This window comes from Rhinoraja longicauda, chromosome 11 (assembly GCF_053455715.1).
Source record: "Rhinoraja longicauda isolate Sanriku21f chromosome 11, sRhiLon1.1, whole genome shotgun sequence".
Classification (NCBI taxonomy): domain Eukaryota; kingdom Metazoa; phylum Chordata; class Chondrichthyes; order Rajiformes; family Arhynchobatidae; genus Rhinoraja; species Rhinoraja longicauda.
Genome location: NC_135963.1, coordinates 1,626,872 through 1,752,925, shown reverse-complemented (window position 1 = coordinate 1,752,925; position 126,054 = coordinate 1,626,872). Strand labels below are relative to the sequence as shown.

General features: G+C 50.7%; 3 protein-coding genes across 3 annotated transcripts; 1 reads left to right on the top strand and 2 right to left on the bottom strand.

Moving 5' to 3' along the window:
* Window positions 1–6,832: 6,832 nt before the first annotated feature.
* LOC144598231 (di-N-acetylchitobiase-like) lies at window positions 6,833–24,807 on the bottom strand. The gene is made up of 7 exons (XM_078408120.1): window positions 24,591–24,807; window positions 19,993–20,131; window positions 13,268–13,476; window positions 10,054–10,225; window positions 9,865–9,962; window positions 8,226–8,387; window positions 6,833–7,602 (listed from the first exon to the last, which is right to left on the bottom strand). The coding sequence occupies exons 1-7, from the start codon at window positions 24,735–24,737 to the stop codon at window positions 7,417–7,419; spliced, it is 1,113 nt and encodes a 370-aa protein (XP_078264246.1). The 5' UTR covers window positions 24,738–24,807; the 3' UTR covers window positions 6,833–7,416.
* A 7,914-nt stretch (window positions 24,808–32,721) lies between these two features.
* Window positions 32,722–70,820, bottom strand: LOC144598229 (vitellogenin-like). Its single transcript, XM_078408118.1, has 35 exons — window positions 70,699–70,820; window positions 70,569–70,592; window positions 70,322–70,473; window positions 68,091–68,342; window positions 66,734–66,895; window positions 65,811–65,959; window positions 64,380–64,527; window positions 61,975–62,132; window positions 61,369–61,534; window positions 60,348–60,473; window positions 59,490–59,708; window positions 58,161–58,378; window positions 57,287–57,384; window positions 54,991–55,115; window positions 54,797–54,898; window positions 53,604–53,723; window positions 52,669–52,852; window positions 50,671–50,755; window positions 50,370–50,555; window positions 49,273–49,423; window positions 46,156–46,378; window positions 45,046–45,209; window positions 43,988–44,350; window positions 42,839–42,892; window positions 41,176–41,322; window positions 40,299–40,511; window positions 39,228–39,370; window positions 37,662–37,800; window positions 37,332–37,461; window positions 36,591–36,783; window positions 35,647–35,732; window positions 34,569–34,663; window positions 34,334–34,484; window positions 34,092–34,253; window positions 32,722–32,951 (listed from the first exon to the last, which is right to left on the bottom strand). The coding sequence occupies exons 1-35, from the start codon at window positions 70,736–70,738 to the stop codon at window positions 32,851–32,853; spliced, it is 5,229 nt and encodes a 1,742-aa protein (XP_078264244.1). The 5' UTR covers window positions 70,739–70,820; the 3' UTR covers window positions 32,722–32,850.
* Window positions 70,821–83,371: 12,551 nt separating this feature from the next.
* Window positions 83,372–119,809, top strand: LOC144598230 (vitellogenin-like). Its single transcript, XM_078408119.1, has 35 exons — window positions 83,372–83,493; window positions 83,600–83,623; window positions 83,719–83,870; window positions 85,850–86,101; window positions 87,297–87,458; window positions 88,233–88,381; window positions 89,665–89,812; window positions 92,026–92,183; window positions 92,624–92,789; window positions 93,685–93,810; window positions 94,290–94,508; window positions 95,620–95,837; window positions 96,448–96,545; window positions 98,769–98,893; window positions 98,986–99,087; window positions 99,949–100,068; window positions 100,512–100,695; window positions 101,872–101,956; window positions 102,072–102,257; window positions 103,241–103,391; window positions 104,655–104,877; window positions 105,824–105,987; window positions 106,681–107,034; window positions 108,133–108,186; window positions 110,432–110,578; window positions 111,217–111,429; window positions 112,358–112,500; window positions 113,911–114,049; window positions 114,250–114,379; window positions 115,734–115,926; window positions 116,785–116,870; window positions 117,854–117,948; window positions 118,033–118,183; window positions 118,264–118,425; window positions 119,580–119,809. The coding sequence occupies exons 1-35, from the start codon at window positions 83,454–83,456 to the stop codon at window positions 119,678–119,680; spliced, it is 5,220 nt and encodes a 1,739-aa protein (XP_078264245.1). The 5' UTR covers window positions 83,372–83,453; the 3' UTR covers window positions 119,681–119,809.
* The last annotated feature ends 6,245 nt before the right edge of the window (window positions 119,810–126,054 follow it).

The window sequence follows — 126,054 nt, the reverse complement described above, 5'->3', positions numbered from 1 at the left end:
GGAACGCCTTCAGTTCTCTGACGTTCTTCAGTTCAGCCAGCTCATGGATGGCTTTGACTCGTTCATCCACTGGCTGCAGCCCTTCAGCGCTCACCTTATGGCCCAGGTATTGGACTTCATTGACGAGAAAGGCGCATTTTTCTCGTTTCAGTCGTAGGCCTGCATCTTGGAGCCTGCGGAGAACTTGTTCGAGGTTGTCGACGTGTTCTTCCTCGGATCTTGGACAGGTTGTGTGAGTGGGCGGATGCATGGCAGATGCAGTTTAATGTGGATAAGTGTGAGGTTATCCACTTTGGTGGTAAGAATAGGAAGGCAGATTATTATTTGAATGGTGTCAAGTTAGGAAAAGGGGACGTACAACGTGATCTGGGTGTCTTAGTGCATCAGTCACTGAAAGGAAGCATGCAGGCACAGCAGGCAGTGAAGAAAGCCAATGGAATGTTGGCATTCATAACAAGAGGAGTTGAGTATAGGAGCAAAGAGGTCCTTCTGCAGTTGTACAGGGCCTTAGTGAGTCCGCACCTGGAGTACTGTGTGCAGTTTTGGTCTCCAAATTTGAGGAAGGATATTCTTGCTATTGAGGGCGTGCAGCGTAGGTTTACTAGGTTAATTCCCGGAATGGCGGGACTGTCCTATGTTGAAAGACTGGAGCGACTAGGTTTGTACACTATGGAATTTAGAAGGATGAGAGGGGATCTTATCGAAACGTATAAGATTATTAAGGGGTTGGACATGTTAGAGGCAGGAAACATGTTCCCAATGTTGGGGGAGTCCAGAACCAGGGGCCACAGTTTAAGAATAAGGGGTAGGCCATTTAGAACAGAGATGGGGAAAAACTTTTTTAGTCAGAGAGTTGTGAATCTGTGGAATTTTCTGCCTCAGAGGGCAGTGGAGGCCAATTTTCTGAATACATTCAAGAGAGAGCTGGATAGAGCTCTTAAGGATAGCGGAGTCAGGGGGTATGGGGAGAAAGCAGGAACGGGGTACTGATTGAGAATGATCAGCCATGATCACATTGAATGGCGGTGCTGGCTCGAAGGGCCGAATGGCCTACTCCTGCACCTATTGTCTATTGTCTATTGGAACTACCTGTGACGAGCAGATCGTCCAGATACACAGCAACTCCAGAGATCCCCGCCAGAAGATTGTCCATCGTACGCTGAAATACAGCCGGTGCTGTTGAAATGCCAAACGGCATTCTGGTGTATTGGAACAAACCGCCATGGGTATTTATCGTCACCAGTTCACGGGATCTGGACGACAAAACCAACTGCTGGTAAGCGTGCGACAGGTAAGTGTGCGACAGGTAAGCGTGCGACAGGTCAAGTTTGGTGAACTTCTTCCCCTTCACCAGCTTCGTAAACAACTCATCAATCCGAGGTATCGGATACGTATCAGATGGAGCTGCTGTATTCACCGTTAACCTGTAGTCTCCACAGATTCTCATGTTACCGTCTGCCTTGTCAATGGAGACAATCGGTGCCGCCCATTTCGAGTATTGAACGGGTTCTATGATTTTCTCCTCCTGTAGGCGATTTAATTCACGATCAACGCGATCGCGATGGGCCAGCGGCACTGGTCGAGCCTTGATAAATTTCGGTGGTACGGCCGGGTCGATGTAGATGTCGACTTCGACGCCCTTGAGCGTCCCGAGTTCCGCTTTGAAGAGGTCACTGTATTTGGAGAAGAGGCTCTGCAGGCAGTCGTTCACGTTGACCTGGTTCACCTCCTACCAGTTGAGTGGCAGAACTTCCATCCACTCACGGCCAAGTAGGCTTGGCCCCGCCCCCTTCGCTACCAGCAGCTTGAGCGTCGCTGTTTGCTGGTTGTGAGAGACGGGCACCAAAGATTCTCCCAACAATTCCACTTTCTCTCCAGTGTAAGTATGGAGAACTACGGTGCTATCACAAAGGCGTAAACTTTCACCTTTTCCCCACTGGTCCTTCCACATCTCTTCACTGATAAGCGTAACTCCAGCTCCGGTGTCGATTTGCATGGGGATAGTCTTTCCCCCCACACACATGTCCACAGTGAAAGGAGTAACTTTCTTCTTCTCACTTTTAGTCTGATAAAGACCATGCACATCACCTTCCTTGGTCAGTTGGTGGCTTTTATCCGTTTTTCCAGCTGACTGCTTTTTCTGCTGTTTTTTCCTTCCACGCTGAGCATTTTTCCCACTCGACCTGCACACCCGTGAGAAATGCCCTTTTTCCCCTCAGTTGAAACACTCCACCTATTTCGCTGGACAGTCATTCAGGTCAGCGTGGGGAGAGCCACCACTGCGATAACACAAAGATCCTCTTATGGTTCCCCGCTTGGGCTGGCCACTGTGAGGCCCCCTTGATTTCACAATTTGTTTATCGCTTCGCTTGGCTTTTGTTTCCCGTCACGGAGATCAGAATCTCAGAATATTCGACTTGCCCAGGTTTCTGTGGAGCAAGTAAACGCGAGATGAGTCTGTACGTTGGTCCTCCACACACGGAAAGCAAGATGGCCCTCTTCTTTCTTGCATCTGTAATGTCGTTGGCTAGGAAGTAATGTTCAATGCGCTCGGCGTACTGCACCCAGTCGCCCTGTGCAACATCAAATTCCCCTATTGAGCTAAAAATAGCCATGGTAGTCACAACAGCAAGTCACCAGGCGAAACTTCAAAACAAGTTTATCCTCGTCGCCAATTAATGATACGTTCTACTCAGTATCATTCTCTAAAGCACGCATTGAGTGGGTGACCAAAACAACAAAGGTCTGGACACAAGATCGCCATTTAAACTCTGTGTATTTTAGCAAATGCGCAGGCACAGCTTTACCATATTGTTGCATGTATACATCACACAGCAACTTTACCATATTGTTGCATGTATACATCACAGAAAGGAGCTCAGGATAAGCACGTCCTTGTTAGAGTGAGGGGCAAAGCAGACAAATATAAGGAAGCTTGGCTGATGAGGGACATTTAGGCATTGGTCAAGAATAAGAAGGACGCATTGGACAGGTATAGGCAGCTGGAATCGTGTACCCCTGGAGGAGTTTTGGGAACAAAGGAGCAAACTAAAAAAGGAAATCAGGGCAAAAAGGGGCCAGGAGATAGCTCTGGCAGATAGCAATAAGGGATTATATAAATACATAAGGGGGAAAGGGTAACTAGGGAGAGAGTGGGACCCCTAAGGAAACAAAGCAATCAACTCTGTGTGAAACCACAGGAGGTGGGCAAGGTCCTCAATGAGTATTTCTCTGTATTTACCGAGGAGAAAGACAGGAGGACGGAGGAACTTGGGGCAGTCAATGGAAATGTCTTGAGAGCACTCAGTGTTATGGTCGAAGAGGTACTGAAGGTACTATCGTGTATGAAGGTAGACAAATCTCCTGGGTCTGATCAGGGGAGAGCTGTAGATATTGAATGTATGGACTTCAGCAAAGCATTCAACAAGGTTCCACATGGTAGGCTGCTCTGGGAAGTTAAATCGCATGAGATCGAAGGAGAGATAGCTGAATGGATAGAAAATTGACTTTGTGGAAGGAAGCAGAGGGTGATGGTGGAAGGTTGCTTCTTGGACTGGAGGCCTGTGACTAGTGGTGTGCCTCAGGGTTCGGTGCTGGGCCCGTTACCGTTTGTCATCTCCATCAATGATTTGGATGAAAACGTACATGGCAAGATTATCAAGTTTGCAGATGATACAAAAGTGGATGGTATTGCAGATAGTGAAGATGGATATCAAAAATTGCAGCAGGATCTTGATCGATTGGCCAGGTGGGCTGAGGAATGGTTGATGGAATTTAATTTAAATCAGAGAAATGTGAGGTGTTGCATTTCGAGACGTCTAACATTGGCAGGACCTACACAGTGAATGGTAGGGCTCTGGGGAGTGTTGTAGAGCAGAGGGATCTAGGAGTGCAGGTGCATGGTTCCTTGAAGGTGGTCACAGGTAGATAGGGTGGTCAAAAAGGCCTTTAGCACATTGGCCTTCATCAGAGTATTGAGTATAGAAATTGGGAGGTCATGTTGCAGCGGTATAAGACCAGATTTCGAGTATTGTGTCCAGTTCTGGGCACCATGTTATAGGAAAGGTGTTGTCAAGCTGGCAAGGGTGCAAATAAGATTTATGAGGATGTTGCCAGGACTAGAGGGTGTGAGCTATAGGGAGAGGTTGAGTTGGCTGGGTCTCTATTCTAAGGAGCGCAGGAGGATGAGGGGTGATCTTTTAGAAGTGTATTAGATCATGCGAGGAATAGATCGAGAAGATGCAGAGATATTAGCCCAGAGTAGGGGAATAGAGGGCATAAGTTTAAGGTGAAGGGGAAACTATTTAATAGGAATCTGAAGGGTAACTTTTTCACACAAAGGGTGGTGGGTGTATGGAACAAGCTGCCAGAGGAGAGGGGGTAGTTGAGGCTGGGACTATCCCAATGTTTAGTGAACAGTTAGACAGGTACATGGATAGGACAGGTTTGGAGGGATATGGACCAAGCGCAGGCAGGTGGGACTAGTGTAGCTGGGACATGTTGGCCGGTGTGGGCAAGTTGGGCCAAAGGGCCTGTTTCCACACTGTATCACTCTCTGACTATGAATAAAGCTAATGCTCACTGTGTTGACTCTCCCACCTCTTTGTCTAGCCAATATTAAACCATAAACTTTAGTTTTGTTTAGTTCATGAGTTCATATGTTATAGCAGCAGCATTAGGCCATTGGCCCATCAAATCTACTCTGTCATTCAGTCATGGCTGATCCACCTTTCCCTCTCAACCCTTCTCCTGTCTTCTGCCCATAACGCCTGATACCTATGTGTAGGAAAGAACTGCAGATGCTTAAATCAAAGGTAGACACAAAATGCTGGAGTAATTCAGCAAGTCAGGCAGCATCTGCTTGACCCACTGCCTGACCTGTTGAGTTACTCCAGCATTTTGTGTCTACACGATACCTATACTGATCAAGAACCTATCAAACTCCACCTTAAAAATATCCATTGAATTGGCCTCCACCGCCGTCTGTGGCAATGAATTCCACAGATTCACCACCCTCTGACTAAAGAAATTCTTCCTCATCTTTCCAAAGGTACATCCTTTTACACTGAGGCTATGGTCTCTGGTCCTAGACTCTCCCACTAGTGGAAACATCCTCTCCACATTCACTCTATCCAGGCCTTTCACTATTCGGTAACTTTCTATGAGGTCCACTCTCATCCTTCTAAACCCCAGCAATACAGGCCCAGTGCCGTCAAATGCTCATCATACATTAACTAACTCATTCCTGGGATTATTTTCGTAAACCTCCTCTGGACCCTCTCCAACGCCAGCACGTCCTTCCTCAGATATGGGGCCCAAAACTGCTCACAATACTTCAAATGCAGTCTGACCAGTGCCTTACAAAGCCTCAGCTTTAGTTTTGTTTATTGTCATTTTGAGAGACAAGGAAGGGATCGTAAAACATCTTCTGCACTCTATCCAAAGCCTTTCCATCCTTTCAGTAAGGGGGAAAGCAGAAATGGACACTCCAAATGCAGCCTAATCAAAGTCCTATAAAGCTGCAACATGATTTCCTGACTCTTATACTCAATACCCCGAGTGATGAAGGCAAGCAAATCATACTTCTTTTTTACTACATTCAGGGAGCTATGGACTTAGACTCCAAGACCACGCTGTACACCAATGATGTTAAGGGTCATGACATTAACTGGATATGTCCCCAGTACATTCAACCTCCCAAAGTGCAACACATCACACAATATTGAATTAAAGCCCATTCACCATTTCTCCATCTATTTCTTTAGCTGATCTATGTCCTGCAGCTTACTTTGACAGTGTTCATCACTATCTGCAACTCCACCAATTTTGGTGTAATCTAGAAACCTACTGACCAACCCACCTACATTTACATCCAAATCATTCATAAACATCACAGAGGTCCCAGCATAGATCCATGTGAAACTCCATGTTTGGTAACGGGCGGCGCGGACGTGATGGGCCGAAGGGCCTCTTTCTGTGCTGTAGGACTCTATGACTCTATGACTCCACAGCAGAAAACTAAATGCAGAGCATTGTGGAGACAGCAACATAGACCTGCAGACCAAACACCGGTAAAAATAGCCCATTTACCAAATGCAGGGTAAGATTTACATGTTTACAAGGAGGAATCTTGGAGGAGTCTCTTGAAGACATTTTTTGAACATTTTAAACGTACACAATTCCAACTTTCACTCGGGGCGGTACAGTGGCACGTGGTAGAGTTGCTGCCTCACAGAACCAGACATCCAGGTTCCATCCTGACTACCAGTGATGTCTGTGTGGAGTTTGCACGTTCTCTCTCTTGACTGCGTGTGTTTTCACCAGGTGCACCAGTTTCCTCCCACACCCAAATATATGCAGGTTTGTAGGTTAATTGGCTTCTGTAAATTGTCCCTAGTGTGTAGGATAGAACTACTGTGAATGGGTGATTGCTGGCTGGTGAAGTCTTTTAGATTTAGATATACAGCGCGGAAACAGGCCCTTCGGCCCACCGAGTCCGCGCCGCCCAGTGATCCCCGCACATTAACACTATCCTACACACACTAGGGACAATTTTTACATTTTACCCAGTCAATTAACCTACATACCTGTACGTCTTTGGAGTGTGAGATGAAACCGAAGATCTCGGAGAAAACCCACGCAGGTCACGGGGAGAACGTACAAACTCCGTACAGACAGCGCCCGTAGTCAGGATTGAACCCGAGTCTCAGGCGCTGCATTCGCTGTAAGGCGGCAACTCTACCACTGCGCCACCGTGCCGCCCGTGGTCTTGGTGGGCTGAAGGCCCTGTTTTCACACTGTATCTCTAAATCTCAACTAAAAGCAACACCAAAACATTTAAGAAACTGTTTTATTTGGTAAAAGAAACAAAGCTTGTATTAAGTTGCCTTTCAGGATTAGACAACCACAAGACCATCAAGAGGTAGAATAATTATAGTGCTTTGGTAAATTTAAGCGAGCAGTTCAGGAGCGGTGGCACATTGGTAATGGAAGGAACAAGATGAAAAATATTATCCAGATAATCATCTCAGCTACAAAATTAGAATTTAGTGCAAAATCATAAAACAATGACAGTCAAAATTAATATATTTCTGAAGCAGATAGAATGCATGTGTATGTCAGAACTGGTTAACAGCCCACCTGAAAGCAGAACTGTTTCATGAATTGCAAGAAAATATTGGCAGGTGCTTTTGAGTTTGTACTGTTAAGCATTAATAATGATTTGGCATATCTGTAAATGATTTTACACATCTTGAATTAGTAAATATTTCTTTGCAAACAAGTGACAATTGAAAGAAAAATTGTTAGCAAGGACTGGGTGATTTCTGACATTGGAAACAAGTTCCTGTGTAAAGATTGGTTGCTAAACAAAGTGATTGCATTCTGCGGTGAGATGGTTGCTTCTCGGCACCTGCTTCACAGAGCATGCAGAGCGTCCCACATGTCTCTAGTCTGTTTCTGGGCTGTGGCGTTGTTTCCGTAGTCCAGCAGATTGGCGTTCCACATGCCCACACCACGCAGGTTAAACTTCTTCACGATTTCCGTCTTCATTGAAATGCTTTGTGGATCATCGTACCAGACCTCGTGGTACGTGTTGTTGGCCTGTCAGAGAAAACACAACAAGCGTTACACCGATGGCCAAAAGGACACAAGTACCAGATTTACTCAGTGGGTCAGGCAGCATCTCTGGAGAACATGGATAGGTGATGTTTCAGGTCTTCAGTCCATGTTCTCCACAGATGCTGTCTGACCTACTGAGTTAATCCAGAGCTTTGCGTCCTTTTGTGTAAACCAGCATCTGCAGTACTTTGTTTCTACACTTAGCCTGTAAATGCAATACAATTTCAATCAAATAATAACCACAACACTGGTGCAAAAAAAAAACCATCTAAGCTGGTCGCATATGCCCAAGTTTGGCCCAGATCCCTCTAAACATTTCTATCCATGTATCTGTCCAAACGTCTTTTAACTGTTATTGTATTTGTCTCAACTACCTCATTCCTATTAAATCTTTCTCCTCTCACCTTGAATGTATGTCCTCTTGGGCCGGGAGGAAACCCACGTGGTCACAGGTGCAAACTCCACACAGAGAGCACCTATGATTGGAGCCTCTGGTGCTGTGAGACAGCGGCTCTACACGCTGCTCCACTGTGCCACTCTAGTGAATGTGATATTCTACAATGGTTACAGTGTAGAGTTCCGCAGTGAGTTATCATTGCTCCTACCATGTAGATGTAGTACGGCGATTTCTGATCATCATCCCAAAATCGTCCGGTGATGGATTTGTTTACTTGCTGCATGATCTTTTTGTATGGGATCTGTTTCCCGGCTGCATCACTGCAGGGAGCTCCCCTGAAAGGGACATTTTTCAACGCACACCTGCCAGCCTGAGAAGAATAAAAGGAAAAATACGCATTTGTTTTTATTCACAAGGTACACCCGGTGAATTGTGTAATGTATTGGGATACGTCCACAACTCTCTGCAACACAACTGCACCTAAACCACCCACTCCCCTGACATCAGTCTGAAGAAGGGTCTCGACCCAAAACATCACCCATTCCCTCTCTCCAGAGATGCTGCCCGTCCCGCTGAGTTACTCCAGCATTTTGTGTCTGCATCTAAAATTAATTCAACTCATGTATATTAAATGCCGATCAAAAGGTTGGTAGGGTAGAGAAAATAAATCCTCAGGTGACCATGGAATAGAGATCACAAATCAAAACCAGGCTGGTCAACAGGACATCAGGAAGTAAATGGAACTCTATTGCAGGGCATTGTTGCACCAAACAATCTCCTTTTCCATAGGTTCTCGGAGCAGAATTACGCCATTCAGCCCATCAAGTCTACTCCGCCATTCAATCATGGCTGATCTATCTCTCCCTCTTAACCCCATTCTCCTGCCTTCTCCCCATAACCCCTGACACCCGTACTAATCATGAATCTGTCCATTTCTGCTTTTTAAAAATCCACTGACTTGGCCTCCATAGACTTCTGTGGCAATGAATTCCACAGATTCACCACCCTCTGAAGAAATTCCTCCTCATCTCATTTCTAAAGGAATGTCCTTTTATTCTGAGACTGTGACCTCTGGTCCGAGACTCTCCCAGTAGTGAAAACATCCTCTCCACATCCACTCTATCCAGGCCTTTCACTACTCTTCACAATGGTAGTTGTTCCTGTGTCTTCCACTTTATTAGCACATCAAACAGAACAGGAACAGGCCCTTCGGCCCACAAGATCCTTGCCGAACATGATTCCAAATTTAACTAATCCTCTCTACCTGTATGTAATCCATATACCTCCATTCCCCGCATACCCATGTACCTATTTTTCCCTCAGATTCACCACAAAAGAAATTCCTCCTCATATATCATTCCTAGATATGAAATGGAATCACGAGGAACTGCAGATGCAGGAATCTTGAATAGTTTTTAAATGTTGAACTATTGTTAAACAAGAGTATAAAAGGTCCTAGCAGCTGCGAGGAGGTAAGAAATGCATCAGCCATGATCCAATCTGAGGACTTACAGCTTGGTCAAATGTAGTTACGGGAAAGATGGAAGATTAAGCAACATTAAAAGGTTATGCCCCGAGAATGTCCATTGGATTCAGATGGACAAAAAGGCACAAAGTGCTGGAGTATCTCAGCACGTCAGACAGCATCTCTGGAGAATTTGGATGGGCAATGTTGCGATAGGCGACGTTTCTGAAAGGTCCCGACCCGAAACATCACTTATCCATGTTCTCCAGAGATCTGCCTGACCCGCTGAGTTACTCCAGTACCTTGTAGGTTTTTTATGTAAAGCAGCATCTGCAGTTCCTCTAAAAATGTATGATTAATAGGATAAGCAACAACACCTTACCTCAAACAGCTGGGTACAAGGATAATCATATCCATACCATGGAACTCCCAACACTAGCTTTCTAGGGTCAATAGGCAGCTCAAGATAAGCATGGATACCTAAAACAAGAGAGGGGAAACAACAAAGGTCTTGGATTAAACACCAACACACAAATAATAGACCTTACACAAAGTGTTCAATTCTTCCTACCTGATAAAGTCTGGTAGTAAGGTGCATTGGCTTTGGCAAAGCAATCATCCCAGATTTGACTCTGCATATCGTAGGACATGACAAACAAGAAGTCGCTGCAATTTGCAATTTCCACGTAATTGTAGCATCGGCCATCTATGCAATCAGGAGACCAAGGTACGTCGAATGTAACCTAGGGATCGATGAGTTGCCACAAGTTACTTTCCTTTCATGCATTTGCGTTTCCATGCAACATTTGGGCCCATTGAGTGGACACCAATTGGCATAACAATCCCATTCCCCACTTGATCACCCTGTTAAATATTCTCTCAATGCACGGTGGCACAGCGGAAGAGCTGCTGCATCACAGCGCCAGAGAGCCGGGTTGAATCCCGACTACCTGTGCTATCTGCACAGTGTATACATTCTCCCTGTGACCTGTGTGGGTTTCCTCCTGATGATCTTGGTTTCCTCCCACACTCCAGGTTTGCAGGTTAATTGGCTTGGTAAAAACTGTAAATTGTCCTGAGCATGTAGGATAGTGGTAGTGTGGGGGGATCGCTGGTTGGCATGGACTCATTGGGCTAAAGGGCCTGTTTCACCACTGTGTCTCTAAACTAAACAACCTAGCCACATTCCTCAGATCTCACTACTTAGCTACACCCAAGTGGAAATTTACAGCAGCTGATTAATCCACCGACCCGCAAATGTTTTCACACGTGCAAGGAAACCGGAGCTCCCGGGGGAAACCCACACAGGGAGATCGTGCAAACTCCACAAAAAAAGTCGCAGTCAGGATTGAACCCCGGTCACCGAAGCTCTAATGGGTCCTTCCACCCAGTATGGAGAAGGGTCTCGACCCAAAATGTCATCCATTCCTTCTCTCCAAAGATGGTGCCTGACCCGCTGAGCTACTCCAGCATTTTGTGTCAACCTTCGACCCACAACGTTGTGCCAAGCACTAGGCCAAGTTAAACTGATCTCAAATGCCTGTACACGATCCATATACCTCCACTTCATGCAGTTTCATGTGTTTATTCAAAGAGTTTCCCGCCGGGCCGCGGCTGTGGACAGGGATCGCGGCGCCACGGTCGGGGCCTGGCGGGTCTGATCCCGGTCGGGGCCTGGCGGGTCGGAGCCCGGTCGGGTCGGAGCCCGGTCGGGGCCTGGCGGGTCGGAGCCCGGTCGGGGCCTGGCGGGTCGGAGCCCGGTCGGGGCCTGGCGGGTCGGAGCCCGGTCGGGGCCTGGCGGGTCGGAGCCCGGTCGGGGCCTGGCTGGTCGGAGCCCGGTCGGGGCCTGGCGGGTCGAAGCCCGGTCGGAGCCCGGTCGGGGCCTGGCGGGTCGGAGCCCGGTCGGGGCCTGGCGGGTCGGAGCCCGGTCGGAGCCCGGTCGGGGCCTGGCGGGTCGGAGCCCGGTCGGGGCCTGGCGGGTCGGAGCCCGGTCGGGGCCTGGCGGGTCGGAGCCCGGTCGGGGCCTGGCGGGTCGGAGCCCGGTCGGGGCCTGGCTGGTCGGAGCCCGGTCGGGGCCTGGCGGGTCGGAGCCCAGTCGGGGCCTGGCGGGTCGAAGCCCGGTCGGAGCCCGGTCGGGGCCTGGCGGGTCGGAGCCCGGTCGGGGCCTGGCGGGTCGGAGCCCGGTCAGAGCCCGGTCGGGGCCTGGCGGGTCGGAGCCCGGTCGGGGCCTGGCGGGTCGGAGCCCGGTCAGAGCCCGGTCGGGGCCTGGCGGGTCGGAGCCCGGTCGGAGCCCGGTCGGGTCGGAGCCCAGTCAGGGCCTGGCGGGTCGGAGCCCGGTCGGGACCTGGCGGGTCGGGGCCTGGCGGGTCGGAGCCCAGTGCCTGCGCGGGTCGGAGCCCGGGTCGTCAGAGAGGCTGATGGAACTCGTGGCTGGGGCCCGGGTTGGCGCCACGGAGATTCAGAAGACCCGGAGCCGTTAGTGGGGAGGTTGGTGCGGCGGACGATGATGGCGCCTACCGACGGACAAGGACGGACCAGGTGAAGTAAGGACGTCGCTGCCAAGGGGAGGAACGAAGCAGGACCTGGTGTGGGGGAGAACGGGGGGGGGGGGGGGGGGGAAGACCAAAGGGGGAACTAGCTGGGGGGATTTTGTAACTTTACAAGTACAAATATTGCATACCTCGCCATGTGATAATAAAGTATTCATTCTTTCAAAAGCCTCTTAAAAGCTACCACCATATCTGCTTCCACCACCATGTAGGCAGTGCGTTGCAGGCTCCCATCATTGTGTAAGAAAACTTGCCCCACACATCTCCTCTAAAGCCCCCTCTCACCTTATAGCTGTGCCCTCTAGTGTTGGACATTTCCACCTGGGGAAAAGGGCTCTGACTGTCTACCCTATCTGCCTCTCATTATTTGATATATTTCTATCATGAGGCTCTATAAGGCGCTAGTCAGGCCACATTTGGAGCACTGTGAGCACATTTGCGCCCCATATCTGAGGAAGGATGCCCTGACCCTGGAGAGGGGCCAGAGGAGATTTACAAGAATGATCCCAGGAAGGAGTGGATTAGCATATGATGAGCATTTGACTGGACTGGGCCAGTACTCACTGAAGTTTAGAAGGATGAGTGGGAACCTCATTGAAATGTACAGAGTAATGAAAGGCACAGATAGAGTGGATATGGAGAGGATGTTTCCACTGGTTGGAGAGTCTAGGACCAGAGGTCACAGATCTCAGAATTAGAGGGTCCTCTTTTAGAAAGGAGGTGAGGAACTTCTTTAGTCAGAGGGTAGTTAATCTGTGGAACACATTGCGACAGAGGGCTGTGGAGGCCGTCAATTGATATTTTTAAGGCAGAGATAGACAAATTCTTGATTAGAACGGGTGTCAAAGGTTATGGGGAGAAGGCAGGAAAATGGGATTAGGAGGCAGAGATCGGCCATGATTGAATGGCGGAGTAGACTCGATGGACCGAATGGCCTAATTCTACTATAACTTGTGATGTTTCCCATAACCTCCGACATTCCAGAGAAAATAATCCAAGTCTGCCCAACCTCTGCCTGTAGCTGAGACCCTCTAACCCAGGCATCGTTCTGGGAAACCTCCTCTGCACCTTTTCCAAAGCCTGCTGTAAGGGGCGACCAGAACTGCACGCAGTACTCCAAATGACCAGCTGCGTTTTATTTCCCCCCCAATCCCACCTCTGTTTTGTTTTTATTTCAGATTGGCAGCATCTGCGGGTTGTTTGATCTTAATGAAAGGTGAGGACCAGCCTCTGTACCTGGGAGCCTGGGATTTCCCGGTGGAATGTTTCTGTAGTTTCTTTGACGAGTTGAGTTAACACAAAGTATACCACAGATTGATAGGTGACAGCCTCCTCCAGATCCAGATTGATCCCGTCCATGAACTGGCTTTTGGCCAGGTTGACCTTACTGAGGATCCAAGCTGTCCTGTTGATTTGATCCACAATGTCCCTGATCGGAACGTCCCCTGGTGAAGAGGGAAGCACAGCACATCAACGCGGCAACGGCCACACTACAATTCCAGAAATCATTTACAACAGAGGCGAGCAGGAATTTAGCCAGAGGGTGGTGAATCTGTGGAATTCATTGCCAGATAATAATAATAATAATACATTTTATTTATATAGCGCTTTTCATATACTCAAAGACGCTTTACAGAGATTTTGAGAACATAGGGAAATTAATAAATAGATAAATAAGTAAATAAATAAATGAACAGAGAAAGGAGACAGAAGGTGAGGTGACCTTAAGTGATTGAAGGCAGTACTGAACAGGTGAGACTTCAGCGATGTTTTGAATGTGGTGAGTGTGGGGGAGTCTCTAACGGTTTGGGGTAGTGAGTTCCATAGGGTGGGAGCAGCGATGGAGAAAGCCCTGTCCCCCCAGGATCTGAGTTTAGTCCGGATGTGGGGGGATAGGAGATTGGCAGCGGCAGAGCGGAGGGTGCAGGTGGGAGTGTGCCTGTGGAGGAGGTCGGTCAGGTAGGATGGGGCCAGGTTATGGAGGGCTTTGTAGGTTATGAGGAGGATTTTGTACTGGATTCTCTGGGGGATGGGGAGCCAGTGGAGTTTATAAAGGACGGGGGTGATATGGTCACGGATCGAGGTGTGTGTGAGTAGACGGGCAGCGGAGTTTTGAATGTATTGAAGTTTATTGATGATTTTTGAGGGTGCGCCATAGAGGAGGCTGTTGCAGTAGTCCAGACGGGAGGTGATGAAGGCGTGGATGAGGGTTTCTGCAGCTGTGGAGGAGAGGGATGGACGGAGACGGGCAATGTTTTTGAGGTGGAAGAAGGCTGTCTTTGTGATGTGTTTGATGTGTTTGTCGAAGGAGAGGGTTTGATCAAGGATGATTCCAAGATTCCGGATGTGAGGTGAGGTGGATACTGGGAGACCATCAATGTTGAGGATGAAGTTTTGGGTGGATTTGGTGAGCATTTTTGGACCAATGATGATGATTTCAGATTTGTTGCAATTGAGTTTGAGGAAGTTTGATTGAAGCCAAGATTTTATTTCAGTAATGCAGTTTGTCAGTGTAGAGTGTGTGGTGGAGGAGATTGACTTGGTGGAGATGAGGAGCTGGATATCATCGGCGAAGCAGTGGAAGTTGAGACCATGACGGCGGATTAATTGACCAAGGGGGAACAGGTAGAGGATGAAGAGGAGGGGGCCAAGGACTGAGCCTTGGGGGACACCTTGGGGGAGGGGAGCGGTGGGGGATTTACAGTTGTTAATGGAGATGAACTGGTGTCTGTCAGAGAGGTAAGATTTGAACCAGGATAGGGCTGTGCCGGTGATGTTAAGGGAGGTTTCAAGTCGGGTGAGGAGAATGGAGTGATTTATGGTGTCAAAGGCGGCGCTGAGGTCAAGTAGGATGAGGATGTGGATGACGGTGGAGGGCACGTCAGTGGGTATTTTCAAAGCGGATATTAATAGGTTCTTGATTAGTAAAAGGTTATGGGGAGAAGGCAGGAGAATGGGGTTGAGAGGGAAAGATCAGGCATGATCTCTGCCTCAGAAGGCAGTGGAGGCCAATTCTCTGGATATTTTCAAGAGAGAGTTAGATAGAGCTCTTAATGATAGTGGAGTCAGTGGATATGGGGAGAGGGCAGGAACGGGGAACTGATTGAGGATGATCAGCCATGATCACATTGAATGGCGGTGCTGGCTCGAAGGGCCGAATGGCCTAATCCTGCACCTATTGTCTATGATTGAATGGTGGAGCAGACTCGATGGGCCGAATGGCCCAATTCTGCTCCGATGTCTTATAATCCTTACGATGATCATAATTTTGGTCCTATGTTTTATGGGCTTATAAGAAATAGAAACAAATAACTGGAGATGCTGGTTTACCAAAAAAAAACACAGTGCTGGAGTAACTCAGAGGGTCTGACAGTATCTCTGAGAACATGGATAGGTGATGTTTTGGGTTGGGTGCTTTCTTCTGAACAAGTGTCCTGACCTGAAATGTCGCCTTGTTCTCCAGAGATGCTCTCTGCCTCTCTGCGTTACTCCAGCATTTTGTGTCAATTTCAGATATAAACTTTATTCATAATAGAAAATAAACACAAAGTAAAAACATGCAAAACTGAATACATTCTTACTGTGTCTCTGCGTTGACAATAGACAATAGGTGCAGGAGTAGGCCATTCAGCCCTTCGAGCCAGCACCGTCATTCAATGCGATCATGGCTGATCACTCTCAATCAGTACCCCGTTCCTGCCTTCTCCCCATACCCCCTCACTCCGCTATCCTTAAGAGCTCTATCCAGCTCTCTCTTGAAAGCATCCAACGAACTGGCCTCCACTGCCTTCTGAGGCAGAGAATTCCACACCTTCACCACTCTCTGACTGAAAAAGTTCTTCCTCATCTCCGTTCTAAATGGCCTACCCCTTATTCTTAAACTGTGGCCCCTTGTTCTGGACTCCCCCAACATTGGGAACATGTTTCCTGTCTCTAATGTGTCCAATCCCCTAATTATCTTATATGTTTCAATAAGACCCCCCCTCATCCTTCTAAATTCCAGTGTATACAAGCCCAATCGCTCCAGCCTTTCAACATACGACAGTCCCGCCATTCCGGGAATTAACCTAGTGAACCTACGCTGCACGCCCTCCATAGCAAGAATATCCTTCCTCAAATTTGGAGACCAAAACTGCGCACAGTACTCCAGGTGCAGTCTCACCAGGGCCCGGTACAACTGTAGAAGGACCTCTTTGCTCCTATACTCAACTCCTCTTGTTACGAAGGCCAACATTCCATTGGCTTTCTTCACTGCCTGCTGTACCTGCATGCTTCCTTTCATTGACTGATGCACTAGGACACCCAGATCTCGTTGAACTCCCCCTCCTCCTAACTTGAATATTGCTAGTGTGATACTCAGTGTGTTAGCACCTCCCCTTGCCGTTACACACAGCAGCATTGCCATTCCTGTCTATGGGGCGATATCCCTTCCCTTGTTTGAGTGAGGGGTGTCCGCACTGGACTCTGCCCTTCATTGTCCAGATGCGGCTTAGGATCAGGCCCATCGGACACTCAACTCAAACAAACTCCTCTGCCAGCTCGTCATCCAGATCCCTCCATTCCCTGCATATCCGTGTGCCCATCTAAAAACCTCCTAAATCGCACCACCACCCCCGGCAGCACGTACTGTACCCTCAAGACCTTCATCCTCAACGACTTCTTCACCACCTGTGGATTAGACTTCTTACTGCTCACAGAATCCTGGCTTAACCCTGGTGAGCTTGCTCCACTCGTGGAACTCTGTCCTGATGACTGTAACTTCTTCACCTCACCTAGGCTCTCCGGACGCGGTGGGGGCTTAGCCACTGTGTTTAAGAAACATTTCAACTGCCGCCTCCTGAACGCTGATCATTTCTCCAGTTTCGAGGTGCAACTAATTAAAGTAGGCCTAGCCTATCCCCTCTTAATTGTTCTTGTGTATCGCCCACCAAAAATGCATAAGGACTTCATCACCCAATTTGCTGATCTGATTTCTAGCATTTTGCCCAAATTTGACCGGATCATGATTCTTGGTGACTTTAATATTCATGTTTGCTGTCCCACTAAGCCTCTTGTGAGTGAATTTATGCACCTGGTTGAGTCCTTCAATCTGACTCTTCACACCACGGGACCCACTCACAAGTTAGGCCATACTCTCGACCTAGTGTTATCGTCCGGATTCCCAATCAACAACATTGAAACTACTGAAGCCTGTCTATCGGACCACAGCGCTATCATTTTTGACGCATCTCTGCCTTTATCTCCCGCAAAATCTCATCTCCCTGTTCGCTACTCCCGCGACATAAATTTATTGACTGCCAGTAAATTCTCCGAGGCTCTCACAGCTGCCCCCAACATCTGCACTATTGAGGCCTCTCCCCCCCCATCTCAGCACTGAGGATCTCGCCTCTTTATTTAATATCACTTGCTCTTCCATCCTGGATTCTATCGCTCCCCTTAAAATGAAAAAGCCTAAGCCCAAAGGTCGGCCGTGGCTCAATGACACCACCAAAGCCCTAAGAAGGGAGTGCAGAAAATCAGAAAGGAGGTGGAAATGTGACAAGCTTCAAATTTCCTTCGAAATTCTGAGAAACAATCTTCTCAAATACCAGGAAGCAGTAAAGTCTGCTAGAGCACAATACTTCTCCGACCTTATTTCCAAAAACTCTCATAACTCCAAGGTCCTATTTAGAACAATTACCTCTGTCATATGTCCCGCCCCCAGTACCCGCTTAGTTGGGTCCCCTGCTAAGTGCGAAGAATTCGCTAAATTTTTCACCAACAAAGTTGAGAACATTAGAATGAACATTTCCCCTCCCACCCGTGACCTAGCTGTCTCACTAGTCTGTTCATCTAAATTGGACTGCTTCCAACCCGTCACTCTATCCTCCCTTGCAAAGCTTGTCTCCGCTATGAAACCTGCAACCTGCCCCCTTGATCCTGCCCCCACTGCCCTTCTGAAGGATGTCATTGCAATAGCCGGTCCCAGCATCTATTATCAACAGTTCTCTGGCAACTGGCACTGTTCCAACCAGTTTCAAGCACGCGGTGGTCCAGCCCCTCCTGAAAAAACCTAACCTAGACCCCACCTTGCCTAGCAACTACAGACCCATTTCCAAACTGCCATTCCTGTCAAAAGTCCTTGAAAAGGCAATTCTAAACCAATTAGTGCCCTACCTGCACCAATACACCATCCTGGAAAGTTTCCAGTCAGGTTTCAGAGCCCACCACAGCACAGAGTCTGCCTTGTTGAAGGTACACAACGACCTGCTTCTCGCCATCGACACCGGCGACTGTGCAATCCTGTTCCTTCTCGACCTCAGCGCAGCGTTCGATACAGTGGACCACACCATCCTTATTGACCGTCTCCGGTACGCGGTTGGCATTGATGGCACTGCCCTGAGCTGGTTCGCTTCGTACCTCAAAGATAGGAGTTTCGCCATCAACATAGGCAGTTATTCCTCTGCTCCAGCTAGCCTCTCCTGCGGAGTTCCACAAGGCTCCATCCTAGGCCCCATTCTCTTCTCTCTATACATGCTCCCCCTTGGCCAAATCATTCAAAGGCACGGCATTTCTTTCCACTGCTATGCCGATGACACTCAGCTTTACCTCCCCCTGAAACCCAACAACCAGTCAAATTTAAACAGCCTCTTACACTGCCTTGAGGACATAAAATGTTGGATGGCACAGAACTTCCTCCAATTAAATGAGAGCAAATCTGAGTTCATCCTATTCGGCCCCCCCCCCCCGACTCCATCAAATCGATAACAGGCAGTCTTGGAAGTCTTGGAAGTCTATCCTGCCTAGTCAAATCGCATGTCAAAAACCTCGGCATGATATTTGACTCTGCATTAAAATTTGATAAGCAAGTCAACGCTGTGGTAAAAGCCAGCTTCTTCCAACTTCGAACCATAGCTAAAATCAAACCTTTCCTCCAATTCGACGACACAGAAAAAATCATTCACGCTTTCATTTCCTCCCGCCTAGACTACTGCAACTCCCTATACACTGGGATCAGCCAATCTTCTCTGTCCCGCCTGCAACTGGTCCAAAACGCCGCTGCGAGACTCCTGACGGGTACCCGTAAAAGGGACCACATCACCCCGATTCTGGCCTCTCTCCACTGGCTCCCTGTACGGTACAGAATCAACTTCAAGCTCCTCCTATTCACGTATAAAGCCCTAAATGGACATTACCCCCCCCTACATCAAAAATCTTCTAACCCCCTCTCTAACTCCAGGTCCCTCAGGTCGGCCGACTTGGGGCTACTCACTATCTCGCGGTCTAGGCTTAAGCTCAGGGGTGACCGCGCTTTTGCGGTTGCAGCTCCTAGACTGTGGAACAGCATCCCTCTCCCCATCAGAACTGCCCCCTCCATCGACTCCTTTAAGTCCAGGCTCAAAACCTATTTCTACTCCCTAGCGTTTGAGGCTCATTGAGGAGGCGCTGTGAACTGTTTGCGTGCTACTGTATGTTTCATTTTTTTCCTTAGTACCTAATCAGATGTACAGCACTTTGGTCAACGTGGGTTGTTTTTAAATGTGCTATACAAATAAAATTGACTTGACTTGATTCACTACAAACTGTGTAAAAAAAAGTCTTGCGCATCTCCATTAAACGTTGCCCCTTTCACCTTAAAGAGATGCTCTCTAGTCTTCAGTATTTGCAACCTGGGAAAAAAGGTTAGTCTGTTCTCTGTCCAGCCTTTCATCTTTTCCTATCCATGCACTAGTCCAAGTGTCCCTCAACAGCCTCCTCTGGCTGCTCATTTCATTCACCCACCACCCCATGTGGAACACCTTGCCCTCTGCAATGCTCCAGGTACATTGTATGAACCCGAGCTGCAGAGGAGGTTGAGCACGGTAAAGATGAAATCAAGGCAGGACAAGAGTCAAGGTCAGGAGGCTGCGTCTTAGAGCACGGCTCAGTTATACAGCCTGCGTTACACAACAGCGGCATATCTTAGCGATAACATTAGTTACCTTTGAGAACAACCCGGACTTCATTTGCATGAGCATAGCACACAAGCTCAGGGTCAAACACTCCAAAGGTTGCAATGGTTGTCATTTTCGACCAGTCATATTGTTTCCAATCCTGACCGCCCACATCAAAGACAAAAACCTGAAACAAGAGCAAGCTGCAAGGGTGAAGGGCACAGACCGCAGTGACGAATCTCAACAAGGATCTTATTCCCAAGGATACAAGACCCCAGACATCTCCTCTGGATTGAGCAGATTCAGAATGTCAACAATACTCTCTTGTTCTTCAACAGTTGTACAGCATATTAACCGACAAACCCGCATGTCTTTCGGATGTGGGAGGAAACTGGAGCACCCGGAGAAAACCCACGCAGGTTCCCCAGCCCCAACCCTCTGAATTCCTCCTGCACTTTGTATTTTGTTCTGCTAGGATGTGATGCAACCCGCAAGTCTGTTTTTAACACCGTTATACCATCCAAGCTTATCACTGAACTCATTGGACAAATTCAATTTTCAAATTCACAGATGACACCTCCATTGCGGGCCAGATATCAAATAATGATGAGACGGAGTACAGGAAGGAGATTGAGAACCTCGTGTCCTGGTGTCGAGACAACCTTAGTCTCAACGTCAGCAAGACAAAGGAGATAGTCATAGAGTGAGACAGTGTGGAAACAGGCCCTCTGGCCCAACTCGCCCACACTGGCCAACAATGTCCAAGCTACCCACCTGCCTGCGTTTGGTCCATATCCCCCCAAACCTGTCCTATCCATGTACCTGTCCAACTGTTTCTTAAAGAATGGGATAGTCCCAGCCTCAACTACCTCCTCTGGCAGCTTGTTCCATACACCCACCACCCTGTGTGTGAAAAGGTTACCCCTCGGATTCCTTTTAAATCTTTTCCCCTTTCACCTTGAACCTATGTCCTCTGTTCCTCGATTCCCTTACTCTGGCATCTACACGATCTATTCCTCTCATGATTTTACACGCCTCTATAAGATCTCTGACTGTTGAAGGACAAATTGCCAAAAGCCTTTTTGACCACCTTATCTAACTGTTATTCTACCTTCAAGGAACCATGCACTTGTACTCCTAGATCCCTCTGCTCTATAACACTGCCCAGGGGCCTACCATTTACTGTGTAAGTTCTGCCCTTGTTCGACGTCCCAAAATGCAACACCTCACACTTCTCTGTATTAAATTCCATCACCATTCTCCGCCCACCTGGCCAATCGATACAGATCCTGCTGCAATCGTTCACAACCATCTTCACTATCTGCAAAACCACTCATTTTTGTATCATCAGCAAACTTGCTAATCTTGCCCTGTATGTTCTCATCCAAATCATTGATGTAGATGACAAACAGTAACAGACCCAGCACCAAACCCTGTGGCACACCACTAGTCACAGGCCTGCATTCTGAGAAGCAAACTTCCACCATCACCCTCTGCTTCCTTCCATGGAGCCAATTTGCTATCCATTCAGCTATCTCTCCTTGGATCTCATGAGATCTAACCTTCCAGAGCAGCCTACCATGAGGCACCTTGTCGAACGCCGTACTTACGAGATAGTGATCGACTTCAGGAAGCCAAGAGGTACACATACCTCAGTTTGCATTGATGGTGCCGAAGTGGAGATGGTTGAAAACTTTAAATTCATAGGAGTCGATATCAACAACTTCTCTTAGACCACCCATGCTGAAGCAACGACCAAGAAACAACACCAACGCCTCTACTTCCTTAGAAGGCTTAAGAAGTGCTGCATGTCCCCTACAACTCTCACCAACTTCTACAGATGCATCATAGAAAGCATTTTATCAGGATGCATCACAGCTTGGTTTGGGAACAGCTCCATCCAAGACAGCAAGAAATTGCAGCAGATTGTGGACGCACCCCAAACCATCGCACAAGTCAACCTCCCTTCTCTTGACTCCATTTATACCTCACGCTGCCTCGGCAAGGCCAACAGCATAATCAAGGACCAGTCTCACCCCGGTCACTCCCTCTTCTCCCCTCTCACATCAGGCAAGAGGTACAGAAGTGTGAAAACACACACTTCCAGTTTTTTTCCCAGATGTTATCAGGCAACTGAATCAACCTACCACAAACCAGAGAGCAGTGCTGAATGAGGATAGACGCAAAGTGCTGGAGTAACTCAGCGGGACAAGCAACATCGCTGGAGAGAAGGAATGGGTGACTGAACTACTACCTGTCTGGTGACCCTCGGACTATCCTTGATCGGACTTTACCTTGCACTAAACATTATCCTCCCTATCATGTATCTATACACTGTAAATGGCTCGACTGTAACCATGTATTGTCTTTCCGCTGACTGGTTAGCACACAACAAAAGCTTTTCACTATACCTCAGTAAACGTGACAATAAACTAAACTGAACTATGGTGCATATTGTACCATCTGAAGCCAGATTACTGGTCTGGAAAATACACAAGTGTATCTTATCAATTATTGAGGTAGATCTAGTGAACATTAAGCACTATTAAGCAGAACTGGAAGCTCTTGGACCTTGTTGGAAACCTTGCCAACATTCTGCCTAGTAAACAGCAGATTAATCATTCAATTAGAGCGACTTTTAACCCACGTATCAAAAGAAAATATTGATAATGAATTTAATACATCTAGCCTGTGGGCTATAAACAGTGCCGCTACTTGGCAATATTACTCCAAAACAAACACAATGTTCAACAATACCCAACACCGCATTGGCGAACAGAACAATGCAGCACAGGAACAGGCCCTTCGGCCCACAACGCCCGTGCCAAGCATTATGCCAAGTTAAATGACTCTCATCTGCTTGATCCATACCCCTAAATGTGCCCAACTAAAAGTCTCTTCAATGCCACTATGGTATCTGCCTCCACCACCACCCCCTGGCAGCACGTTCCAGGCATCCACAAACCTGTGTAAAAAAGCGTCCTGCGCATCTCCTTTAAACACTCCCATTCTGACCTTCCAAGTTGTTACAAGGTTTGCGGCGAAGGACAAATTCACCACTAGGCTCTCACTAAGGTCTCCTCAATATCCCACAGCTCAGCTCTTGCTCACCCTCCCCCCATTCATAACAAAGACAGAGTCCCCCTTGTCTTCACTCGCATGGGCCCTAGCTATACATGCATCTGTCGGGTACGTCGAACAATCCCTGCGTACACTGGCCCCATCCCCCAACTCTACCTCCACTACATCGACGATTGCATCGTTGCTACCTCCTGCACCCATGCAGAACTCACTGACTTCATCAACTTCACACTAATTTCCATCCTGCTCTTAAATTTACTTTGACCATCTCGGACATCTCTCTACCGTTTCTAGATCTCACCATCTCCATCACGGGAAACAGACTATTGACCGACATCTACTACAAACTTACTGACTCCCATAGCTATCTTGACTACACTTCTTCCCACTGTGCTTCATGTAAAGACTCGATCCCCTATTCCCAATTCCTCCGTCTAAGCCGCATCTGCGCCCAGGATGAGATTTTCCATATCAGGGCATCGGAGATGTCCTCTTCTATTATAGATGATGCTCTCCCTAGGGTCTCCTCGATATCCTGCAGCTCCGCTCTTGCTCCTTCTCCCCCTATTCGTAACAAGGACAGAGTCCCACTTGTCCTCACCTTCCACCCCATCAGCTGTCGCATTCGGCATATAATCCTCCAACACTTTTGCCACCTCCAACAGGATCCCACTACTTGCAACATCTTCCCATCTCCAGCCCTTTCTGCTTTCTGCAGAGACCGTTCCCTCCACAACTCCCTGATCAACTCGTCCCTTCCCACCCAAACCACCCCCTCCCCAGGTACTTTCCCCTGCAACCGCAGGAGATGCAACACCTGTCCTTTACCTTCCCCCTCAACTCCATCCAAGGACCCCGACAGTCTTTCCAGGTGAGGCAGAGGTTCACTTGCATCTCCTCCAACCTCATCTACTGTATCCACTGTTCCAGGTGTCAACTCCTGTACATCAGCGAGGCCCAGCGCAGGCTCGGTGATCGTTTCACTGAACACCTCCGCTCAGACCGCCTTAACCTACCTGGTCTCACGGTTGCTCAAGCACTTTATCTCCCCCTCCCATTCCAAACTGACCTTTCTGTCCTGGGCCCCCTCTATTGTCAGAGTGAGGCCCAGCGCAAACTGGAGGAACAGCACCTCATATTTCACTTGGGTAGCTGACACCCCAGCGGTATGAACATTGACTTTCTAATATCAAATAGCCCTTGCTTTCCCTCTTTCTCCGTCCCCTCCATCTTCCCAGTTCTCCGACCAGTCTTCCTGTGTCCGACTACATTGTATCTCTGTACCGCCCACTCCCCTGACATCAGTCGGAAGAAGGGTCTCGACCCGAAACGTCACCCATTCCTTCTATCCGGAGATGCTGCCTGTCCCGCTGAGTTACTCCAGCATTTTGTGTCTACTTGTGTAGGATGCAACTGGGTTAAAGTGCTTAATGTTATAACCCAGCTTGCGATCTCACTGCTGTCTTACACCGACCGACTGTGACAGCCCCCACCCCCAACCCAACCCGCCGGTCCCCCCGGGGAGATGGATGCGCCACCCGGGGCCTAGGCCGCCGCCGCCTCACCTCCAGCTGGTTGCTCCCGGCCAACGGGCGGCAGAGCGCGGGGTCGGGGCACGGGCAGCGGGGCACGGGCGGCTGCAGGACGGGGGGGAGGGTGGCCGAGACGCAGGCGGCGCTCAGGAGGAGCAGGAGCAGTGCTCCGGGGGCCATGACAGCGACCCACCGACCCACAGACCGGCCTCCTCCGCCGCCGCCCCACTGACCCCGGTCCTCCAGCCCCGCCCCCGTTCGTCCAGCCCCGCCCCCAGCCATCGTGCCCCGCCCCTCGTTCTCCAGCCCCGCTCCCGGTCCTCCAGCTCCGCCCCGGTCCTCCAACCCCACCCCTCGTTCTCCAACCACGCCCATCATTCTATAGCCCCGCCCCTCCAGCCCCGCACCCAGTTCTCCAGCCCCGGCCCTCCAGCCCCCCTCATTCTCAAACCCCGCCCCTCGTTCTCCAGCCCCGCCCATCGTTCTCCAGCCCCGCCCCCAGCCCTTCAGCCCCGCCCCCGGCCCGCTAGCCCAGCCTTCCAGCCCCGCCCCCGGCCCTCCAGGCCCGCCCCTCATTCTCAAACCCCGCGCCCGGTCCTCCAGCCCGGTCCCCCGGCCCGCCAGCCCCGCCCCTCGTTCTCCAACCACGCCCCGGCCCTCCAGCACCGCCCCCGACCCTACAGCCCCGCTCCAGGCCCGCCCATCATTCTCCAGCCCCGCCCCGGTCCTCCAGCCCGGTCCCCCAGCCCCGCCCCGGCCCTCCAGCCACGCCCCAGGTCCTCCAGGCCCGCCCGCGGTGCTCCAGCCCTGCCCCCGGCCCTCCAGCCCCGCCCCTCGTTCTCCATCCCCGCCCCCGGCCCTCCAGCCCCGCCCCTCGTTCTCCACCCGCCCCCGGCCCTCCAGCCACGCCCCTCGTACTCCAGCCCCGCCCCTCATTCTTCAACCCCGCTCCTCGTTCTGCAGCCCCGCCCCCTGTTTAGCCTCGCTCCTCGTGCTCCAGCCCCGCACCTCGTTCTCTAGCCCCGCCCCTCGTGCTCCAGCCCCGCCCCTCGTTCCCCAGCCCCGCCCCTCGTTCTCCAGCCCCGTCCCTCGTTCTCCCGTTCTCCAGCCCTGCACCCGGCCCGCCAGCCCCGCCCCTCGTTCTCCAACCAGGCCCCGGCCCTCCAGCACCGCCCCGACCCTACAGCCCCGCCCATCATTCTCCAGCCCCGCCCCGGTCCTCCAGCCCGGTCCCCCAGCCCCGCCCCGGCCCTCCAGCCACGCCCCAGGTCCTCCAGGCCCGCCCGCGGTCCTCCAGCCCCGCCCCGGCCCTCCAGCCCCGCCCCGGCCCTCCAGCCCCGCCCCTCGTTCTCCATCCCCGCCCCCGGCCCTCCAGCCCCGCCCCTCGTTCTCCACCCGCCCCCGGCCCTCCAGCCACGCCCCTCGTACTCCAGCCCCGCCCCGGCCCTCCAGCCCCGCCCCGGCCCTCCAGCCCCGGCCCTCCAGCCCCGCCCCTCGTTCTCCATCCCCGCCCCCGGCCCTCCAGCCCCGCCCCTCGTTCTCCACCCGCCCCCGGCCTACCAGCCACGCCCCTCATTCTTCAGCCCCGCTCCTCGTTCTGCAGCCCCGCCCCCTGTTTAGCCCCGCTCCTCGTGCTCCAGCCCCGACCCTCGTTCTCTAGCCCCGCCCCTCATTCTTCAACCCCGCTCCTCGTTCTGCAGCCCCGCCCCCTGTTTAGCCTCGCTCCTCGTGCTCCAGCCCCGCACCTCGTTCTCTAGCCCCGCCCCTCGTGCTCCAGCCCCGCCCCTCGTTCCCCAGCCCCGCCCCTCGTTCTCCAGCCCCGTCCCTCGTTCTCCCGTTCTCCAGCCCCGCCTCCTGTTTAGCCCCGCTCCTCGTGCTCCAGCCCCGCCCCTCGTTCTCTAGCCCCGCCCCTCGTGCTCCAGCCCCGCCCCTCTTTCTCCAGCCCCGCCCCTCGTTCTCCGAATAAACGGGTCCTTTTCAGAATGGCAGGCAGTGACTAGTGGGGTACCGCAAGGCTCAGTGCTGGGACCCCAGCTGTTTACAATATATATGAATGATTTGGACGAGGGAATTGAATGCAACACCTCCAAGTTTGCAGATGACACGAAGCTGGGGGGCAGTGTTAGCTGTGAGGAGGATGTAAGGAGGGCTGCAACGTGACTTGGATAGGTTAGGTGAGTGGGCAAATGCATGGCAGATGCAGTATAATGACGTGGTACACCAGTCATTGAAAGTAGGCGTGCAGGTGCAGCAGGCAGTGAAGAAAGCGAATGGTATGTTGGCATTCATAGCGAGGGGATTTGAGTATAGGAGCAGGGAGGTTCTGCTGCAGTTGTACAGCGCCTTGGTGAGACCGCACCTGGAGTATTGCGTACAGTTTTGGTCTCCTAACCTGAGGAAAGACATTCTTGCCATAGAGGGAGTACAGAGATTGATCCCTGGGATGGCAGGACTTTCATACGAAGAAAGACTGGATTGACTCGGCTTGTACTCGCTGGAATTTAGAAGATTGAGGGGGGATCTTATAGAAACTTACAAAATTCTTAAGGGGTTGGACAGGCTAGATGCAGGAAGATTGTTCCCGATGTTGGGGAAGTCCAGAACAAGGGGTCACAGCTTAAGGATAAGGGGGAAGTCTTTTAGGACCGAGATGAGAAAGGTTTTTTTCACACAGAGTGGTGAATCTGTGGAATTCTCTGCCAAAGAAGGTAGTTGAGGCCAGTTCATTGGCTATATTTAAGAGGGTGTTAGATGTGGCCCTTGTGGCTAAAGGGATCAGGAGGTATGGAGAGAAGACAGGTGCAGGATACTGAGTTGGATGATCAGCCATGATCATATTGAATGGCGGTGCAGGCTTGAAGGGCCGAATGGCCTACTCCTGCACCTATTTTCTATGTTTCTATCATATTGAATGGTGGTGCAGGCTCGAAGGACCGAATAGCCTACTCCTGCACCTATTTTCTATGTTTCCAGCCCCGCCCCTCGTTCTCCAGCCCCGCCCCTCATTAGGATATATAGAATGGTTCATGGTGTTTGAAGAAGGGTCTCGACCCAAAACGTCACCAATTCCTTTTCTCCTGAGATGTTGCCTGACCCGCTGAGTTACTCCAGCATTGTTAGCTGAGGGGAACGTGACAACGAGGCATACAATCAGTTAAAAAAATCAGCTGGACATTGAAATGAGTCAGAGAACTAGGATGGGGGAGGGACGGTGAGAGGGAAAGCAAGGGTTACGATGTTGGAGGTCAGTATTCACACTGCGGAATTTTAGTTATGGGGATAGATTAGATGGGCTGGGCTTGTTTTCCCTGGAGCGCAGGAAGCCGAGGATTGACTTGATAGAGGTACATAAAAGTAGGGTCCTGACCCAAACCATCACCTATCCAACCATGTTCTCCAGAGATGCTGCCTGACCCGCTGAGTTACTCCAGCACTCTGTGAAACGTCACCTATCCATGTTCCCCAGAGATGCTGCCTGACCCGCTGAGTTACTCCAATACTTTGTGTTTTACCCAAACTCCCAACATCTACAATTCCTTGTGTTTCAATATTGAGGTTTAAGGTGAGGGGAGGAAGTCTAAAGGAGATATGAAAGATTTTGGTCATGGAGAGGTTGGTATTTGGAACGCTGCCGAGATGGTGGTGGAATCAGACACAATTGCTATGTTTATGAGGCATAAATTCACAAGACATAAAGAGAGGCACAAGAAATTTTTAGATTTTAGATTTTTTAGATTTAGAGATACAGCGCGGAAACAGGCCCACCGGGTCCGCGCCGCCCAGCGATCCCCGCACACTAACACTATCCCACACCCACTAGGGACAATTTATAAAAAAAACATTTGCCCAGCCAATTAACCTACAAACCTGTACGTCTGTGGAGTGTGGGAGGAAACCAAAGATCTCGGAGAATACCCACGCAGGTCACGGGAAGAACGTACAAACTCCGTACAGTCGGCGCCCGTAGTCAGGATCGAACCTGAGTCTCCGGCGCTGCATTCGCTGTAAGGCAGCAACTCTACCGCAATGCCACCGCCAAATAGCAAATTTTGGAATCTTGAGCAGATACAAAGTGCTGGAGGAACTCAGCGGGTCAGGCAACATTTGCAGAGGGAATGAACAGATGATGTTTCAGGTCGGGACCTGTCTTCATGAGATCCCAGGAATGATTGGGTTAACATGACGTGATGAGCATTTGACGACACTGGGCCTGTACTTGCTGGAGTTTAAAAGCATAGGGCGTCATGGTGGTAGAGCTGCTGTCTCACAGCGCCAAAGACCCAGATACGATCCTGACTACGGGTGTTATATGTAAGGAGTCTGCACGTTCCCCCCATCACCTGCATGGGTTTTCTCCGAAATTTTCGGTTTCCTCCCACACTCCAAAGACGTACAGGTTTGTAGGTAAGTTGGCTTGGTATAAATGTAATTTGTCTTTAGTGTGTGTAGGATAGTGTTGATGTATGGGGATCACTGGTCGGTACAGAATCAGTGGGCCGAAGGGCCTGTTTCCGCTCTGTATCTCTAAGGAAGATGGCGGCGCGCACGGACGCAGCGGCTCACAGCTCTCCCTTTCGGTGCGTTTTATGTGTGTTATCTGTGTTATGTCTGTTAGTCAAATTTAGTCATTCAAACCAGGAAAATCAGGCAAATCCTACCTACAACCGAAAGGACCTTCTGATCATCGGATTCCAGTGCAATCGGGACCTTGTGCGCGAATTTCCACACCCGCGAAATATACCGGAAGAGATTGCCAGGACACCGGGCGCTCCGTGGATAGTTGTCGGCGCGAACAGGCGTCGCAGACGGAGGAGAAACAGGAAGCAAAAGCGAGGATGCCGGTCCGGTATACTTGCCAAGCTAAAGAGACAGCCACACAAACCACCGCTACCTAGCATGTTCCTCACCAACGCCAGATCCATCATCAACAAAATGGACGAACTTAAACTACAGATATCAGCAAACAAACTCGTGGAGGACTGTTGCATTCTCTTAGTAACAGAGACATGGCTTCATCCACTTATCCCAGACGGAGCCATTGAGCTAGCCGGGCGCACAGCGTTTCGTTGGGACAGAAACATCGACTCCGGTAAGAGCAAGGGGGGGGGGTTATGCATTTATGTGCACAACAGCTGGTGCACTAATATCCAAACCATAGATAGCCACTGTTCTCCTGATCTGGAGTCCCTAACAGTTAAATGCAGGCCTTTTTACCTTCCTCGCGAATTTACAGGGGTTATAGTAACAGCAGTCTACATCCCACCGAATGCTAACGCTAGCACAGCTTTAGGCTACCTGCTAGGTGCAATAAACTCACAACAGAGCACATATCCAGAAGCAGCCCACATCATAGCCGGGGACTTCAACCATGCAGACCTAAAGTCAGTTCTCCCGAAACTTGAACAACACATAAGATGTGCTACCAGGGGGAAAAACACACTAGACAAGGTTTACTCAAATATTAAGAAGGGGTTCAGGTCAGCACCACTACCACACCTGGGGCAGTCAGATCACCTGTCCATATTCCTAACCCCAGCATACACCCCACTCAGGAGGAAAGCTCCAGTCACCATAAAGACTGTGAAGACATGGCCTGAAGGAGCTTCCTCGCAGCTGCAGGATTGCTTCGAAAGGACCAACTGGGATATTTTTGAGGATCAGGACTTGGAGGAGTACACATCAACTGTACTTTGCTACATCAAAAACTGCGTTGACAATGTCACCGTCGACAAACGCATCCGGTTGTACCCCAATCAAAAACCCTGGATGACAAAGGATGTCAGGTCTCTCCTCAAGGACCGTAACACCGCCTTCAGGTCTAGTGACAGAGCTCTATACAGTGCTGCTAGAACCAACCTGAAGAGAGGCATCAAGGATGCCAAAGCGTCCTACAAGAGGAAGATTGAGGACCACTTTTCCAACAATGACCCACGGCGGGTATGGCAAGGCATCCAGCACATCACCAATTACAAGACCAGCAACCGCACGACTGCCGACGGCGACGCCTCGTTGGCTGAGGAACTTAACTGTTTCTTTGCTCGTTTCGAGGTGAAAGCTACAGTGGCAGACATTACACCCTCTCCAGCACCTGAGAGCAACACCTTCACTGTGCAGGAGTATGACGTTAAGCGAGTGCTCAGAGCAGTGAATCCCAGGAAAGCTGCAGGCCCCGATGGTGTGACGGGCAGAGTGCTGAGGGAATGTGCAGACCAATTATCTGAGGTCTTCACAAAAATCTTCAACCTGTCCCTTTTAAAATCCACCATCCCTCCCTGCCTGAAGTCCGCCATAATCATCCCACTGCCGAAAAAGCCTGTCATCAGCGGTCTTAACGACTACCGTCCGGTAGCACTCACACCGGTCATCACAAAGTGCTTCGAGAGACTGGTCCTGCAGCACATCAAAGCCAGCCTCCCACCCACCTTCGACCCATACCAGTTTGCCTACAGAGCAAATAGGTCTACAGGGGATGCCATCGACACTGCTCTTCACACTGCACTGACCCACCTTGAACACCAGGGGAGCTATGTGAGGATGCTCTTTCTCGACTTCAGCTCTGCCTTTAACACGGTCATCCCGAGCAGACTGGTCACCAAACTTTCCGACCTTGGATTTTCCCTAACCATCTGCAAATGGATCAAGGACTTCCTGACCAACCGCCCCCAGACAGTCAAAATAGGCCCTCACCTCTCCTCCACCATTACACTGAGCACCGGCTCACCACAGGGCTGTGTGTTGAGCCCCATCCTTTACTCCCTCTACACTCACGACTGCGCCCCCACCCATCCCACCAACACCATCATCAAGTTCGCGGATGACACGACTGTGGTTGGACTTATCTCAGAAGGAGATGAGACAGCCTATAGGGATGAAATCCAAAGGCTGGCAGCATGGTGTTCAGTGAACAATCTGGTCCTGAACTCCTCCAAAACAAAGGAACTTATAATTGACTTTAGAAAAACCAGTGGAGATTACGACCCACTCTACATCAATGGGGTCTGCGTGGAAAGGGTACCAGCTTTCAGGTTCCTGGGTACGCACATCGCAGAGGATCTCACCTGGTCTACCAACACCATCACCACAGTAAAGAAGGCACAGCAGAGACTCCACTTCCTGAGGATCCTCAGGAAAACCAACCTGCAGGAGAAGCTCATGTTGTCCTTCTATCGCTGCTCCATCGAGAGTGTGCTGGCATACTGTATAACCACATGGTATGCCAGCTGCTCAGAAAAGGACAGGAAGGCCCTTCAGAGGGTCATCACGACGGCCCAGAAAATCATCGGCTGCTCACTGCCCTCCCTGGAGCACCTGTTCAGCCTGCGCTGCCTCAGTAGAGCAGGCAAAATAATAAAAGATCCATCCCACCCCGGCCACCGTCTGTTTGTTCATCTGCCCTCTGGTCGACGTTTCAGGTCAATCAAATCCCGAACAAACAGACTTAAGAACAGTTTTTACCCCAGGGCCATACGAGAACTGAACACTACCTGTGCACTAGGCAACACCGTTAAAAAATCTTGTACTTAATTTAATTGTATTTATGTATTTATTTGTTTTTGCATTTATTGCATATATGTTTGTACGCACCGTCAGGATTGGCTGTTTTTTAATTTCGTTGTACTCGTTGCAATGACAATAAATGAATATTATTATTATTATTAAACTAAACTAAACAAAACTTGAGGAGGGACGTCATTGAAATTTACTGAATAGTGAAAGTCCTGGATAGAGTGGATGTGGAGAGGATGTTTCCACTAGTGGGAGAGTCTAGGACCAGAGGGCACAGCCTCAGAATTAAAGGATGTTCCATCAGAAAGGAGATGAGATGTAATTTCTTTAGTCAGAGGGTGGTGAATCTGCGGGATTCAGCGACATAGATGCCTGTGGAGGTCAAGTGAATGGGTATTTTTTAAGGCGGAGATTAACAGATTTTTTATTAGAACGGGTGTCAGGGGTGGTGGGGAGAAGGCAGGAGAATAAGGTTAGGAGGGAGAGATTGACCAGCCACGATTGAGTGGCGGAGTAGACTTGATTGCTTATGACCTGATGATTTATGGGCTTAATGGCCAAATTCTGCTCCTCGAACTTATAAACATACGAGAGCAACTTCAGCATAATCTATTACTTACAGAAAACCACCGTCGTTAAACAAACGATTCATAAACTATTTTGTGGATGCTGAGAAAATCTTTATTTGTGTTTTTGAAAGAACAATTCAAGATGTTTGCAAATCATGGTAATATTACAAGGTTGATGATTTATTTTGCAGCAGAGTGCAAGTAGTCGTTGATCTTGATCATTGGGAACAGCGGCACATGCAGTCAGTGTGGGAGTCGACAGATCGACTCATGTCTGCTAACTTCTTGTTAAAGAGACTCATGTCAGTCACGGTGTAATCTGTGCAGAAACAAACTCCTGATTAGTTGCAGAACCACAACAACAACTTTACACATTTAGGCGGTACGGTGGCGCAGCGGGTGGTGTTGCTGCCTTGCAGCTCCAGTGAGCCGGTTCCACCCTGCCCTCAGGTGCTGTGTGCGTGGAGTTTGCACGTTCTCCCTGTGACCTGCGTGGGCTGCCTTATCCCAGACACATGCGGGTGTGTAGCTCAGTCTCATCCGGAAATTACATAATGTCCTTTACTCTCACACCTTCTGTCTAACGTCTGGCTTCTGTTCCAACCAAATGCCCCACAAACCCCCCCCCCCCCCCCCTTCTGCTGTGTCCACCCATCACCTGCCACACATTGTCCCGCCCCTCCTCTCTCCCAGCTTTCATTCCCAACCACTACATCGATCAGGATCCCCACCCGAAACGTCACCTATCCATGTTCTCCACAGATGCTGCCTGACCCGCTGAGTTACTCCAGCACTCTGTGTCCTTACCTGTAAATTGCCACTGGTACGCAGGGAATGGATGTGCAGGTGGATTAATACAGAACTGGTGTGAATGGGTGATCCATGACTGGTGTGGACTCAGTGGGCAGGAGGGACATTTGCAATGATGCAGCTTTCAATTCATTTCACTTCAATTCAATGTCGTTTGGAGATACAGCGTGGAAGAGACCCTTCGGTCCAACTAACCCATGCTGACCCATCTAAACTATCATTATTTGCCTGTACCTGGCCCAGATCACTCAAACCTTCCCAGCCTTGTATCTTTCACTGTATCTCTCTGTACCTTGGTACAGTGTACAGTGGTACAATAATGAAACCATTTAAAGCATTGATTCCTGTCCAAGTGTCTATTAAACGTTGTTATTGTACCTGCCACAACTACCTCCTCTAGCAGCTTGTTCCGTACACCCATTACCTTCTGAATGATAAAGTTGTCCCTCAGGTTCCCAGTAAATCATTCCCTCATCTTTAACCCTTGCCCTCTAGTTCTTGATTCCCCAACCCTGGGGAAAAGCAGTTGGTGAGTTTTCCTGGTGCAACTGTGAATGGAATCATCTACCATCCTAGTGGGACTGGATGTTGTCCACTGCACCAGGTTTATTTAAAGGTTGTGGATGGGATGTGAAGTAAGTGGACTCACTGGCTGACAAGCAGTGGAAGGAGAGAAGACGGGAGCGTGTTTCCATTGGTGTACATCCTGCCAGACACTGTTGTATTGGTTCAACAGAATAGCATCTGGATGCCTGTCCTTCGAACTCCACCACAGTTCCTAGTTCCACAAAGTCCCGTCTCACTTTGCAATCTGAAAGACAAACAGAGTGTGGTTTGTCAGGGGAGGCATGCAGCAGGAGTGTTGACTTGCAAGCAGGTGGAGCCTCTTACCATCCTTGCACGATGATCCTGGGCACAACCAAGACTCAAAGAGATGCTCCTGGTCCCTGGCCACCTCCCGGCTGGGCATGACCATTTTCTTCTCGTCGTTGTTCAGGCCACAGATTCCACAAGTCTTGCCCATCATCTGATCCAGGACGATCTTCACACAAAGGCAGACACATCAGAACAGTCCAACGACAAAGTTGCCGCTGAGAGTTATAATCGGTTAGTAAGCGTGAACTACCTGGACACGTTCTCCATCAAAGTACAACTTGTCGATGTTAACAGACGGGATCCGCAGAGTAATTCCAGTTTTGTTCCGTTCAATGTTGACAATATCTGGAAGACAGGGTGGTATTTTGTTCATCAGACACTTTCACCTTGTGACACCTTGTGCTGACACAATGTAATACGTTCACCTGCTACAAGTTCATAAGTGATAGGGGAAGAATTAGGCCATTCGGCCCATCAAGTCAGCTCCGCCATTCAATCATGGCTGATCTATCTCTCCCTCCTAACCCCATTCTCCTGCCTTCTCCCCGTAACCCCTGACCCCGTACTAATCAAGTTTCTGTCAATCTCTGCCTTAAAAACACCCACTGCCTCGGCCTCCAGAGCCGTCTGTGGCAATGAGTTCCACAGATTGTCCACAGACTGACTGGATGGGCGTGCCCAGATTATTAGCACTGGTTCCATTTTGCTTTTGTGTTAAAATATATTGATGTTCTCAGCGTGATAAATCTGAACAAAGGAAGCTGTCTGTTGGTGATTTCCCCGCTCGACAATGATGCCAGGATCAGACGTCACTGCAAGAACATAGAATGTAGAACAGTGGGGCACATCTACAACCACGTGCCTATCTACAAGCCTCTTACACCCCACTATGGTATCTGCCTCCTCCACCACCACCCCTGGCAGCACAGTCCAGGCCCCCACCCCCCCCCCCCCCACTCTGTGTAAAATACTTGCCCCACACAGCTCCTTTATACTCTCCCCTCTCACCATTTACCTCTGCCGTCCAGTGTTGGACATTTCCATCGAGGGGAAAAGGTTCTGATTGGCTCCTCTATCTCTGCCTCGCATCATTTTATATATAAAAGTCTCTAATCTTCCCTCAGTCTCTGACTTTCCATGGAAAAACAATCGCAGTCGATGCCACCCTGTGGTTAAAAGCCTCATCACCACGACAATGACACAATGTGAAACCTTTGCTCCCGATCTGCCTCACTAATTCAGCAAGTTAACAACACTGTAGGAGAGTGACAAGGCATTTAAAGTGTGACTGTCTCCACAATCCCCTCAACAAGGGAACGGCCACTCACTTGGTAGAATTTGTTGCTCTGGAGCCTGTTTGATTCCATTCACCAATATTTGAATTCGGTCTGACAAAGGAATTGCCTCAATGGTCCTGTTATAAAGCAAACAAATTGTCTTAGACACGAAAGGCCCGAGTAACTCAGCGGGACAGGAAGTATCTCTGGAGAGAAGGAATGGGTGACGTTTCACAGAGTGCTGGAGTAACTCAGCGGGACAGGCAGCATCTCTGGAGAGAAGGAATGGGTGACGTTCCAGGTCGAGGATCGGAGTAAGTGTTGAACTACACAACACCAATGGTGAATTGGTGACATTCCACTTTTACCATTAATGCAACATCTTTCTCCCCACTCATCCATCAGTCCGACCCAGAATGTCACGCATCCATTCCCTCCACAGATGCTGCCTGCCCTGCTGAGTCACCCCGGCACTTTATGTCCTTTCACGCGTATAAATACTTCTCAATCCCAGTTAGGGGTGTAAGGCGAGGAATTAATAACAGGGTGGAACACTGGTGCAGCGGGTAGAGCTGCTGCCTCACGGCACCAGAGGCTCAGGTTCCATCCTGACCTTGGCCACAGACTGTGTGTGTGGATTTTGCACGTTCTCCCCGTGACCGCGTGGGTTTCCCCCGGGTGATCCGGTTTCCTCCCACCTCTCTGAGACATGCAGGTTGGTGGGTTAATGGGCTGCTGTAAAATGTGCCCCCAGTGTGTAGGTGGGGGGAATCCGTGAGCAGTTGACGAGAATGCAGGGAGAATAAAATGTAGGAATAGTACAATGGGTGTTTGATGTTTGGCACGGACTCGATGGGCCAAAGGGTCTGTTTGTGTGTGGGTGACTTCAACACAAATGAATGTTTGCAGACTTGATCTCAATGTTCACATCTAATGCTCCGTCTGTGAAACTTTACTGAGAAGGATGAGCACACATGAGACCCACAAACACTCACGTGTTCTTCACGGACAGAATCAGTTTGATGGACTTCTTCGTCTTATCGGTTTGCGCACGCTTCATCAACAGCATAAACTTCGGGCTATCGGAGCAGTCTTGGGTCAAGACGTAGAAGCAATCGTTGGAAATATTGTGGTTAATTTGGTTGCCATCAAATGCCCACACGGTCTCGTTTTCAGCTACGCATTCTCCTGAAGAAAAGTTCAAGGTGGTGACGTTAGAAGGGAAGGAGGGAGTTGGTGATGTCCCCTGACCTCTCACATCTGCTCCACCACAGAGCAGTCACAGAGTCAGCAACGTTATATGTGGACCTTGCAGCCAAGGCCAATGTGTGTATTAACCTCGTATGACTGTCTGTACGGAGTTTGTACCTTCTCCCCGTGACCACGTGGGTTTTCTCCGGGTGCTCCGGTTTCCTCCCACACTCCAAAGATGTGCAGGTTTGTAGGTTAGTTTGAGTCAGTAACAAGGGGAAACCCACACTGTCATGGGGAGAAGGTACAAACGTACGAATCAGTGCTGCACACAAAATGCTGGAGTAACTCAGTGGGACAGGCAGCATCTATGGAGAGAAGGTATCAGTGCAACTGATCCAAATTCAACATCGATCATCTTGGTTGGTGAAGATAACAAGCCGGAAACAATGGCCAAGATCTTTGCTGTGGTTATTTCCAGTGAAAGGGCAGGTGTAGAGGAGGTGAATCAAGATGTGGAGACAAGAGCATTGAGGAATACTCACGTTGGTTCATTTTGAGGAAGGTTTCTGCGAATTCGGCGATGCTGCGGAATCCGACATCATGGACACGTTTGCTCACAGCGTGGACTGGCAGGGAGGTGGGGATGGAGAGACCCTGATAGAATGCTGTCATCTACAACCAAAGTAAAACAGATCACCCTCTGGCTCCATTGTAATCATGTCTTGTCTTTCCGCTGACCGGTTAGCACGCAACAAAAAGCTTTTCACTGTACCTCGGCACACGTGACAATAAACGACTGAAACTGAAGCAACTGGGGCCCAGGCGGCAGATCAGGACAAACGTGGACAGAGAGGAATGAAGCCGCTGCTTACCTTTGGGAGCCTGATTATTGTGTCGATGGTTCGTGGGGAGGTGAGTGCCACTAGCACGGTAATCTGATGGTCACGGTTACGTCTGTAGCTCTGTGATAATCCCAGTGAATAGGCCAGCCCTGGCAGGTAGTCGCCAACCCTGAGACAAGGAGCAAACGGTTGCAGTAAGACCACAACTTCTGAACACATAGCAGCAGAATGAGCCCATTCGGCCCATCGTGTCTACCTGACCTCAATCCCACTCCCCTGCCTTCTCCCTTAACCTTTCACACCCGTACTAATCAATTTCCTGTCAACCTCCACTTTAACAATGCCCACTGACTTGTCCTCCACATCTGTCTGTGGCAATGAATCCCACAGATTCACCACCCTCTGACTAAAGACTTGAATTGAATACTATATAGTCACATGTGGCATGTCAGAGTGAAATTCTTTGCTTGCACATCCAAGGTCAGCAAAGGGTCAGCCGTAGATGTCCTTTAATTCTGAGGCTGTGCCCTCTGGTCCTAGACTCTCCCACTAGCAAGCAAACCATATGAAAGACTCGAGCAACAAACTGGATCCCTTGAGATTTCCAATACATTTTTATTTCAGATTTCCAGCATCAGTGATTTTTGACTTCATTTAAATGATGTGCATACCTCCATCTCTCACAGCTATTCTTCCCCATATCAATGAAAGGACTCTTCCCTTCCTGCGTCAAGTCCCAGCTGGTGGAGTTTTATTGGGCAAATCTCTCAGTTTACATCTGTTATCGGCAAAATGTTTGCTGGAGACCAGGTGCAGTATTTGCTCTCGCTGGCAGTCTGTTTGTCCTTTTTGTTTGTGTGTTGGTGGTGGGGTGTTTTGTTTTGTTGTGTATGTGGTGGGGGGTGGGGGTGGGGGGGGGGGTGGGGGGTGGGGGGGGGTGGTGAGGGTGGGTGGGTATGTGGGGGGGGGGGGGGGGGTGGGGGTGGGAAATCTTTCTTTTTTTTTAGGTCTCTTCCGCGGGGCCTTCCATTGCCCGGCGCGGCTCGGCCGCGGGACTGAACAGCGCCCGGTGCGGCTCGGCCGCGGGGCCTTCCATCGCCCGGCGCGGCTCGGCCGCGGGACTGAACAGCGCCCGGTGCGGCTCGGCCGCGGGGCCTTCCATCGCCCGGTGCGGCGCGGCCGCGGGACACCATTCTGCTTTAGTTAAACATTTTGTTCAAGATGGCCGCGCCGTTGTGTTTGGCTGCCTGCCACTGTATGTTTCTTTTCTTTTTCCTAATCAGATGTGCAGCACTTTGGTCAACGTGGGTTGTTTTTAAATGTGCTATACAAATAAAATTGACTTGACTTGACTTGACTAGTGGAAACATCCTCTCCACACCCACTCCATTCAGGCCTTTCACTATTCTGTACGTTTCAATGAGCTCCTCCCTCTTCCTTCTAAACTCCAGCGATTACAGGCCCAGTGCCCACAAAGGCTCATCACATGTGAAGCCAATCTCGGTGTGATCATTCTTGGTGTTTTGTACAGACCATCTATAACACAGCAGCAATGACCTGAACACAGTGAATGCAGGGACATGACTAGAGACTTACATTTTGCCACCATATTTCAAGTTCTCGTTGATTCTCGACCACTGCATTTTGACCTTTGTCGCTGGGTGACTTGCAAGTTGCCCGGTGGAGACCGTGACTGCCACACGGTATCTCTGACAGTTTTCACCCCATCTTGCCAACGTCTGCAGAAATTAAACGAGGTTGCAATGAAACCACTAAGCACGACACCCGGAAACATCAGATGCTGAAGATGGAACCACGAGCAGCAGCAGATGGCAGGATCTTGTGTTGAACACAGAGAGTGCTGGAGTTCTCTCTGAGCCATCTCCCATGAGGTGTAAATGTGAGCTCCCTGCCCATGTACTTGTGGCACAGTCATAGAGCCCAGAAACAGGCCCTTCAGCCCAACGACCAGTGATGCCCCATCCAAGCTAGTCCCATTACCCAAGTTTGGACCAATGGTCTTTTAAATGCTGTTGCACTCCCTGCCTCAAATACCTCCCCCAGCAGCTCGTTCAATTGTGTCAAAAAAGTTGCCCCTTAGGCTCCAATTAAACCTGTCCCCTCTCATCTTAAACCTATTGCCTCTGGATCTCGATTCCCCTACTGTGGGTAAAAGACTCTGTGTCCATCATCTTATAAACCTCTCTATAATCACCCCTCTTCTACCTGCACTCCAAGGACCAAAGTCCCAGCCTGCCCAACCTCTCCCTGTAGCTCAGAGCCTCGAGTCCTGAGGAAAGTGAGCATTCACCCTGTCTACGCACCTCATGATTTTATACACCAGCATAAGTTTGGTGCTCATCCTCCTGCGCTCCAAGGAATAATGTCCCAGCCTGCCCATCCTTGCCCATTGCTTGATGCCTGAGCTGATCTGTGTGGAGATTGTACATTCTCTCTGTGACTGCGTGGGTTTTCTCCTGGTGCTCCGGTTTCCTCCCACACTCCAAAGGCATACAGGGTGCTAGGTTAATTGGCTTCTGTAAAAGATTGTGAATTGTCGCCAGTGTGTGAAGGATGGCGTTAGTGTACTGGCCGGTATGGACTCGGTGGGCCGAAGGGCCTGTTTCCGTGCTGTATCTCTAAAGGTAAAGGAATGTAAAGCCTCACCAGGAGTTTGTGGGAGCTGGGCAGTAATGCATCCGCACACATCTTCCAGTTGCTCTTTGGCTGCAGGTCGACCAGGCGCAAGTGCATCCTGGGAATCCGAGATGATAGCTTGCCGTATCCGGTGATCTGATAACCTTGCTGCACTCCATCAGTGCGTCGGGCCCGAAGAAGGACAACCAGTAATGGAGATCCAGCATTGCTGACCAAGTAACGCTGCAATGTCAACGACAGTCCAACCCTTAGAGTCTCCCAGTGGCACAGAGTCACAGAGTCACAGAGAATGGCAACAGGCCCCTCAGCCCAACTTGTCCACAACCCACCAACACGTCCCAGCTACACTAGTCCCACCGGCCTCGGCTTGGTCCATATCCCTCCAAACCTGTACCATCCTTCAACCTGTCTAAATGTTTCTGAAATTTTATGGTAGTACCTACATTATCTCCGGCAGCTTGTTCCATACACCCACCACCCTTTGTGTAGAAAACATTACCCCTCAGGTTCCGATAAAATCTTCTCCCCTCCCCACCTCAACTTAAACCTATGTCCTCTGGTTCTCTAGTTCCCCACCCTGACCCTCCCCACCCTGTCCCCCCCACACCCTGACCCTCCCCATCCTGACCCCCCCCCAGCCTGACCCCCCCCACCCTGTGCCCCCCCACCCTGAACCCCCCCCACCCTGACCCCCCCAGCCTGACCCCCCCACCCTGACCCCCCCCACCCTGACCCCCCCCCCACCCTGACCACCCCCGCCTGACCCCCCCCACCCTGACCACCCCCACCCTGTCCCCCCCCAGCCTCACCCACCCCACCCTGACCCTCCCCACCATGTCCCTCCGCTCTGCTTTGAGCGAGGGGGGAGCCCGTGTCCATGACCCACCTGAGTGGATGAGCGCAGGATGGAGGAGCTGTGGCGACTGTGTCTAGACTTGGATGGAGACAAGCGGCTGGCCCTGGTGATGAGGCGAGAGCTGGAACGTTGAGATATGGAACGGCTGCCTTGTCCTGACTGCCTCCTGACCGTGTACTGAGCAGAGACACACAACACAACACACATTTGCACCAAACTGCGTCACTGCCCGCCACCTACCTTCACCATTTACTTCCAATTCCCAACATTCATTCAAGTAAAGGCAAATGGTCCAAAATGACCACATTTAATATTTATAAAGGCACATTTGCAATGAATAATTAATCAGATTCCAGGCTGCATCACTTGGTCAGTTCATGATCATCAGTGATCGGAGCAGAATTAGGCCATTCGGCCCATCCGGTCTACTCCAACATTCAATCATAGCCGATCTCTCTCTCCCTCTCAACCCCATTCTCCTGCCTTCTCCCCATAACCCCTGACACCCGCACTGATCAACAATCTGTCAATCTCTGCTTTAAAAATATCCATTGACTTGGCCTCCACAGCCTTCTGTGGCAATGAATTCCACAGATTCACCACCCTCTGGCTAAAGAAATTCCTCCTCATCTCCTTCCTAAAGGTACATCCTTTTATTCCGAAGCTGTATCCTTCGTTCCTCGACACTCCCACTAGTGGAAACCTCCTCTCCACATCCACCCTATCCAGGTCTTTCATTATTCAGTAAGTTTCAATGAGGTCCCCCCTCATCCTTCTAAACTCCAGCGACTACAGGCCCAGTGCTGTCAAACGCTCATCATGTGCCAACCCACTCATTCCTGGGATCTTTCTTGATCTAGAACCTCCCAAATATCCCGAGCAAGGATCAGTGACAATCACAGAAGACCATAGGTCAGGGGAGCAGAATTGGGCTATTCGGCAAATGGATGGGTCCCACATTGTTGCAAGACCAGAATGGTAGACAACGCTGTGGGGAATTCCTACACAGGTCACAGGTAAGATCATCAGTTCAAGGAGCAGAATTAGGCCATTCGGCCCATCCAGTCTGCTCCTCCGTTCAATCACGGCTGATCTATCTCTCCTTCTCAACCCAATTCTCCTGCCTTCTCCCTGTAATCTTTGATGCCCTGATCAATCAAGTAACTGCTAATCTCCACCTTAACATTATCCACTGGCTTGGCGTCCACAGCAATCTGTGGCAACAAATCCCACAGATTCACCACCCTCTGGCTAAAGCATTGCCCCTCATTGGGGGAAGGGAGGGAGTGAGGGAGAGGGGGGAATGGGCAGGGGAGGGAGGGATGGAGTGGGGAGGAGGGAGCGGGGAGGAGGGATGGAGGCAGTTAGTTGGGAGGGAGTTAGGTGGGAGAGAGGTAGGTGGGGAGGGAGGGGGAGGTAGGTGGAGGAGGGAGGTAGGTGGGGAGGGGAGGGGGAGGTAGGGGGGAGGGAGCAGGGGGGAGGGAGCAGGGGGGAGGGAGCAGGGGGGAGGGAGCAGGGGGGAGGGAGCAGGGGGGAGGGAGCAGGGGGGAGGGAGCAGGGGGGAGGGAGCAGGGGGGAGGGAGCAGGGGGGAGGGGAGTGGAGGAGGGGGGAGGGAGGAGGGGAGTGGAGGAGGGGAGTGGAGGAGGGGGGAGGGAGCAAGGGGGGAGGGAGGGATTGAGAAGGTGATCTTACCCCACTGGAATGTGCAGACTTAAATCGAAGTTCCATGATTTGACGGCTTGCTCTCTGTGGAAATGATATTTGAACAAACAGCATGAGCCTCCTCTCTCTGCTGCCCAGTGGCCATCGCTGTATCCCTGTCCTTGTACTGCATTAGGCCCGGGGGGGCACTGCAGTCCCAGACGCTGTACGGCCGGACACTGCAGGCCCGGACAGCGTAGGCTCGGAGGCCCGGGCGCCGCCTATTGGAGGTTGCGTAGCAACCCGCCTCCCGGCCCGGGCGGCCGCCATTGGTGGAGCGGGAGCACGTGGCCACTGGCTGGGTGAAGTCACGTGGGGCGCGGGCGGCGAGGTCACGTGGGGCGAGGGCGGCGAGGTCACGTGGGTCGCGGCAGTGATGTCACATCGTCCCGTATTTGGGAGTGAGGAAGTTGGCAACCCTCGTGACGTGTTGTGGTTGAGGTGAGCCTGTGATGCTGAAGCTGAACCGTGTGGGGATGTGGTCCTGAGGTGGGTGGGGTGGGCATGGTGTGTGGGTGGGTGTGTAGGTGGGGTGGACAGGGTGGGTGGGGTGGGCATGGTGTGTGGGTGGGGTGGTGTGTGTGGGGTGGTTAGGGTGAGGTGGGTGGGTGTGTGGGTGGGTGTGTGGGTGGGGTGGACAGGGTGGGTGGGTGGGTGTGTGGGTGGGTGGGGTGGACAGGGTGGGTGGGTGGGTGTGTGGGTGGGGTGGACAGGGTGGGTGGGTGGGTGTGTGGGTGGGTGTGTGGGGTTGGGGTGGGCAGGGTGGGTGGGTGGGTGTGTGGGTGGGTGGGGTTGGGGTGGGCAGGGTGGGTGGGTGGGTGTGTGGGTGAGGTGGACAGGATGGGTGGGGTGGGCATGGTGTGTGGGTGGGTGTGGGTGGGTGTGTGGGGTTGGGGTGGGTGTGTGGGTGGGTGTGTGGGGTTGGGGTGGGTATGTGGGTGGGTGGGTGTGTGGGGTTGGGGTGGGCAGGGTGGGTGTGGGTGGGTGTGTGGGGTTGGGGTGGGCAGGGGTTGGGGTGGGCAGGGTGGGTGGGTGGGTGTGTGGGGTTGGGGTGGGCAGGGTGGTTGGGCAGGGGTTGGGGTGGGCAGGGTGGGTGGGCAGGGGTTGGGGTGGGGAGGGCAGGGTGGGTGGGCAGGGTACCTCGGATGGCCTCGTGCTGCTGCTCCAGTGCATGCTGGAGGATCTGAGACTGCCGCTGCGCCTGGTGCTGCCTCGGAGACGGCGTCTGCTGCTGCTGCTCATCTTGATGCGTCGTCTCATGCTGGGTCCGCTGCTGCTCTTGATGCTGCTACGTTGCAGGCTCTTGCTCAGTCGGCTGCTCTTCCTGCTGCTGCTGCTGCTGCTGCTGCTGCTGCTGCTGATGCTGCTGCTGCTGCCAGCCCGCAGGCTGGTCTTGCGACCGCTCAGGTGCTTGGAGAGGGAGGTTGTGCGGGATGCACGGCTGCTGCTGGAGCTGCTGGAGCTGCTGGAGCTGGAACTGTAGCGGCTCAGTGTACTGTTACGCTGGAAGGAGAAACACAGCAGGGTCACACATCAACAGATAACTGTGGCACAGCTGGTAGACTGGGTAGCACCAGAGACCCGGCATCAATCCTGACTACGGGCGCTGTCTGTGTGGAGTTTGCACGTTCTCCCCGTGACCTGTGTGGGTTTCTCCGGGTGCTCCGGTTTCCTCCCACATCCCAGAGATGTGCAGGTTTTGTAGGTTCATTGCCTTCTGTAAGTTCCTCAGTGTGTGGGTTGTGAAAGTGGGATAATGTACACTTAGTGTATGGGTGATCAATGTGGGCAGCACGGTGGCACAGCGGGTAGAACTGCTGCCTCACAGCGCCAGAGACCCGGGATCAATCCTGACTACGGGCGCCATCTGTGTGGAGTTTGCACGTTCTCCCCGTGACCTGCGTGGGTTTTCTCTGGGTGCTCCGGTTTCCTCCCACACTCCAAGGACGTGCAGGTTTGTGGGTTAATGAGACTTCAGTGAGGATTGTAAACTGTCCCCAGTGTATAGAGGATAGTGCTAGTGTATGGGGTGATCACCGGTCAGCACCGACTCACTGGCCTTGTTCTCTGCAACAGCATGAGAGATGGATTGCAAACATTGCCAGTTGTCAACTGTCCCGGCTTCACCCAGTGTTCACTCTGCAGTGCAAGGCTGGTGTGGGCAGGTGGTGTCACATCGTGGATGATTCAGACCGTACCTGAGCTTGTTTTATCAGGATCCTGCCCAGTCTATCTGGGTCCATGGCAGATGGAATGCGCTCCATTTTTGACTCCTTATCGTTGAGTTTTATCATCTTTGTCAGAGACTTGGCTCCAGTCTGTATCTCCAGCACGATTGTCTCAATGTCTGCCGCTGAGCTGACTGCAAGAAGAGATAAGACAAAGATGGAGTCATACAGTGATACAGTGTGGAAACAGGCCCTTTGGCCCAACTCACCCACAGCGGCCAACAATGTCCCAGCTCCACTAGTCCCATCTGCCTGCGCTTGGTCCATATCCCTCCGAACCTGTCCTATCCATGTACCTATCCAACTGTTTCTTAAACGATGGGATAGACCCAGCCTCACCTCCCTCCTCTGGCAACTTGTTCCATACACCCACCGCCCTCTGTGTGAAAAAGTTACCCCTCAGATTCCTATTGTCTTTTCCCCTTCACCTTGAGCCTATGTCCTCTGGTCCTCGATTCCCCTACTCTGGGCAAGAGACTCTGTGCATCTACCCGATCTATTCCTCTCATGATTTTGTACATCTCTATAAGATCTCCCCTCATCCTCCTGCACTCCATTGAACAGAGACCCAGCCTGCTCAACCTCTCCCTATAGCTCACACCCTCTAGTCCAACAAGATCATCAGACCCCTATTGGCAAAGACCCGTCCCAATCGTGTTAACCTACACAGTTGTACCGTGAGGTTCTTACAATCAGCTACTACCACACCAACATTGGCCAACTGAACTACTATCTATCATTAACTTGGACTTTATCAGACCTCCATGTTATATCTCTGCACTAAACATTGTTCCCTTTATCCTGTATCTGTCCACTGTGGACGGCTTGATTGTAATCATGTATTGTCTTTCCGCTGACTGACAGCATGCACACAAAGGCTTTTCACTGTACCTCGGTACACGCGACAATAATAACCTAAAGTAAACTAAACTGAAGCAGGCAAGTGTAAATAGTTTAGATGGACATAAAGGCCGGCATGGACGTGGTAGTCTGAAGGGCCTGTTTCTGTGCTGTATCACTCTGTGACTCTGTGCTGTTGGAGGTTTATTGAGGGGGGAATGAATGTAAACTCGTGCTCACCTGGGATAAGGGTGACATTCAGCTGGTGTTTGCCAATCAATCGGTACAATGGGATGTGTCTGATGGAAACGGCATTCTCCATTCGTGCATCAATGCAGGCTTGTACTCCGACCTTGTCTGCTCTCATGCACGCACGATAGGCAGCTCGGTTGGGGAACCTCGGACGCTGATCCTCTCCAGAGCATGGGATTTGGTCAGCGAGGGTTTCTGGGGCGACCTGCGTCTGTGGACACAATGGTTATGAGTCGGGACAATCTAGAACTTCGCTGTAAAGCTGCACGGGCAGGCAATTAAAAAGCCTCGACACCAGAAGGCGGCATCTCTCATCATGGTGCCCTCTGCTCACTCACTGCTGCTGCCGGGCAGGAGGTACAGAAGCCTCACGTCCCACACCACCAGGTTCAGGAACAGATACTTCCCCACAACCATCAGGTACTTGAACCGACCCACACAACACAAATCCCACCTCAGCAACGCAACACCGCGCACTAACACTGGCACCACTGTGCACCTTGTCCAATTGTGCTGGGCACTAACGTCTCATGTTTTGCACGATCATTTTATTTTCGCCGGCTTGTAAAAGTCTAATTTATGTACAATTTTTGTGTAATTTATATGATTTATGTGTGGTTTATGTGTGATTTATGTGTGATTTATTAGTGGTTCATGTGTGGTTCGTGTGTGACTTATGTGTGACTTATGTGTAGCTTATGTGTGGTTTATGTGCTTTACAATAGACAATAGACAATAGACAATAGGTGCAGGAGTAGGCCATTCAGCCCTTCGAGCCAGCACCGCCATTCAATGCGATCATGGCTGATCACTATCAATCAGTACCCCGTTCCTGCCTTCTCCCCATACCCCCTCACTCCGCTATCCTTAAGAGCTCTATCCAGCTCTCTCTTGAAAGCATCCAACCAACTGGCCTCCACTGCCTTCTGAGGCAGAGAATTCCACACCTTCACCACCCTCTGACTGAAAAAGTTCTTCCTCATCTCCGTTCTAAATGGCCTACCCCTTATTCTCAAACTGTGGCCCCTTGTTCTGGACTCCCCCAACATTGGGAACATGTTATCTGCCTCTAATGTGTCCAATCCCCTAATTATCTTATATGTTTCAATAAGATCCCCCCTCATCCTTCTAAATTCCAGTGTATACAAGCCCAATCGCTCCAGCCTTTCAACATACGACAGTCCCGCCATTCCGGGAATTAATCTAGTGAACCTACGCTGCACGCCCTCCATAGCAAGAATATCCTTCCTCAAATTTGGAGACCAAAACTGCACACAGTACTCCAGGTGCGGTCTCACCAGGGCCCGGTACAACTGTAGAAGGACCTCTTTGCTCCTATACTCAACTCCTCTTGTTACGAAGGCCAACATTCCATTGGCTTTCTTCACTGCCTGCTGAACCTGCATGCTTCCTTTCATTGACTGATGCACTAGGACACCCAGATCTCGTTGAACTCCCCCTCCTCCTAACTTGACACCATTCAGATAATAATCTGCCTTTCTATTCTTACTTCCAAAGTGAATAACCTCACACTTATCTACATTAAACTGCATCTGCCATGTATCCGCCCACTCACACAACCTGTCCAGGTCACCCTGCAGCCTTATTGCATCTTCCTCACAATTCACACTACCCCCCAACTTAGTATCATCTGCAAATTTGCTAATGGTACTTTTAATCCCTTCGTCTAAGTCATTAATGTATATCGTAAATAGCTGGGGTCCCAGCACCGAACCTTGCGGTACCCCACTGGTCACTGCCTGCCATTCCGAAAGGGACCCATTTATCCCCACTCTTTGCTTTCTGTCTGTTAACCAATTTTCTATCCATGTCAGTACCCTACCCCCAATACCATGTGCCCTAATTTTGCCCACTAATCTCCTATGTGGGACCTTGTCGAAGGCTTTCTGAAAGTCAAGGTACACCACATCCACTGACTCTCCCTTGTCAATTTTCCTAGTTACATCCTCAAAAAATTCCAGTAGATTTGTCAAGCATGATTTCCCCTTCGTAAATGCATGCTGACTCGGAACGATCCCGTTACTGCTATCCAAATGCTCAGCAATTTCGTCTTTTATAATTGACTCCAGCATTTTCCCCACCACTGATGTCAGACTAACTGGTCTATAATTACCCGTTTTCTCTCTCCCTCCTTTCTTAAAAAGTGGGATAACATTTGCTATTCTCCAATCCACAGGAACTGATCCTGAATCTATAGAACATTGAAAAATGATCTCCAATGCTTCCACTATTTCTAGAGCCACCTCCTTAAGTACCCTGGGATGCAGACCATCAGGCCCTGGGGATTTATCAGCCTTCAGTCCCATCAGTCTACCCAAAACCATTTCCTGCCTAATGTGGATTTCCTTCAGTTCCTCCATCACCCTAGGTTCTCCAGCCCCTAGAACATTTGGGAGATTGTGTGTATCTTCCTCAGTGAAGACAGATCCAAAGTAACGGTGTGGTTTATGTGTTGGTTTATGTGTTGTTTATGTGTGGTTTATGTGTGGTTTATGTGTGGTTTATGTGTGACTTATGTGTGACTTATGTGTGACTTATGTGTGATTTATGTGTGATTTACCTGTGGTTTATGTGTGGTTTATGTGTGACTTATGTGTGATTTATGTGCTTTATGTGTGACTTATGTGTGATTTACCTGTGGTTTACGTGTGATTTATGTGTGGTTTATGTGTTGTTTATGTGTGGTTTATGTGTGGTTTATGTGTGATTTACCTGTGGTTTACGTGTGATTTATCTATAATTTGTGTTATTTACATCTGAACTGTTTTGGTTTCACTCGGGACTTTGGATTTTTGCATTAATATTAGTTTTTTTTCTTTAAATCTTTGTTTTTCTTCATTGTGTTATCTTAAAACATTGTGTTTACAGACCGGTTAAACTGCAGCAAGTAAGAATTCCATTGTTGTGATCTCAGCACATACGATCATTACACACTCGTTGTGTGTGTGTGTGTGTCTGTGTGTGTCTGTGTGTGTGTGTGTGAGGCTGTGATGCAGGGTTAACAATGTAGCTGTACCTCACAGTACATGTGTACAGGGACGTGTACTCGACATGTGAAGGGTGTACTTTATGCAGAATACTTACCACACTGCTCTCATCTGAGACTCTTCCTGACTGAGCAGACGACCGGAATTGTTGGCTGGAAATGTCCCTCCGTGTGGGCTGAGGCAGGATTGGCAACCGTCTCTCTGTGGAAAGGTTCTCGATATTCCGTGAGACGGTATAAACCTGGGAACTGGACATTGCAGATCATGTCAGCAAATCATGCAAACGCAAACAGCAATGGGCCACAAACACAAACAAACGGCACACTTTCCTGCATGAAACTGCATTTGCCATTCCTCAGCCCACTTGCCCAGCTGGTCAAGATCATGCAGTACTCTGCAGCTCACAGGCATACATAAGTTTACAAGTTCAGAAGTGATAGGAGCAGAATTAGGCCATTCGGCCCATCAAGTCTACTCCACCATTCAATCACCGATAGATGGCTGATCTATCTCTCCCTCTCAACCCCATTCTCTTGCCTTCTCCCCATAACACCTGACATCTGTACTGATCAACAATCTGTCAATCTCCACCTTAAAAATACCCAATGTCGGCCTCCACAGACGTCTGTGGCAATGAATCCCACAGATTCACCACCCTCTGAATAAAGAAATTCCTCCTTATCTCTTTCTTAAAGGTACAATCTTTTATTCTGAGGCTGTGGCCTCTGGTCCTAGACTCTCCCATTGGTGGAAACATCCTCTCCACATCCACTCCATCCAGGCCGCTCACTATTCGGGAAGTTTCAGTGAGGTTCCCCCTCATTCCTCTAAACACCAGCGAGTACAGGCCCAGTGTTGTTGAACACTCATCATAGATTAACCCAATCATCCTTGGGATAATTTAGTTTAGTTTAGAGATACAGCACTGAAACAGGCCCTTCAGCCCATCGAGTCTGCATCGACTAGCGATCCCCGCACACTCACACTACCCTACACACACTAGGGACAATTTACATTTATACCAAGCCGATTAACCTATATACCAGCACGTCTTTGGAGTGAGGGAGGAAACCGAAGATCACAGAGAAAACCCACGCGGTCACGGGGAGAACGTACAAACTCCACACAGACAGCGCCCGTAGTCGGGATTGAACCCGGGTCCTTGTGTAAACAAGAGGGATTGACTGGACTCACTCTATGCTGACGATCTTGTTCTCCTTCTGAGCTGGAGTGGTGTCGATCCTGAGGTTGCCCTCCTTCAGGTTGATCTTGGTGATCACGTCCACGGGGATGGTTGTGCGGACATTGGTGTGAAGACTCACTCCTGAGCGGATGTAACGCATGTTGATGCCCATGAAGGCCCTGATGTGCATGGCCACGCTGCAGAGAAGAGAGGAAGTCTTGGTGAGTGGGTGAGGGCAGAGGTTGGCACCATCAGGTCAATGGGGCAGTCATGGATGGTGATCTCAGGAACTAAAGTCGTTCAAGTCCTTACCTTGGGGTCAGACGAGCCCGCAGCTGAATCTTGGAGGTGAGCAACTGAGGAAGTCGGGAAATGGCAGGTTCCGAGCGAACTTCAACTGTATCGAGGGAGAGAGAGAGTGAGAACCATGTTAATGTGATGAACGTTATACGTTGACAAAACCACGCAAACTTCCTTTAATGTTATCCTTTCCACATTCACACTCTGGGCTTTGTTTCTTGTGCACTAGATCATGTGTTTAGTTTATTGCTGTCTATTGAGGACTTGCTTTAAGAACCACCTTTGTTGGTGGAAGTGACCATTTCCATTGCGTTTTGATACTTGTGACAATGAAACACTTGGCTCTTGAGATCTGCCGCAGAGGTGCGGGCCCTGTGCAGTAGGTAGTGCTGCTCCATCGCCTCTCCATCCACCTGGGTTCCATCCTGACCAGCGTGGAAATGCCAAAGACCAGAGGGCACAGCTTTAAGGTGAGAGGGGCAAGGTTTTAATGGAGATGTGCGCGGCATTTATATTTACACAGGGTGGTGGGGGCCTGGTACCCACTGCCAGGGGTGGTGGTGGAGGCAGCTACAGTAGGGAGTGGAGGGATATGGATCATGTGTAGGCAGAGCAGATTAGTTTAACGTCTAACTTGGCCTCATGTTTGGTGAGCACTTGCCCGCACTGACTGGCAATGGACAGATTCTTGATTAGTACGGGTGTCAGGGGTTATGGGGAGAAGGCAGGAGAATGGGGTTGAATGGGGTTGAGAGGGAGAGATAGATCAGCCGTGATTGAATGGTGGAGTAGACGATGGGCTGAACGGCCTAATTCTGCTCCTGGAACCAATGAACTGATGAACATTGTGGGGCAAAGGGAAGTTCTTGTGCTGTGCTGCTCGATGTTCCCTGGGACCCAGCATAGACCTCTATGTTTTCACAAAGGTATACAGGTACATGGATGGGAAAGGTTTAGAGGGATGTGGGCCAAATGTGAGCAGGTGGGACTAGCGTAGGTGGGACATGAGTCAGATTAAGCTCTTAGTGCTAACGGAATCAAGGGATATGGGGAGTAAGCAGGAACGGGGTACTGATTGTGGATGATCAGCCATGATCATATTGTATGGCGGTGCTGGCTCGATGGGCTGAATGGCCTATTCCTGCACCTATTGTCTATGTTAGGAGGAGGGGGAGTTCAACGAGATCTGGGTGTCCTAGTGCATCAGTCAATGAAAGGAAGCATGCAGGTACAGCAGGCAGTGAAGAAAGCCAATGGAATGTTGGCCTTCGTAACAAGAGGAGTTGAGTATAGGAGCAAAGAGGCCCTTCTACAGTTGTACAGGGCCCTAGTGAGACCACACCTGGAGTACTGTGTGCAGTTTTGGTCTCCAAATTTGAGGAAGGATATTCTTGCTATGGAGGGCGTGCAGCGTAAGTTCACTAGGTTAATTCCCGGAATGGCGGGACTGTCGTATGTTGAAAGGCTGGAGTGATTGGGCTTGTATACACTGGAATTTTTAAGGATGAGGGGGGGATCTTATTGAAACATATAAGATAATTAGGGGATTGGACACATTAGAGGCAGGAAACATGTTCCCAATGTTGGGGGAGTCCAGAACAAGGGGCCACAGTTTAAGAATAAGGGGTAGGCCATTTAGAACGGAGATGAGGAAGAACTTTTTCAGTCAGAGAGTGGTGAAGGTGTGGAATTCTCTGCCTCAGAAGGCAGTGGAGGCCAGTTCGTTGGATGCTTTCAAGAGAGAGCTGGATAGAGCTCTTAAGGATAGCAGAGTGAGGGGGTATGGGGAGAAGGCAGGAACGGGGTACTGATTGAGAGTGATCAGCCATGATCGCATTGAATGGCGGTGCTGGCTCGAAGGGCTGAATGGCCTACTCCTGCCCCTATTGTCTATGTTTCTATGAGATGTTGGTCAGTGTTTAGAATGACTCCAGGACTCAGGTTGCCAGCCTGGGAGACAGGATGGAGAAGCAGGGGAATGGGTCTATCAAGATGTGAAGAAAGCCTTACTGTTTCCTTTGGCCACCGCCAGACCAGTTGCGATGAGATTGAGTTCCATGGGGAGACCGACGGCAGTGGGAACAACACGACGCACCTCGGCGGCCATGATGGCCTTGGCGGGTTGGAAGCTGATGCCCTTGTTGAGTTGCTGCAGATAACTCCTCCACTGGCTGCTGAGTGGTGCCGTCATGAACTGTAACACCAAGGTCAGAGTTTAGTGAGACCATCCCACCTCCAGCATCAATGCCCACAAACCAACCTCCCTCCCACCCACTCCATCTACACCTCACGCTGCCTCGGCAAGGCAGCAGCATAATCAAGGACCAGTGTCACCCCGGTCACTTCCTCTTCTTCCCTCTCCCATCGGGCAAGAGGTACAGAAGTGTGGAAACGCACACCTCCAGATTCAGGGACAGCTTCTTCCCAGTGAGCGGTCCTGATCTCCCATCTACCTCATTGGAGACCCTCGGACAATATTTAATCGGACTTCACTGTACTTTACCTTGCACTAAGTATTATTCCCTTTATCCTGTATCTGTACACTGTGGACGGCTTGATTGTAATCACGTAGAATCGTTACGCTGACTGGATAGCTCGCAACAACAAAGCTTTTCACTGTACCTTGATACACGTGACCATAAATGAATCTAAACCAAACCAAGACTGTGGCTAAACTAAAGGAAGATATTGGTGGCAGTGGTTCTGACCTCTCATCTATCTCATTGCTGAGCTTTGAACTATCTTTAATCAGACTTTATCTTGCACTCAGTGTTGACCCATCCTCCTGTATCTGTGCACTGTGGACAGCTCGACTGTGCTCATTAATAGTTTTTTCATTGACTGGATGGCACGCAAACAGAAGCTTGTCACTGTACATTGGCACAGGTGAGGATAAACTAAAGGGAACCCAGTTCCCCACCCCCACTCTACCACCCCGTCCGTACCTGGCCAATTTGATCGATGGTGTCTTTGCGGATTTGCACAAAGGCCAGTTCCTGCCCGAACACTCTGACGTAAGCTGATCCCAGTATCTCCTCCTCGGGGAAATCCTTCCAGTTAACAATCTGGAGAAGAGAGTGAACTTGGTGTGAGTGCGGGAAGCCCTCGGGCAGTGGTTTCAGGTGAGCGGGGAAAGGCTTTCACAGGAACCTGAGGGGCAACGTTTACACACAAAGGGGGAGCAGGTGTAGGGAACGAGTTCCCGCGGGAAGTCGTTGAGGCAGGGACTATAATAACATTTAATAGACACTTGGGCAGGTACATGGATAGGACGGGTTTGGAGGGGTATGGACCAAACGTGGGTAGGTGGGACTAGTGTAGATGGGGCATGTCGGTCAGTGTGGGCAGGTGGGACTAGTGTACATGGGGCATGTTGGTGGGCGTGGGCAGGTGGGACTAGTGTAAATGGGGCATGGTGGTCAGTGTGGGCAGGTGGGAATAGTGTAGATGGGGCATGTTGGTCGGTGTGGGCAGGTGGGGCTAGTGTAGATGGGGCATGTTGGTCGGTGTGGGCAGGTGGAACTAGTGTAGATGGGGCATGTTTGTCGGTGTGGGCAGGTGGGACTAGTGTAGATGGGGCATGTTTGTCGGAGTGGGCAGGTGGGACTAGTGTAGATGGGGCATGTTGGTTGGTGTGGGCAGGTGGGACTAGTGTGGATGGGGCATGTTGGTCGTGGGCAGGTGGGAGTGTGGATGGGGCATGTTGGTGGGTGTGGGCAGGTGGGACTAGTGTGGATGGGGAATGTTGGTCGTGGGCAGGTGGGACTAGTGTAGATGGGGCATGTTGGTCGGTGTGGGCAGGTGGGACTAGTGTAGATGGGGCATGTTGGTCGGTGTGGGCAGGTGGGACTAGTGTAGATGGGGCATGTTCGTCGGTGTGGGCAGGTCGGACTAGTGTGGATGGGGCATGTTGGTCAGTGTGGGCAGGTGGGACTAGTGTATATATGGGGCATGTTGGCCGGTGTGGGCAGGTGGGACTAGTGTGGATGGGGCATGTTGGTCGGTGTGGGCAGGTGGGACTAGTATGGATGGGGCATGTTGGTGGGCATGGGCAGCTTGGGCTGAAGGGCCTGTTTCCATGCTGTTGGCTCCAGGACTGGCGAGGGAATAACGTGGGTGAACTGGTGGCCACCCTCACCTTGCTCAGGATGCGGCGGATGGACCTGTTCTCCGTGATCTTGATGTCTGATGATCGAGTCTTTGTGATGACTTCTTGGAGACCCTCAGCCCTCAACCCAACCTGTAGGGGTGGACACAAAGGGTAAGAATGCCTTCATTCACAGCATCAACCTGCAATTGTTCCAACCTGCAGCTCACAGCTTGGCTCATTACCTGAATGAGATCCATCTCACCACCCATAGCGTGACCCCTGACCTTGGCCATCAGGGCCGTGGGGATGATGGTGCTGGATGACTTGATCAGAAGTGCTTTGGCCGATATGCCAGCCATCACCCGGTCTGCAACACAAGAACACAACGATGATTTATCACCGTGCACAAGCCCTGACCTTTACATTAGTTTAGAACTTTCCAGAAACAGCGTGGAAACAGGCCCTTCAGCCCACCGAGTCCGCACCGACCAACAATCCCCCCGTACACGAGCACTACCCCGAGAAATCCCACATGGTCACAGGGAGAACGTACAAACTCTGTACAGACTGCGCCCGTAGTCGGGATTGAACCCAGGTCAACAACATTCTCAGGCAGCATCTCTACCGCTGTGCCACTGTGTGGAGAGTCACACAGCATGGAAACAGGCCCTTCGGCCCAACTTGTCCTTGCCGACCCAGTCTAATGAGGCTAATCCCATTTGCCTGCACTTGACCCGTATCCCTGTGAACCTTTCCCATCCCTGTATCGGTACAAATGTCTTGTGAAACCCATCGCTGTGTCTATTTCTACAGGTCTGCAGCTCATTCCAGATACAGACCACCCTCTACAGGTCTGCCAGCTCATTCCAGATACAGACCACCCTCTAAGTGGAAATGGTTGCCCCAGAGAATCCTCCTAAATCTCTCCCCTCTCACCTGACAAGAACAGGAAAGCAGAGTATTACCTGAATGGTGAACGATTAAGAGAAGGGGAGATGCCACGTGACCTGGGTGTCATGGTGCACCAGTCATTGAAAGCAAGCGTGCAGGTGCAACAGGCAGTGAAGAAAACGAATGGTATGTTGTCATTCATAGCAAGAGGATTTGAGTTTAGGAGCAGCGAGGTTCTACTGCAGTTGTACAGGGCCTTGGTGAGACGGCACCTGGAGTATTGTGTGCAGTTTTGGTCTAATATGAGGAAAGACGTTCTTGCCTTAGAGGGAGTACAGAGAAGGTTCACTAGATTGATCCCTGGGATGGCGGGACTTTCATATGAAGAAAGACTGGATAGACTAGGCTTGTACTCGCTGGAATTTAGAAGACTGAGGGGGGATCTTATAGAAACATATAAAATTTTTGAGGGGTTGGGGAGGCTAGGTGCGGGAAGATTGTTCCCGATGTTGGGGGAGTCCAGAACCAGGGGACACAGCTTAAGGATAAGGGGAAAGTCTTTTAGGACCGAGATGAGAAAACATTTCTTCACACAGAGAGTGGTGAGTCTGTATGCCACAGAAGGTAGTTGAGGCCAGTTCATTGGCTATATTTAAGAGGGAGTTAGATGTGGCCCTTTTTGCTAAAGGGATCAGGGGGTATGGAGAGAAGGCAGGTACAGGTTACTGAGCTGGATGATCAGCCATGATCATATTGAATGGCGGAGCAGGCTCGAAGGGCCGAATGGCCTACTCCTGCACCTATTTTCTATGTTTCTGACGTCTGTGCCCTCTAGTTTTAGAATCGTCCACGCTGGGATAAAGTCTGTGAGTGTTGACTTTATCCGCCCCCCTGGTGATCTTGTACTCCCCAATAAGCTGCTCCCTCAATTTCCTCCACTCCAAAGTAACGTCCCAACGTCTCTCTGACTCAAGTCCAGGTCACATCCCAACGTAACATCCCAGTGTGTCTCTGACTCAAGTCCAGGTCACATCCCAGCGTAACATCCCAGTGTCTCTCTGACTCAAGTCCAGGTCACATCCCAGTGTAACATCCCAGTGTCTCTCTGACTCAAGTCCAGGTCACATCCCAGTGTAACATCCCAGTGTCTCTCTGACTCATGTCCAGGTCACATCCCAGTGTAACATCCCAGTGTCTCTCTGACTCAAGTCCAGGTCACATCCCAGCCAATCTCTTCTGGACCCTTTCCAAATTAGTAACGTCCTCCTGCAGCTGAGGTCCGGGACCTGCAGCCAACATTCCCATCACCTGAGGGATAACTTTGTCACACAAAGGGTGGTGGGTGAATGGAACAGGCTGCCAGAGTGGGGTCTCACCACTGACTTGTACAATCACATCCTGATGTCCCAACTCTTGTACTCTCACAACAAATGAAAATCAAGCCACATGCGTGTTGTGCAACGATGGACATGTTGGCCATCCCGTGAATCATGATCATGTGCACAAGCAAACTCCCTGTTGGAGGCTCCGCTCTGAGATGCAATATTCCTGGCCACGACCTTGGAGTAAAAGCTCTCTCATTGTTCAGTCTTTGTGTCTGTGTGGCCGGCGTTGACACTGCCCGTGAGGGTGGGCACAGGCACTTACACATGAAGGTATCGGCACGGTACACCTTGCTGAAACGATGGCCCAGCTGCTCCAGCTTGGGGCTGAGGATGTTCAAGGCCAGGTTGCAGGAGGTCGCCCTGTGGGGACAAGAGGCAGTGATGCTGACTAGGCTGGCGCATTCATACGGGGACACGTTCTACGCTCAATGATCGGTGTGTTGGTGAGGGGCACCCTGTCTTCAGCACCCAGCATGGTGGTGCCAGTGTGGAGCGGTGTGGAGGTGGTGCCAGTGTGGAGGTGGTGCCAGTGTGGAGGTGGTGCCAGGGTGGAGCGGTGTGGAGGTGGTGCCAGTGTGGAGGTGGTGCCAGTATACAGGTGGTGCCAGTGTGGAGCGATGTAGAGGTGGTTCCAGTGTGGAGCTGGTATGGAGGTGGTGTCAGTGTGGAGGTGGTGTCAGTGTGGAGGTGGTGCCATTGTGGAGGTGGTGTCAGTGTGGAAGTGGTGCCAGTGTGGAGGTGGTGCCAGTGTGGAGCGCGTGCACGGTGGTGCCAGTGTGGAGCGGGTGCACGGTGGTGCCAGTGTGGAGGTGGTGCCAGTGTAGAGGTGGTGCCAGTGTGGAGCGGGTGTGGAGATGGTGCCAGTGTGGAGGTGGTGCCAGTGTGGAGGTGGTGCCAGTGTGGAGGTGGTGCCAGTGTGGAGGTGGTGCCAGTGTGGAGGTGGTGCCAGTGTGGAGCATGTGCACGGTGGTGCCAGTGCGGAGCGGGTGCACGGTGGTGCCAGTGTGGAGGTGGTGCCAGTGTGGAGGTGGTGCCAGTGTGGAGCAGGTGCACGGTGGTGCCAGTGGGGAGCGGGTGCCAGTGGGGAGCGGGGTAGAGGGGGTGTGCGTGGGTGAACCAGGGCCTTGGATACTCACAGGGAGTAGATGCCGGGCAGTGAGCTCCTGGACAGCGCTCTGATGTGTGACTGGGTGAAGCTGGCCACTTGCAGGCTGGTCTCAGTCAGCAGTGAGTTGGCCACCATGGAGACCAGGGTGAGAGGAGGCTTGGTGAGGAAGAGCACGGCACACGCCATCATCCGCTCCTCTGGATGGTTCTTGCGGTTCAGGAAGATCTGCACAGCAATGCGCTGTACCTGGAGAGAGAGAGACGGAAAACATCTGTCTTAGTAGCTGCCCTGAACTGGTCATAGAGACCCACAGCTCAGAAACAGGCCCTTTGGCCCAACTCACCCATGCTGCCCATTAATGGAGTCTTACAACATGGACACAGGCCCTTTGGCCCAACTCACCCATGCTGCCCATTAATGGAGTCTTACAACATGGACACAGGCCCTTTGGCCCAACTCACCCATGACAATAGACAATAGGTGCAGGAGGAGGCCATTCTGCCCTTCGAGCCAACACCGCCATTTAATGTGATCATGGCTGATCATCCACAAGCAGTACCCCGTTCCTGCTCTCTCCCCACACTCCCTGATTCCGCTATCATTAAGAGCTCTATCTAACATGCTGCCCATTAATGGAGTCTTACAACATGGACACAGGCCCTTCGGCACAACTCATCCATGCTGACCATCATTAGAGTTCTTGAGCTCAGAAACAGGCCCTTCGGCCCAACTCATCCACGTTGACAAGATGTCCCATCTAAGTTAGTCCCATTTGCCTGCACGTGCTCCATATCCCTCTAAACTTTTCCTCAGCTTTTCCCAACTTGCAGCTGTCCAAACGTTGTTATTGTGGCCGTAGCCTGCAAGCCCGCCCGTCTTTGGGATGTGGGAGGAAACCGGAGCAGGCGGAGGAAACCCACGCGGTCACGGGGAGAGCGTGCAAACTCCGTGCAGACAGCACCCGAGGTCAGTATCGAACCCGGGTCTCTGGCGCCTTGAGGTAGGGCTTTACCCGCTGCACTGCCATGCCATAAGATCACAAGATCATAAGTGATAGGAGCAGAATTAGGCCATTCAGCCCATCAAGTCTACTCCGCCATTCAATCATGGCTGATCTATCTCTCCCTCCTAACCCCATTCTCCTGCCTTCTCCCCACAACCCCTGACTCCCACACTGATCAAGTGCCAGCCCAGTGAGGCAAGTAGTGAGTTGGATGTTGAAGACTTGTGCCTCCTGACTGGACTCGTGGAGTCCACATCCAGCTACCATTCAGTGGGCGTATCAGCATCTGCCCATCTGGGGGATGTCACCGACAAAGACTAAGTTTGGTCGCGGGTGAAGGTATCCGAGCCGCACCGTTTTGGGGTCCTTCCTCACGATGTTACGCAGAGCCATGATGGCGTCCACACGGATCTTGAGCGGGAGGTTGGAGGAGACGGTTCCGAAGGACGGCAACAGCTTGACGATACTCTTGATGCTGGCGGGCTGCCCGGCATTGCCAATGGCTTTCAGGCCCAACACGATGATCTCCTCGTTACGTTGGCTGGTGGCTTCAGCCAGTAGGTTGTGGAGGGGCTGCAAGAGAGGGCGTGTATTTACAGCGAGGCACAGTAGCAGGACGGGCCGGGGAGGGGACCGGGAGACCGGGGGGCTGGGTGGGAGGGGGCCGGAGGGAGGAAGGGGCTCGGGAACCGGGGGGGGCTGGGGGGACTTAGGGATCTGGGGGCCGGGGGGCTGGGGGGGAAGGGGACTGTGGGACCGGGGGGCTGGGGGACTAAGGGGGGAAGTGGACCGGGGGGAAGGGGCCAGGAGCCAGGGAGTCTAGGGGGGCGGAGGGCAGGGGAAGGGGACCGGGAGACCGGGTGGTCTGGGGGCCAGGGTGCCAGGGGGGTGAAGGGGGCCGAGGGGCCGGGAGGTGGAAGGGGACCGGGGGATGGGGGGGGGAAGTGGACCGGGGGGAAGGGGCCAGGAGCCCGGGAGTCTAGGGGGGCGGAGGGCAGGGGAAGGGGACCGGGAGACCGGGTGGTCTGGGGGCCAGGGTGCCAGGGGGGTGAAGGGAGCCGAGGGGCCGGGAGGTGGAAGGGGACCGGGGGATGGGGGGGGAAGTGGACCGGGGGGCCGGGGGGCCGTGAGGTGGAAGGGGACCGGGGGCGGGGGATGGGGGGGAAGGGGACCGGGGGCGGGGACCAGATGGGGCCGGAAGCAAGAAGTCACCTTCAACACGTCATCGGAGCAGGTGGACCTTTCGGCACAGAATCGGAAGACCATGGAGCCGTACGCCAGGAGAGTGGCCTTACGCAGGAACGGCGTGTCTTTGATCACACTGAGGTTAATGATCTCCTGCAGCAAGAGAAAGCAAACGCAGTCAAACCAAAAGCCCCAGCTGCTGGGACTAGAACATAGAGCAGTCCAGCACAGGAACAGGCCCTTCGGCCCACAATCTCCATGCCCAGCATGATGCCAAAACAACCTCATGCCCTCTGCCTGCACCCTATCCCTCCACTCCCTGCATGTATACGTGCCGATCTCAAGCCTCAAACGCAGTCCCAGCTAAAGACCAAGGGTCCAGATCCAAAACGCCATCTTCCCTTCAATGGACAGATGCAGGGAATGTGCCGGAGCTGCTGAGTCAGCAGTTTGCATTTTGTTCAGGATTCCAGCAACTGCAGTCCCTGGAGTCTAGTTTGGGAGATTCATTACTTTCCCTCGTCAACCAAGATGAGGTGTGACTTTGGCCTCAGCTCAGTGAGATTAACAGTGAGGCAGGTTGTATGGACAGCTAAAGGTCCTCTACAATAAGTTCATCAGTTCCAGGAGCAGAATTAGGCCATTCGGCCCATCAAGTCTACATTCAATCATGGCTGATCTATCTCTGCCTCTCAACCCCATTCTCCTGCTTTCTCCCCATAATCAAGAATCTGCCAATCTCACCTTAAAAATATCCAATGACTTGGACGGCCGTCTGTGGCAATGAATTCCACAGATTCACCACCCTCTGACTAACCATTGCTTTACCCTGCACTAAACGTTATTCCCTTATCCTGTATCTCTACAATGTGAATGGTTCGATTGTAATCATGTCTTGTCTTTCCGCTGCCTGGTGAGCACGCAACAAAAGCATTTCACTGTACCTCGGTACACGTGACGAGAAGCTGTGCTGAACTGAAGTGTCTGTTGAGCTGCTGACTTGGTCCATCAGGGAGACATCATGAAGGTGGATAATGGGAATACTCACGTTGGCTACGCTCATGACTTGCCGATCGGTCTTGACTTGGTGCATGGCCAGCAGTAGGGTCTGCAGGATCTCCAGCCCACTGATCTCCGATTCCTGGATGTGGCTCTTGACGCATTTCAGTGAGTCGATTGTCCCGACAGCAGGAAGTGCTTCAATGAACCAACGCCTGCAATCATGGAACAACACCAGCTCCTTCAATCAATGTTGATCTGGCCAACTCTAGATGCCCCACTGGACCTTTACTCTGGTCAACCCCCTGGCACAGTTTTCCTTTTTCCTCTAGTGCGGTCCTGACCTCCCATCTACCTCATTGGAGACCCTCGGACTATCTTTAACTGGACTTTAATGGACTTTATCTTGCACTAAACTTTATTTCCTTTCCCCCGTATCTGTACACCGCACAGGCTGGGCTAACGCTGACTACAATGTAGGTGAGTGGGACAAGGCTGGATGGAAGCACACATCCTGCTGTGTTCTCACTGAGTGGATGATTCCCCTCCCCATGGAACCATCTAGAACGAGGGTCACTCGCTTCCAAACAACAAGTTTGCAATTACCCATGACCAGTATTATCTCCACACAAAGTGGGAGGTCACGGTGCCTCACCTCAACTCAGGCTGGTTCTTCACCATCCTCCACACCTCAACTAGACTGGAATGGTCAGAGGATCGCAGCAGCTGAATCAGCTCCAGGAATCGAGAGGGAGCATCAGAGTGGATGTTCTGTACATTGTTCTTGGCAATGTGGCTCAGGATGTCCTTGACCTACACACAAGTGGGACACAAGGTGAGACAGTCATTCAGTCATAGAGTGATACAGTGTGGAAACAGGCCCTTCACCCAAACTCACCCACACCGCCCAACAATGTCCCAACTACACTGGTCCCACCTGCCTGCGCTTGGTCCATAACCCTCCAAACCTGTCCTATCCATGTGCCTGTCCAACTGTTTCTTAAACGATGGGATAGTCCCAGCCTCAACTACCTCCTCTGGCAGCTCGTTCCATCCACCCACCACCCTCTGTGTGGAAAAGTTATACCTCGGATGCCTATTAAATCTTTTCCCCTTCACCTTGAACCTATGTCCTCCGGTCATCGATTCCCCTACTCTGGGCAAGAGACTCTGTGCATCTACCTGATCTATTCCACTCATGATTTTGTACACCTCTATAAGATCTCCCCTCATCCTCCTGCGCTCCATGGAATAGAGACCCAGCCTATTCAACCTCTCCCTATAGCTCACACCCTCTGGACCATCATATCCAGGACTTTAACTAACACTGGCTTAGAGTCATACCGCACAGCCACAGACCCAACTTGTCCTTGCTGACCAAGATGCCCCATCTACCATCAATGGTCCCACCTGCCCGCATTGAGCCCGTATCCTTCTGAACCTCACCTAACCATGTACCTGTCCAAACATCTGAAGAAGGATCTCAAGCTGAAACATCACCCATTCCTTCTCTCCAGAGATGCTGCCTGTCCCGTTGAGTTACTCCAGCATTTTATGTCCATCTTCGGTATAAATCAGCATCTGCAGATCCATCCGACACACCCTCTAAACGTTGTTATTGTACCTGGCTCAGCCACTTCCTCTGGCAGTTTGTTCCACACAGCCAAACCAAGCAAAATAACTTTATTTTTCTCTGTGGAAAAAGTTCCTCAAAACTTTTCATTCTCATCTTAAACTGAGATCCTCTGGTTCTTGAATCCCCTACTCTGGGGAAAAAGACTGTGCATTCACCTTGTCTATTCCCCTCATTATTTTATACATCTCCATATGATCACCCCTCAGCTTCCTGTGCTCCAAGGAATAAAGTCCTAGCCTGCCCAATCTCTCCGGATAGCTCAATCCCTCAAATCCTGACAACATCCTTGTAAATCTTCTCTTCTTCCAGCTTAGTGACTACCTTCCCATCGCAGGGCGACCAAAACTGAGCACAATACTCCACATACAGTCTCACCAACATGGAGTGACAGAGTGACACAGCACGGACACAGACCGTATGACCCAACATTCCCACGCCCCCCCAATATGCCTCGTCTACACCAGCCCCACCTGCCCACATCCCTCTAAACCTTCCTTATCCATCAACCCGTACAAATGTCTTTTACATCATGTTATATGACAAAAGGTTTGTACATAACGTCCCAAATTCAATACTCTATTTCAATATTCAGTTCCCTGCTTGATAAAGGCCAACATGCCAAATGTATTCATCACCTCCCCACACCATACTGCCTCATGTGTTCATCACCTCCCCACACCATACTGCCTCATGTGTTCATCACCTCCCCACACCATACTGCCTCATGTGTTCATCACCTCCCCACACCATACTGCCTCATGTGTTCATCACCTCCCCACACCATACTGCCTCATGTGTTCATCACCTCCCCACACCATACTGCCTCATGTGTTCATCACCTCCCCACACCATACTGCCTCATGTGTTCATCACCTCCCCACACCATACTGCCTCATGTGTTCATCACCTCCCCACACCATACTGCCTCATGTGTTCATCACCTCCCCACACCATACTGCCTCATGTGTTCATCACCTCCCCACACCATACTGCCTCATGTGTTCATCACCTCCCCACACCATACTGCCTCATGTGTTCATCACCTCCCCACACCATACTGCCTCATGTGAAAACTCACACCTCCAGATTCAGGGATAGTTTCTTCCCACCTGTGTGAACAGGCAACTAAACCATTCTACAACAACCAGAGAGTGGTCCTGAACTACTGTCTAACTCATTGGTAATCCTCAGACTATCTTTGATCGGACTTTGCTGACTTTATCCTGCACTAAATGTTATTTACGCTATTCCCTTATGTATCTGTACACTGTGGGTAGTTTGATTGTAATCATGTCTTGTCTTTCCGCTGGCTGGTCAGCACACAACAAAAGCCTTTCACTGTACCTGGGTACAGGTGACAATAAAGTGAACTATCTCAGAGCTTGCTATCTGGCCGTGAGCAGTATAGAGGCACAGAGCCTCACCTTCAGGATGATGTTCTGGTCACGGGTGAGCATGAAGGGCTGCTGGAGAACGCTCCTGTCACTGCGGAACTGTAGGGAGCGCTGGCTCTGGAGGTCGGGCACCGCAGTCACGGTTGCCGTGGTGATCTGTTCCAGGATCAGGCTCTGTCTGCAACGGGAAACATTCATCACAAGCTCTCCGTCACCAACACGGCCGCCCTGGAACCTCAAACACACTCCACCGCCCACCGCTGCCCCAGGGCAGTGCCACTTGGCTGGCAGTGCCAGCTTTACATCACGGCCTGGCTCAGCAACTCCAACGCCCAGGAACGATGGAGACTACAGAGAGCGCTGGGTACTGGCCGGTCCGTCACATTACTGACCCCCCCACCATCGACGGTCCGTCACATTACTGACCCCCCACCATCGACGGTCCGTCACATTACTGACCCCCCCACCATCGAAGATCTGTCACATTACTGACCCCCCCACCATCGAAGGTCCGTCACATTACTGACCCCCCACCATCGAAGGTCCGTCACATTACTGACCCCCCACCATCGAAGGTCCGTCACATTACTGACCCCCTCACCATCGAACGTCCATCACAGGTACTGCCCTCCCACCATCGAAGGTCTGTCACATTACTGACCCCCCCCACCATCGATGGTCCGAAACATTACTGATCCCCCACCATCGAAGGTCCGTCACATTACTGACCCCCCACCATCGAAGGTCCGTCACATTACTGACCCCCTCACCATCGAAAGTCCATCACAGGTACTGCCCTCCCACCATCGGTCCGTCACATTACTGACCCCCCCACCATCGATGGTCCGAAACATTACTGACCCCCCACCATCGAAGGTCCATCACAGGTACTGACCCCCCACCATCGAAGGTCCGTTCCTTTGGAGTGCTCCGGTTACCTCCCACATCCCAAAGACGTGCGGGTTGTAGGTTAATTGGCCTCTAAATTGTTCCCAGTGTGTAGGGAGTGGATGAGAAAGTGGGATAACATAGAACTAGTGTGAGTGGGTGATTGATGGTCGGCGTGGGCTCAGTGGGTCAAAGGGTCTTTTTACCATTCTGTATCTTTGAAGGAAACTAAAGTTGCAAGTTTGTGGATTAATTGGCCTCTGTAAATTGTTCTCAGTGTATAAGGTGTGGATGAGAAAGTGGGATGAGATAGAACTCGTGTAAACGGGTGATCGATGGTCGGCCTGGACTGGGTGGGCCAAAGGGTCTGTCTCCATGCTGTATCTGTCAATCAATCAATCAATAATTGGTTGTACATCAGACAAGGTGGATTTACTCAGAGCACAGCAGAGGGAGAAGTGACCATGGCTGTGAAATGAGAATCAGAAGCACAGGCCAGTCTTGGCTGAGGTGAGGTGAGGTGATGGGAATCATTGGCAGTGGGCCGGCAGAGGGGTAAGTGTGAATCCGTACCTTGTCTCAACGCGGAGTGTTCCGTCCAGCTCATGGAAGGGGGTGAACTGGTGCACCTCCCGCACCTTGGCTTCCTGCAGGATGGCCCCCGCAGCTGTGGGCTTCAGCACGTGGGTGAAGGTAACCGAGGCTCGGATGTTCTTGCCTCTCTGTCGGTGGGAGAACAACATGGTGGTTACCGGTCTTCAGCCCAACGTCGCCACACCAACCAACATGACCCGTCCACACTAGTCCCACCTGCCTGCGTTTGACCCATATCCCTCCAAACATGTCCTATCCATGCACCTGTCCAAACGATTTTTAAATGTTGTGATAGTCCCAGCCTCAACTACCTCCTCTGGCAGCTCGTTCCATACACCCACCACCCTGTGTGTGAAAATGTTACCCCTCAGGTTCTGATTAAATCTTATCCACTCTCACCTTAAACCTATGACCTCTGGTTCTTGATTCCTCTACTCTGGGCAAGAGACTGCTTTCACCCTGTCTATTCCCCTGGTGATCTTATGCACCTGATAAGATCACCTCATCTTCCTGCGCTCCAGGGAACAAAGTCGTAGCTTGCCCAACATGTCCCTGTAGCTCACGCCCCCAGGTCCTGGAAACATCCTCGTAAATCTTCTCTGCACTTTTCAAAGCTGGGTAGAAAGAGCAGGGACGTGGGACTCTGGTCAGAAGCTGGAGGCTGTTACAATGCTAAGGAGGGCGTGAGTGATAGGAGCAGAATGAGGCCATTCTACTCCACCATTCAATCATGGCTGATCTAACTCTCTCCCTCAACCCCGCTCTCCTGCCTTCTCCCCGTAACCTGACACCCGCGGTGGGCCGAAGGGCCTGATTCCGTGCTGTGTCTCTCAACGAAACTCAGCCTCTGCTGGTCACAGTGGGTGGGGTGACCTGAGATGGATGAATGATGAAGGACTCACCAGTTGGCAGCTGGGGCAGAGTTCGGTGTAGGCCATGCCAGTGTGCTTCACCACTCTCTCCTGGCAATTGTTCAGGTCCTTTGACTTTATGATGGTTACACGTTCTTTCCTCTTGTCTTCTTGGACCAGGTACCTGGCATGGCAGATCCCTTCAATCCCAGCCTGCACAGGAGCAACTCCAAGTGTTATTGGACAAGAAGGGGGAAGAGCAGCTAATTGTGGACACAGCCCAGACCATCACACAAACCAACCTCCCACCCACTCACTCCATCCACACCTCACGCTGCCTCGGCAAGGCCAGCAGCCCAGACCATCACACAAACCAACCTCCCTCCCACCCACCCACTCCATCTACACCTCACGCTGCCTCGACAAGGCCAGCAGCCCAGACCATCACACAAACCAACCTCCCTCCCTCCCACCCACTCCATCTACACCTCACGCTGCCTCGGCAAGGCCAGCAGCCCAGACCATCACACAAACCAACCTCCCTCCCTCCCACCCACTCCATCTACACCTCACGCTGCCTCGGCAAGGCCAGCAGCATAATCAAGGACCAGTCTCACCCCGGTCACTCCCTCTTCTCCCCTCTCCCATCGGGCAAAAGGTACAGAAGTGTGAAAACGCACATTTTTATTAGGCAACTGAACCATCCGACCACAACCAGAGAGCAGTGCTGAATGACTATCTACCTTATTGGTGACCCTCGGACTATCTTTGATCGGACTTTATACACTGGAATTTAGAAGGATGAGAGGAGATCTTATCGAAACGTATAAGATTATTAAGGGGTTGAACACATTAGAGGCAGGAAACATGTTCCCAATGTTGGGGGAGTCCAGAACAAGGGGCCACGGTTTAAGAATAAAGGGTAGGCCATTTAGAACTGAGATGAGGAAAAACTTTTTCAGTCAGAGAGTTGTGAATCTGTGGAATTCTCTGCCTCAGAAGGCAGTGGAGGCCAATTCTCTGAATGCATTCAAGAGAGAGCTGGATAGAGCTCTTAAGGATAGCGGAGTCAGGGGGTATGGGGAGAAGGCAGGAACGGGGTACTGATTGAGAATGATCAGCCATGATCACATTGAATGGCGGTGCTGGCTCGAAGGGCCGAATGGCCTCCTCCTGCACCTATTGTCTATTGTCTTTGCTGGCTTTACCTTGCACTAAACATTATTCCCTTATAACGTACCTATCCATTGTGAAGGGCGCGATTGTAACCATGTCTTGTCTTTCCGCTGACTGGTTAGTGCGCCACAAAAGCTTTTCACTGTACCTCGGCACCCGTGACAATAAACTAAAGTGAATGTGGAAGTGAGTAACTGAGGAGCGAGGGTCAGGGTGGGGAACAAATGCTTACCTCTTGCAGGTCGTAGGCAGACTGGGCCTTCTTGATGGTGATCTGGAAGATGTTGAGGATGCCTCTGTGGATGTTGAGAATGTCTTCAGGCAGGTTGGTCGGGGCAAAGATGGTCCCCACGCGTCCATTGACGTACTCGAACTTCACGGCTTTGGTCAAGAGTGGAGCCAATCGTTCCGTCAGCTTCTTGGCGGAAGTGAACGGGTCCTTTGGCCAAACGCCATTGAGTTCCTGGATGCGGGGTTCTTCAATCTGAGAAAGCAGGTTGACATCAGGCCATGCACAAACACGTTTCCCACTCCACACCGTACCATCACATCATTGGGAAGGTTTCCGTTTGCACACATCCGATTATGTTTAGACCACAGATACTGACTACGTACTTATTGAAGAAGGTCACTGAGAGAAAAGTAATGCTCTGCTGAACCAGTTGGCCAGATTGCAAGTTGTGCAAGAGTTATAATGTGATAGCAACAGGGCAGACCAGGCAGAGGCCCTTCGGCCCACCTTGACTGTTCCAGACATGATGCCAATTTAAACAGCACATGGTTCTATCTCACCATTCCCCAGCTGTCCATGTGCCTGGTCCAATGTCTCTCAAACATCAGAAGGGTCTCGACCCGAAACATCACCCATTCCTTCTCTCCAGAGATGCTGCCTGACCCGCTGAGTAACTCCAGCATCTTGTGTCACCCATTCCTTCTCTCCAGAGATGCTGCCTGACCCGCTGAGTAACTCCAGCATCTTGTGTCACCCATTCCTTCTCTCCAGAGATGCTGCCTGACCCGCTGAGTAACTCCAGCATCTTGTGTCTGCCTCTTAAACATGGCTGTTGCATCTGCTTCCATCATCTCCCTGGCAGTGCGCTCCAGGCACCCACCTCTCTGTGCGTGAAACACTCATCCCACACCTCTCCTTTACACCTTCCCCCTCTCACCTTCAAGCTGTGCCTTCTAGTCTCGGACATTTCCACCTGGGGAACAAGGTTCGACCCTATCTCTGCCTCTCATCATTTTCTATCAGGTCTCCCCTCAGCCTCCGGTGCTGCAGAGTATGCAATGCAAGTGTGTCCAGCTGTCCCGTGTTGCAAGGACTATTAACGTCCAGTCTTTGGGAGTGTGATCCGTGTTCACCGTATCACCAGCTTGTACTGAGCCAATTTGCCAACTGTTTGTGGGCTCTGGTTCTGGGTACGACTGCTACACACAGCGAGAATGCCAAACACAAACAATGTCCTTGCTGCCAATGCACCCACAACACATACCACTCACTTCAGGATTCCTGAAAAAGACTTGTAGCTACTCTAGGCGATAAGGGAACAGAGGCCAGCTTCATGACACCTGGCAGAGTCTTGTTCTGTCCCATCCTGCACCTTACCGGGCAACTGAACCGTCCTCTCACCAACCAGAGAGCAGTCCTGACCTCCCATCCACCTCAGCGGAAACCTTCAAACTATCAGCAGATTCTACTGGGCTTTATCTTGAACTAAACGTTATTCCCTTGATCCTGTATCTACACTCTGTGGATGGCTTGCTTGTAATCATGTGTTGTCTTTCACAGAAAGCACGCGACGAAAAAGCATTTCATTGTGCACATGACAATAAACTAAAGTAAACGTTGTTATCCCTTCCCCATCCCGCTCATCTCACTTTGTCAAAATGGTTGTGACAAAGGACGTCTGTCCTGAAACGTTTTTCTCTTTCCACAGATACTGCCTGACCTGCCGGGTGTTCCCAACATGTCCGGTTTCCAGTTAACAGATTCACAAAGGATGGAGACAGCCATTTGGCCCGCCGTGTCCATACAGACCCCAGTGCTCCAGGGAAAACAGAACACGTCTCTTTGTTCCCTCTTCGGATCTTAAACACTCTGCCCCAGGAATCGTGCTGGAGAATCCCTCCCAACACAAGCCAATCCTTCATCAGTTCTCGGAGCAGAAGTCGGCCATTTGGTCCATTGCGTCTACTCCACCATTCAATCATGGCTGATCTATCTTTCTCTCTCAATCCCATTCTCCTGCCTTCTCCCCATGACCCTTGACACCCGTACTAATCAAGAAAGCTTCTGCAGGAAGGTTGTACATCCCTTGTGAAGAAGGCTCTTGACCTGAACGTCACCCATCCCTTCTCTCCAGAGATACTGCCTGTCCCGCTGAGTTACTCCAGCATTTTGTGTCGACATTCCCTACCATACACTCTGGCAGCCCAAAGGTTGCAGGATTCTCCACTTACTTGCAGAAGGTACTGTCTTTGTCCAACGCTCCTGATTTTCACTTTGCAGACCAGTCTAACTCCAGCTTGGTTCAATCCTCTCTCGGGCAGTCCAGATAGAATCACACCTTCATACCTGTAGATGTGAAGTCTGTTTTCGGTGAAGTTGGGATCTGTGCAAAGAGAAAAAGCAAAGGTGGCGTTGAGACAAAGATGGGCCGGGCGAGGAAAGTCTGTGGGGCGTGAGGGAGAGGAAGGATATACGTACCATATTTACTGACATGATCACTCCCTGTGGAAGGAAGGAAGAAACAGAAATGAACATCAGAAATGAAGTGAACAGACGCTCACAAAGTCGGTTTGAGAAGTGGACAAAGTCGACCAAAGCCATGCCTTACCAACAAGGGCGAGAGCCAACAGGAAGATGAGGGACTTCATGTTGAGTCTGCCCTCTCTGGGTTTTGCCGCCCAATATATATAGCCCGCTCTTCTGGCTCAGCTGACCACGAATGCTGAGTCAGCCACTTCATGTCAGGGTCAACGCTCGAGGTGTTTGGAACATCTCCACCCATCCAGAGTCATGTTGAAGACAGGGTAAACGTGCCACCATCAGGATTGAGTGGAGGTCCCTCTTCCCCCATCTAAATGTAGCAGCTTTGTACGGGCTTAATGAAATAAGTGGGGAGATATTTAGTTAAAATAACTTTAATTTTGTTAACGTTTGTGAGGTGATGTGGCTTGACATCAGGTGTGACATGACCACGGAGGTTAGGGTGACCGGACTAGATCGAGATAACTCGGCCCTTATCACCACACTGACTTTGGTCACACACGCTGTGTTCATTCCACAAGCTTGTTGTTGACTTTGCTCAACTTGGCATTGACTTGCAAGAATTGTTTAGAAACAGTAAACAATTCACCCAATTCCCCCCAATCTAAGGGCCAGAGGAAAAGTGGACTGTGTCCACCAGCTACATTCTGCAGTAAAAGCAAAATGATTGTAATAATATAGAAGTGTGATCAGTGGGGACACGAGGAACGCTAGATGTTCTGAAGCAGAAATCTGCAATCTGGAGCACAACGCAAAGTGTCGCAGTGAAGTCAGCAGGTCAGGCAGCATCTGTGAATGGTCAACGTTTCAGGTCGCGACCTTTAGAGTCATAGAGTCACAGAGTCCTACAGCACAGAAAGAGGCCCTTCGGCCCATCGTGTCCGTGCCTGAAGGGAGTTGACCTGAAGAGTCGTGGAGTCCTGGTACTGTCCGATTCACCTCGACTCTATGCGGGCATTGGACGTCTACAACATCACTGAGAACAATATTCTGCATTCTGTATCTTCCCCTTTGCACCACCTGTTGTAGAGTCACAGAGTGATACAGCGTGCAAACTGGCCCTTTGGCACATCTTCCCCACCCCGGCCATCTATACTTGTCCCACCTGCCTGCATTTGGTTTATATCCCTCCAAACCTGTCATATCCATGTACCTGTCTAACTGTTTCTTAAACATTGTGATAGTCCAAGCCTCAACTACCTTCCCTGGCAGCTCATTCCACACACTCACCACCCTTGGCATGTAAACAAAAGTATTATACCTTGGTTTGACTTGATTGTATCTATGTCCAGTATCGTCTGACCTGTTTGGACAGCGGCTAAACAAAGCTTTCCTTTGTACATCAGTACACTTGACGATGATGAGGGAGTGCAGCGTAGGTTCACCAGGTTAATTCCCGGGATGGCGGGACTGACATAGAATGAAAGAATGGGTCGACTGGGCTTGTATTCACTGGAATTTAGAAGGATGAGAGGGGATCTTAGAGAAATATATAAAATTCTTATTGGATTGGACAGGTTAGATGCAGGAAAAATGTTCCCGATGTTGGGGAAGTCCAGAACCAGGGGTCACAGTTTAAGAATAAGTGGTAGGCCATTTAGGACTGAGATGAGGAAAAACTTTTTCACCCAGAGAAACAGTGAAAAATAGGTGCAGGAGTAAGCCATTCGGCTCTTCGAGCCAGCACTGCCATTGAATATGATCACGGCTGATCATCCACAATCAGTACCCCGTTCCTGCTTTCTCCCCATATCCATTGATTCCGTTAGCCCTAAGAGCTAAATCTAACTCTCTCTTGAAAACATCCAATGAATTGGCCTCCACTGCCTTCTGTGGCAGAGAATTCCACAGATTCACAACTCTCTGGGTGAAAATCTTTTTCCTCATCTCAGTCCTAAATGGCCTATCTCTTATTCTTAAACTGTGACCCCTGGTTCTGGAATCCACCAACATTTTTCCTGCATCTAGCCTGTGCAATCCTTCAAGAATTTTATACTCCCTCAATAGCAATAATGTCCTTCCTCAAATTAGACCAAAATTGCACACAATACTCCAGGTGCGGTCTCACCAGTGCCCTGCACAACTGCAGTAGGACCTCCTTGCTTCTGAACTCAAATCCTCTCTTAATGAAAGCTAACATGCTATTAACTTTCTTCACTGCCTGCTGTACCTGCATGTTTACTTTCAGTGACTGATGTACAAGCACACCCAGATCTCGTTGTACGTCCCCTTCTCTGAATCTGACACAATTTAGATAATAATCTGCCTTCCTGTTCTTGCCACCAAAGTGGATAACCTCACATTTATCCACATTATACTGCATCTGCCAGGCATCTGCCCACTCACCCAACTTATCCAAGTCACCCTGCAGCCTCATAGCATCCTCCTCACAGCTCACACTGCCACTCAGCTTTGTGTCGTCCGCAAACTTGGAATGGGCTAATGGTTCTGGATGATTCCAATGTTCCCAATGTTGGGGAAGTCCAGAACCAGGGGCCACAGTCTAAGAATAAAGGGGAGGCCATTTAAGAGTGAGAAGAGACTTTTTCACCCAGAGAGTTGTGAAATTCTCTGCCACAGAGGGCAGTGGAGGCCAATTCACTGGATGAATTTAAAAGAGAGTTAGATAGAGCTCTAGGGGCTAGTGGAATCAAGGGATATGGGGAGAAGGCAGGCACGGGTTACTGATTGTGGGTGATCAGCCATGATCACAATGAATGGCGGTGTTGGCCCGAGGGGATGAAAGGCCTATTCCTGCACCTATATCCCTGTTTCTATGTTTCAGTGTTTCTATGGTTACCCTAAACGTAAAGGAGGGAGAGGAATGTTTAGAAGATCGGGGGAACTGGCGCTGAGAGATGAGGTCTGGGCCAGATCAGCCGTGATGATATGTGAGACAACAGATGGAGCCACTGCCTCAGGGTTCCCTCCAGACCTCGGCTGCTGTCTGAGTGGAGTTTGCACGTTCTGCCCGTGACCGCGTGGGTTTCCTCTGGGTACTCCGGGTTCCCCCCACATCCCAAAGATGTGCAGAGGATGTGGGTTTGAGGTGTGAGAGGAAGGTTCAAACGAGACCTGAGGGGCAAGTCTTTCACTCAGAGGCTGGCAGGAGTATGGAACGAGCTGCCAGAGGAGGTGGTTGAGGCAGGGACTATAACAACATTTAAAAGGTACTTGGACGGGTACATGGATAGGACAAGCTCAGAGCGATGTGGGCGAAACATGGGCAAATGTGACCGGCTTAAATGGGGCATCTTGGTCGGAATGAACGAGTTGGGCTGAAGGACCTGTTTCTATGCTGTGTCACTCTATGACTCCATGACATTTCAGGTCAACTCCTTACAGAATGAAAAAGGGTCCCGACCTGAAATAGTGACCATCTTATCCTTCTACAGACCTTGCCTGACCTGCTGAGGTCCTTCAATACTTTGTCATAGAGTCATAGAGTGATACAGTGTGGAAACAGGCCCTTCAGCCCAACTTGACCACACCAGCCAACATGTCCCAGCTACACTAGTCCCACCTGCCTGCATTTGGTCCATATCCCTCTAAACTTGTCCTATCCATGTTCCTGTCAAATTGTTTCTTAAATGTGAGGATAGTCCCAGCCTCAACTACCTCCTCTGGCAGCTTGTTCCATACACCCATAACCCTTTGTGTGAAAAAGTTACCCATCGAATTCCTATTAAATCTTTTCCCCTTCACCTTAAACCTGTCTATTAGCAAGTTTGGTGATGATACAAAAGTGGGTGTTTTTGCAGATAGTGAAGATGGTTGTGAAGGATTGCAGCAGGATCTGGATCGATTGGCCAGGTGGGCGGAGGAATGGTTGATGGAATTTTGAATCAGAGAAGTGTGAGGTGTTGCATTTTGGGACGTCAAACAAGGGCAGGACCTACACAGTGAATGGGAGGCCTCTGGGCACCATGTTATAGGAAAGATGTTGTCAAGCTTGAAAGGGTTCAGAGAAGATTTACGAGGATGTTGCCAGGACTAGAGGGTGTGAGCTATAGGGAGAGGTTGAGTAGGCTGGGTCTCTATTCCATAGAGCGCAGGAGGATGAGGGGTGATCTTATAGAGGTATACAAGGGGTTCTACAGATATGTCAATAGCAAAGGATAGCGAGGGATAAAATTGGTCCATTAGAGAGTCAGAGTGGACAGCTATGTGCTGAGCTGGAAGAAATGGGGGAGATATTAAACAATTTCTTTTCTTAGGTATTCACCGAGGAGAAGGATATTGAATTATGTGAGGTAAGCGAAACAAGTAGAGTAGTGATGGAAATTATGAGGATTAAAGAAGAGGAGGTACGGACACTTTTGAAAAATATAAAAGTGGATAAGTCTCCAGGTCCTGATAGGATATTCCCTAGGACATTGAGGGAAGTTAGTGCAGAAATAGCAGGGGCTATGACGGAAATATTTCAAACGTCATTAGAAACGGGGATGGTGCCGGAAGATTGGCGCATTGCGCATGTTGTGCCTTTGTTTAAAAAAGGTTCTAAAAGTAATCCTAGCAATTATAGACCTGTTAGTTTGACATCTGTGGTGGGAAAATTAATGGAAAAGATACTTAGGGACAATATATATAATTATTTGGATAAACAAGGCCTGATTAGAAACAGTCAACATGGATTTGTGCCTGGAAGGTCATGTTTGACTAATCTTCTTGAATTTTTTGAAGAGGTTACCAGGGAAATTGATAAGGGCAAGGCTGTGGATGTTGTCTATATGAACTTCAGTAAGGCATTTGACAAGGTTCCACATGGAAGGTTGATTAAGAAGGTTAAATCGTTGGGTATTAATAGTGAGGTTGCAAGATGGATTCAACAATGGCTGAATGGGAGATACCAGAGGGTAATGGTTGACAATTGTATGTCAGGTTGGAGGCCAGTGTCTAGTGGAGTACCCCAAGGATCTGTGTTGGGTCCACTGTTGTTTGTCATTTACATTAATGATCTGGATGATGGTGTGGCAAATTGGATTAGTAAATATGCAGATGATACTAAGATAGGTGGTGTAGTTAATAATGAAGTAGAGTTTCAAAGTCTACAGAGAGACTTGGGCCTTTTGGAAGGGTGGGCTGAAAGATGGCAGATGGAGTTTAATGCTGATAATAGGGAATTGAGGAATGCAGTGGAACAGAGGGATCTGGGAATAACTGTGCATTGTTCCCTGAAGGTGGAATCTCATGTGGATAGGGTGGTGTAGAAGGCGTTTGGTATGCTTGCCTTTATAAATCAGAGCATCGAATATAGAAGTTGGGATGTAATGTCAAAATTGTACAGGGCATTGGTGAGGCCGAATCTGGAGTATGGTGTGCAGTTCTGGTCGCCAAATTATAGGAAGGATGTCGACAAAATGGAGAGGGTACAGAGGAGATTTACTAGAATGTTGCCTGGGTTTCAGCACTTAAGCTACAGAGAGGGGTTGAATAGGTTGGGTCTTTATTCTTTGGAGCGTAAAAGGTTGAGGGGGGACTTGATAGAGGTTTTTAAAATTTTAAGAGGGACGGACAGAGTTGACGTGGGTAGGCTTTTCCCTTTGAGAGTGGGGAAGATTCCAACAAGGGGACATAGCTTCAGAATTGAGGGACAAAAGTTTAGGGGTAACATGAGGGGTAACTTCTTTACTCAGAGGGTGGTGGCTGTATGGAATGGGCTTCCGGTGGAAGTGGTGGAGGCAGGCTCGATTTTATTATTTAAGAGTAAATTGGATAGGAATATGGATAAGAGGGGATTAGAGGGTTATGGTCTGAGAGCAGGTAGATGAGACTAGGTCAGGGAGAGTGGTCGGCGTGGACTGGTAGGGCCGAACGGGCCTGTTTCCGTGCTGTAGTTGTTATATGGTTATATGGTTATATGGTTATACAAAATCATGAGAGGAATAGATCGGGTAGATGCACAGAGTCTCTTACCCAGAGTAGGGTAATTGTAGACCAGAGGGCATAAGTTCAAGGTGAAGGGGAAAAGATTTAATAGGAAACCGAGGGGTAACTTTTTTGCATAAAGGGTGGTGGGTGGAACAAGCTGCCAGAGGAGGTAGTTGAGGCTGGGACTATCCCAACATTTAAGAAACAGTTAGACAGGTACATAGATAGAACAGGTTTGGAGAGATATGGACCAAGTGCAAGCAGGTGGGACTAGTGTGGCTGGGACATGTTGGCCGGTGTGGGCAAGTTGGTCCAAACGGCCTGTTTCAAACTCTCAGACACCCACTGATTCCCACAGCTGTCTAGAATACACTTCTTCCCACTCTGCTTCCTGTAAAGACTCTAACCCCTACTCCCAATTCCTCCGTCTATGCCGCATCAGCACCCAGGATGAGGTTTTCAATAGACAATAGACAATAGGTGCAGGAGTAGGCCATTAGGCCCTTCCAGCCAGCACCGCCATTCAATGTGATCATGGCTGATCATTCCCAATCAGTACCCCGTTCCTGCCTTCTCCCCATACCCCCTGACTCCGCTATCCTTAAGAGCTCTATCTAGCTCTCTCTAGAATGCATTCAGAGAATTGGCCTCCACTGGCTTCTGAGGCAGAGAATTCCACAGATTCACAACTCTCTGACTGAAAAAGTTTTTCATCATCTCCGTTCTAAATGGCCGACCCCTTATTCTTAAACTGTGGCCCTTGTTCTGGTCTCCCCCAAAATTGGGAACATATTTCCTGCCTCTAACGTGTCGAACCCCTTAATAATTTTCCATCTGCCATGCATTCGCCCACTCACACAACCTGTCCAAGTCACCCTGCAACCTCATAGCATCTTCCTCACAGTTCACACCACCACAGAGCTTTGTATCATCTGCAAATTTGCTAATGTTACTTTTAATCCCTTCATCCAAGTCATTAATGTATATTGTAAATAGCTGCGGTCCCAGCTCCGAGCCTTGCGGTACCCCACTAGTTACTGCCGGCCATTCTGAAAGGGACCCATTTATCCGCACTCTTTGCTTTCTGTCTGACAACCAATTTTCTATCCATGTCAGTACCCTACATCCAATACCATGTGCTCTAATTTTGCCCAATAATCTCCTATGTGGAACCTTGTCGAAGGCTTTCTGAAAGTCAAGGTACACCACATCCACCGGCTCTCCCCTGTCAATTTTCCTAGTTACATCCTCAAAGAATTCCAGTAGATTAGTCAAGCATGATTTCCCCTTCGTAAATCCATGCTGACTCGGAACGATCCTGTTACTGCGATCCAAATGCTCCGCAATTTCGTCTTTTATAATTGACTCCAGCATCTTCCCCACCACTGATGTCAGACTAACTGGTCTATAATTTCACGTTTTCTCTCTCCCTCCTTTCTTAAAAAGTGGGACAACATTAGCTACCCTCCAATCCACAGGAACTGATCCTGAATCTATAGAACATTGGAAAATGATCACCAATGCGTCCACAATTTCTAGCGCCACCTCCTTAAGTACTCTGGGATGCAGACCATCAGGCCCTGGGGATTTATCAGCCTTCAGTCCCATCAGTCTACCCAACACCATTTCCTGCCTAATGTGGATTTCCTTCAGTTCCTCCATCACCGTAGGATCTCTGGCCACTAGAACATCTGGGAGATTGCTTGTATCTTCCTTAGTGAAGACAGATCCAAAGTACCGGTTCAACTCGTCTGCCATTTCCTTGTTCCCCATAATAAATTCCCCTGCTTCTGTCTTCAAGGGACCCACATTTGCCTGACTATTTTTTTCCTCTTTACATACCTAAAAAAGCTTTTACTATCCTCCTTTATGTTATTGGCTAGTTTACCCTCGTACCTCATCTTTTCTCCCCGTATTGCCTTTTTAGTCAACTTCTGTTGCTCTTTAAAAGAGTCCCAATCCTCTGGCTTCCCACTCTTCTTTGCTTTGTTGTACTTCTTCTCTTTTATTTTTATGCTGTCCTTGACTTCCCTTGTCAGCCACGGGTGCCTCTTACTCCCCTTGGAATCTTTCCACCTCTTTGGGATAAATTGATCCTGCAACTTCTGCATTATTCCCAGGAATACCTGCCATTGCTACTCTACCATCTTCCCTGCTAGGGCCTCCTTCCAGTCAATTCTGGCCAGCTCCTGCCTCATGCCTCTGCAATCCACTTTGCTATACTGTAATACTGACACTTCCAATTTTCACTTCTCCCTCTCAATTTGTAGGGTAAAATTCCCAGAATTCCCGGAATGGCGGGACTATCATATGTTGAAAGACTGGAGCGACTAGGCTTGTATACACTGGAATTTAGAAGGATGATAGGAGATCTTATTGAAATGTATAAGATTATTAAGGGGTTTGACACGTTAGAGGCAGGAAACATGTTCCCAATGTTGGGGGAGTCCAGAACAAGGGGCCACAGTTTAAGAATAAGGGGTAGGCCATTTAGTACTGAGATGAGGAAAAACTTTTTCAGTCGGAGAGTTGTGAATCTGTGGAATTCTCTGCCTCAGAAGGCAGTGGAGGCCAATTCTCTGAATGCATTCAAGAGTGAGCTGGATAGAGCTCTTAAGGATAGTGGAGTCAGGGGGTATGGGGAGAAGGCAGGAACGGGGAACTGATTGAGAATGATCAGCCATGATCACATTGAATGGCGGTGCTGGCTCAAAGGGCCGAATGGCCTCCTCCTGCACCTATTGTCTATTGTCTATTGTGTAAAACTTATCATATTATGATCACTGCCTCATAATGGCTCTTTTACCTTGAGTCCATTATCAGATGCAGGAAAAATGTTGGGGGAGTCCAGAACCAGGGGCCACAGTCTTAGAATAAAGGGGAGGCTATTTAAAACTGAGGTGAGAAGGAACCTTTTCACCCAGAGAGTTGTGAATTTGTGGAATTCTCTGCCACAGAGGGCAGTGGAGGCCAATTCACTGGATTAATTTAAAAGAGAGTTAGATAGAGCTCTCACGGAATCAAGGGATATTGGGAGAAGGCAGGCACGGGTTATTAATTGTGGATGATCAGCCATGATCACAATGAATGGCGGTGCTGGCTCAAAGGGCCGAATGGCCTCCTCCTGCACGTAATTTCTATGTTTCTATCTGCAGTTCTTTCCTACACACTGTTTCCACACTGTAACGCTCTGTGACTCTGTGACACTATGTACTCAAGGAAGTTGAAAATCCAAGGAAGAGGCATATACAGTGACCTCCATAATGTTTGGGATAAAGACCCATCATTTTTTTATTTGCCTCTGTACTCCACAATTTGAGATTTGTAATAGAAAAAATCACATGTGGTTAAAGTGCATATTGTCAGATTTTAATAAAGGCCATTTTATACATTTTGGTTTCACCATGTAGAAATTACAGCTGTGTTTATACATATTCCCCCATTTCAGGGCACCATAATGTTTGGGACACATGGATTCACAGGTGTTTGTAATTGCTCAGGTGTGTTTAATTGCCTCCTTAATGCAGGTATAAGAGACCTCTCAGCACCTAGTCTTTCCTCCAGTCTTTCCATCACCTCTGGAAACTTTTATTGCTGTTTATCAACATGAGGACCAAACTTGTGCCAATGAAAGTCAAAGAAGCCGTTATGAGACTGAGAAACAAGAATAAAACTGTTAGAGGCATCAGCCAAACCTGAGGCTTACCAAAATCAATTGTTTGGAACATCATTAAGAAGAAAGAGACCACTGGTGAGTTTACTAATCACAGAGAGACTGGCAGGCCAAGGAAGACCTCCACAGCTGATGACAGAAGAATTCTCTCTATAATAAAGAAAAATCCCCCAAAACCTGTCTGACAGATCAGAAACACTCTTCAGGAGTCAGGTGTGGATTTGTCAATGACCACTGTCTGCAGAAGACTTCATGAACAGAAATACAGAGGCTACACTACAAGATGCAAACCACTGGTTAGCCACAAAAATAGGATGGCCAGGTTACAGTTTGTCAAGAAGTACTTAAAAGAGCAACCACAGTTCTGGAAAAAGGTCATGGACAGATGAGACAAAGATTAACTTGTATCAGAGTGATGGCAAAAGCAAAGTATGGAGGAGAGAAGGAACTGCCCAAGATCCAAAGCATACCATCTCATCTGTGAAACATGGTGGTGGGGGTGTTATGGCCTGGGCATGTATGGCTGCTGAAGGTACTGGCTCACTTATCTTCATTGATGATACAACTGCTGACGGTAGTAGCATAATGAATTCTGAAGTGTACAGACACATCCTATCATCACTTTACTCTGTTTAAAACTGTTACAATTTGTTTCGTTGGGTTGTTTAAATTAATACTGACTAGCTAGTTAAATTATTGTATCGTATGGGAGGTGCATTCCCAATCTCGTTGTACCCCTGTACAATGACAATAAAGATATATTGTATTGTATTGTATTGTATCTGCTCAAGTTCAAATAAATGCCTCAAAACTCATTGGCCAGCGGTTCATTCTACAGCAAGACAATGATTCCAAACATACTGCTGAGGCAACAAAGGAGTTTTTCAAAGCTAAAAAAATGGTAATTTCTTGGCTGGCCAAGTCAATCACCCGATCTGAACCCAATTGAGCATGCCTTTTATATGCTGAAGAGAAATCTGAAGGGGACTAGCCCCCAAAACAACCATAAGCTAAAGATGGCTGCAATACAGGCCTGAGATCATCACCAGAGAAAACACCCAACCCAGCAACTGGTGATGTCCATGAATCACAGACTTCAAGCAGTCATCGCATGCAAAGAATATGCAACAAAATACTAAACATGACTACTTTCATTTTCATGGCATTGCTGTGTCCCAAACATTATGGTGCCCTGTAATGGGGGGACTATGTATCAACATGTATCAGCAAAGAGTAGGAATAAACGGGTCCTTTTCAGAATGGCAGGCAGTGACTAGTGGGGTACCGCAAGGCTCAGTGCTGGGACCGCAGCTATTTACAATATATATTAATGATAAATAGCAGACTATTATCTGAATGGTGGCCGATTAGGAAAAGAGGGGATGCAACGAGACCTAGGTGTCGTGGTGCACCAGTCATTGAAAGTAGGCATGCAGGTGCAGCAGGCAGTGAAGAAAGTGAATGGTATTTTGGCATTCATAGCGAGGGGATTTGAGTATAGGAGCAGGTTCAGATAATAGTCTGCTTTCCTGTTCTTGCCACCAAAGTGGATAACCTCACATTTATCCACATTATACTGCATCTGCCATGCATTTGCCCACTCACCTAACCTATCCAAGTCACTCTGCAGCCTCCTAGCATCCTCCTCACAGCCAACACTGCCCCCCAGCTTCGTGTCATCCGCAAACTTCGAGATGTTGCATTCAATTCCTTTGTCCAAATCATTAATATATATTGTAAATAGCTGGGGTCCCAGCACTGAGCCTTGCGGTACCCCACTAGTCACTGCCTGCCATTCTGAAAAGGACCCGTTTATTCCTACTCTTTGCTTCCTGTCTGCCAGCCAGTTCTCTATCCACATCAATATTGAACCTGAATACTGGTCTTCATTGCGAGAGGATTTGAGTTTAGGAGCAAGGAGGTCCTACTGCAATTGTACAGATCCCCTGGTGAGACTGCACCTGGAGTATTGTGTGCAATTTTGGTCTCCTAATTTGAGGAAGGACATTCTTGCTATTGAGGGAGTGCAGCGTAGGTTCACCAGATTAATTCCCGGGATGGCGGGACTGACATATGATGAAAGACTGGGTTGTCTGGGCTTGTATTCACTGGAATTTAGAAGGATGAGAGGGGAACATATAGAAACGTATAAAATTCTTAAGGAATTGGACAGGTTTGATGCAGGAAAAATGTTCCCGATGTTGGGGAGTCCAGAACCAGGGATCACAGATTAAGAATAAGGGGTAGATGGTTTAAAACTGACATGATGAAAAACACACCTTCGCCCAGAGATTTGTCTTCTTCTTTCGCGTCCCTCATCCATGTTTCAAATGTTGACATCGTTGTCATCGTTAATCTGTGGAATTCCCTGCCACAGAAGATAGTGGAGGCCAATTCACTGGATATTTTCAACAGAGAGTTAGATTTAGCTTTTAGGGCTAACGGAATCAAGGGATATGGGGAGAAAGCAGGGTACTGATTGTGGATGATCAGCCATGATCACAGTGAATGGCGGTGCTGGCTCGAAAGGCCAAATGGCCTACTGCTGTGCCTATTTTCTATGTGTCTATGTTTCTATGTGTGTATGTTTCTATGTGTCTATGGTCCTTGATTCACAGACTCTGGGCACTTTGCGTTGTGCTCCAGATTGCAGATTTCTGCTTCAGAACATCTAGCGTTCCTCGTGTCCCCACTGATCACACTTCTATATTATTACAATCATTTTGCTTTTACTGCAGAATGTAGCTGGTGGACACAGTCCACTTTTCCTCTGGCCCTTAGATTGGGGGGAATTGGGTGAATTGTTTACTGTTTCTAAACAATTCTTGCAAGTCAATGCCAAGTTGAGCAAAGTCAACAACAAGCTTGTGGAATGAACACAGCGTGTGTGACCAAAGTCAGTGTGGTGATAAGGGCCGAGTTATCTCGATCTAGTCCGGTCACCCTAACCTCCGTGGTCATGTCACACCTGATGTCAAGCCACATCACCTCACAAACGTTAACAAAATTAAAGTTATTTTAACTAAATATCTCCCCACTTATTTCATTAAGCCCGTACAAAGCTGCTACATTTAGATGGGGGAAGAGGGACCTCCACTCAATCCTGATGGTGGCACGTTTACCCTGTCTTCAACATGACTCTGGATGGGTGGAGATGTTCCAAACACCTCGAGCGTTGACCCTGACATGAAGTGGCTGACTCAGCATTCGTGGTCAGCTGAGCCAGAAGAGCGGGCTATATATATTGGGCGGCAAAACCCAGAGAGGGCAGACTCAACATGAAGTCCCTCATCTTCCTGTTGGCTCTCGCCCTTGTTGGTAAGGCATGGCTTTGGTCGACTTTGTCCACTTCTCAAACCGACTTTGTGAGCGTCTGTTCACTTCATTTCTGATGTTCATTTCTGTTTCTTCCTTCCTTCCACAGGGAGTGATCATGTCAGTAAATATGGTACGTATATCCTTCCTCTCCCTCACGCCCCACAGACTTTCCTCGCCCGGCCCATCTTTGTCTCAACGCCACCTTTGCTTTTTCTCTTTGCACAGATCCCAACTTCACCGAAAACAGACTTCACATCTACAGGTATGAAGGTGTGATTCTATCTGGACTGCCCGAGAGAGGATTGAACCAAGCTGGAGTTAGACTGGTCTGCAAAGTGAAAATCAGGAGCGTTGGACAAAGACAGTACCTTCTGCAAGTAAGTGGAGAATCCTGCAACCTTTGGGCTGCCAGAGTGTATGGTAGGGAATGTCGACACAAAATGCTGGAGTAACTCAGCGGGACAGGCAGTATCTCTGGAGAGAAGGGATGGGTGACGTTCAGGTCAAGAGCCTTCTTCACAAGGGATGTACAACCTTCCTGCAGAAGCTTTCTTGATTAGTACGGGTGTCAAGGGTCATGGGGAGAAGGCAGGAGAATGGGATTGAGAGAGAAAGATAGATCAGCCATGATTGAATGGTGGAGTAGACGCAATGGACCAAATGGCCGACTTCTGCTCCGAGAACTGATGAAGGATTGGCTTGTGTTGGGAGGGATTCTCCAGCACGATTCCTGGGGCAGAGTGTTTAAGATCCGAAGAGGGAACAAAGAGACGTGTTCTGTTTTCCCTGGAGCACTGGGGTCTGTATGGACACGGCGGGCCAAATGGCTGTCTCCATCCTTTGTGAATCTGTTAACTGGAAACCGGACATGTTGGGAACACCCGGCAGGTCAGGCAGTATCTGTGGAAAGAGAAAAACGTTTCAGGACAGACGTCCTTTGTCACAACCATTTTGACAAAGTGAGATGAGCGGGATGGGGAAGGGATAACAACGTTTACTTTAGTTTATTGTCATGTGCACAATGAAATGCTTTTTCGTCGCGTGCTTTCTGTGAAAGACAACACATGATTACAAGCAAGCCATCCACAGAGTGTAGATACAGGATCAAGGGAATAACGTTTAGTTCAAGATAAAGCCCAGTAGAATCTGCTGATAGTTTGAAGGTTTCCGCTGAGGTGGATGGGAGGTCAGGACTGCTCTCTGGTTGGTGAGAGGACGGTTCAGTTGCCCGGTAAGGTGCAGGATGGGACAGAACAAGACTCTGCCAGGTGTCATGAAGCTGGCCTCTGTTCCCTTATCGCCTAGAGTAGCTACAAGTCTTTTTCAGGAATCCTGAAGTGAGTGGTATGTGTTGTGGGTGCATTGGCAGCAAGGACATTGTTTGTGTTTGGCATTCTCGCTGTGTGTAGCAGTCGTACCCAGAACCAGAGCCCACAAACAGTTGGCAAATTGGCTCAGTACAAGCTGGTGATACGGTGAACACGGATCACACTCCCAAAGACTGGACGTTAATAGTCCTTGCAACACGGGACAGCTGGACACACTTGCATTGCATACTCTGCAGCACCGGAGGCTGAGGGGAGACCTGATAGAAAATGATGAGAGGCAGAGATAGGGTCGAACCTTGTTCCCCAGGTGGAAATGTCCGAGACTAGAAGGCACAGCTTGAAGGTGAGAGGGGGAAGGTGTAAAGGAGAGGTGTGGGATGAGTGTTTCACGCACAGAGAGGTGGGTGCCTGGAGCGCACTGCCAGGGAGATGATGGAAGCAGATGCAACAGCCATGTTTAAGAGGCAGACACAAGATGCTGGAGTTACTCAGCGGGTCAGGCAGCATCTCTGGAGAGAAGGAATGGGTGACACAAGATGCTGGAGTTACTCAGCGGGTCAGGCAGCATCTCTGGAGAGAAGGAATGGGTGACACAAGATGCTGGAGTTACTCAGCGGGTCAGGCAGCATCTCTGGAGAGAAGGAATGGGTGATGTTTCGGGTCGAGACCCTTCTGATGTTTGAGAGACATTGGACCAGGCACATGGACAGCTGGGGAATGGTGAGATAGAACCATGTGCTGTTTAAATTGGCATCATGTCTGGAACAGTCAAGGTGGGCCGAAGGGCCTCTGCCTGGTCTGCCCTGTTGCTATCACATTATAACTCTTGCACAACTTGCAATCTGGCCAACTGGTTCAGCAGAGCATTACTTTTCTCTCAGTGACCTTCTTCAATAAGTACGTAGTCAGTATCTGTGGTCTAAACATAATCGGATGTGTGCAAACGGAAACCTTCCCAATGATGTGATGGTACGGTGTGGAGTGGGAAACGTGTTTGTGCATGGCCTGATGTCAACCTGCTTTCTCAGATTGAAGAACCCCGCATCCAGGAACTCAATGGCGTTTGGCCAAAGGACCCGTTCACTTCCGCCAAGAAGCTGACGGAACGATTGGCTCCACTCTTGACCAAAGCCGTGAAGTTCGAGTACGTCAATGGACGCGTGGGGACCATCTTTGCCCCGACCAACCTGCCTGAAGACATTCTCAACATCCACAGAGGCATCCTCAACATCTTCCAGATCACCATCAAGAAGGCCCAGTCTGCCTACGACCTGCAAGAGGTAAGCATTTGTTCCCCACCCTGACCCTCGCTCCTCAGTTACTCACTTCCACATTCACTTTAGTTTATTGTCACGGGTGCCGAGGTACAGTGAAAAGCTTTTGTGGCGCACTAACCAGTCAGCGGAAAGACAAGACATGGTTACAATCGCGCCCTTCACAATGGATAGGTACGTTATAAGGGAATAATGTTTAGTGCAAGGTAAAGCCAGCAAAGACAATAGACAATAGGTGCAGGAGGAGGCCATTCGGCCCTTCGAGCCAGCACCGCCATTCAATGTGATCATGGCTGATCATTCTCAATCAGTACCCCGTTCCTGCCTTCTCCCCATACCCCCTGACTCCGCTATCCTTAAGAGCTCTATCCAGCTCTCTCTTGAATGCATTCAGAGAATTGGCCTCCACTGCCTTCTGAGGCAGAGAATTCCACAGATTCACAACTCTCTGACTGAAAAAGTTTTTCCTCATCTCAGTTCTAAATGGCCTACCCTTTATTCTTAAACCGTGGCCCCTTGTTCTGGACTCCCCCAACATTGGGAACATGTTTCCTGCCTCTAATGTGTTCAACCCCTTAATAATCTTATACGTTTCGATAAGATCTCCTCTCATCCTTCTAAATTCCAGTGTATAAAGTCCGATCAAAGATAGTCCGAGGGTCACCAATAAGGTAGATAGTCATTCAGCACTGCTCTCTGGTTGTGGTCGGATGGTTCAGTTGCCTAATAAAAATGTGCGTTTTCACACTTCTGTACCTTTTGCCCGATGGGAGAGGGGAGAAGAGGGAGTGACCGGGGTGAGACTGGTCCTTGATTATGCTGCTGGCCTTGCCGAGGCAGCGTGAGGTGTAGATGGAGTGGGTGGGAGGGAGGGAGGTTGGTTTGTGTGATGGTCTGGGCTGCTGGCCTTGCCGAGGCAGCGTGAGGTGTAGATGGAGTGGGTGGGAGGGAGGGAGGTTGGTTTGTGTGATGGTCTGGGCTGCTGGCCTTGTCGAGGCAGCGTGAGGTGTAGATGGAGTGGGTGGGTGGGAGGGAGGTTGGTTTGTGTGATGGTCTGGGCTGCTGGCCTTGCCGAGGCAGCGTGAGGTGTGGATGGAGTGAGTGGGTGGGAGGTTGGTTTGTGTGATGGTCTGGGCTGTGTCCACAATTAGCTGCTCTTCCCCCTTCTTGTCCAATAACACTTGGAGTTGCTCCTGTGCAGGCTGGGATTGAAGGGATCTGCCATGCCAGGTACCTGGTCCAAGAAGACAAGAGGAAAGAACGTGTAACCATCATAAAGTCAAAGGACCTGAACAATTGCCAGGAGAGAGTGGTGAAGCACACTGGCATGGCCTACACCGAACTCTGCCCCAGCTGCCAACTGGTGAGTCCTTCATCATTCATCCATCTCAGGTCACCCCACCCACTGTGACCAGCAGAGGCTGAGTTTCGTTGAGAGACACAGCACGGAATCAGGCCCTTCGGCCCACCGCGGGTGTCAGGTTACGGGGAGAAGGCAGGAGAGCGGGGTTGAGGGAGAGAGTTAGATCAGCCATGATTGAATGGTGGAGTAGAATGGCCTCATTCTGCTCCTATCACTCACGCCCTCCTTAGCATTGTAACAGCCTCCAGCTTCTGACCAGAGTCCCACGTCCCTGCTCTTTCTACCCAGCTTTGAAAAGTGCAGAGAAGATTTACGAGGATGTTTCCAGGACCTGGGGGCGTGAGCTACAGGGACATGTTGGGCAAGCTACGACTTTGTTCCCTGGAGCGCAGGAAGATGAGGTGATCTTATCAGGTGCATAAGATCACCAGGGGAATAGACAGGGTGAAAGCAGTCTCTTGCCCAGAGTAGAGGAATCAAGAACCAGAGGTCATAGGTTTAAGGTGAGAGGGGATAAGATTTAATCAGAACCTGAGGGGTAACATTTTCACACACAGGGTGGTGGGTGTATGGAACGAGCTGCCAGAGGAGGTAGTTGAGGCTGGGACTATCACAACATTTAAAAATCGTTTGGACAGGTGCATGGATAGGACATGTTTGGAGGGATATGGGTCAAACGCAGGCAGGTGGGACTAGTGTGGACGGGTCATGTTGGTTGGTGTGGCGACGTTGGGCTGAAGACCGGTAACCACCATGTTGTTCTCCCACCGACAGAGAGGCAAGAACATCCGAGCCTCGGTTACCTTCACCCACGTGCTGAAGCCCACAGCTGCGGGGGCCATCCTGCAGGAAGCCAAGGTGCGGGAGGTGCACCAGTTCACCCCCTTCCATGAGCTGGACGGAACACTCCGCGTTGAGACAAGGTACGGATTCACACTTACCCCTCTGCCGGCCCACTGCCAATGATTCCCATCACCTCACCTCACCTCAGCCAAGACTGGCCTGTGCTTCTGATTCTCATTTCACAGCCATGGTCACTTCTCCCTCTGCTGTGCTCTGAGTAAATCCACCTTGTCTGATGTACAACCAATTATTGATTGATTGATTGACAGATACAGCATGGAGACAGACCCTTTGGCCCACCCAGTCCAGGCCGACCATCGATCACCCGTTCACACGAGTTCTATCTCATCCCACTTTCTCATCCACACCTTATACACTGAGAACAATTTACAGAGGCCAATTAATCCACAAACTTGCAACTTTAGTTTCCTTCAAAGATACAGCGTGGAAAAAAGACCCTTTGACCCACTGAGCCCAAGCCGACCATCAATCACCCACTCACACTAGTTCTATGTTATCCCACTTTCTCATCCACTCCCTACACACTGGGAACAATTTAGAGGCCAATTAACCTACAACCCGCACGTCTTTGGGATGTGGGAGGTAACCGGAGCACTCCAAAGGAACGGACCTTCGATGGTGGGGGGTCAGTACCTGTGATGGACCTTCGATGGTGGGGGGTCAGTAATGTTTCGGACCATCGATGGTGGGGGGGTCAGTAATGTGACGGACCGATGGTGGGAGGGCAGTACCTGTGATGGACTTTCGATGGTGAGGGGGTCAGTAATGTGACGGACCTTCGATGGTGGGGGGTCAGTAATGTGACGGACCTTCGATGGTGGGGGATCAGTAATGTTTCGGACCATCGATGGTGGGGGGGGTCAGTAATGTGACAGACCTTCGATGGTGGGAGGGCAGTACCTGTGATGGACGTTCGATGGTGAGGGGGTCAGTAATGTGACGGACCTTCGATGGTGGGGGGTCAGTAATGTGACGGACCTTCGATGGTGGGGGGTCAGTAATGTGACGGACCTTCGATGGTGGGGGGGTCAGTAATGTGACAGATCTTCGATGGTGGGGGGGTCAGTAATGTGACAGACCGTCGATGGTGGGGGGTCAGTAATGTGACGGACCGTCGATGGTGGGGGGGTCAGTAATGTGACGGACCGGCCAGTACCCAGCGCTCTCTGTAGTCTCCATCGTTCCTGGGCGTTGGAGTTGCTGAGCCAGGCCGTGATGTAAAGCTGGCACTGCCAGCCAAGTGGCACTGCCCTGGGGCAGCGGTGGGCGGTGGAGTGTGTTTGAGGTTCCAGGGCGGCCGTGTTGGTGACGGAGAGCTTGTGATGAATGTTTCCCGTTGCAGACAGAGCCTGATCCTGGAACAGATCACCACGGCAACTGTGACTGCGGTGCCCGACCTCCAGAGCCAGCGCTCCCTACAGTTCCGCAGTGACAGGAGCGTTCTCCAGCAGCCCTTCATGCTCACCCGTGACCAGAACATCATCCTGAAGGTGAGGCTCTGTGCCTCTATACTGCTCACGGCCAGATAGCAAGCTCTGAGATAGTTCACTTTATTGTCACCTGTACCCAGGTACAGTGAAAGGCTTTTGTTGTGTGCTGACCAGCCAGCGGAAAGACAAGACATGATTACAATCAAACTACCCACAGTGTACAGATACATAAGGGAATAGCGTAAATAACATTTAGTGCAGGATAAAGTCAGCAAAGTCCGATCAAAGATAGTCTGAGGATTACCAATGAGTTAGACAGTAGTTCAGGACCACTCTCTGGTTGTTGTAGAATGGTTTAGTTGCCTGTTCACACAGGTGGGAAGAAACTATCCCTGAATCTGGAGGTGTGAGTTTTCACATGAGGCAGTATGGTGTGGGGAGGTGATGAACACATGAGGCAGTATGGTGTGGGGAGGTGATGAACACATGAGGCAGTATGGTGTGGGGAGGTGATGAACACATGAGGCAGTATGGTGTGGGGAGGTGATGAACACATGAGGCAGTATGGTGTGGGGAGGTGATGAACACATGAGGCAGTATGGTGTGGGGAGGTGATGAACACATGAGGCAGTATGGTGTGGGGAGGTGATGAACACATGAGGCAGTATGGTGTGGGGAGGTGATGAACACATGAGGCAGTATGGTGTGGGGAGGTGATGAACACATGAGGCAGTATGGTGTGGGGAGGTGATGAACACATGAGGCAGTATGGTGTGGGGAGGTGATGAACACATGAGGCAGTATGGTGTGGGGAGGTGATGAATACATTTGGCATGTTGGCCTTTATCAAGCAGGGAACTGAATATTGAAATAGAGTATTGAATTTGGGACGTTATGTACAAACCTTTTGTCATATAACATGATGTAAAAGACATTTGTACGGGTTGATGGATAAGGAAGGTTTAGAGGGATGTGGGCTGGTGGGGCTGGTGTAGACGAGGCATATTGGGGGGGCGTGGGAATGTTGGGTCATACGGTCTGTGTCCGTGCTGTGTCACTCTGTCACTCCATGTTGGTGAGACTGTATGTGGAGTATTGTGCTCAGTTTTGGTCGCCCTGCGATGGGAAGGTAGTCACTAAGCTGGAAGAAGAGAAGATTTACAAGGATGTTGTCAGGATTTGAGGGATTGAGCTATCCGGAGAGATTGGGCAGGCTAGGACTTTATTCCTTGGAGCACAGGAAGCTGAGGGGTGATCATATGGAGATGTATAAAATAATGAGGGGAATAGACAAGGTGAATGCACAGTCTTTTTCCCCAGAGTAGGGGATTCAAGAACCAGAGGATCTCAGTTTAAGATGAGAATGAAAAGTTTTGAGGAACTTTTTCCACAGAGAAAAATAAAGTTATTTTGCTTGGTTTGGCTGTGTGGAACAAACTGCCAGAGGAAGTGGCTGAGCCAGGTACAATAACAACGTTTAGAGGGTGTGTCGGATGGATCTGCAGATGCTGATTTATACCGAAGATGGACATAAAATGCTGGAGTAACTCAACGGGACAGGCAGCATCTCTGGAGAGAAGGAATGGGTGATGTTTCAGCTTGAGATCCTTCTTCAGATGTTTGGACAGGTACATGGTTAGGTGAGGTTCAGAAGGATACGGGCTCAATGCGGGCAGGTGGGACCATTGATGGTAGATGGGGCATCTTGGTCAGCAAGGACAAGTTGGGTCTGTGGCTGTGCGGTATGACTCTAAGCCAGTGTTAGTTAAAGTCCTGGATATGATGGTCCAGAGGGTGTGAGCTATAGGGAGAGGTTGAATAGGCTGGGTCTCTATTCCATGGAGCGCAGGAGGATGAGGGGAGATCTTATAGAGGTGTACAAAATCATGAGTGGAATAGATCAGGTAGATGCACAGAGTCTCTTGCCCAGAGTAGGGGAATCGATGACCGGAGGACATAGGTTCAAGGTGAAGGGGAAAAGATTTAATAGGCATCCGAGGTATAACTTTTCCACACAGAGGGTGGTGGGTGGATGGAACGAGCTGCCAGAGGAGGTAGTTGAGGCTGGGACTATCCCATCGTTTAAGAAACAGTTGGACAGGCACATGGATAGGACAGGTTTGGAGGGTTATGGACCAAGCGCAGGCAGGTGGGACCAGTGTAGTTGGGACATTGTTGGGCGGTGTGGGTGAGTTTGGGTGAAGGGCCTGTTTCCACACTGTATCACTCTATGACTGAATGACTGTCTCACCTTGTGTCCCACTTGTGTGTAGGTCAAGGACATCCTGAGCCACATTGCCAAGAACAATGTACAGAACATCCACTCTGATGCTCCCTCTCGATTCCTGGAGCTGATTCAGCTGCTGCGATCCTCTGACCATTCCAGTCTAGTTGAGGTGTGGAGGATGGTGAAGAACCAGCCTGAGTTGAGGTGAGGCACCGTGACCTCCCACTTTGTGTGGAGATAATACTGGTCATGGGTAATTGCAAACTTGTTGTTTGGAAGCGAGTGACCCTCGTTCTAGATGGTTCCATGGGGAGGGGAATCATCCACTCAGTGAGAACACAGCAGGATGTGTGCTTCCATCCAGCCTTGTCCCACTCACCTACATTGTAGTCAGCGTTAGCCCAGCCTGTGCGGTGTACAGATACGGGGGAAAGGAAATAAAGTTTAGTGCAAGATAAAGTCCATTAAAGTCCAGTTAAAGATAGTCCGAGGGTCTCCAATGAGGTAGATGGGAGGTCAGGACCGCACTAGAGGAAAAAGGAAAACTGTGCCAGGGGGTTGACCAGAGTAAAGGTCCAGTGGGGCATCTAGAGTTGGCCAGATCAACATTGATTGAAGGAGCTGGTGTTGTTCCATGATTGCAGGCGTTGGTTCATTGAAGCACTTCCTGCTGTCGGGACAATCGACTCACTGAAATGCGTCAAGAGCCACATCCAGGAATCGGAGATCAGTGGGCTGGAGATCCTGCAGACCCTACTGCTGGCCATGCACCAAGTCAAGACCGATCGGCAAGTCATGAGCGTAGCCAACGTGAGTATTCCCATTATCCACCTTCATGATGTCTCCCTGATGGACCAAGTCAGCAGCTCAACAGACACTTCAGTTCAGCACAGCTTCTCGTCACGTGTACCGAGGTACAGTGAAAAGCTTTTGTTGCGTGCTCACCAGGCAGCGGAAAGACAAGACATGATTACAATCGAACCATTCACATTGTAGAGATACAGGATAAGGGAATAACGTTTAGTGCAGGGTAAAGCAATGGTTAGTCAGAGGGTGGTGAATCTGTGGAATTCATTGCCACAGACGGCCGTCCAAGTCATTGGATATTTTTAAGGTGAGATTGGCAGATTCTTGATTATGGGGAGAAAGCAGGAGAATGGGGTTGAGAGGCAGAGATAGATCAGCCATGATTGAATGTAGACTTGATGGGCCGAATGGCCTAATTCTGCTCCTGGAACTGATGAACTTATTGTAGAGGACCTTTAGCTGTCCATACAACCTGCCTCACTGTTAATCTCACTGAGCTGAGGCCAAAGTCACACCTCATCTTGGTTGACGAGGGAAAGTAATGAATCTCCCAAACTAGACTCCAGGGACTGCAGTTGCTGGAATCCTGAACAAAATGCAAACTGCTGACTCAGCAGCTCCGGCACATTCCCTGCATCTGTCCATTGAAGGGAAGAAGGCGTTTTGGATCTGGACCCTTGGTCTTTAGCTGGGACTGCGTTTGAGGCTTGAGATCGGCACGTATACATGCAGGGAGTGGAGGGATAGGGTGCAGGCAGAGGGCATGAGGTTGTTTTGGCATCATGCTGGGCATGGAGATTGTGGGCCGAAGGGCCTGTTCCTGTGCTGGACTGCTCTATGTTCTAGTCCCAGCAGCTGGGGCTTTTGGTTTGACTGCGTTTGCTTTCTCTTGCTGCAGGAGATCATCAACCTCAGTATGATCAAAGACACGCCGTTCCTGCGTAAGGCCACTCTCCTGGCGTACGGCTCCATGGTCTTCCGATTCTGTGCCGAAAGGTCCACCTGCTCCGATGACGTGTTGAAGGTGACTTCTTGCTTCCGGCCCCATCTGGTCCCCGCCCCCGGTCCCCTTCCCCCCCATCCCCCGCCCCCGGTCCCCTTCCACCTCACGGCCCCCCGGCCCCCCGGTCCACTTCCCCCCCATCCCCCGGTCCCCTTCCACCTCCCGGCCCCTCGGCCCCCTTCACCCCCCTGGCACCCTGGTCCCCAGACCACCCGGTCTCCCGGTCCCCTTCCCCTGCCCTCCGCCCCCCTAGACTCCCGGGCTCCTGGCCCCTTCCCCCCGGTCCACTTCCCCCCTTAGTCCCCCAGCCCCCCGGTCCCACAGTCCCCTTCCCCCCCAGCCCCCCGGCCCCCAGATCCCTAAGTCCCCCCAGCTCCCCCCCGGTTCCCGAGCCCCTTCCTCCCTCCGGCCCCCTCCCACCCAGCCCCCCGGTCTCCCGGTCCCCTCCCCGGCCCGTCCTGCTACTGTGCCTCGCTGTAAATACAAGCCCTCTCTTGCAGCCCCTCCACAACCTACTGGCTGAAGCCACCAGCCAACGTAACGAGGAGATCATCGTGTTGGGCCTGAAAGCCATTGGCAATGCCGGGCAGCCCGCCAGCATCAAGAGTATCGTCAAGCTGTTGCCGTCCTTCGGAACCGTCTCCTCCAACCTCCCGCTCAAGATCCGTGTGGACGCCATCATGGCTCTGCGTAACATCGTGAGGAAGGACCCCAAAACGGTGCGGCTCGGATACCTTCACCCGCGACCAAACTTAGTCTTTGTCGGTGACATCCCCCAGATGGGCAGATGCTGATACGCCCACTGAATGGTAGCTGGATGTGGACTCCACGAGTCCAGTCAGGAGGCACAAGTCTTCAACATCCAACTCACTACTTGCCTCACTGGGCTGGCACTTGATCAGTGTGGGAGTCAGGGGTTGTGGGGAGAAGGCAGGAGAATGGGGTTAGGAGGGAGAGATAGATCAGCCATGATTGAATGGCGGAGTAGACTTGATGGGCTGAATGGCCTAATTCTGCTCCTATCACTTATGATTTTGTGATCTTATGGCATGGCAGTGCAGCGGGTAAAGCCCTACCTCAAGGCGCCAGAGACCCGGGTTCGATACTGACCTCGGGTGCTGTCTGCACGGAGTTTGCACGCTCTCCCCGTGACCGCGTGGGTTTCCTCCGCCTGCTCCGGTTTCCTCCCACATCCCAAAGACGGGCGGGCTTGCAGGCTACGGCCACAATAACAACGTTTGGACAGCTGCAAGTTGGGAAAAGCTGAGGAAAAGTTTAGAGGGATATGGAGCACGTGCAGGCAAATGGGACTAACTTAGATGGGACATCTTGTCAACGTGGATGAGTTGGGCCGAAGGGCCTGTTTCTGAACTCAAGAACTCTAATGATGGTCAGCATGGATGAGTTGTGCCGAAGGGCCTGTGTCCATGTTGTAAGACTCCATTAATGGGCAGCATGTTAGATAGAGCTCTTAATGATAGCGGAATCAGGGAGTATGGGGAGAGAGCAGGAACGGGGTACTGCTTGTGGATGATCAGCCATGATCACATTAAATGGCGGTGTTGGCTCGAAGGGCAGAATGGCCTCCTCCTGCACCTATTGTCTATTGTCATGGGTAGGTTGGGCCAAAGGGCCTGTGTCCATGTTGTAAGACTCCATTAATGGGCAGCATGGGTGAGTTGGGCCAAAGGGCCTGTGTCCATGTTGTAAGACTCCATTAATGGGCAGCATGGGTGAGTTGGGCCAAAGGGCCTGTTTCTGAGCTGTGGGTCTCTATGACCAGTTCAGGGCAGCTACTAAGACAGATGTTTTCCGTCTCTCTCTCTCCAGGTACAGCGCATTGCTGTGCAGATCTTCCTGAACCGCAAGAACCACCCAGAGGAGCGGATGATGGCGTGTGCCGTGCTCTTCCTCACCAAGCCTCCTCTCACCCTAGTCTCCATGGTGGCCAACTCACTGCTGACTGAGACCAGCCTGCAAGTGGCCAGCTTCACCCACTCACACATCAGAGCGCTGTCCAGGAGCTCACTGCCCGGCATCTACTCCCTGTGAGTATCCAAGGCCCTGGTTCACCCACACACACCCCCTCTACCCCGCTCCCCACTGGCACCAGCGTGCACCCGCTCCACACTGGCACCACCGTGCACCTGCTCCACACTGGCACCACCTCCACACTGGCACCACCTCCACACTGGCACCACCTCCACACTGGCACCACCTCCACAATGGCACCTCCTCCACACTGGCACCATCTCTACATCCGCTCCACACTGGCACCACCTCCACACTGGCACCACCTCCACAATGGCACCACCTCCACACTGACACCACCTCCATACCAGCTCCACACTCGAACCACCTCTACATCGCTCCACACTGGCACCACCTGCATACTGGCACCACCTCCACACTGGCACCACCTCCACACTGGCACCACCTCCACACTGGCACCACCCCCACACCGCTCCACCCTGGCACCACCTCCACACTGGCACCACCTCCACACTGGCACCACCTCCACACCGCTCCACACTGGCACCACCATGCTGGGTGCTGAAGACAGGGTGCCCCTCACCAACACACCGATCATTGAGCGTAGAACGTATCCCCGTATGAATGCGCCAGCCTAGTCAGCATCATTGCCTCTTGTCCCCACAGGGCGACCTCCTGCAACCTGGCCTTGAACATCCTCAGCCCCAAGCTGGAGCAGCTGGGCCATCGTTTCAGCAAGGTGTACCGTGCCGATACCTTCATGTGTAAGTGCCTGTGCCCACCCTCACGGGCAGTGTCAACGCCGGCCACACAGACACAAAGACTGAACAATGAGAGAGCTTTTACTCCAAGGTCGTGGCCAGGAATATTGCATCTCAGAGCGGAGCCTCCAACAGGGAGTTTGCTTGTGCACATGATCATGATTCACGGGATGGCCAACATGTCCATCGTTGCACAACACGCATGTGGCTTGATTTTCATTTGTTGTGAGAGTACAAGAGTTGGGACATCTGGATGTGATTGTACAAGTCAGTGGTGAGACCACACTCTGGCAGCCTGTTCCATTCACCCACCACCCTTTGTGTGACAAAGTTATCCCTCAGGTGATGGGAATGTTGGCTGCAGGTCCCGGACCTCAGCTGCAGGAGGACGTTACTAATTTGGAAAGGGTCCAGAAGAGATTGGCTGGGATGTGACCTGGACTTGAGTCAGAGACACTGGGATGTTACACTGGGATGTGACCTGGACTTGAGTCAGAGAGACACTGGGATGTTACACTGGGATGTGACCTGGACTTGAGTCAGAGAGACGTTGGGACGTTACTTTGGAGTGGAGGAAATTGAGGGAGCAGCTTATTGGGGAGTACAAGATCACCAGGGGGGCGGATAAAGTCAACACTCACAGACTTTATCCCAGCGTGGACGATTCTAAAACTAGAGGGCACAGACGTCAGAAACATAGAAACTAGGTGCAGGAGTAGGCCATTCGGCCCTTCGAGCCTGCACCGCCATTCAATATGATCATGGCTGATCATCCAGCTCAGTAACCTGTACCTGCCTTCTCTCCATACCCCCTGATCCCTTTAGCAAAAAGGGCCACATCTAACTCCCTCTTAAATATAGCCAATGAACTGGCCTCAACTACCTTCTGTGGCAGAGAATTCCACAGACTCACCACTCTCTGTGTGAAGAAATGTTTTCTCATCTCGGTCCTAAAAGACTTCCCCCTTATCCTTAAGCTGTGACCCCTGGTTCTGGACTCCCCCAACATCGGGAACAATCTTCCAGCACCTAGCCTCTCCAACCCCTCAAGAATTTTATATGATTCTATAAGATCCCCCCTCAGTCTTCTAAATTCCAGCGAGTACAAGCCTAGTCTATCCAGTCTTTCTTCATATGAAAGTCCTGCCATCCCAGGGATCAATCTGGTGAACCTTCTCTGTACTCCCTCTCAGGCAAGAATGTCTTTCCTCATATTAGGAGACCAAAACTGCACACAATACTCCAGGTGCGGTCTCACCAATGCCCTGTACAACTGCAGTAGAACCTCCCTGCTCCTAAACTCAAATCCTCTTGCTATGAATGCAAACATACCATTTGTTTTCTTCACTGCCTGTTGCACCTGCACGCTTGCTTTCAATGACTGGTGCACCATGACACCCAGGTCACGTTGCATCTCCCCTTCTCTTAATCGTTCACCATTCAGGTAATACTCTGCTTTCCTGTTCTTGTCAGGTGAGAGGGGAGAGATTTAGGAGGATTCTCTGGAGCAACCATTTCCACTTAGAGGGTGGTCTGTATCTGGAATGAGCTGGCAGACCTGTAGAGGGTGGTCTGTATCTGGAATGAGCTGGCAGACCTGTAGAGGGTGGTCTGTATCTGGAATGAGCTGGCAGACCTGTAGAGGGTGGTCTGTATCTGGAATGAGCTGCAGACCTGTAGAAATAGACACAGCGATGGGTTTCACAAGACATTTGTACCGATACAGGGATGGGAAAGGTTCACAGGGATACGGGTCAAGTGCAGGCAAATGGGATTAGCCTCATTAGACTGGGTCGGCAAGGACAAGTTGGGCCGAAGGGCCTGTTTCCATGCTGTGTGACTCTCCACACAGTGGCACAGCGGTAGAGGTGCTGCCTGAGAATGTTGTTGACTTGGGTTCAATCCCGACTACGGGCGCAGTCTGTACGGAGTTTGTACGTTCTCCCTGTGACCACCTGGGAATTCTCCGGGTGCTCGAGATTCTGTAAATGCTCAGGATTCCTCCCACACGCCAAAGACGTGCGAGTTTGTAGGTTAATTGGTTTGTGTAAATTGTCTACAATGTGTGTGTGTGGGGTAGTGCTCGTGTACGGGGGGATTGTTGGTCGGTGCGGACTCGGTGGTCTGAAGGGCCTGTTTCCACGCTGTTTCTGGAAAGTTCTAAACTAATGTAAAGGTCAGGGCTTGTGCACGGTGATAAATCATCGTTGTGTTCTTGTGTTGCAGACCGGGTGATGGCTGGCATATCGGCCAAAGCACTTCTGATCAAGTCATCCAGCACCATCATCCCCACGGCCCTGATGGCCAAGGTCAGGGGTCACGCTATGGGTGGTGAGATGGATCTCATTCAGGTAATGAGCCAAGCTGTGAGCTGCAGGTTGGAACAATTGCAGGTTGATGCTGTGAATGAAGGCATTCTTACCCTTTGTGTCCACCCCTACAGGTTGGGTTGAGGGCTGAGGGTCTCCAAGAAGTCATCACAAAGACTCGATCATCAGACATCAAGATCACGGAGAACAGGTCCATCCGCCGCATCCTGAGCAAGGTGAGGGTGGCCACCAGTTCACCCACGTTATTCGCTCGCCAGTCCTGGAGTCAACAGCATGGAAACAGGCCCTTCAGCCCAAGCTGCCCATGCCCACCAACATGCCCCATCTACACTAGTCCCACCTGCCCACACCGACCAACATGCCCCATCTACACTAGTCCCACCTGCCCACACCGGCCAACATGCCCCATCTACACCAGTCCCACCTGCCCACACTGACCAACATGCCCCATCCACACTAGTTCCACCTGCCCACACCAACCAACATGCCCCATCCACACGTCCCACTTGCATACACCGACCAACATGCTCCATCCACACTAGTCCCACCTGCCCACACAAACCAACATGCCCCATCCACACTAGTCCCACCTGCCCACGACAACATGCCCCATCTATACTCCCACCAACCCACACCCACCAATATGCCCCATCTACACTAGTCCCACCTGCCCACACCGACCAACATGCCCCATCCAGACTAGTCCCACCTGCCCACACCGACCAACATGCCCCATCTACACTAGTCCCATCTGCCCACGCCCACCAACATGCCCCATCTACACTAGTCCCACCTGCCCACACCGCCCAACATGCCCCATCTACACTAGTCCCACCTACCCGCGTTTGGTCCATACCCCTCCAAACCCGTCCTATCCATGTACCTTCCCAAGTGTCTATTAAATGTTATTATAGTCCCTGCCTCAACGACTTCCCGCGGGAACTCGTTCCCTACACCTGCTCCCCCTTTGTGTGTAAACGTTGCCCCTCAGGTTCCTGTGAAAGCCTTTCCCCGCTCACCTGAAACCACTGCCCGAGGGCTTCCCGCACTCACACCAAGTTCACTCTCTTCACCAGATTGTTAACTGGAAGGATTTCCCCGAGGAGGAGATACTGGGATCAGCTTACGTCAGAGTGTTCGGGCAGGAACTGGCCTTTGTGCAAATCCGCAAAGACACCATCGATCAAATTGGCCAGGTACGGACGGGGTGGTAGAGTGGGGGGGGAACTGGGTTCCCTTTAGTTTATCCTCACCTGTGCCAATGTACAGTGACAAGCTTCTGTTTGCGTGCCATCCAGTCAATGAAAAGACTATTAATGAGCACAGTCGAGGTGAAGTCCAGCGAGTCCGATTAAAGATTGTCCGAGGGTCTCTAATGAGGTAGATGGGAGATCAGGACCGCTCACTGGGAAGAAGCTGTCCCTGAATCTGGAGGTGTGCGTTTCCACACTTCTGTACCTCTTGCCCGATGGGAGAGGGAAGAAGAGGAAGTGACCGGGGTGACACTGGTCCTTGATTATGCTGCTGCCTTGCCGAGGCAGCGTGAGGTGTAGATGGAGTGGGTGGGAGGGAGGTTGGTTTGTGGGCATTGATGCTGGAGGTGGGATGGTCTCACTAAACTCTGACCTTGGTGTTACAGTTCATGACGGCACCACTCAGCAGCCAGTGGAGGAGTTATCTGCAGCAACTCAACAAGGGCATCAGCTTCCAGCCCGCCAAGGCCATCATGGCCGCCGAGGTGCGGCGTGTTGTTCCCACTGCCGTCGGTCTCCCCATGGAACTCAATCTCATCGCAACTGGTCTGGCGGTGGCCAAAGGAAACAGTAAGGCTTTCTTCACATCTTGATAGACCCATTCCCCTGCTTCTCCATCCTGTCTCCCAGGCTGGCAACCTGAGTCCTGGAGTCATTCTAAACACTGACCAACATCTCATAGAAACATAGACAATAGGGGCAGGAGTAGGCCATTCGGCCCATCGAGCCAGCACCGCCATACAATATGATCATGGCTGATCATCCACAATCAGTACCCCGTTCCTGCTTTCTCCCCTTATCCCTTGATTCCATTAGCACTAAGAGCTTAATCTGACTCATGTCCCACCTACGCTAGTCCCACCTGCTCACATTTGGCCCACATCCCTCTAAACCTTTCCCATCCATGTACCTGTATACCTTTGTGAAAACATAGAGGTCTATGCTGGGTCCCAGGGAACATCGAGCAGCACAGCACAAGAACTTCCCTTTGCCCCACAATGTTCATCAGTTCATTGGTTCCAGGAGCAGAATTAGGCCGTTCAGCCCATCGTCTACTCCACCATTCAATCACAGCTGATCTATCTCTCCCTCTCAACCCCATTCAACCCCATTCTCCTGCCTTCTCCCCATAACCCCTGACACCCGTACTAATCAAGAATCTGTCCATTGCCAGTCAGTGCGGGCAAGTGCTCACCAAACATGAGGCCAAGTTAGACGTTAAACTAATCTGCTCTGCCTACACATGATCCATATCCCTCCACTCCCTACTGTAGCTGCCTCCACCACCACCCCTGGCAGTGGGTACCAGGCCCCCACCACCCTGTGTAAATATAAATGCCGCGCACATCTCCATTAAAACCTTGCCCCTCTCACCCAAAGCTGTGCCCTCTGGTCTTTGGCATTTCCACGCTGGTCAGGATGGAACCCAGGTGGATGGAGAGGTGATGGAGCAGCACTACCTACTGCACAGGGCCCGCACCTCTGCGGCAGATCTCAAGAGCCAAGTGTTTCATTGTCACAAGTATCAAAACGCAATGGAAATGGTCACTTCCACCAACAAAGGTGGAACTCAAAGCAAGTCCTCAATAGACAGCAATAAACTAAACACATGATCTAGTGCACAAGAAACAAAGCCCAGAGTGTGAATGTGGAAAGGATAACATTAAAGGAAGTTTGCGTGGTTTTGTCAACGTATAACGTTCATCACATTAACATGGTTCTCACTCTCTCTCTCCCTCGATACAGTTGAAGTTCGCTCGGAACCTGCCATTTCCCGACTTCCTCAGTTGCTCACCTCCAAGATTCAGCTGCGGGCTCGTCTGACCCCAAGGTAAGGACTTGAACGACTTTAGTTCCTGAGATCACCATCCATGACTGCCCCATTGACCTGATGGTGCCAACCTCTGCCCTCACCCACTCACCAAGACTTCCTCTCTTCTCTGCAGCGTGGCCATGCACATCAGGGCCTTCATGGGCATCAACATGCGTTACATCCGCTCAGGAGTGAGTCTTCACACCAATGTCCGCACAACCATCCCCGTGGACGTGATCACCAAGATCAACCTGAAGGAGGGCAACCTCAGGATCGACACCACTCCAGCTCAGAAGGAGAACAAGATCGTCAGCATAGAGTGAGTCCAGTCAATCCCACTTGTTTACACAATGATGGGTGGCACAAAATGAATTTGTGGGCAGCACAAGGACCCAGGTTCAATCCCGACTACGGGCGCTGTCTGTGTGGAGTTTGTACGTTCTCCCCATGACCGCGTGGGTTTTCTCTGTGATCTTCGGTTTCCTCCCTCACTCCAAAGACGTGCTGGTATATAGGTTAATCGGCTTGGTATAAATGTAAATTGTCCCTAGTGTGCGTAGGGTAGTGTGAGTGTGCGGGGATCGCTAGTCGATGCAGACTCGATGGGCTGAAGGGCCTGTTTCCGTGCTGTATCTCTAAACTAAACTAAATTATCCCAAGGATGATTGGGTTAATCTATGATGAGTGTTCAAGAACACTGGGCCTGTACTCGCTGGTGTTTAGAGGAATGAGGGGGAACCTCACTGAAACTTCCCGAATAGTGAGCGGCCTGGATGGAGTGGATGTGGAGAGGATGTTTCCACCAATGGGAGAGTCTAGGACCAGAGGTCACAGCCTCAGAATAAAAGATTGTACCTTTAAGAAAGAGATAAGGAGGAATTTCTTTATTCAGAGGGTGGTGAATCTGTGGGATTCATTGCCACAGACGTCTGTGGAGGCCGACATTGGGTATTTCTAAGGTGGAGATTGACAGATTGTTGATCAGTACAGATGTCAGGTGTTATGGGGAGAAGGCAAGAGAATGGGGTTGAGAGGGAGAGATAGATCAGCCATCTATCGGTGATTGAATGGTGGAGTAGACTTGATGGGCCGAATGGCCTAATTCTGCTCCTATCACTTCTGAACTTGTAAACTTATGTATGCCTGTGAGCTGCAGAGTACTGCATGATCTTGACCAGCTGGGCAAGTGGGCTGAGGAATGGCAAATGCAGTTTCATGCAGGAAAGTGTGCCGTTTGTTTGTGTTTGTGGCCCATTGCTGTTTGCGTTTGCATGATTTGCTGACATGATCTGCAATGTCCAGTTCCCAGGTTTATACCGTCTCACGGAATATCGAGAACCTTTCCACAGAGAGACGGTTGCCAATCCTGCCTCAGCCCACACGGAGGGACATTTCCAGCCAACAATTCCGGTCGTCTGCTCAGTCAGGAAGAGTCTCAGATGAGAGCAGTGTGGTAAGTATTCTGCATAAAGTACACCCTTCACATGTCGAGTACACGTCCCCGTACACATGTACTGTGAGGTACAGCTACATTGTTAACCCTGCATCACAGCCTCACACACACACACACAGACACACACACACACACAACGAGTGTGTAATGATCGTATGTGCTGAGATCACAACAATGGAATTCTTACTTGCTGCAGTTTAACCGGTCTGTAAACACAATGTTTTAAGATAACACAATGAAGAAAAACAAAGATTTAAAGAAAAAAAACTAATATTAATGCAAAAATCCAAAGTCCTGAGTGAAACCAAAACAGTTCAGATGTAAATAACACAAATTATAGATAAATCACACGTAAACCACAGGTAAATCACACATAAACCACACATAAGTCACACATAAACCACACATAAGTCACACATAAACCACACATAAACCACACATAAACCACACATAAATCACACATAAACCACACATAAACCACACATAAGTCACACATAAACCACACATAAACCACACATAAACCACACATAAACCACACATAAATCACACATAAACCACACATAAGTCACACATAAACCACAGGTAAACCACACATAAACCACACATAAATCACACATAAGTCACACATAAACCACAGGTAAACCACACATAAACCACACATAAACCACACATAAACCACACATAAGTCACACATAAACCACAGGTAAACCACACATAAACCACACATAAATCACACATAAACCACACATAAACCACACATAAACCACACATAAGCTACACATAAGTCACACATAAGTCACACACGAACCACACATGAACCACTAATAAATCACACATAAACCACACATAAACCACACATAAATCATATAAATTACACAAAAAGTGTACATAAATTAGACATCACTTTTACAAGCCGGCGAAAATAAAATGATCGTGCAAAACATGAGACGTTAGTGCCCAGCACAATTGGACAAGGTGCACAGTGGTGCCAGTGTTAGTGCGCGGTGTTGCGTTGCTGAGGTGGGATTTGTGTTGTGTGGGTCGGTTCAAGTACCTGATGGTTGTGGGGAAGTATCTGTTCCTGAACCTGGTGGTGTGGGACGTGAGGCTTCTGTACCTCCTGCCCGGCAGCAGCAGTGAGTGAGCAGAGGGCACCATGATGAGAGATGCCGCCTTCTGGTGTCGAGGCTTTTTAATTGCCTGCCCGTGCAGCTTTACAGCGAAGTTCTAGATTGTCCCGACTCATAACCATTGTGTCCACAGACGCAGGTCGCCCCAGAAACCCTCGCTGACCAAATCCCATGCTCTGGAGAGGATCAGCGTCCGAGGTTCCCCAACCGAGCTGCCTATCGTGCGTGCATGAGAGCAGACAAGGTCGGAGTACAAGCCTGCATTGATGCACGAATGGAGAATGCCGTTTCCATCAGACACATCCCATTGTACCGATTGATTGGCAAACACCAGCTGAATGTCACCCTTATCCCAGGTGAGCACGAGTTTACATTCATTCCCCCCTCAATAAACCTCCAACAGCACAGAGTCACAGAGTGATACAGCACAGAAACAGGCCCTTCAGACTACCACGTCCATGCTGGCCTTTATGTCCATCTAAACTATTTACACTTGCCTGCTTCAGTTTAGTTTACTTTAGGTTATTATTGTCGCGTGTACCGAGGTACAGTGAAAAGCCTTTGTGTGCATGCTGTCAGTCAGCGGAAAGACAATACATGATTACAATCAAGCCGTCCACAGTGGACAGATACAGGATAAAGGGAACAATGTTTAGTGCAGAGATATAACATGGAGGTCTGATAAAGTCCAAGTTAATGATAGATAGTAGTTCAGTTGGTCAATGTTGGTGTGGTAGTAGCTGATTGTAAGAACCTCACGGTACAACTGTGTAGGTTAACACGATTGGGACGGGTCTTTGCCAATAGGGGTCTGATGATCTTGTTGGACTAGAGGGTGTGAGCTATAGGGAGAGGTTGAGCAGGCTGGGTCTCTGTTCAATGGAGTGCAGGAGGATGAGGGGAGATCTTATAGAGATGTACAAAATCATGAGAGGAATAGATCGGGTAGATGCACAGAGTCTCTTGCCCAGAGTAGGGGAATCGAGGACCAGAGGACATAGGCTCAAGGTGAAGGGGAAAAGACAATAGGAATCTGAGGGGTAACTTTTTCACACAGAGGGCGGTGGGTGTATGGAACAAGTTGCCAGAGGAGGGAGGTGAGGCTGGGTCTATCCCATCGTTTAAGAAACAGTTGGATAGGTACATGGATAGGACAGGTTCGGAGGGATATGGACCAAGCGCAGGCAGATGGGACTAGTGGAGCTGGGACATTGTTGGCCGCTGTGGGTGAGTTGGGCCAAAGGGCCTGTTTCCACACTGTATCACTGTATGACTCCATCTTTGTCTTATCTCTTCTTGCAGTCAGCTCAGCGGCAGACATTGAGACAATCGTGCTGGAGATACAGACTGGAGCCAAGTCTCTGACCAAGATGATAAAACTCAACGATAAGGAGTCAAAAATGGAGCACATTCCATCTGCCATGGACCCAGATAGTCTGGGCAGGATCCTGATAAAACAAGCTCAGGTACGGTCTGAATCATCCACGATGTGACACCACCTGCCCACACCAGCCTTGCACTGCAGAGTGAACACTGGGTGAAGCCGGGACAGTTGACAACTGGCAATGTTTGCAATCCATCTCATGCTGTTGCAGAGAACAAGGCCAGTGAGTCGGTGCTGACCGGTGATCACCCCATACACTAGCACTATCCTCTATACACTGGGGACAGTTTACAATCCTCACTGAAGTCTCATTAACCCACAAACCTGCACGTCCTTGGAGTGTGGGAGGAAACCGGAGCACCCAGAGAAAACCCACGCAGGTCACGGGGAGAACGTGCAAACTCCACACAGACGGCACCCGTAGTCAGGATTGATCCCGGGTCTCTGGCGCTGTGAGGCAGCAGTTCTACCCGCTGTGCCACCGTGCTGCCCACATTGATCACCCATACACTAAGTGTACATTATCCCACTTTCACAACCCACACACTGAGGAACTTACAGAAGGCAATGGACCTACAAAACCTGCACATCTCTGGGATGTGGGAGGAAACCGGAGCACCCGGAGAAACCCACACAGGTCACGGGGAGAACGTGCAAACTCCACACAGACAGCGCCCGTAGTCAGGATTGATGCCGGGTCTCTGGTGCTACCCAGTCTACCAGCTGTGCCACAGTTATCTGTTGATGTGTGACCCTGCTGTGTTTCTCCTTCCAGCGTAACAGTACACTGAGCCGCTACAGTTCCAGCTCCAGCAGCTCCAGCAGCAGCCGTGCATCCCGCGCAACCTCCCTCTCCAAGCACCTGAGCGGTCGCAAGACCAGCCTGCGGGCTGGCAGCAGCAGCAGCATCAGCAGCAGCAGCAGCAGCAGCAGCAGCAGCAGCAGGAAGAGCAGCCGACTCAGCAAGAGCCTGCAACGTAGCAGCATCAAGAGCAGCAGCGGACCCAGCATGAGACGACGCATCAAGATGAGCAGCAGCAGCAGACGCCGTCTCCGGGGCAGCACCAGGCGCAGCGGCAGTCTCAGATCCTCCAGCATGCACTGGAGCAGCAGCACGAGGCCATCCGAGGTACCCTGCCCACCCACCCTGCCCACCCCAACCCCTGCCCACCCACCCTGCCCACCCCAACCCCACACACCCACCCACCCACCCTGCCCACCCCAACCCCTGCCCACCCCAACCCCACACACCCACCCACACCCACCCTGCCCACCCCAACCCCACACACCCACCCACCCACATACCCACCCCAACCCCACACACCCACCCACACACCCACCCCAACCCCACACACCCACCCACACCCACCCACACACCATGCCCACCCCACCCATCCTGTCCACCTCACCCACACACCCACCCACCCACCCACCCTGCCCACCCCAACCCCACACACCCACACACCCACCCACCCACCCACCCACCCTGCCCACCCCAACCCCACACACCCACCCACACACCCACCCACCCACCCTGTCCACCCCACCCACACACCCACCCACCCACACTGTCCACCCCACCCACACACCCACCCACCCACCCACCCACCCTGCCCACCCCAACCCCACACACCCACCCACACACCCACCCACCCACACTGTCCACCCCACCCACACACCCACCCACACACCCACCCACCTCACCCTAACCACCCCACACACACCACCCCACCCACCCACCCTGTCCACCCCACCCACACACCATGCCCACCCCACCCACCTCAGGACCACATCCCCACACGGTTCAGCTTCAGCATCACAGGCTCACCTCAACCACAACACGTCACGAGGGTTGCCAACTTCCTCACTCCCAAATACGGGACGATGTGACATCACCGCCGCGACCCACGTGACCTCGCCGCCCTCGCCCCACGTGACCTCGCCGCCCGCGCCCCACGTGACTTCACCCAGCCAGTGGCCACGTGCTCCCGCTCCACCAATGGCGGCCGCCCGGGCCGGGAGGCGGGTTGCTACGCAACCTCCAATAGGCGGCGCCCGGGCCTCCGAGCCTACGCTGTCCGGGCCTGCAGTGTCGGGCCGTACAGCGTCTGGGACTGCAGTGCCCCCCCCCCGGGCCTAATGCAGTACAAGGACAGGGATACAGCGATGGCCACTGGGCAGCAGAGAGAGGAGGCTCATGCTGTTTGTTCAAATATCATTTCCACAGAGAGCAAGCCGTCAAATCATGGAACTTCGATTTAAGTCTGCACATTCCAGTGGGGTAAGATCACCTTCTCAATCCCTCCCTCCCCCCTCCTCCACTCCCCTCCCCCCTCCTCCACTCCCCTCCTCCCTCCCCCCTCCTCCACTCCCCTCCTCCCTCCTCCACTCCCCTCCTCCCTCCCCCCTCCTCCACTCCCCTCCTCCCTCCTCCACTCCCCTCCTCCCTCCTCCACTCCCCTCCTCCCTCCTCCACTCCCCTCCTCCCTCCCCCCTGCTCCCTCCCCCCTGCTTCCACTCCCCCCCTGCTCCCTCCCCCCTGCTCCCTCCCCCCTGCTCCCTCCCCCCTGCTCCCTCCCCCCTCCTCCACTCCCCTCCTCCCTCCCTCCCTCCTCCCTCCCCCCTCCTCCACTCCCCTCCTCCCTCCCCCCTGCTCCCTCCCCCCTGCTCCCTCCCCCCTGCTCCCTCCCCCCTGCTCCCTCCCCCCTGCTCCCTCCCCCCTCCTCCACTCCCCTCCTCCCTCCCTCCCTCCTCCCTCCCCCCTCCTCCACTCCCCTCCTCCCTCCCCCCTGCTCCCTCCCCCCTGCTCCCTCCCCCCTGCTCCCTCCCCCCTGCTCCCTCCCCCCTCCTCCACTCCCCTCCTCCCTCCCTCCCTCCTCCCTCCCCCCTCCTCCACTCCCCTCCTCCCTCCCCCCTGCTCCCTCCCCCCTGCTCCCTCCTCCCTCCCCCCTTGCTCCCTCCCCTCCCCCTCCTCCACTCCCCTCCTCCCTCCCTCCCTCCTCCCTCCCCCCTGCTCCCTCCCCCCTGCTCCCTCCCCCCTGCTCCCTCCCCCCTGCTCCCTCCCCCCTGCTCCCTCCCCCCTGCTCCCTCCCCCCTGCTCCCTCCCCCCTCCTCCACTCCCCTCCTCCCTCCCCCCTTGCTCCCTCCCCCCTCCTCCACTCCCCTCCTCCCTCCCTCCCTCCTCCCTGCTCCCTCCCCCCTGCTCCCTCCCCCCTGCTCCCTCCCCACTACCTCCCCCTCCCCTCCCCACCTACCTCCCTCCTCCACCTCCCTCTCCCTCCACCTACCTCCCCCTCCCCTCCCCACCTACCTCCCTCCCACTTAACTCCCTCCCAACTAACTGCCTCCATCCCTCCCCCCCGCTCCCTCCTCCCCACTCCATCACTCCCTCCCCTGCCCATTCCCCCCTCTCCCTCCTCCCTTCCTTCCCCCAATGAGGGGCAATGCTTTAGCCAGAGGGTGGTGAATCTGTGGGATTTGTTGCCACAGATGGCTGTGGACGCCAAACCAGTGGATAATGTTAAGGTGGAGATTAGCAGTTACTTGATTGATCAGGGCATCAAAGATTACAGGGAGAAGGCAGGAGAATTGGGTTGAGAAGGAGAGATAGATCAGCCGTGATTGAACGGAGGAGCAGACTGGATGGGCCGAATGGCCTAATTCTGCTCCTTGAACTGATGATCTTACCTGTGACCTGTGTAGGAATTCCCCACAGCGTTGTCTACCATTCTGGTCTTGCAACAATGTGGGACCCATCCATTTGCCGAATAGCCCAATTCTGTTCCCCTGACCTATGGTCTTCTGTGATTGTCACTGATCCTTGCTCGGGATATTTGGGAGGTTCTAGATCAAGAAAGATCCCAGGAATGAGTGGGTTGGCACATGATGAGCGTTTGACAGCACTGGGCCTGTAGTCGCTGGAGTTTAGAAGGATGAGGGGGGACCTCATTGAAACTTACTGAATAATGAAAGACCTGGATAGGGTGGATGTGGAGAGGAGGTTTCCACTAGTGGGAGTGTCGAGGAACGAAGGATACAGCTTCGGAATAAAAGGATGTACCTTTAGGAAGGAGATGAGGAGGAATTTCTTTAGCCAGAGGGTGGTGAATCTGTGGAATTCATTGCCACAGAAGGCTGTGGAGGCCAAGTCAATGGATATTTTTAAAGCAGAGATTGACAGATTGTTGATCAGTGCGGGTGTCAGGGGTTATGGGGAGAAGGCAGGAGAATGGGGTTGAGAGGGAGAGAGAGATCGGCTATGATTGAATGTTGGAGTAGACCGGATGGGCCGAATGGCCTAATTCTGCTCCGATCACTGATGATCATGAACTGACCAAGTGATGCAGCCTGGAATCTGATTAATTATTCATTGCAAATGTGCCTTTATAAATATTAAATGTGGTCATTTTGGACCATTTGCCTTTACTTGAATGAATGTTGGGAATTGGAAGTAAATGGTGAAGGTAGGTGGCGGGCAGTGACGCAGTTTGGTGCAAATGTGTGTTGTGTTGTGTGTCTCTGCTCAGTACACGGTCAGGAGGCAGTCAGGACAAGGCAGCCGTTCCATATCTCAACGTTCCAGCTCTCGCCTCATCACCAGGGCCAGCCGCTCGTCTCCATCCAAGTCTAGACCCAGTCGCCACAGCTCCTCCATCCTGCGCTCATCCACTCAGGTGGGTCATGGACCCGGGCTCCCCCCTCGCTCAAAGCAGAGCGGAGGGACATGGTGGGGAGGGTCAGGGTGGGGTGGGTGAGGCTGGGGGGGGACAGGGTGGGGGTGGTCAGGGTGGGGGGGGGTCAGGCGGGGGGGATCAGGCTGGGGGGGTGGTCAGGGTGGGGGGGGGGTCAGGGTGGGGGGGGTCAGGCGGGGGGGGTCAGGGTGGGGGGGTCAGGCTGGGGGGGGGTCAGGGTGGGGAGGGTCAGGGTGTGGGGGGGACAGGGTGGGGAGGGTCAGGGTGGGGAACTAGAGAACCAGAGGACATAGGTTTAAGTTGAGGTGGGGAGGGGAGAAGATTTTATCGGAACCTGAGGGGTAATGTTTTCTACACAAAGGGTGGTGGGTGTATGGAACAAGCTGCCGGAGATAATGTAGGTACTACCATAAAATTTCAGAAACATTTAGACAGGTTGAAGGATGGTACAGGTTTGGAGGGATATGGACCAAGCCGAGGCCGGTGGGACTAGTGTAGCTGGGACGTGCTGGGACGTGTTGGTGGGTTGTGGACAAGTTGGGCTGAGGGACCTGATGCCATGCTCTGTGACTCTGTGCCACTGGGAGACTCTAAGGGTTGGACTGTCGTTGACATTGCAGCGTTACTTGGTCAGCAATGCTGGATCTCCATTACTGGTTGTCCTTCTTCGGGCCCGACGCACTGATGGAGTGCAGCAAGGTTATCAGATCACCGGATACGGCAAGCTATCATCTCGGATTCCCAGGATGCACTTGCGCCTGGTCGACCTGCAGCCAAAGAGCAACTGGAAGATGTGTGCGGATGCATTACTGCCCAGCTCCCACAAACTCCTGGTGAGGCTTTACATTCCTTTACCTTTAGAGATACAGCACGGAAACAGGCCCTTCGGCCCACCGAGTCCATACCGGCCAGTACACTAACGCCATCCTTCACACACTGGCGACAATTCACAATCTTTTACAGAAGCCAATTAACCTAGCACCCTGTATGCCTTTGGAGTGTGGGAGGAAACCGGAGCACCAGGAGAAAACCCACGCAGTCACAGAGAGAATGTACAATCTCCACACAGATCAGCTCAGGCATCAAGCAATGGGCAAGGATGGGCAGGCTGGGACATTATTCCTTGGAGCGCAGGAGGATGAGCACCAAACTTATGCTGGTGTATAAAATCATGAGGTGCGTAGACAGGGTGAATGCTCACTTTCCTCAGGACTCGAGGCTCTGAGCTACAGGGAGAGGTTGGGCAGGCTGGGACTTTGGTCCTTGGAGTGCAGGTAGAAGAGGGGTGATTATAGAGAGGTTTATAAGATGATGGACACAGAGTCTTTTACCCACAGTAGGGGAATCGAGATCCAGAGGCAATAGGTTTAAGATGAGAGGGGACAGGTTTAATTGGAGCCTAAGGGGCAACTTTTTTGACACAATTGAACGAGCTGCTGGGGGAGGTATTTGAGGCAGGGAGTGCAACAGCATTTAAAAGACCATTGGTCCAAACTTGGGTAATGGGACTAGCTTGGATGGGGCATCACTGGTCGTTGGGCTGAAGGGCCTGTTTCTGGGCTCTATGACTGTGCCACAAGTACATGGGCAGGGAGCTCACATTTACACCTCATGGGAGATGGCTCAGAGAGAACTCCAGCACTCTCTGTGTTCAACACAAGATCCTGCCATCTGCTGCTGCTCGTGGTTCCATCTTCAGCATCTGATGTTTCCGGGTGTCGTGCTTAGTGGTTTCATTGCAACCTCGTTTAATTTCTGCAGACGTTGGCAAGATGGGGTGAAAACTGTCAGAGATACCGTGTGGCAGTCACGGTCTCCACCGGGCAACTTGCAAGTCACCCAGCGACAAAGGTCAAAATGCAGTGGTCGAGAATCAACGAGAACTTGAAATATGGTGGCAAAATGTAAGTCTCTAGTCATGTCCCTGCATTCACTGTGTTCAGGTCATTGCTGCTGTGTTATAGATGGTCTGTACAAAACACCAAGAATTATCACACCGAGATTGGCTTCACATGTGATGAGCCTTTGTGGGCACTGGGCCTGTAATCGCTGGAGTTTAGAAGGAAGAGGGAGGAGCTCATTGAAACGTACAGAATAGTGAAAGGCCTGAATGGAGTGGGTGTGGAGAGGATGTTTCCACTAGTCAAGTCAAGTCAAGTCAATTTTATTTGTATAGCACATTTAAAAACAACCCACGTTGACCAAAGTGCTGCACATCTGATTAGGAAAAAGAAAAGAAACATACAGTGGCAGGCAGCCAAACACAACGGCGCGGCCATCTTGAACAAAATGTTTAACTAAAGCAGAATGGTGTCCCGCGGCCGCGCCGCACCGGGCGATGGAAGGCCCCGCGGCCGAGCCGCACCGGGCGCTGTTCAGTCCTGCGGCCGAGCCGCGCCGGGCGATGGAAGGCCCCGCGGCCGAGCCGCACCGGGCGCTGTTCAGTCCCGCGGCCGAGCCGCGCCGGGCAATGGAAGGCCCCGCGGAAGAGACCTAAAAAAAAAGAAAGATTTCCCACCCCCACCCCCCCCCCCCCCACATACCCACCCACCCTCACCACCCCCCCCCCCCCCACCCCCCACCCCCACCACATACACAACAAAACAAAACACCCCACCACCAACACACAAACAAAAAGCACAAACAGACTGCCAGCGAGAGCAAATACTGCACCTGGTCTCCAGCAAACATTTTGCCGATAACAGATGTAAACTGAGAGATTTGCCCAATAAAACTCCACCAGCTGGGACTTGACGCAGGAAGGGAAGAGTCCTTTCATTGATATGGGGAAGAATAGCTGTGAGAGATGGAGGTATGCACATCATTTAAATGAAGTCAAAAATCACTGATGCTGGAAATCTGAAATAAAAATGTATTGGAAATCTCAAGGGATCCAGTTTGTTGCTCGAGTCTTTCATATGGTTTGCTTGCTAGTGGGAGAGTCTAGGACCAGAGGGCACAGCCTCAGAATTAAAGGACATCTACGGCTGACCCTTTGCTGACCTTGGATGTGCAAGCAAAGAATTTCACTCTGACATGCCACATGTGACTATATAGTATTCAATTCAAGTCTTTAGTCAGAGGGTGGTGAATCTGTGGGATTCATTGCCACAGACAGATGTGGAGGACAAGTCAGTGGGCATTGTTAAAGTGGAGGTTGACAGGAAATTGATTAGTACGGGTGTGAAAGGTTAAGGGAGAAGGCAGGGGAGTGGGATTGAGGTCAGGTAGACACGATGGGCCGAATGGGCTCATTCTGCTGCTATGTGTTCAGAAGTTGTGGTCTTACTGCAACCATTTGCTCCTTGTCTCAGGGTTGGCGACTACCTGCCAGGGCTGGCCTATTCACTGGGATTATCACAGAGCTACAGACGTAACCGTGACCATCAGATTACCGTGCTAGTGGCACTCACCTCCCCACGAACCATCGACACAATAATCAGGCTGCCAAAGGTAAGCAGCGGCTTCATTCCTCTCTGTCCACGTTTGTCCTGATCTGCCGTCTGGGCCCCAGTTGCTTCAGTTTCAGTCGTTTATTGTCACGTGTGCCGAGGTACAGTGAAAAGCTTTTTGTTGCGTGCTAACCGGTCAGCGGAAAGACAAGACATGATTACAATGGAGCCAGAGGGTGATCTGTTTTACTTTGGTTGCAGATGACAGCATTCTATCAGGGTCTCCCCATCCCCACCTCCCTGCCAGTCCACGCTGTGAGCAAACGTGTCGAGGATGTCGGATTCCGCAGCATTGCCGAACTCGCAGAAACCTTCCTCAAAATGAACCAACGTGAGTATTCCTCAATGCTCTTGTCTCCACATCTTGATTCACCTCCTCTACACCTGCCCTTTCACTGGAAATAACCACAGCAAAGATCTTGGCCATTGTTTCCGGCTTGTTATCTTCACCAACCAAGATGATCGATGTTGAATTTGGATCAGTTGCACTGATACCTTCTCTCCATAGATGCTGCCTGTCCCACTGAGTTACTCCAGCATTTTGTGTGCAGCACTGATTCGTACGTTTGTACCTTCTCCCCATGACAGTGTGGGTTTCCCCTTGTTACTGACTCAAACTAACCTACAAACCTGCACATCTTTGGAGTGTGGGAGGAAACTGGAGCACCCGGAGAAAACCCACGTGGTCACGGGGAGAAGGTACAAACTCCGTGAAGTGTGAGGTGCTGCATTTTGGTAGGACAAATCAAAATAGGACGTACAGGGTAAATGGTAGGGAATTGAGGAATGCAGTGGAACAGAGGGATCTGGGAATAACTGTGCATTGTTCCCTGAAGGTGGAATCTCATGTGGATAGGGTGGTGAAGAAGGCGTTTGGTATGCTTGCCTTTATAAATCAGAGCATCAAATATAGAAGTTGGGATGTAATGTTGAAATTGTACAGGGCATTGGTGAGGCCGAATCTGGAGTATGGTGTGCAGTTCTGGTCGCCAAATTATAGGAAGGATGTCGACAAAATGGAGAGGGTACAGAAGAGATTTACTAGAATGTTGCCTGGGTTTCAGCACTTAGGCTACAGAGAGAGGTTGAACAGGTTGGGTCTTTATTCTTTGGAGCGTAGAAGGTTGAGGGGGGACTTGATAGAGGTTTTTAAAATTATGAGAGGGACGGACAGAGTTGACGTGGGTAGGCTTTTCCCTTTGAGAGTGGGGAAGATTCCAACAAGGGGACATAGCTTCAGAATTGAGGGACAAAGGTTTAGGGGTAACATGAGGGGGAACTTCTTTACTCAGAGGGTTGTGGCTGTATGGAATGGGCTTCCGGTGGAAGTGGTGGAGGCTGGCTCGATTTTATTATTTAAGAGTAAATTGGATAGGTATATGGATAGGAGGGGATTGGAGGGTTATGGTCTGAGTGCAGGTAGATGAGACCAGGTCAGGGAGAATGGTCGGCGTGGACTGGTAGGGCCGGACAGGCCTGTTTCCATGCTGTAGTTGTTATATGTTATATGTTATATGTACAGACAGTCATACAAGGTTAATACACACATTGGCCTTGGCTGCAAGGTCCACATATAACGTTGCTGACTCTGTGACTGCTCTGTGGTGGAGCAGATGTGAGAGGTCAGGGGACATCACCAACTCCCTCCTTCCCTTCTAACGTCACCACCTTGAACTTTTCTTCAGGAGAATGCGTAGCTGAAAATGAGACTGTGTGGGCATTTGATGGCAACCAAATCAACCACAATATTTCCAACGATTGCTTCTACGTCTTGACCCAAGACTGCTCCGATAGCCCGAAGTTTATGCTGTTGATGAAGCGTGCGCAAACCGATAAGACGAAGAAGTCCATCAAACTGATTCTGTCCGTGAAGAACACGTGAGTGTTTGTGGGTCTCATGTGTGCTCATCCTTCTCAGTAAAGTTTCACAGACGGAGCATTAGATGTGAACATTGAGATCAAGTCTGCAAACATTCATTTGTGTTGAAGTCACCCACACACAAACAGACCCTTTGGCCCATCGAGTCCGTGCCAAACATCAAACACCCATTGTACTATTCCTACATTTTATTCTCCCTGCATTCTCGTCAACTGCTCACGGATTCCCCCCACCCACACACTGGGGGCACATTTTACAGCAGCCCATTAACCCACCAACCTGCATGTCTCAGAGAGGTGGGAGGAAACCGGATCACCCGGGGGAAACCCACGCGGTCACGGGGAGAACGTGCAAAATCCACACACACAGTCTGTGGCCAAGGTCAGGATGGAACCTGAGCCTCTGGTGCCGTGAGGCAGCAGCTCTACCCGCTGCACCAGTGTTCCACCCTGTTATTAATTCCTCGCCTTACACCCCTAACTGGGATTGAGAAGTATTTATACGCGTGAAAGGACATAAAGTGCTGGGGTGACTCAGCAGGGCAGGCAGCATCTGTGGAGGGAATGGATGCGTGACATTCTGGGTCGGACTGATGGATGAGTGGGGAGAAAGATGTTGCATTAATGGTAAAAGTGGAATGTCACCAATTCACCATTGGTGTTGTGTAGTTCAACACTTACTCCGATCCTCGACCTGGAACGTCACCCATTCCTTCTCTCCAGAGATGCTGCCTGTCCCGCTGAGTTACTCCAGCACTCTGTGAAACGTCACCCATTCCTTCTCTCCAGAGATACTTCCTGTCCCGCTGAGTTACTCGGGCCTTTCGTGTCTAAGACAATTTGTTTGCTTTATAACAGGACCATTGAGGCAATTCCTTTGTCAGACCGAATTCAAATATTGGTGAATGGAATCAAACAGGCTCCAGAGCAACAAATTCTACCAAGTGAGTGGCCGTTCCCTTGTTGAGGGGATTGTGGAGACAGTCACACTTTAAATGCCTTGTCACTCTCCTACAGTGTTGTTAACTTGCTGAATTAGTGAGGCAGATCGGGAGCAAAGGTTTCACATTGTGTCATTGTCGTGGTGATGAGGCTTTTAACCACAGGGTGGCATCGACTGCGATTGTTTTTCCATGGAAAGTCAGAGACTGAGGGGAGATTAGAAACTTTTATATATAAAATGATGCGAGGCAGAGATAGAGGAGCCAATCAGAACCTTTTCCCCTCGATGGAAATGTCCAACACTGGACGGCAGAGGTAAATGGTGAGAGGGGAGAGTATAAAGGAGCTGTGTGGGGCAAGTATTTTACACAGAGTGGGGGGGGGGGGGGTGGGGGCCTGGACTGTGCTGCCAGGGGTGGTGGTGGAGGAGGCAGATACCATAGTGGGGTGTAAGAGGCTTGTAGATAGGCACGTGGTTGTAGATGTGCCCCACTGTTCTACATTCTATGTTCTTGCAGTGACGTCTGATCCTGGCATCATTGTCGAGCGGGGAAATCACCAACAGACAGCTTCCTTTGTTCAGATTTATCACGCTGAGAACATCAATATATTTTAACACAAAGGCAAAATGGAACCAGTGCTAATAATCTGGGCACGCCCATCCAGTCAGTCTGTGGACAATCTGTGGAACTCATTGCCACAGACGGCTCTGGAGGCCGAGGCAGTGGGTGTTTTTAAGGCAGAGATTGACAGAAACTTGATTAGTACGGGGTCAGGGGTTACGGGGAGAAGGCAGGAGAATGGGGTTTGGAGGGAGAGATAGATCAGCCATGATTGAATGGCGGAGCAGACTTGATGGGCCGAATGGCCTAATTCTTCCCCTATCACTTATGAACTTGTAGCAGGTGAACGTATTACATTGTGTCAGCACAAGGTGTCACAAGGTGAAAGTGTCTGATGAACAAAATACCACCCTGTCTTCCAGATATTGTTAACATTGAACGGAACAAAACTGGAATTACTCTGCGGATCCCGTCTGTTAACATCGACAAGTTGTACTTTGATGGAGAACGTGTCCAGGTAGTTCACGCTTACTAACCGATTATAACTCTCAGCGGCAACTTTGTCGTTGGACTGTTCTGATGTGTCTGCCTTTGTGTGAAGATCGTCCTGGATCAGATGATGGGCAAGACTTGTGGAATCTGTGGCCTGAACAACGACGAGAAGAAAATGGTCATGCCCAGCCGGGAGGTGGCCAGGGACCAGGAGCATCTCTTTGAGTCTTGGTTGTGCCCAGGATCATCGTGCAAGGATGGTAAGAGGCTCCACCTGCTTGCAAGTCACCACACCTGCTGCATGCCTCCCCTGACAAACCACACTCTGTTTGTCTTTCAGATTGCAAAGTGAGACGGGACTTTGTGGAACTAGGGACTGTGGTGGAGTTCGAAGGACAGGCATCCAGATGCTATTCTGTTGAACCAATACAACGGTGTCTGGCAGAATGTACACCAATGGAAACACGCTCCCGTCTTCTCTCCTTCCACTGCTTGTCAGCCAGTGAGTCCACTTACTTCACATCCCATCCACAACCTTTAAATAAACCTGGTGCAGTGGACAACATCCAGTCCCACTAGGATGGTAGAGAATTCCATTCACAGTTGCACCAGGAAAACTCACCAACTGCTTTTCCCCAGGGTTGGGGAATCAAGAACTAGAGGGCAAGGGTTAAAGATGAGGGAATGATTTACTGGGAACCTGAGGGACAACTTTATCATTCAGAAGGTAATGGGTGTACGGAACAAGCTGCTAGAGGAGGTAGTTGTGGCAGGTACAATAACAACGTTTAATAGACACTTGGACAGGAATCAATGCTTTAAATGGTTTCATTATTGTACCACTGTACACTGTACCAAGGTACAGAGAGATACAGTGAAAGATACAAGGCTGGGAAGGTTTGAGTGATCTGGGCCAGGTACAGGCAAATAATGATAGTTTAGATGGGTCAGCATGGGTTAGTTGGACCGAAGGGTCTCTTCCACGCTGTATCTCCAAACGACATTGAAGCAACAAGTTATACTTGAATTGAAGTGAAATGAATTGAAAGCTGCATCATTGCAAATGTCCCTCCTGCCCACTGAGTCCACACCAGTCATGGATCACCCATTCACACCAGTTCTGTATTAATCCACCTGCACATCCATTCCCTGCGTACCAGTGGCAATTTACAGATAAGGACACAGAGTGCTGGAGTAACTCAGCGGGTCAGGCAGCATCTGTGGAGAACATGGATAGGTGACGTTTCGGGTGGGGATCCTGATCGATGTAGTGGTTGGGAATGAAAGCTGGGAGAGAGGAGGGGCGGGACAATGTGTGGCAGGTGATGGGTGGACACAGCAGAAGGGGGGGGGGGGTTTGTGGGGCATTTGGTTGGAACAGAGGCCAGACGTTAGACAGAAGGTGTGAGAGTAAAGGACATTATGTAATTTCCGGATGAGACTGAGCTACACACCCGCATGTGTCTGGGATAAGGCAGCCCACGCAGGTCACAGGGAGAACGTGCAAACTCCACGCACACAGCACCTGAGGGCAGGATGGAACCGGCTCACTGGAGCTGCAAGGCAGCAACACCACCCGCTGCGCCACCGTACCGCCTAAATGTGTAAAGTTGTTGTTGTGGTTCTGCAACTAATCAGGAGTTTGTTTCTGCACAGATTACACCGTGACTGACATGAGTCTCTTTAACAAGAAGTTAGCAGACATGAGTCGATCTGTCGACTCCCACACTGACTGCATGTGCCGCTGTTCCCAATGATCAAGATCAACGACTACTTGCACTCTGCTGCAAAATAAATCATCAACCTTGTAATATTACCATGATTTGCAAACATCTTGAATTGTTCTTTCAAAAACACAAATAAAGATTTTCTCAGCATCCACAAAATAGTTTATGAATCGTTTGTTTAACGACGGTGGTTTTCTGTAAGTAATAGATTATGCTGAAGTTGCTCTCGTATGTATCCACTGTTCCAGGTGTCAACTTCTCTACATCGGCGAGGCCCAGCGCAGGCTCGGCGATCGTTTCACTGAACACCTCCGCTCAGACCGCCTTAACCTACACGGTCTCACGGTTGTTCAGCACTTTAACTCCCCCTCCCATTCCCAGTCTGACCTTTCTGTCCTGGGCCCCCTCGATTGTCAGTGAGGCCCAGCACAAACTGGAGGAACAGCACCTCATATTTCACTTGGGTAGCTGACACCCCAGCCCTTGCTTTCCCTCTCTCTCCTCCTCCTTCCCATTTCTCCGACCAGTCTGACTGTCCCCGATTACATTTTATCTCTATTTGCTTTGTTGTTACCTTCTAGTTAACAATGATCTATTCTACATTTTCCTTGCCCTGCATTCCCTTAGTCCTATTTTCACACCTTACATTCCCTTTTCTATGTATCTCACCCCACCTGGAGCATTGTGTGCAGTTTTGGTCTCCTAATTTGAGGAAGGACATTCTTGCTATTGAGGTAGTGCGGCATAGGTTCACCAGGTTAATTCCCAGGATGGCGGGACTGACTTATGATGAAAGACTGGAGTGACTGGGCTTCTATACACTGGAATTTAGAAGGATGAGAAACATATAAATTTTTTAAGGGATTGGACAGGCGAGATGCAGGAAAAATGTTCCCGATATTGGTGGAGTTCAGAACCAGGGGTCACAGTTTAAGAATAAGGGGTAGGCCATTTAGAACGGAGATGAGTAAAAACGTTTTCACTCAGAGAGTGGTAAATCTGTGGAATTCTCTGCCTCAGAAGGCAGTGGAGGCCAATTCTCTGGATGCTTTCAAGAGAGAGCTAGATAGAGTTCAATGATAGCGGAGTCAGGGGGTATGGGGAGAAGAAGGCAGGAACAGGGTACTGATCGTGAATGATCAGCCATGATCACATTGAATGACGGTGCTGGCTCGAAGGGCCGAATGGCCTACTCCTGCTCCTATTGTCTACTGTCTATAATAAGGGGTAGACCATTTAGGACTCAGATGAGGAAAAACCTTTTCACCCAGAGAGTTGTGAATCTGTGGAATTCTCTGCCACAAAAGGCAGTGGAGGCCAATTTACCGGGTTTTCAAGAGAGAGTTAGATTTAGTTCCTAGGGCTAACAGAATCTTGCCCACACCGGCCAACAAATGTCCCAGCTACACTAGTCCCACCTGCCTGCGCTTGGTCCAAATCCTTCCAAACCTGTCCTATCCATGTACCTGTCTAACTGTTTCTTAAACATTGGGGTAGTCCCAGCTTCAACTACCTCCATGCAGCTCATTCCATGCACCCACCACCCTCTGTGTGAAAAAGTTACCCCCTCGGATTCCTATTAAATCTTTTCCCCTTCACCTTGAACCTATGTCCTCTGGTCCTCGATTCCCCTACTCTGGGCAAGAGATTCTGTGCCCGATCTATTCCTCTCATGATTTTTCCACCTCTATAAGATCACCCCTCATCCTCCTGCGCTCCAAGGAATAGAGACCCAGCCTGCTCAACCTCTCCCTGTAGCTCACACCCTCTAGTCCTGGCAACATCCTCGTAAATCTCTGAATCCTTTCAAGCTTGACAATATTTTTTCCTAGAACTTCCAGCATCTGTGGAGGGAATGGTCTGTCAATGTTTCAGGTCGGGACTCTTCTTCAGATCCCAACAAGAAACGTTGTCTGTCCGTTCCTTCCGCAGATGCTGCCTGACCCATCGAGTTCTTCCAGCTCTTTTATTTTGCCGGAGCTGTGGAAATTGCCAGGGCTCAGGGTGTACAGTCGTAGAGTCATAGTCATCCGGCCACACTGCACGCAAACAGGCCCTTCGGCCCAACATGTCCATGCCCACCTACTTGCCCAAGTTGACCTAGTGTAGACAGGGCCTTCTTAAACTGCTGTGGCCTGGTAGTGGTCTGGTAGGGGCTAGACTTAATGCAGGCTAACATGAGAAAAAACCTCTAGCTCTCGCTCCCTCCCTCTCTCTCATCCTCTTTACTTTGCCGACATAGAAACATAGTCAATAGGTGCAGGAGGAGGAGGCCATTTGGCCCTTCGAGCCAGCACCGCTATTCATTGTGATCATGGCTGATCATCCACAATCAGTAACCCATGCCTGCCTTCTCCCCGTATTCCTTGATTCCACTAGCCCCTAGAGCTTTATCTAACTCTCTTTTAAATCCATCCAGTGAATTGGCCTCCACTGCCCTCTGTGGCAGAGAATTCCACACATTCACAACTCTCTGGGTGAGAAATTGTCTTCTCACCTCATTTTTAAATGGCCTCCCCTTTATTTATAGGCTGTGTCCCCTGGTTCTGGACTCCCCCAACATTGGGAACATGTTTCCTGCATGTTCCTACCTACAGGTCATCCTCCTGATCCCAGTGGTGGGGTGGAGGAGGGGGGGTGATGGGACTGGTCACGAGGTGGAGGAGCAGCCCCGTGAAGGTCCTGAGGCTGTCGACACGGTTCTCAAACAGCCCAGAGAAACCTCTCAGACAACTCTGAGCGGTGGATCTCGCGGCTCCAGTGTCGATGAGGAACGCAGCTCGCTGCCAGAATTAACGTGAATTATTGCAGGACACATCGTGTAGTCCTTTTTGTTTAATATCAAAAAATACTTTATTCCAGTAATAAATGTTTACAAAACATTTTCTTTTCAAAAACTTCATCCGACATTCCCGGAGGTTATACATTCAATACAGATATTCATTGCCAGATTTACATAGAATCCCTTGCCTTATTTGGAGGGGCGTCTCTCTCCACCACACCCTGCCCCCCATGTCCAGCAGCGGAAGGACCCTAGACTGTGGTCCTCCCCCACCAAGCTTCAGTGCGTCCCTCAGCACGTACTCCTGCAGTCTGCAGCGGGCCCAGTCAGCAACATTCCCCGACGGACATCTCACTCCGCTGGGAGGCCAACAAAGCTCGGGCAGACTAAAGAGCGTCTTTCACCGAGCTGATGACCTTCCAGCTGCACTCGATGTCAGTCTCTGAATGCGTCCCTGGGAACAGTCCGTAGATCACAGAGTCCTCTGTGACGGAGCTGCTCGGAATAAATCATGACAGGGACCCCTGCAAACCTCTCCAGACTCTCTTGGCAAATCCACACTCTGTGAAGAGGTGGGCCACCGTCTCCTCTCCGTAGCAGCCGTCCCGAGGGCAGCGTGCGCTGGTCGTGAGGTTCCGGCGGTGCAGGAAGGATCTGACTGAGAGGGCTCCCCTCACCGCCAGCCAAGCCAGGTCTTGGTGCTTGTTGGTGAGTTCTGGCGATGAGGCATTTTGCCAGACAAGCTGGGCAGTCTGCTCTGGGAACCACGCCACAGGATCCATGGAGTCATTCCCCTGCAGTGCCTGCAGGACGTTCCGTGCTGACCACTGCCCGATGGACTTGTGGTCAAAGGTGTTGGTCCAGTCCGCCTTAACCAACCTGATCTCCCGGTGGCTCAGCACTTCAACTCCCCTCCCATTCCCAGTCTGACCTTTGTGCTGGGCCTCCTCCATTGTCAGAGTGAGGACCAGCACAAATTGGAGGAACACCACCTCATATTCCGCTTGGGCAGCTTGCACCCCAGTGGTATGAACATTGACTTCTCTAACTTTAGATAGTTCCTCTGTCCCTCTCTTCCCCTCCTCCTTCCCAGATCTCCCTCTATCTTCCTGTCTCCACCTATATCCTTCCTTTGTCCCGCCCCCCTGACATCAGTCTGTGGAAGGGTCTCGACCCGAAACGTCACCCATTCCTTCTCTCCTGAGATGCTGCCTGACCTGCTGAGTAACTCCGGCATCTTGTGATACCTTCGATTGCAGGACACATTGATCAGCGACGCGCTGAACGCATGCTGTAGGGCCACGCCTGTCAGAGGCTCGCTTGTACAATCGACCGTGCTCCCTTGCCCTCCAGGGTGCGGGAGCGCGTGGCTGAGGGAGGCAGAGGGGCAAGGCGTCCTCTCTGTCCCCCTACGTGCAGACACTGGAGCCCCCTGTGCCCGCCCGTTGGTGAGGGCGGGTCGCGCGGCAACCGGGGAGACCTTTTACCCATAGAGTCATAGATTGATACAGAGTGGAAACAGGCCCTTCAGCCCAACTCGCCAACAACATCCCAGCTACCCTGGTCCCACTTGCCTGCGCTTGGTCCATCGCCCTTCAAACCTGTCCTATCCATGTACCTGTCTAACAGTTCTTCTACGCCCGCACCTCCAGACTCAGGAACAGCTTCATCCCCAGGGCCATAGCTGCTATGAACCGGTCCTGCTGAGCCGGATGGTCACATCGCACAGTGAACCGGCACAGATCTACTTGCACTTTATTCTGTCTTAAAACTGTTATAATTTGTTTCGTTGGGTTGTTGTTGTTTAAATTAATTAATTTATTGCATCGTATGGGAGGCGCATTCCCAATCTCGTTGTACCCCTGTACAATGACAATAAAGATATATTGTATTGTATTGTTTCTTAAACGATGTGATAGTCCCAGCCTCAACCACCTCCTCTGGCAGCTTGTTCCATACACCCACCACCCTCTGTGTGAAAAAGTTAGCCCTCGGATTCCTATTAAATCTTTCCCCCTTCACTTTGAACCTATGCCCTCTGGTCCTCTATTCCCCTACTCTGGGCAAGTATCTGCATCTTCCCGATCTATTCCTCTCATGACCTAATACACCTCTAATAGATCACCCCTCATCCTCCTGCGCTCCATAGAATAGAGACCCAGCCAACTCAGCCCTGGAGCTCACACCCTCTAGTCCTGGCAACATCCTTATAAATCCTCTCTGTACCCTTCCCAGCTTGACAACATCTTTCCTATAACATGGTGCCCAGAACTGAACACAATACTCTAAATGCAGTCTCACCAACGTCTTATACAACTGCAACTTGACCTCCCCACTTCTATACTCAATATTCTGACTAATGAAGGCCAATGTGCCAAAAGCCTTTTTGACCACCTTATCTACCTGGGACTCCACCTTCAAGGAACCATGCACCTGCACTCCTAGATCCCTCTGCTCTACAACACTCCCCAGAGTCCTACCATTCACTGTGTTGGTCCTGCCCATGTTAGACTTTGCAAAATGCAACACCTCACAGTTCTCTGTATTAAATTCCATCAACCATTCCTCCGCCCACCTGGCCAATCGATCCAGATCCTGCTGCAATCGTTCACAATCAGCTTCAAAACTATATCTGCAAAACCACCCACTTCTGTATCATATGCAAACTTGCTAATCTTGCCCTGTGTGTTCTCATCCAAATTATTGATGTAGATGACAAACAGCACCGAACCCTGAGGCACACCACAAGTCACATGATGTGGGAGGAAACCGGAGCACCCGGAGAAAATCCACGTGGTCACGGGGAGAACGTACAAACTGCGTGCAGACAGCACGGTGGTCAGGGTGGAACCCGGGTCTCTGGCGCTGTGAGGCAGCAGCTCTACCCGCTGCACCAGCGTGCTCTTTCCCCCAGCTCTTCAATTTGAATGTTTAGTTCTATCCATGAGCAAGTATTGCTTTGCCCGATTACCTGGGTTAACTTGTTAAGGAGCATAAGGAACTGCAAGAAAATAGCGCAGAAGATGATTTTGTTGAGCTGGGAAGTAAATTAGAAATAAACTTGAAAAACTAACATCAGTGGTTGCCAGGAATGGGCGGCACGGTGGTGCAGCGGGTAGAGCTGCTGCCTCACAGCGCCAGAGACCCGGGTTCCATCCTGACTACGGGTGCCGTCTGCACGGAGTTTGTACGTTCTCCCTGTGAACTGCGTGGGTTTTCTCCAGGATCTCCGGTCTCCTCCCACCCTCCAAAGACGTACAGGTTTGCAGGTTAATCGGCTTGGTATAAATGTAAATTGTCCCTAGTGTGTGAAGGGTAGTGTGAGTGTGCGGGGATCACTGGGCGGAGTGTGTGAAGGGTAGTGTGAGTGTGCGGGGATCACTGGGCGGCGCCGACTCGGTGGGCCGAAGGGCCTGTTTCCGCGCTGTATCTCTAAACTAAGTTAAACTCAACCAGGAGTCAAAGCATCGATGCCGAGATGTGATAATGATTGAGGGTTTGGCGTGACTGATCGTAGATTACAACATGACTCTTAAACAGAGACAATGTCAAGTGTCTCCAGTGGATGCCAACTGGTCAGCGTGTCCACGCCCAATCAGAGTGGAACAGAGGTTGTGCAGCG

What these genes read in the sequence shown, in the direction of transcription:
- LOC144598231 (XM_078408120.1), bottom strand. Translation starts at nt 24,737, where the DNA reads ATGGCCCCCGGAGCACTGCTCCTGCTCCTCCTGAGCGCCGCCTGCGTC. An exon ending in AGTCCGGGTTGTTCTCAAAG is followed by an intron (nt 13,477 to 19,992) that starts GTAACTAATGTT and finishes CCTCTTCACCAG; the next exon opens with GGGACGTTCCGATCAGGGAC. An exon ending in CTTGTACCCAGCTGTTTGAG is followed by an intron (nt 8,388 to 9,864) that starts GTAAGGTGTTGT and finishes TATTCTTCTCAG; the next exon opens with GCTGGCAGGTGTGCGTTGAA.
- LOC144598229 (XM_078408118.1), bottom strand. Translation starts at nt 70,738, where the DNA reads ATGAAGTCCCTCATCTTCCTGTTGGCTCTCGCCCTTGTTG. An exon ending in AAGTCATGAGCGTAGCCAAC is followed by an intron (nt 60,474 to 61,368) that starts GTGAGTATTCCC and finishes CTCTTGCTGCAG; the next exon opens with GAGATCATTAACCTCAGTGT. An exon ending in TGAGGAAGGACCCCAAAACG is followed by an intron (nt 58,379 to 59,489) that starts GTGCGGCTCGGA and finishes CTCTCTCTCCAG; the next exon opens with GTACAGCGCATTGCTGTGCA.
- LOC144598230 (XM_078408119.1), top strand. Translation starts at nt 83,454, where the DNA reads ATGAAGTCCCTCATCTTCCTGTTGGCTCTCGCCCTTGTTG. An exon ending in AGTCTGCACATTCCAGTGGG is followed by an intron (nt 108,187 to 110,431) that starts GTAAGATCACCT and finishes GTCTCTGCTCAG; the next exon opens with TACACGGTCAGGAGGCAGTC. An exon ending in CTTCCTCAAAATGAACCAAC is followed by an intron (nt 114,380 to 115,733) that starts GTGAGTATTCCT and finishes ACTTTTCTTCAG; the next exon opens with GAGAATGCGTAGCTGAAAAT.